The 144179-nt window shown below is 39.3% G+C and overlaps 2 protein-coding genes across 2 annotated transcripts in view; one reads left to right on the forward strand and one right to left on the reverse strand.

Moving 5' to 3' along the window:
* The first annotated feature begins 50105 nt into the window (after window positions 1-50105).
* Window positions 50106-118097, forward strand: LOC134516232 (FRAS1-related extracellular matrix protein 2-like). Its single transcript, XM_063336190.1, has 25 exons — window positions 50106-50223; window positions 53955-59645; window positions 61447-61536; window positions 80816-80962; window positions 83491-83721; window positions 83971-84096; window positions 87063-87314; window positions 96176-96325; window positions 98526-98735; window positions 99805-100002; window positions 100594-100758; window positions 101579-101761; window positions 103368-103498; window positions 105146-105304; window positions 106539-106842; window positions 108859-108990; window positions 109283-109614; window positions 111056-111248; window positions 111996-112100; window positions 112363-112490; window positions 113024-113158; window positions 115192-115318; window positions 116376-116563; window positions 116651-116797; window positions 117567-118097. The coding sequence occupies exons 1-25, from the start codon at window positions 50106-50108 to the stop codon at window positions 118095-118097; spliced, it is 10173 nt and encodes a 3390-aa protein (XP_063192260.1).
* A 2275-nt stretch (window positions 118098-120372) lies between these two features.
* SMARCA5 (SWI/SNF related, matrix associated, actin dependent regulator of chromatin, subfamily a, member 5) overlaps window positions 120373-144179 on the reverse strand; it is a 24730-nt gene continuing 923 nt past the window's right edge. The window contains exons 2-24 of the mRNA XM_063336044.1: window positions 142061-142135; window positions 139248-139414; window positions 138420-138520; window positions 137653-137753; window positions 135613-135792; window positions 134000-134155; window positions 133764-133895; window positions 132894-132962; window positions 132254-132363; window positions 131770-131996; window positions 129996-130117; window positions 129754-129906; window positions 128359-128491; window positions 127403-127551; window positions 127066-127185; window positions 126723-126833; window positions 126034-126147; window positions 125729-125851; window positions 124581-124713; window positions 123466-123584; window positions 122251-122463; window positions 121706-121816; window positions 120373-120674 (exon numbers count right to left, since the gene is read on the reverse strand). Of these exons, the coding sequence (XP_063192114.1) occupies window positions 120609-120674; window positions 121706-121816; window positions 122251-122463; window positions 123466-123584; window positions 124581-124713; window positions 125729-125851; window positions 126034-126147; window positions 126723-126833; window positions 127066-127185; window positions 127403-127551; window positions 128359-128491; window positions 129754-129906; window positions 129996-130117; window positions 131770-131996; window positions 132254-132363; window positions 132894-132962; window positions 133764-133895; window positions 134000-134155; window positions 135613-135792; window positions 137653-137753; window positions 138420-138520; window positions 139248-139414; window positions 142061-142135 (2985 nt within the window). The 3' untranslated portion in view covers window positions 120373-120608. The remainder of the gene's footprint in view (window positions 120675-121705; window positions 121817-122250; window positions 122464-123465; window positions 123585-124580; window positions 124714-125728; window positions 125852-126033; window positions 126148-126722; window positions 126834-127065; window positions 127186-127402; window positions 127552-128358; window positions 128492-129753; window positions 129907-129995; window positions 130118-131769; window positions 131997-132253; window positions 132364-132893; window positions 132963-133763; window positions 133896-133999; window positions 134156-135612; window positions 135793-137652; window positions 137754-138419; window positions 138521-139247; window positions 139415-142060; window positions 142136-144179) is intronic.

The raw sequence follows: 144179 nt of genomic DNA on the forward strand, positions 1-144179 counted from the left end.
TCTGACCTTGGTGATTAGGAGGTGGACAGCATCTGATTTTTATATATTTAAAAAAATCTAGAAATGTTTAGTGTATCCATGTAAGGTCTTAAGAAAAAAATCCCCTCATTTTCAAAAAATGTTTCTGCATGAAACTTTGATGCTTCTGTATAAGTGTTGTTTTGGGGTTAGGCTGAATAATTTGGCTTATAGCTGCCAATTGAAATATGAAGTGTTTAGAAAAAAATGTGCATATTTAATCTGTCATGGGTTTCAGAGAAGCATCTGCAGTTTGTTTTATTGTGGTATTTAGATACATATTCAACTTCTTTCTTCAGCAAGTCCATCTTTCTTTCCTAACTAAAAATGGCATAGAAGTTTACATATACAATATACAGACTGGTCCAGACAAGAAGCATTACAGATAATTTGGAGCAGAGGTAACTGTATCTGAAAAGATGATTATAGAAAAGTCTAAGTATAGGTAAAGCCATTTAACGTGGATAGGATACATATTTTCCCTTGGTGTAGAAAGCTGAATGACGGTCTGTGTTTGTGAATGTTTTGCAAATATTTTGAACCTCTGCTGTAGTTCGCAAAACTGTTTGTAGAAAGTCTCTCTGCAACAGACACACCCAGCAGATCACCAACACTGTCTGCTGGACCCACAGCCAGGAGTCACGTGCTTTTCCTGCCTATGCCCTAGTTCAGTTTCTGGTTACGTTTGTCTTTCTTTTTCTTTTTTTTTCTTTTAAATCTTCCCAAACTTTTATATTCGGTGTCTCAGCTCATTGATAGTTTAGGACATACCCACTTCACAAAAAAAAAAAAAAAAAAAAAAATCCAGAAAATGTGGTTATTTTTAAGTGGTTTCTTAGTATGCAGAACTCATGGTTGCACAACTGAAAACTGCCGGTACTTAGGTAGCTTTGTTTTGCAGGCGAGGAAATGTATTGAGCAGTGAGTGCGAGACGGACTGTGGGGAGCGAGTCCAGAGAAGGGCAACAAAGCTGGTGAAGGGTCTAGAGCGCAAGTCTGATGAGGAGCGGCTGAGGGAGCTGGGGTTGTTCAGCCTGGAGAATAGGAGGCTGAGGGGAGACCTTATCGCTCTCTACAACTACCTGAAAGGAGGTTGTAGCCAGGTGGGAGTCGGCCTCTTCTCCCAAGTAACAAGTGGTAGGACAAGAGGAAATGGCCTCAAGTTGTGCCAGGGGAGGTTTAGATTGGATATTGGGGAAAATTTCTTCACGAAAAGAGTTATCAAGCATTGGAACAGGCTGCCCAGGGAAGTGGTGGAATTGCCATCCCTGCAGGTATTTAAAAGGCAGGTAGACATGGTGCTTGGGGACATGGTTTAGTGGTGGTTTTGGCAGTGCTAGGTTGATGGTTGGACTCAATGATCTGAAAGGTCCCTTCCAACCTAAATGATTCTATGATGCTCATGGCTCCCGTCATGCCAATTCGGTGTGAACCCACTTTCTATGTTGCCTCCTTTGGTGCGCGACAGGACGGCGGATTCCACTGGGCTCAGGTATTTAAAAGCAGACCATGGGAAGGGTGACCACTGGAGGGATCCTACCTGACCCAGTCAGGCCAGAGGAGAAAGTGTGGGCTGTTTGAGACGACCTGTAAAGGCACAGCAGCAGCTCAGTCGGGGCTTTCGGCAGCTTCTCTGGTGTGAGATCCCCAAACTGCCAGGGCTCCCCCCACCCCAGCATGCATCCAGCATTATCACTGAACCTGCCTCTTACAGAAGACAGTCATAGGGATCCCCAGTGGGGCTCCTCTATGTCGTAAAAGCAAGTTCAAACACTGTTTTTGCTCCACCGAGGGTATCAGCTCTGCACATCACCAGGCTGACGGCTGGAACACCTCTGCCTTGTGGGATTGTGCTCTCCCCAAAAAATACACTGCTCCTGGCAGCGTGATGACTAGCAAGTCCTCCGGCAGGACTCACCCCTTCTCAGTATCAGGTGTGGGTCAGAAATGTAATAGGCATAGGCATAGCGGAAAACGTTTGGGGTTTTGTTGTTTTGGTTTTGTTTTTTTTTTAATGGTGAGATGGAAAAGTCCAGCATCTTACACAGCACCATATTGATTCGTGCAGATAATAAATGTTGTCTTATTTGGGCTTTCCCTGGTGGCAGTTTAAAAATGTCTGAAGAGGCTGCTGCTGGCCTCCCCTGCAGAGACGGCCCCCGGGGTAATCAGCTTGATTGGTGCCAGCTGGGGCACCTGGTGCCCTCCCTCAGAAAAGCCAGTTGGCTTTTTGAAAAATCTTGCTGCTGCATACCACAGCATGAGGTGAGTTGCTGCTCCTGTTCTTTTGGGTAGAAGGAGGTTAAAAGTTCCTCAGAAATGGGATGGGATGGGTGGATCGTACAGCCAGCCCTTCTGCCTGCCCTGAGGGGAGGCAGGAGGCCCGCCATTACGGCAGGAGGCCCGCCATTACAGGGGGAGACAGACTTGACGCTGCTCGTCTCCCTGAGGGTGAGGGGTGCCTTGTGTGGCCAAAGGCAGAAAGCTCACAGCAGGGTAGGGTTGTGGGGAAGGGGTTGGGGGCACCGCGGAGCCTCGAGGGCTGGCAGGAGAGCGTGTGGGGGCAGTTTTGGATTAGTATGCTGGGGTGGCGGCCATGTTGCATTGCACGACGCTGGCCCTGGGGCTGAGGCCACCTGTGTGGAACTAAACTAAACTGAGTTTGCGTGTGGCCTTGTGTGCCTCATGATGGGTGAGGGTGTGTGGTGGTACAGCTAATAAGAGATAGGGGCATCCATAACATGCTATTTTTGTGTTTCCTTGTCTCCTTGTGATGTCCCCTGTGGCATAGTGCAATAAGGCAAGGGGTGGTGTGTGGGGGGAGAAACCTGAAGGTCTTTCATGGAAAAATATCCTGTTCTTTCCAGCTAGCACAATGACTTTTATTAACTTGGATCATTTTTTTTCATCCCATGTTATTTTGAAGATGAACTAATGTAACTGGACTTTAGTTCAGTAAATCTCAAAGTTATCTCAGTTAGACTTATGGAACAAAATCATTTATATATATAAAGGAGAATTTTATGTGCTAACATGAATATGGAAAGTTGGGGAAGGGAAATATGGATTCTGATACTTGATCTGCTTGAAATCCTGCAAGTACAGCTATGGTGTGTTTCAAATAACTGCCTTACTGAGGGAAAACGTCTTATATTATTCAAGCCCCTGCTACCTGATTTGAATTTATGACTGTCTAAATATGCTCTGTGGCTGAATTACAAGGCATGTGTGTATATTAAACCTGGTGACTGTGGGAAGTAAGTAACAGTGATATACAACTTAAAGAATGATCAAAACCAAGAGCTGATGTGAGCAATGGACTCTTAATAGACATAAGTAGTTTGAGTGCTTGTCATCTATCCACATGATCCTAATGTTGGCAGCCTGTTGAAAGTGATGCGTGGGAAACTGGTGCAAAGTGCTGATTTATTTTATGCTAATGGGGAAAAGTCCATATTGTTCAAATTAAATCCTAAAGCAGAAACAAATCATCCAGCCAAGCCCATCCTATGGAGTTTCATTGAAACAGTTAGTGGTCTCTTTCGTGACCTCAAAGTTGTAAAAATTAAACAATGTTAGGGGGCTGCTGTTTTCAAGTGCTTCTGGCTGCTGAAAGCAGCTGAGATTCTCCTACAGACGGCTATTTAAGTTAAAAGCCAAATGGAGAGATCACAGCAATTAGTGCATATTGGCTTCTAACTGCATCAGAGTGAATAATGTGGGAGAAGTGAGCCAGGACTCTGCCTCAGTCTGTGCTTTTTCCCACCAGAGGCTGAGTACCAGCAGTTATTCTCAATTTAAAAAAAAAAAAAAGGGAGAGGAGGGGGAATTTCTTGCTGCTTCACTTGAACAAAATAAAAGAGATTATGCAAAGATAGACCTAAGTGGGAGGAAAGAAAAAAATATTTCAAAGGGAAGAACAGCCTACTTCAGGGCTCTCTGACTGGGTCTGTAGTACGACGTTTCTCCTACTTTTGCCATGAAGTGCCTCCCCACAGGCTCATTGCAGGGCATAAAGCTCTCCCACTTTTTTCTATGTAGCTTGAGCCCTAGGAAAGCATAATAGGACTTCAGCATTTTTACTTAAAAGAACTGAAGGGCAAAGTGATTTATCATCTTGGAGATTTACAGTTTCCTGAGGAAAAGTGGAGGGGCAGAAGGCTTATGAATTAACTTTTTTTTTTTTTTTTTTTTTACTAAGGGAACTCATTTGTTTAAGAGCTACAGAACTATACCATAGCATGACCCCGGTTTCACTAAATTTCGTACAACGTTGCCCAATGAGGTACTTTTATCATCACTCCTGAATGTATTTGAATTTCCATTTTTCTGGGGGTCTCTAGCTACCCACAGGAATGACTTTGGGCCAATAAGATTGTGTTGGAAGATAATGATCAGAGCACTGGTTTCAGATTTCAAGTCAAGAAATGCCTCTGAAGAATGGTCAAGTACAAAACCAGCATTTTTTCCTTCAGGTCTTTTTCTTAGGGAGCATGCAAAACAATGGCAAAATGGTTCTGTTTCATGGTCATTGTTGAAGCAGACATTCAGCTTTTGCCTCCACCAGATGGAGTGATATGTTTGATTGTCTTGTGCTCTTTAGTGACTTGTCATTAGCACCTTGGGACTAGTAATCTGTAAATTAGTATTTATTCCATCGGTGCTCCAGTGAAAAGGTTTATCTGTGAAAAACTAAAAATGGGGATTGCTTTCTACAGTGCTATTATAGCCTCCTTAAAAATGAGGAATGACGAGCCCACAACTAATAAATCCAGAACAGAAATGCTCCTAATGTTGTGTGAAGAGTGACTAGGAAACAGTTCTCAATAATCTTTGAGCAGTCATGATTCCTGAGGCAAGATTCCGGAGGACTGGAAGAAAGAAATGTCACCCCTACCTTCAAGAAGGGCAAGAAGGAGGATCCGAGGAATGGCAGGTTGGTCAGCCTCACCTTGATCCCTGGGGAGGTGATGGAGCAACTCATCCTGGAAGCAGTTCCCAAACATAAGAAGGACAAGATGGTTATCAGCAAGGATTTATAAAGGAGAAGTTATCCTTCACCAACCAGGTAGCCTTTTCCAATGGGAGGGCTGGCTTGATGGAGGAGATGAGAGCAGTCGATGTTGCTTACCTCGACTTTAGCAAAGCTAAAGCTATCAACACTGTGTCCCGTAACATTCTTGTAGATGAGCTGATGAAGTACAGACTAAATAAGTGGACAGTGAAGTGGATTGAAAACGGGCTGAGTCACTGGCCTCAAAGGGTTGTGATCAGCAGCATGAAGTCCAGCTGGAGGCCAGTCATTAGTGGGCTGCCCCAGGGGTTGGTACTGGGGCCATGTCAGTGCAGAGTAGAAAACTCTGAAACGTGTTCTGCCACTTGATGGCATCTGACAACTGTGTATACACACACAAGGTTGCTGAAAGGACACAGAAACTAAATCGGTGCCCAGGGGCACAGTCAAACTACCTCAGGATTTAGCAATATAAATTATTTCAAGTAAAGGTTACTAGGGTTGCAGGAGGAAGCAAACTTTGTGTGGAAGAAAGTCTCAAGCTGATTGTAAAGTGAAAGAATAGAATAAATCGATGCCAGCCAGCTGTGAGAGCTGGTGACAAAGACAAGAGGCCATGGAGCTGACCCTTGACACAAGCAGTTGCAATTGCCTGGCATGAAACCTCCTGTATTGCTGGCAATAGAAAGACTGGGAACAACTGCTGGTGCCAGCAGGGGGTTGAGGAGAAGCCAAGCTGAGCTGCAATTCCATTAGAATTTATTTACTCAAAAAATCTGATGAAATACAAACCAAACCAGGGAACTCAGTGCAATGGTGTGCACCAGCACTGAGGGGTTTGCACCACGTAATGTAGGGAAGGAGGGTGTTCGAGAACATGGCTACTTCACAGCCTGGTGGCCAACTACAGCTACAAACACCAGCATCGCAAAACAGCTGTTTTGTAGTGGTTGGAAACAATGGGATCATTCATTTTTCTTGTGACCACTGAAGATGAAATCGTAGCCTACCTCGCTTCTTGACTGTAATGGGCTTTCCAGCCACCTTCTCTGTGGTATGTTTCGGTAGAGAATTACAGCAGGTTGACTGTCTTATGCTATTTAGTGACTTGTCATTAGCACCTTGGGACTTACCCTTCCCCCATCCCCAAGTCTCAGTATAAATTTTCAGCTCCACGCATGGAGGTCAAACCCATATTTCTTATTCCTCCCAGAGCAGCAGAACGCTGTATTTCCGTAATACTTGCAGTTCTCCACCATACATACTGTAATTGGTGCTCTTAGGACAACTAATATCAAAGTAACCTTTAGCAAGCTCCAATTTAATTTTATACTGGACTTACTATACTATAGTTTGTATTTAGACCACACTGCTCTTGGTGCTAAGCTTTTTCTTCATGCTACCATTTCCTTGAATAATTCTGGTAAGTGTCTTAATTTAGGAAAATATATGCCTCTTTATATTAAAATAATGTACTGTGCAACACAGGAACGTAGCACAGTGTTCGCACAGAAGTGTAGTGAAGTGTTTGCACAAAATCTGAAAAAGCAGTCCCTGAGGTGGATGGTTTTGACCAGCTCCATTTCCTTGATCTCTGAGGTATGGGTTCATACACAGAGTTGTATGCGTTTTAGACTACAGGATTTATTCTCTGCAGTGCTTTCTGCAATGGTAGAAATACTGAAATCTTGCAGGCACACATAGGTGATCTGAAATGATGATCAGTCCAAAATTTATGGAAAATGTCTTTCAATTGCTAGCAGCAAAACTATTTAGGAACCCCTTCTTTTCCTTATGAAAACTCCAGTTTCATTCAAAACTCCAGTTCAACATGTTAATAAAAAATACAGAGAATATGTGGGTAAACTAACCATTCCGCAACTTGTTGTTTGGGAGTACTTGAGCATACTAACTTAGCGTTGCATTAATGTTATCTTTTAATGCAATTCAGGATTGAAATTCAGTGGTATATTCTAGATGAATGACAGAAAAAAGATAATTCAGTAATAAATTAAAATCAGCCATGCCTGTAACAATCCCACTTATTTCTAAATGAGATTGAGATGTTTGTTTGCATATATATTTGTGGTGTGTTGACTGTGAGATAATCTCTAAACATGTGATTCAACAGTTCCTTATACTTTGAGGCTGGTGGAGGGGGTTATTGATTTGAAAGAGGTTTTGGGGTGGTTTGGTTTTGTTGTTTTTAGTACTATGTGGACTATCAGAAACCTGCTGGGATGGTAGTGTAACTGTGTTTTGATTCTCTTTACTGTATTTTAAAGATCCGGCAAGGTTCTTGCAAAATGTTTCTGTCTGTTGCTAAGCTCACAATGGTTTTGCTTGCCCAGTTGGGATAATTCTAACTAGCTTGGTTGTCTGTGTGGTGGTCCATAGCACAGAGATGATGGTGCAGTAGGGCAGTTGCTCACAGGCTCATAATGCTGCCTTCTGAAGACTTGATTTCAGCAAACCGCTTCTGTGGAGTTTGACACTTTCTGGATGTATTTTGTGTGATTTGTGTTAGATTGTAGTTAGGGCGCTTAGTATATGGAAGTATGAACTCCTTTGTCTCTCACAAAGTCCACTGAAGAGACTCCTAGTGCATTTTGGTTAGGTCCTTATGTGCAAATACACTTGCTCTTCTCATGCCCAAGCTCATGGCATGCACTGAGGAGACGGGTATGTGCTTAAATGAGTACGTTCTCCCTGCTTTTTGATAGACCTCTGTAAGGACTATCAAATTTGCATATAGATAAAATAGATAAAAATATAATTATAGAAAGCAAATCCACGCCGTATTATACGTCATCTGTGAAGCTGATCCACTGGGCCTGTAGCACTTTTTAAAAATACTAAACACAACATAAAGCAAATATAAGTCATAAAATCAATATTCCTGTATTTACACATTCCTTTATATTTTTGCAGTAACTCATAGACAGAAGGAGAGTAATGGTTGATAATTAATAGCTTTTAAAATTATTTTCTTAAAATAAAATTAAGTCGTGGAATGACGTACTCAACAATGCACTCCAATTGTATTTATTAACTCTGAAAAAGGAAGCCATTGTAGAATGAATTTGAAACAACCCACACTGGGGGGCAGTGTTGATTGCTACAATTGCTGTCAGTTCTTATTAACCCAGAAGGGTTTCTACAACTTGGGATTTGGAAAGCTGTGACAGTAGTGTCGTTTGTTTCTTGGAAGGTTAAATATACAGACATATGTCTCGCGTGCTTAGACTTCATATAGAAGAATATTTTTCTTTCCCTTTAGGAGGAACTTTAGGTGCAAGCACTGTCTTTGTTCATGGCAGTGTCCAAAAGATTCTTGTGAAGTGCAGCATATTCATAATTTCTCTCATCTGCTTCAACATATTTTTAATATAGCTCACATATGGCATAAACAGCATGCTTCGATTTGCAGATTATTTGGAGGAGTATTTCACCACATATAAGGAACTAGATGTATTGTAATAATAGAATCGCAAGTAAAAGGGAAAAGCTATTATTTGTTCTAGCTGAAATATGTTGTTTTAATAAACATCAAATGTCTGAGAAACAGCTGGAAAAAAGCCTTTACGAAAGACTCCTCCTAAGAGAACCTTATCAGCTGAGTGTTCCCTCTTCTCATGTTTCCTTCTGAGACCAAATGCTAACATGTATCATGATCACTCTTAACTCTCTTAATATCTTATTGTATCATCGTGTTTCCCAAGCAAGTAACTTTTAGCTTAGTTCCAAAGTTTTAAAAATTGCAGCCTTATATGTAAGCTAGAAGGGTACAAAGCAAGCCTTTTTCTTAATATATAGGATCATTCTTAAATGAGAATGTCAGTGTTTTGGAGAAGAGGAAATAAAAATTCAGGAAAATAAATGCCTTTATTACAGAAAACTGTGCAGCTAAGCAGCATGATGCTTTATTTAGCAAACATGATTGCTACAAAAGTGGTTACCCTCATACTAGAAAAATAAGCCAGAAGCCAAATAAAAGCAAAACAGGAGTTAAATCTTGTTCTGTGGCTTTATCAGTTGATGACAAGTGAATGACTTCCCCTTCCCTAGACATATCACACGTGGTTTGTACTTCTCTGTCTTCAGATTAGAGGCAGGTGAAAGTCTCCACTGAACACGTTGTACTTAGACTGTCAGAAGTTTACTTGCGTATCTCTACCAACAAAGAGAAAGTGATATTTCCAGTTGATAAAGGTCCAGCACAGCTTTTGCAGGATCAAGATTTGTACCTGGGAATGTGAAAACGGAAACATCTCATGCTATGCGGTGAAGAGTCAGATAGTTCTCTTCTGTAGCCCATAGTCAGAGAACAGAAATCAGGAAAATAAACACAAAATCCAAGGGAAAGATTGTCAGTATATGCTCATGACTGTATTCACTTTAACATGAGACTTTCCTATTATTGTGCAAATCTTTCAATATTATATGATTCTGAGATGCAATCCAATTTCTTATAAGTCTATTTCAGTGACTGGGGGTGCAATACTGTATCACAACGAGCCCTTCAACATAGGAGGAATTAATGCAGACAGAATGTTGGTGGATTTTAGTAACTACTTAAAAAGATTGAGAGATCAAACAAACAAAATCACTTAATGCTTGTGCTGACGACTGTAGAACTAAGCACTTTTGTCATCTCTTCTTTTATGGTCTTACTAAATGATAAATTCAGGTCAGAGAGATGGGTAAACTCATTCCGTTGTGCCTGTCCTTTGTGTGTAGCAGAGTAGCTGCAGACCAATACCCACATAAACTCTGAAATCCATAGTCATCTTGTTCCTTAAAGCACCTTAAAAAGCAGAATATTTCTTCTTCATAAGGAATTCAGGTGTCCTAATCTTTTGCATTCTTCAGGTTTTAAAATATCCTAAGCTCAACACGTATTACCCCGGTAATTAGCAGGAAGAAATAGTTGCAAAAAGCCAGGCATTTTTATTTTTTATGTAAAGAGGTTGAAAAGAATATTCTCAGTAGCAATAATAACTCTTCCTACAAACATTTTGCATCACTGTGAGTAGTTGTGATATAGCAATATGGACATCTACTTATAAACCTAGCAGCCAGCACTACTTACGCATTCACGTAGCTTTGATGTTGATGGTTCATTTTCACCCTTGGTAGCGTTCTGTTAACATGTCAGTGCCAAGATCAATTTCTCCCAGCAGCAGAATTCTTTGAAAACAGTATTAAACAGAATCTGTCATAAATCAAGTTTTTTCTTAGAAACCGTTTGTCTGATCGTGATTTTTCTACCCTTTGCCAAGCCAAGTCAGAATATTTTGAGAGCTATCAAGTAAGCAGTGAAAATATGGTGAAGATTTTTTAGGTAGCACTTTACATACTGTTAACGCACAGGATTTTTCGTAGCAGTTATCACCATAAGAGGCAGAGGTCTGTTTCTTTTTTTATAGCTGGGTAAGTAAGTGCAGAGCTCAAGAGCTTGTTTTTCATGTTCCCATTCTCCTGGTGCTTTCTGTTGGCATTGTAGTGTAAGACCTTAAAGATCTGTATTCTTCAAGAATGTGATACGATGCACAGCTATGCGAAACTAGTTTTGGCCACCTTTGCATGGCAGTACACACCACCTGAGTAGCTGAGACCCTATTCTGTACTGAAGCCACAGTGCTGCTTCAGGGAATGTTTATGGTGGTTCTTTGCAGCATCACAGCACACTACCTTGTCTATAACTATCTTCGTGTGAAGCAAGGCTGGCTTGCAGTCACAGAGTCTGTTAGATCTGGCTGTGACTTTGGATCGCTTAAGATCTAGCAACGCTTTAGTTAATATAAACGGAATCCACTTCTCTAAGCCTGCTGTGCTGCAGATATTTCATATTCAGGTTCTACAGGCTGGACTATTTTTTAAGGGCTAGGTGAAGTTTCATGCAGTTACCTTGATGTCTAGATATTTTGTTTGCTCACGTACTCTAAATAAGCACCTACAGGGTACCTCAGAGAGTACAGTCTAAAATAGAAATCTTGCGTTGCTTTGGACCTAAAATATCAATTTCCCTGAGATTGGCAGAGTACAAATTTGAATCTACAATGTAGGCAGCTTGAAAGTGAAGTAAGTTGCAAGACACTAATTAGTAGTGTTGCAAGTTTAACGAGGATACCCAGGGTTTACACATTCATTTTTTGGGGACAAAAATCATCTGCCACCTGGGACTCACATTTTAAAAATTCTTATCTGTCCCAGTCTAGTAGATAGATTATGCTCAACACTTTTCAGGTAGGATCAGGTCCCCCACAGAATATGTGCGTGGAGACCTTCTTTTAAAGCAAAAGTGAAAATCATGGTGGTGATGTACCTTTTTTAGCCCTAAGTGCTTCTCCAGAAAATGGGGGGTGTGGGTACAATACCTAGGAAATGTAAATGCATAGCTCAGACCCAAAAACAGCAGAGTACACTGGTAGGTTATTCACTATTAGGATTCCCCTAATAAAAAGAAGGTACTGTCTGTCTTCCATATGTAAAACTGCACTTCAGGTGGTCACTTATGTTCCTTTGAAAATCCTTTCTATTCACATGGACTCTGGTCCTAGTCTCAGACTGGATCTCTGACTGCTCTTTTCATCATCCCACAAGTCCAATACTTTTGTCATTAGACAGCCCACTTTTCAATTGTGATTCAAAGAGATCACATTCAATTTATTTCTTTACCAAAAGAAAATTATGTTCACAATAGGATGCCACATGTGAATTTCCTTATCAAGTTCACTGTACCCTTAGCTCAGCACAAGCTCTGTTCCCTTCCCTTGGTCTTGGCATAACCCCTAAGTCTGCTGACAGCCCATTTACAACTTTCCAAGGCCACTGACTTGGGTATGACATAACCCTGATCCTGGGGTCTGATCAGGAAATATAAACTGCTTTCACTTAAATGAGGCCCAAAATAGATCTGAATTTCTTTGAAGCAGTATGCATCAGGTGTCTTGTCTTTGTCCTTGTTTCAATCTTGTTTTCAATTCAGATGCATAGGTATTAATCTATCATAAACAGGACTCATCGTGCATTCCTAGTCTGACACTGTCTCTTTTGTTCTTTTGTGTGAGATCCAAATGCCATTCTTTCAACAGTATTTGATATTCTGGGCTTAGCTGCCTGTGCATCCTGCTGCTTTGCACTTCTGAAAATAAGAAAATATAGTAAGGATTGTTAGAAGACTGTTTAGTGGAATTCTTCTCCATTTCTATATACTATACCACTCACTCCAGATCTTAGTAGGAGGAAAAATTCATTCCCATGGAGATAAATTTCAATGTAGAATGAAGCTGCAAACTTTTTTTTGATCTATTTTACTGTCTTGGTTCTTAGTGTTCCGCTTGGATAATTAGGCATGGCTTCATGAAGGAAATCAGATGCAGTCATTGATGGCAACCTGGGTGTCTGCTGATTTCCGGAACAAGTGAAAAAGAGTAAGAAGTAGTTGAAGGTTTCGGTAAACAGAGATCTTAGCTTCTAGGTGAATTCAAACTTTCTGACTAAAATTAAGACTATACATAGAGAAGTTGTTTTCATATTGAAACAGCTCTCCACTCCCTCCTCCTGTTGTATGAAACGATCTCTAGTCTGCTATTTAATTACTGTGTGCAGTTGCTTCTCAAAGATAATACCTTCTTTATGGTCACTGGTTGTGCTACAAATCAGAAATAAGCCTTTACACTAAGCTAGTCTTGCAAAAATCTTTTTGATCCTTTACAAGCCTAGCTGTAAGCAATGAAAGAAACAAATATTCTCAGACTTCAAATGGTCCGGGACAACCTTCCTTTCCTTCATTTTCTGGAGACACGGCTTTCTTTTTGTAGCCAAATAAGCATCAAAGGATCACAGACTTGGAAACTGCAAGTTATGTAGGATTATGTAGTACGACTGCAATGAACTCTTTTATTATCAGAATCAATGTGGTACTCCTTTTGCAGTTCCCAGTTCAGTATTTGTTATGGACAGAAACGCTAGTAAGTGAAATGTTATGGGATTCATTAAGTGTAATTTTATAGGTAGTAACTAAAACCATTGACACTCAATAGAAACTTTTAATACAATGCCTTTTTCATGCATGATATTGAATATCATATGTATATCCAAGATAGTTCGGTCATGGTTATGTTTCTATTAACAGTGATTAAGGGCAAAATAAAATTTCTATTACCACATAGTTCAACAAATAAGCTGCACAGAGAGACTGAATTGTAATCCAAGAAATATTTCCACATAAGCAAGGAACAATTGCTAAATACCGCTGAGCCAGCCAACATAAAATGAGTGTACGCCAGAAGAGTAACAAACGAAACCCTGCTATGTATATTGCTATATGAACCGTTGGGAACATCATGATTCTGGGTGTTCCTAATGGGGTGCCAGAAATCTTTCTTCTTTCATGGTGGTCAGGGGAAGATGCAGAGCACTGCCTTGCTGACTTGTAGAACTAAAAGAAAAAGTAATTTTTCTCTTCTATATAAACTGGAGAACATATGTTTTGCAGGAGCAAGAGGAGGAAGAGGAAAATCAGCATGGGAACAGGCAGCATCTTGATTTATATAACTCCATTTTGAAGGAAGGGAACCAAAGACAATAGAAGGTATTTCTTTAAAAAATCCTCTAGCTTTTAGTAAGAGTATTACATTTGTAGGAACAGGTGAGCTGACACGAGAAGAAAACAGCTCAGTATCGCTACTTCAGGGATTGTCTCTCCCAGTGCAATATGGCCAAGAACCTGGCAAAGGCTTCCTGGCATCCCCAAGTGAGAACATCTCATTTATCTCTACAGTTTTGGAATACATTCACAAAGGACAGTGCAGACCTGAGGAACTTCTGTACAGTAGTCCAAGGGGTCTGTGAGAGTCATTCAGATTAAAATCTTCCTCCCCCTGTTGAGCCAAGCAGAATCTAAGCAGAAGGGCATCTGACCCTTTGTCTTACCATACTGCTTCTTGCTCTGTAATAATTGGCATTTGTTGGACCTGGCCTGAAATGGTTTGTCTGCTTAGAGAGATAGTAGATGACAATTTCCATACTTGCTGAGCTCTTGAAACAAATAAGAATACATTGTGAAGTGCTGTTGGAATGTTCAATCCTGCAGTTTTTCATGTGACTTGCTTTTCATACGTTGGCAGCTATAGACTTACAGGTCAGTATGGAGGCACATGTTAGTGGACCTGACGTGAGACCAAGTGTGACAACACTTACAGGAGATGACAGGTTTCAAATATTAGCTCAGTCTTTGAAGGATCACTTTGACATGCACTTTGGAGCATGAAGTCTTACAGATGCAGTCTCAGAATAAACAAAGAGGACGTGACACAATGTAATGTTCCCATTCTGTCATTTTTACCAAGTCATCTTCATTATTAAAGAATCCGAGTTGGTAGCATAGTCTTCAAATACAAAAATCTGTCAGTTTTAAGAGATTATAGCGGTGTTGTCAGACCTTTGGTATGGGCAAAATAAACTTAAAGAGAGATTTACTCTTTGGAGTTTGAAAGTCCAAAATGTAGACAGCTATTGAAGCTGGAAACCCCAGAGGAAGTTATAGAGACTGCTGTGAAAACTACATTCCAGTAAATGTAAATGTTGTCCATCGCTCAATACAATGCCCCTTCTCGAGTCACTTTAGAAAAGTCTGCTATTCTACTCTCTATAAGATTGTTTACAAGTTCTATTAAATTGTCAGTAAGTTTTTAACAGGCCTCTTTCTTGCTCTCTAAAGGCTTCTGAGTTGAAGCGCCAGTGAATGTGCTTAAGGGCAAGTGCTATTGGAAATGTCTGTTGCACAACATACTTTCTTGGGTAGAACTGATTATGAAGCAGAGCAGTGATTAACAAGCTGAACTTTTGATCCAAGTCTGTTGCTTGGGCACGTGTAAACGTTACTTCTAACCCATAGGATATGAAAAGGAATGAAATACATTTGGTAGGACAAATTAAAAAGTTCATTAATTGAGCATAAAACTCGGAATTTTACTGTTAGTGTAGCAAAGCTCTCATGCAGACAGAAATATTTGACTTTACAGGTGATTTGCCAAAAGAGTAGGTATTTGTTTTCCTCTTTTCTGTAAATTAAGATGTCCTCAAGATGTTTGTTACAGCTGTTAGAAATTTCTTACAGGGAAATGAAGAAAAATCTGTGCTGTGCATAAGCCTAAGGGGAGTAGAAAGAGCAAACAGAGAAATCCTTGTGATACAGTAACGTGAACTCGCTCATATCAAGAATAGAGGTTGATAGCAGGCAGATAGAGAACAAAATCCAAACCAGAATTTGAAGCATCAGGTTGGCCTGGTTTTAACTATCTCTTCAGAGACTTTAGGCAAAAGTACTTGCTTTGAAAAACATTGGCAACATTTACGGACCTTGTCATAACAGGAAATCAATTAACTGCTTCCTGAATTGGATTGGTAACAATGATCAATCTGTATTTGCAGCTACTCAGAGATAAAATAAAGTAATGGAATTGTGTAACTATTCACCATGAAGAAGCACAGAGTACAGTACAGTAAATTAAAATGCAGGAGAGCGTCTGAGTAATCATACAGTCGAACAACTATTCATATGGCTAGAAATCTAGATTGTAGGAGAAAGGATAAAACACTTGCTATTGTCCTCTTAAAACAGCAAATTAATAGAGAGATCTTCAGGCACGGAAGTTATGTTCTTATATACTGAACTTCCACTGCTTGATGACTGTACTGTAGCTGTGGCAATAAGTAAAAATTTCTGCAATAATAAAACTGCCTTCAGGCCTATGCTCTTCTCTTGCCATATAGATAATGTGGTTATTGCGCATTTATGGAACACTTACAAACTAAAAAACACGCTCTTCTAAACAGCAGTCAGGCAAGCAGCCTCTAAACAGGCAGCTTGCTATGTCTAACCTTCACACTTTCTAAGAATGAGAAATATTTCTTGCAGTGTAGAAAGCCTTGTTAATTCCCATTCATACTACATCCCACAGGGAATTTTCATGACAGAATTTTTTCTTCTTTCTCTCTGTGCTGCAGAGAGGCTAGAAAACCTCTGAATAGCCATCCCTGTCCAGTTGGTACAGCTGTAGCGATACTGGGGCACTTGTCATGGGACTGGGATGGGGTTACACAGGACCTTGCCCCATGGCACGTGTATAGTTGGATGTTGTTCCACCGCATGAGCTAAATTCCCTGGCAAAAGTCCAGTGAAGAATGAAGGTGTGGGGTGGGGGGAAAAGACAGGACAGGGCAAGACAAATATAGTTGAGTTGAGGCAACCCTAGCTAAGCCAGAATGTAGAGTCTTGAGATTCATTCATGGTTTATGTTCAAGTGGCTAAGGAGGAGAGTGTGGAAATGGCCCCATGAAATGAGTTAGTGAATTAGCCATCTTCTCATCTATCCTTCCTTTCTGTGCCAAGGTAATTTTCGGCTTTGTGATGAAGCTAATTGTTGAAGGGCGGCAAAGAGTTGGTAGGACTTTCATCAAGAAATGCTCAAAGCTCCTCTGTAATGAGCTGGTGAGAGTCCATTACAGAGAGATGGCAGAGGCACTGCTTTCACTTTGTGCTCCTTGTCACAGAGATCAGAGCTCTAGTTTTAGTTGTGAATGCATGAGTTGTTTGATTAGAAATTAGCCAGATGTTTGCATTTTCATTTTCTTTTGTGATGCAACAGTGTAAAATGAAAGAGCTAGAGCTATTCAGTCAGTCAGCCCTTGATTACCAGGGAGCGCTTTGCAGACTGCCTTGTGAAGAATGAGCTAAGTGCTACTATGTTGCAACTGTAAATTTACTTATTTTTAGATCTGAGAAATGTCTGGTGCTAGACAGTGTTCCATAGCAATCAAAACAACAGTTATTACAAAAAGTAACAAGCAAGCAAAATGCAAACCAGAAACCCCTGTTGGAAGCAGCTATCAATAGACCACGCCAAACCCAGCCTAAGCCTGAAGCAAAACCAGATTAGAACACGTACTTTTCTTGAAGTTCTATGAACATATCCTTAGAGGTTCCCATGAGGTTTGGGAAAGCTGTTTTGTTACGGGTAACTGGAGAAAGTCCAGATTTTCAGCAGTGTTTTTGGCCTATCAGGGAAGTAGGATCCTACCATTAGCCACCACCTGAAGTCATATTGTCTGTAACATGCTCACCGTTTTCCCATCCTGGTGTTCCTTGGAATAAAATGTAACTGCAGAAACTCCATTCAAGGGGCTAAAGAGATTTAAATTTAAAAAATCACCACTGCTTCAACAAGCAGTATCTGGCGGCTGGGGATGCATAACAGCTTGCAAAACTCATTTTTAGCTGAGAAGCCCTGCTGCAGGTTAGTAATTAATCTTACTCAGATCTATCCATTTGTGCCGGAAAAAACAGTGGTGTGTTGTTGGCTTCAGACAAAAGATGTTTCACTCCTGACAAGTTTTCTAGCAGCTTCTGGTAATTGAAGTAAGAGAAGCCTTCTTGTCCTCCATGAGTGGGTTGCCTTGTCTCCAAATGAGGGGGGTCGTGTAAACACAAAGACAGGAGGCAGCATTTAAGCAAGCTAGTCTTATTGCTTCTGAGACAAAGACAGAAAGGATGGAGCTGTGAAGAGAAGTTTTGTGGCTTAAGGTTTTGAGGGGTTTGGGTGTGTTGGTTTTTACATAACCTTGGTGTGTTTCAGAGAAGGTTATCTCAGAATCCTTGCTGCCAGTGGGACCATTTACTACTTTGAATTGTATTTGAGCTGCATTTCCCAAGCCAGTGAAAGAAATGCAGTAATTTGATTGTCAGTGATGTAATCATTCTTAATGTGTTAGTCATTGTGTCTCTATGTTCTTTAGGTACTGGAGGTAGCAAAGCAAATTCATCAGCTGAGAAAAGGAAATACTCTTTTAGACTGAAACATTTGTTAGATCAGAAGAGCGTTTCCTGCCCAATTATGTAGACAAGTTGAAGGGAATTTTTCTTATCAGACGTTCTCAGTGACAAAGAGGAACTGAGTCAAGGTGATAACAGCAAAACTATTATGACATTGCAGGTTCCCAAGCCAGTCCTTTGGGGCAGGAGTCCTGGTGAAGCTTATGACTGAATGAATGTGATACACTTCAGGTTTTAAAAAACTTGACAGTAATGGTAGTATGGGAGAGGAAGTGAATTTAGCCAGAAAAGAGATTACAGATATGCAGAAAGAATATGTTTGAAAAGGCATTTCCTTTTGAAGCAGCCTGTGCAACCAGTACCCGTCAACATTGGAAGCATTTGATCTTCCTGCTCAGTATATTCCATAAACTCTGCTCACATACAGCTGGAGCATCTTTTTCTTCTAAGACGGTATGGGACTTTGAAGCATTTGCCATTATTTTAAATTAATCATTTTGCACCCATGAAAGCCTAAATCAAGATGATATATGGTAAGGTAATATATAAAACTGGGAACCAAAGCTGCTATGTAATTATCACATGGGAGGTGTGTTTATGTCTGCTTGGGTGGTTGTTCCTGTGTGGTAATGTAGGATCGTAATCCTTCCTCTTTGCCTTTCATTAATTACTAATGAACTAACGAAATTCACCACAACATTCTTTACAACTCTGAATTTAGAGACCAGTGCTCTGCAAAGAAAAAGTGTTGGCAGTAGAGAGCCTGTTGACAAAGAACTGAAATATGTATCAAAATGAAATAGTATTTCTCTTCCAGAATCAGTGATATGTTTTAGAACTGAGGCATTCAGGCTGCAGAATTTGCTGGAAAAAAGTCCTAAGTCTTATAATAACTTGGTCTTTTTTAATATGAAATGTATTTAGATAAGTTAAATTCCCACATTCCTTGAAACCTATAAATATCTTTCTCATCATTTATTTCAGATAGTAGGTGGGACAAAGCTAATTTGTGATCTCTGTTATATCTTAAAGTTATATGAAAAAGAATGCAGTTTATTTTTTAATTTTCTACAGTTGTAAGAAACTCGTGAATGGTATTTCCAGTGTGATTGAAAAAAAGAAGCAGAAAATACATCCAAAGGTGTAACAAATAATGTTTGTCCAAAAAGTTCAATAATGTTGGTTTTATTCAATGTCTACTGTGATTCTGTTTGAAATTTGAGTCCATTGATTTTCCATGTGTATTACAGAACCTTGCTAGAGAACAGATACTCTGAAGAGCTGATATTATCTGTTGTTCCAGTTGTAGTTTTCGGTTCAAAGACACCTTCTATTTTACTAGTAATAAAGATGACTGAGCAAGCAGTCAAAAAGAAGGTTTGACTCCCTGCAGCTGCTAATCTGTCATCTGTCACAAACCCAAAATTGACCAGCAGACCCTAATTAAAATCTCTGTGGGCCTTCTTGAAGGGATGGTATAGTCTATATGCATTTTTTACAGTTCTTGGCCATGCCAGTTGAAAAACTGGAGGGATGAGGGAGGAAGGAAAGAGAGGTCAGCATTTTGATCGGCCTGTGTGACATGTAGACTGAAAGTTTTGGAAGTATTTTAAAAATCAGCAATTTAAAGTTCTATAAACACCTAGCTGCATTTTTAACCATCCAAATCTTGCTCTGAATCATGTTGTTTTATTTCCAGTAAGTTTTATACCTCATTTCTAACTCTGCGATGTTCCATTACACTCATATTAAAGCTTTAACTTTTCAAAGATGATTCCTCATCTTCCGAACTGTTGCTGAATTAAGCATGTGTCAGTAACCTTGGGAGGGAAAGATGGCAAAGAGGTGGCACCAGGGCAGTCTCTGATAGGCAAAGCATAGGGTGGGTTTGTGTACAAATGCAAGCAGGTTGTGTGAGGTAAATAAGTATGTAAGGGAATTAATGGTGGTGGAGAAAAGGAAGAGCAAAGAAGTAGATTGCAAAGATAACAGGAAAGTTAAGTGGAAAGGGACAGAAGAGGAAGAGCACTGTGTCACTGTACTATACTTTTCCTCACCAAGGGTCTTCAGGAGTAATGCAGAAGTGTTTTGTAAACATCTTTTTCCCTGCAACATAGGTCCCTGTCCATATGACCCCTCCTTTCTCATACCTGCATTTTTGCACAGCCTCCCTCCAGTTATTTGAAATGTTGTTTGCAAACAGAATGCTACTAATACTAGTAGGTATACTTGTTCAAATCTACTCTCAGAGTGTGTTTTGCCCTTTCAGTTCCTTCAGGCGTTTAGGGGGGATGTATGTGGGTTTTAGCTGACAAGTGCAGTTTGACAGGCCTGATCAAAAACCTGGTGAAATCAATAGGAATAATTTTGTATGCCCTGGCTGGAGTCTGAACTCAGCTTTGCTTAAAAACAAGAGATATCTTTGTTCAGCCTATAATAGACTAAAATAGAAGTACTCAGGAAAGAAATTGTGAGGATGTTAATATTGACTCTTCTACTGCTATTGCTTGAGCCAAACTGTGACACTGTGCGTTGACTTTGCCTCAAGCACATCTTCCAAAAATGAGTTGTTAGTTTAGTAAAGCAGATGCTTTCTAGTAACTGGAGAACTGAGGTGGGAAGTTTATGTGTAACAGCACAAGGTAAATGCACCAGGCCATGTCTGCAAGTATTTCTACAACAGTTAATGGCTCTACACAGTATTCTGTGAAAGTGGCTTCCCAATCTGTGCTTCCTTTTGCTGACAGGCTGGGTGACCCCAGACCAAACCTTTGCATTCTTCTGGCACTGCAGTTAGTCTGTGTGATGGTAATTAACATATCCCCACACTTACTGTGTGCATGGGATCTTTGGTTCATAATCTTGGATCTGACACCAACGCTCAGCTCATTTAGGAGTGAAAATACACTTTGGATTTCAAATGTTAGGAGGCTTGTGCTTTCATAATGCTTTGGCAGTGTTTTGCTAATCAAAAAGCCTCCACTTACGGTAGCACATGCAAAGACATTTTACACATGTTTCTAAATCCATTAAGCTTGCTTATAAGGACACACTGCAGGTAGAAAGGAGAAGCTTAACACCAGTGATTTGAGTCCCAGAGGAGCCCTCTGTGTGTAACCATGTATATTGAATACATTAAATGACAACAAGCTATCATGTACCTGTATGAAAGTGATATTACAGGTGATTTCTGATAGTATTCTTTTTTTCTTTCTGTTTTTAAAAGGATTTACTGTGTGAGACCATTGTCCTAAAATTTTTCTGGAGATGAAGTCTTCTGAGGGAAGCTCTGGGAATTGTCTGTCATTCCTGAATGATTGCTGGCTCAGATTTCCATCTTAAGCTTTCATCCATCATGTAGTACAGAGAGATCTGTCTGCCTATTCACAGGATACAAATATGTGAAAGTATAGAGATAATGGCAGCAGGACAGTTATCTACCTATCACTTTTAAAACAGATGGAAATTTACTGTAAAATAGATGTTAAACCTAATTATTTACAAGCTATAATATGCTTTCGAAAACCAGTTCTTTTTGTTGATTTAGTATTAACCAGATTTTAAATTAGCATTTCAGACCAAATTCTAGCCAGGTATATACATGTATATATGTATATATACATAGTGTTATCATATATCAATAATGTTCTTTATCTCCTTTTTTTTCTCATTAACAGTTATTCGTTCTTACATAAGCCAAACTTAGCCTTCATCTAAGGATACAGAATGTTGTTGATTTAGCTCCTGCTCTTCCAGACAAATATATGCATTTGATTAACATAATTGTGTGAGATCGTATAATTGTCTTATCTTTTAATATGTTTGTCTCTTTATATTACTTTCATATGTGTTAAAATGTATTGGAGTGGGTGCTACAAGCTGTGAGGTTCTGGAGAAGAAGTTGCCTTTATTTTATTTTATTTTATTTTATTTTATTTTATTTTATTTTATTTTATTTTATTTTATTTTATTTTATTTTATTTTATTTTATTTTATTTTATTTTATTTTATTTTATTATTTTTTTAAGCATTTCAAGTTGGTTGCAGGAAAGAGTGCATCATGATTAAAAAATAAATAATTTTGAATAGTCTGTGGGAAGAAGAAGCCACTGAGAGAAGTAACATGTGGCACTCGGTTTTCTAATAACCTATCATACAATAGGGACAAAGCGTTTTTTTGAAGTCCAAGGGGCCGGGGAGCGGGGATTCTTATTAAGTGCTTTGATAGGGAACTGGCGAGGCAGTCCTGAAATGCCACTATAGGGATTTGGATGTATAGATGTGAAGAGTGGTAATCAAGTATTTGCAGGTTTGTAGCTGTTTACTTTGCCAGTTTTCAAAACTTGTGACTGAAAGTTTAGAGAAAAGAATCACAGAAACAATCAGAACTTTTTTTTTCCCCCTTGGGCCATGTGTATTCCTACCTTGAGGTTAGAAGGCTAGAAATAGATTGTCAAGGGTATTACAGAAACTTAGCACTATTTCAGGATTGTCTATTTTTATGGCTGAGGAACTTGAACTAATACTTAGAACTGACACTAAGATAGCATGCAAAACTTCTGGCATTAGATTTATACTTTCTCTTGGTTCTTGAACTTAAAAGATGTCATGATTAAGACATGGTAAAACAAGTAAAACAGTTGTCATATGCAAAACATAGGTTTGACTATGTGATAAACATGCACCTCAGGAAGTCTAAACAGATCCTAAAAATAAGTCATTACTCACAAAAACACAACACAATTATAAAGCAGGTAAGGTGAGTAATTAAGGTGAGTATATTACTTCTGAAGCCCTGAAAGATGAAAGTGCTTGGGTCAGCTGCCTCTAATTCCTTCACCATAGATCCAAACTTCAATACAAAGCGGCCAGCATATTAGACCAAAGAAATTAGTCATGTAATGTGCTCAGTAAGCAGTTTCTAAATGTCAGTTCCTTGTGTAACTTGATAAACTTGCACAGGCAGGAGTCTGTTGAACTGTGCGGTAATTAAACATGTCATAATAGGCTTGATACTTAAAATGGCCTGATGCAGACTGATATATTCCTCTTTTTTTGCTGGGTTATGTACAGCTCTTACAGCTTTATTCTGTCATAGGAGAAAAATTTTTGCTAGCTTATAAGAGCAGTTTTCACTTCAAACTGTGTCAGGTGGCCGTAACAACAAGTCTGAAATGAGTTCACTTTCTCAATCAACTAAGCACTCAGTCATGAGCTTCTGTGAAAGCTTTAGTTACTTGCATTCAGGCTGCCTTTTCCGAATAGTGACCAGCTGTCAAGCCCATGCCAGGCTTGACAATCTTTAAATACGCACGGCTGCATTGTGTCATTGGATACAGTTTTGACAGGGATTAGACAGACCTGCCTGGGAGGTAGAATTTGGTATCACCTTCTTTCCCCATCTTTTCTTCTCTCTCAGAAGTATCACAAGTGTTATGCTCTGGATTGATATTAATAGAATAATCTAAGCTACACAAAATAAACATTTATAAAGATTTAGCTTTATATCAGTCACCACAGAAGATACAAGGCTGAATCACAGCACAACTTACCTATTGTATAGAATGAGTATATACATTCCCAGGCAAATATAACTCAGGTCCCTGGCATCAATTCCTTTAGGGATTACGTTTTAAATATGCAAATATGCAAAATTCCAATTTCAAATGGAAACATGCTTGAAGTAAGTTCTGAAGTTGATATATTACTGCACTGACAGTAGTACTGAAATTTACCTGCTTGAATCTGTCACCTAATACTTACTCTGTTCCTTTCAAGATAAACCCCGGTTGACTTCCAAGGAAACTGTGATCATGATGTGCCCACAATGCAATAGCTTGCAAATATGCATATGCTACTTGGATCTCAGGTCATCAGGAGGGCGCCACTAGGTCAGTACCTTGTGCCAGCAAAAGGTTTGCTGCAGTTTATTCATACTGAGGAGAAAGGGAAGGGGAACAAGCGCTGATCCAGTCTTTAAAGTCAGAACTTTCTGTGAACACAAGGCAGAGCAATGATGTAGTGTCAGGATGGAATGAAAAGTAATGGTATTTCACAACATGCTTCAATTTCACTGATGTGCAAGTTCTGAAAACTAAATTAATCATACAACACACCATTGCAGTGATCTAGAAAGATGCATTTGTTTTAAAATAACATGACTAGAAAGAGGATTTATTAGAATGTTGAGTGGTGATCCGTATTTGTAAAACTAGGGCTCCTAGCAAGCTGAGTAACTCTCCTTGGTTTACTAGAAAATAGTTGTTTCGGGTTATAGAGACAGTCTGTGTTTAAATATAGTCTGGTCCACTTTCCTAAAATAACCAGTTTATGGTATAAACTACAAATGTTCCATACATATATAATTTAAAATCAGACTATTTGTTTTTCATGCACTAGACCAAAAAGGTGAGGAGAGGATGTTCAGTTAGGTGTAAGTCCTTTACTTGTCCTACTCAGCTGCATGTTAGCAATCACTTGGCAGAGGCAGTTTAATAAAAGTAGCTGAGTATCAAGTAGAAGTGGCCACCAGATACTCTTTGGTGTTGTGATTATTATGAATTAATACTGTCAATAGGAATTTCAGATGTGCTAGGAAAAAATAATGGCTCAATGGTTACGTTAGCAATATTATAATAATGGTATTAAAAATTTATCTAAACTAGAACAATTGATTCCTATGGAAAAAGTAGTGAAATCCAACAGATTCTAATTAGAGACTTAAATAACTTCGATGAATTTTAGGTAAAATTTTTGCAAAAGATGTCATGGGTAAAAACCAGATGTGGCCATGCTGTGCCAAAACTGATAGTAATTTCTGGGAGCACGTGGTTGTCTTCACCCAGTTAGCTTTTTTTTCTTTCCTTCTCAGGACACACTGACAGGGAAAAAATGTCTTCCTACTGTTATTGTGTATTACACCTATTCACTTGTATGGGGTATTTTGGAGCCTTACTCAAGGTCCACGGTTATTCGCAATGTAAACATGAATAAGATTGATAAATTAACCTGGCTCATTAAGTTCCATTAAAATTAATTTAAAACCTAGAAGAGAAATTCAAAAGGTTTGCCCTTACTATGCATAAAACCAATCAGAATACAGCTGGAGAGAGCGTTACATGACTAGACCATCTCATTCATCTGGAGAAAAAGTGAAGCCTGAAGAAAACAGGTCACATTAATATTACTTAAGAATTTATACATTGACCTACATGTTTTTCAATTTTGTAAAAATAACAGTGTTGTGGTGGCACTATTCCCTCAGGAGTTATGCAGGCTTACAGTTGCATCTTATCACAGGTGGACTGCTAATAGGGAACTAGGGCACTGAATCATTATCCAGCTCAGTTCTTTAGTTGTCAAGTTGTTCAAGACGACCTTGAGTCAAGTTGTTGTAAAAGATGTTAGAAATTCAGCTGAGATACATGCTATAGGTGGACTATATTTCTCTAAATGAAAATTAAAATTTGATGTAAATTTAATCTGGACACTACTACTTTTCATCCATCTGCACTCATTCTCATTTGATATCTAGAGAAATCTGTTTCCAAAATGCCTGTTTCTCAATGCTGTTTCAATAACTATAATCTCTGCGACAAAGAATCCATATTCCCAAATCCTGTATAACACCTGTGAGACAACTTTGGAAGTAAAAATTGAAGAAAGAAAACAAAATACAAGGTTTTCCTAAACAGTCTTGAAAATTTATTTGAGAAAAAATGGGGTATTTCTTTACTTTAAGAGGTTAGGAAATTCCTCAGTTTACCATCAGAGATTGTCGTCTTTTTACATAATTTGGTCAGATGTGCCTCCCACAGAGCGTGAAGGAAGGATGTTTTTTTGAGAGGCAGTGGAATTGCAAGATGTTTCTTCACATGGTGAAATAAGCTATAAAAGCATTTAGAAGGGGCAGAAGAGCAACACCCAACTGGCAAACAGAAAATTCTCATGCTGAAGAATCTGACAGCTGTCAAAGTTGATGGCAGTGGGAGTTGCTTGTGACATGAATGACTCAGGTGATGTTCTACCCCACAAATTATTGCATCAGCTTCCCTCAGTTGCATCTTTTCTGTCAATTGACTAAAGCTTTTACAAATATGTTCCTGACAAGATATAGATGGAGAAACATCATAACTGGTTGATGCCTTCAGCCTATATTTTTGCATATGTATAACATAATTAGCTTTTGCAAATGTTAATAATTAATAGTATTCTCTACAGTTCTGTTCAGCTGTAGGCAGGTGGCAGAATGGTCCCAGGAAAATCAAGCCAAGAGAAAAAAATATTTTACTGTTTTCAGCACCATTAAGGCAACTTACATTTCTTGACACAGCAATATGTAGTTTTGAATAGATAATAAACAACAGTCACTTCCTGCAACTTCTGAGAATACAGTAAAAAATGTACAGCTGTTTACTGAAGGAGAGAGCACAGCCACAGAGATTTTATAGCTGCTTTTCTGGTAGTTGCAGTAGTTTGGCAATAGGCAGCAATGACAAAGGAATCCATTCCCTGCTGTAAACAGTCAAATATCAAAAGAACTAAATTCTTTTTTTTATTTTTTTTTATTCCATTATTGCAACAACCGCATGTTTAATTAAGTCCTTGAAATGTGATCTTTTGGGCTGTTAACCTTCTCCAGAATCCTTTTGTTGATCCCTCTTCACTGTTCTTCTGACCTCTCATTACAAGGGCTGTCACAAGGATTGTTCTGAATATTAACCATTACTTGGAGAAAAATGGAAGACAAAGAAAATTGTGTATTTTATTACCAAGGAAACTTCATCTCTTGAGCAAAGCAGCCTGAAATATTGGGATTGAAGGGAATACCTTTGAATTTTCTGACTCAAATTTGACTAATAATAGCAAATGAGCCATTGCCAGTCCTGTATTTTAATTCACAGATCTCTCGTGAAGAGGTCACCTTTTGCTCTATCTGACTGTCAGTGAAGTACTACCCTGAGAAGATGTGCGTGTTAAGATGTATGCAGTGGTGTATGTCTAATGGTATTTATCCTATGTCCCTAATTGGTTGAGCATGTCTCACATGATTAGAGAGGTCAGCTCAGCTGAAACCCCATTCTCCCTCTTTTCCAGTGACAAGCATCTTGAATCAGTTTTAGACCATTAGTTCAGGTGTTACAACACTACTGGCATTTCATGGGGTAATAACTGAGGGAAAATATCACTCCAAAATATGATGTTGCCTAGAATTAGCATAATGTTAAACTGCTGGTCTCAGGAGGACTTTCTTAGCCTTGCTGCCTTTTCCAAGTAGCATTTCCAAAAATTATAAGTCGCAGCACATTAGAGGACAAAATCTGAACGGAGTTTTGTCACGTCAACCAATCTATAGAGCATGAGAGGAGGTGCCCATCTAGGGACCCAAGAGGAAGGATGTAGTGGTCTGTGACAGCCGCAGAAGCTAGTCGTGGTGCTCCTGTTCAGCCCTGCTTGCAGAGTCATGGAGATCTGCCGTGTGCCACTAATTTTAATCCAGAAGAAAATGTGCCCAAGTTCACCAGTTTGGGAAAACGTGTGGCACCAGCCCTGGACAACAGGCATGAATGAGACCTGACTAAGACAATGGTGCAGAAGGCAGAGTGCCAAAGATACCTGTCAGGATAAAGTTTATAAGTAGAGATAATATCTCCAATTAATTCAACTGAATAAAAAAGGGAAAATTAGACACTCATAGGCATGGTTGTATACAATCGCATATATGCCTGGAAATTTATCTGATTTTTCCAGCTACCAATACATACTGCCAATATCCTTAAACCCTATCTACAGCAAAAATACTGAAAATATCTTGTACTTGCTCAGAAATATTAATGCCTTTCTCTCCAATGAAGGCTTTAAGTGCCAGAGAATACAACTTACTTGGCTGTGAGCAATCATCACCTAGACCCCTCAGTTAGGAAACATCGTGGATTCAGACAGACACACACAGATAATTTATTGCGTTGATTATCCCCAAATTATCCCCAAATACTTCCCAAAGTATATTGAATATATAGTGACTATATAGGACTGAAAAGCAGGGGAATCAAGGGGAGTGAAATATAAGTTTTCTTAAGGATTGATGTAGCAAGCAAAGAAGCAATAGAAGATATTAACTATAATGGAATCTTGGTAGTGTTGCATTGAATGTATTTAACACTTAAAATGAGATTTTTTTTTCCCACACTGGCTAGCAAATAGCTTCTATGAAAAGCTTGATGAGATGCAAATAGTTGCACATAGGATGGAAAGTAGTAGAAAATAGCAAGTATTGTGGTTTACTCAGGAATACCGACTGTTGGTTAAAGAACTTGCTTGCGCTTAATGCCTGAATGCTTTAAGGGTATTTGGCTTGCTTACAGAGTTTTATCTCATTAGTTCCTGATGGCCATGGAACTCCTTTTCATATTCATTTATTTCCTCTAAATTATACTCATTTACAACCTCAGCTCTAGGGTTGCTTTACCGAGTATCTCTCTGACAAAAGCAGTTAGTAAATTATGGTCCTATCAGGCCTGTTACTATTGTTCAAATAATGTGGAAGACCTGTAATAAAATGCAAAGTAAACCACTCACCATTTCACCCGTATCTTTCGGTGAAATGGGAGCCCTGTCTTATCTCAGCTTTCAAATAAATTAAAGAAGATGGGCTACCTGTCATGGCAGTGAAGAGTTTTCCTAAACCCAAAGCAATTTGCTCTCTCAGAATGAAAGATATTTAAGGCTGCCTTGAAAAGTTAGCTGTTTGCATTCTTCAGAGAGAATACTGAAACCAAGAATTTGTATGTTCCCTTTTCTAATGAGTTGACTAGTATAATTTAAATAGACCACTGAATACACGTCTTAAAAAGCTACATTGCATCCAAACATTTTTTGTATTAGGGCTTCTTAGACCATGGGGACAACAGGGAGATAAAAAAGGGACTTTCAAATAATGACACTTTTCTTTTTTTCTTGCTTTGCTTTGAATACTTATGCCTGCTGGTCTCTTTTTTTCCCCCTGATTTTTGCTTTCAAAAAGCAGTTGTCAGCTTTGAGAAATGCAACAGTTTACATTTTTTTATGGTATTTTTTATTTCTTGTATTTAGACTGTGTGGTTTTTTTATATTGTTTACTCCAGAAAGGCTATTTGATCACTAAATTGGGTTATAGTTTCATTTTATTTTAAAATAGAGGAAAAAATGACATGTTTATTCAAAGCATAACGACTGAAATTATTTTCCCTCCCTTTAAAAGGAAAAATGTTTTAAAATGCCCTTAAATGCAGTTTACGGAAGTCCTTTCAATGAAATCTTCAATCTGGTGAGAAGAATAAGTAGCTAACGACTACTTTTCCATTGGCTTCTTGGCCTTTGGAAACTAATGTAGTCAAAGGTCACTGGGGCATGACGAACATGTCAGAAGAAAGGAGTTGGGAGTCTTGGAGTGGAAGCAGTCCTTTTGCCAGATTAATATATTTGCCAAGCTACTAGTGTCCTCTTAATACCATGATCTTGTATGAAAATGTTGTGATAATACTTGTTTTGTGATTAGAGTTAAAGCAGTTAAATTCTTGTGCAAATGTCTTACAACATAGAAAGGAACAGTGCTGTAGCATACAGAAAGTAAAATGTATTTGTAACTTCATTTAGAGGGAATCGGGAGACAGGGAAAGGAAGATTGTTCTTTTTCAACCAACAAACACTAGCAGTACTAAAGGATATACCATTGTCTCATTTATTTCCTTGAAACTATGTGGAAAATTCTATTTCTAGCCTATGAAATTATTTGCAATTTCAAAAGAAATTCCTATTCCACATGCAGGTGACATGAGAAAGTTTAAAATATTTGGGAAGGAAAAAAAGGGAGGGAATATTGTGATCATCTTTCAGTTTTTGTTAGCCTGGTGGTTGGGGGGCTCATTTGATATATGGAGACATAACAGTTCAAATTCCTGCTATACCATTCTCCCCCTTTGGAGGACATCCACCATCCCCAGAAAACGGTTTTTCAGTTTTCTCAGGAGGGTTTTTCTAATTTGACAAGTCCATAAACTTTTGAGTTTACCAAAGATGTGGGCAGATCCAAATAACAAAGTGAACCTTTGCAAAGCAGTAGAAGCCCTCTGCATGGGAAGCAATGGCTGGTGCTTGGGAAGTGTGAAAACATGCGTGCAACGCATACGGAAAATGCTGGTTGGGATAGAGCGGTGGAAGTAGTGTAACTTGTGAATTCCTGAGGATAACATCAGATATAAACCCCAGAACTTGAGAAAACTTGAGAAAGGAGGCATTTCTTATTATTCTTTGAAGTTTGGTGAGAGAGATGTGTAATTTTTAACTTTTTCCCCCATTATGATGAAGTCCCAGTGTCCCCATGGATACACTGTAAACAGTAAGAAGTGATAGTGCAACAGTCATGAAGATTTCCTGAATGAATTTAATTGCTAACCTGGGATCACATAAAACAAGATACTCCAGTGACCTTAGTCCAGTGTATCAGCCCAACTCTATGTCTGATCAGACACTTGTGCTTCACTTAAAAATATGTGAGTTCCAAGGGAGAATACCCAGGGTTTGGTGCAGATGTCCAGGTGGTTGCAGTGTTGAAATGTACCATTCTGTAAGCCTGAACTTGCATAGTTAGGTGGCTGGAAAGCAAGCAAAAGGCCCACAAAGTTTGCTGATGCAAATTTCCAATTTACAGCAGCATACTTTGGTGAAAACCAGTGAGGCCATACCACTGCAAACTTTAGACAATATGCTAACAAGTTTGGAAGATCTCTTTCCAAATTAAGGAATATCTTGTCCTACTGCTAAATAGGACATTTGGATATCTCTTGCAGTAATCCCAGACGCATAAAAGTGATCAAAATTTCCTCAGCCTCATGACTTTGTGGTTCCTATGTACATAGCCAGCTGAAAAAACCATGCTTTGGCACTGCAAGACTAATTTTTCATTCTTTGGGAAAGCTCAGTGTACTTGAGATTTCTCAGGTAAAATATGGCAAGACTTTTAAGACAAACAAAATGCCTACTTGCTTGCTTTTCCTTTTTTTTTTCTTTTTTTTTTTTTTTAATTTGCTTGGAAGGAATATTTGCCTGTATCTACAAACAAGTTTCACCATGGCCAAATGATTCCCTAATTCTCTGTTAAAGAGTATTTGCATAAAGCAGTACCTGGAACCAGTTACTTCTATAAACAGGTGTTCAGAGTCCAAGTCTAAATCACTCTGCCTGTGTCACAAATTCTTACATCTGATGGCTGTTTGATGGTATTGCAATGCTGCTTAAAATTGGTTTAAACCATGTAGTTTCAGAATGCAAAATTAGTTTGCTTTTGTCCTGTATATTTTACAAATGTCAGGTAGAATTATTTCAGTGCAAGAGTATCTTATTTACTCTTAGAGACTATCAAAGCAGCTTTTAAAATAGTTGATTTTTATCCGATGTAAACAGTGTAGGAGTTCTATCCTTGTGACTCCAATGTGGACACATGCAGCGTGTGATAGGCTTTTGCTTCTTACAAACAAAGAAACAGATCTGAAGAAAACAGTATAAACTGGATATAAGTAAGGGGACCTGAGTGGGAGGAGAAATCAACAAAGTGCAAAAATTAATAACTGGCATACATATTTAATGAATTAAAAATTGCTCACCACAAAAGGTTGTGAGAATATCCTGAAGGTCCAACAGTCTCTAAACTTAAATGACAACAGACTATTCATCTTATTTTGAGGTAGTGCTGCTACAAACTGTAGTTTAGATCTTAGGCTATTTTTTATAATGAAAAAGAGAAGCGTTACCTTGGGGGAAAATGTAAATAAAACTATCAATTTGTATGTTAATTATATGAGTTTATTATTGCACATTAATAATGAGTCTACTGTCTAGTGTCTCAAGATAAAATCTAACAAAGAAGTATCATGTCTTTTTAAACAGCAAGATTTTTGTGATCGTAACATAGAATATGCAGGCAGAGTTAGCTTCTTGGTGCTTCCTGGGTTCGTTTCAGCCAGAGTACTTAATTTGCAGAGCGTGCTGTAAAGTGCATACTTGACTTTCAGTAATGTATGAAGCTTGGATGCTTTCCAGCTTAGAAAACTTGTCATGTATAGCTGATACCCATTAATCACTACTGGTCAGAAGTTCATCCTCTAAAAACTAACCTTAAAAAAAAAAAAAAAAGGCTGTGGAAAGGAAAGCTATTGATATGCTCCCAGAAAGCTACATGAGATGTTAGGCTGTGAGGAAGGAATGGCAGGAATGGCCATAATGTATAGGTCCAAAGGGTCAGAGGGAAGAGACATGAAGTATCTCTGTGATTTCAAGCAGAACCTGAAACAGCTTCAGCTGTGAGACAGGAAAACTCGTCAAACCTACATCACGGGGGAGGAGGGAAGGGAGGCAGGGGGTGAGAAAGAAATAGAATGTTTTAAAGTAAGAAAATAGATGTAAAACATTTTCCCCAAGGCATCAAGGGACCAGGTAAACGGTACGAGACTAGCAGGGAATAACTTCAGACCCTCAACTACCCTTTTGGATTAGTAATTCAGGTAAACCTGAATGAGAACTAGATGCCAAAGAAATGCCTTTAGATTATGGCCACTAACAATTACTCACAAGAAACTGTAAATCTGCTGTCAGGAAATGACATTTATGGAAGGTAGTACAGCATCATTCCTTCATGCAAGGGTGTAATTTTTAGTTTGAGACTCTTGAAGGCTGATGGGGAATAAAGGAAAAAAAAAAAAAAAAAAAAAAAAAACAAAACAAACCAAAAAAACCCAAACCAACAAAACCCAAACACCTTAAAATTCAAGTGTTTTGAATTGTCTGTTTCAGGAGCAGAGATGTCTCATCAGTTAGTTTTTAGTTGCAGGGCGGCCACACTTTTATTTTGCAAAACCTTTTATTGTTTTTAGTTTCACAAGAATAACCATAATTTTTTTATTTAGTTTTATCCAAATCATCAAAAAAATCTTGTTTCCTTTCTGGTTTTCATGTTTGAATTTTTCAAACACAACTCTGAAGCATCTGATGTCCTGTTGCCACTTGAGCAGACAGGATATTTAGGGGAACTATTTCATAGTATAAGAGCTGCATTTATAACAGCTGAAGAACTACTGTCCTACTCATAGCTATTTTTATCTATGAAGTAAATTACTATTGTGGGAGGACCACAATTAAATCTGAGGACTAGGAAGCTGAATACAGAAATATCTGAGCTGATAAGATTAATAACTTGTAATATAAAGTGTAATTTCTCTCTACTGTTCCAAAATTGTTGCTTATCTTTTCTCCTGTTCTCTATATTTGCACTGTTGCAAAGGGCTGCTTTGCAACAGCGCAAAGAGAAGGAAGGGAAAAGAGAAGAGGAAGTTTTTCTGGGCCTTTGGGGTGCTACTGGATAACCTGCATGTTGTGGGCGACAACTGTTTAATTATTTAATCAGAGCACATCATGCAGTTATATATAACACAGTCAGTAAGAATGTCTTCTGAGTAGAACCTAGCTCACAGTACAGATCTAAAACGTCATTTGCAAATTGTCCCTCAAACAAAACAAATTTACTGAATTTCAGCCTAAAATTAACATTTGTCAATGATATAAACAAATGAAAATGACCTTATAGAAATATTCTTAATTGTGGTTTACTACATTTATCATAGCTGAGTCTTAGTATGCATTTTTTATTAAAAACCTCACCAAGACATAAAACAAGTCTCAGATGAGAAAAACTATTTATAAAATTTAATTGCAGTCTACAGCTTTATGAAATATTTTTGCACTGGTATACTGGTCTAGTATTTTGCACTTGCAAAAAATTTTTAGGTTGATTTTGCACCTGACTTTTGCTCTGTGTTGGTAATCCTGAATTTTTTTGCCTGGTTGTCATAATAACGTCCTCAAAGTTTATCAAAGTTATCCTTGGGGCAAGAGACCTGACAGTAGGCATTGAGCTTTGGTTCCTCACAGCTTTCTGCTCAACAGCTTCTTTTCAGTGCTGAAGTTGGTAGAGTTGCAATGCTGCATAAAGGCAAAAGGTGTCCTCTACAGCAGCAAAATCTAAACTTGTGTGTGTTAGTATAAACTTCCTTGTCCACAGGGCTTAAATTTAAACCTTTCTTTCAGTTGTTTCCTAGGCCATAGCTTTTGCATGTGCTATTCTCTCTTTATTTGAAGCCCTTCTTACAGGCTGCCAACTGTAAGGTATTAACACAGCCTAGAAGAAACAGTCCAACCTCCATCTGAAGATTATTCTAACTCTTGATGTTTCTGGATTTGTGGGTGGGAATTTACAGAAATGTTTATTTAATATGTTTTCGGGGGGGGGGTGGGGAGGGGTGGGGTGGGTGGAGGGGGGGTTTGCATAATTTTATTCTATTAGTCATGGCAGATTATCATGCTGGGGAAGGTTCTCCAAGACAATGCTGAAATCTGAAAGGCCTTTATGGCTTCTTGGGCATGTGAGAGGGGAAGATCAGTATACCTGCAGCATGTTGATTCCTTTCTCAGTTTTGAGAAGTGTTTCAAACTGACAAATAGTTATACTGACCCATCAGTCACCAGGTTTGCTCTCTACGCTAGCTTTTAAAGCTCCTGAAACAAGAGGCAGGTCTTCCAGTACACCTTTAGAGGTTTATCTTTTTGCAAATCACTTTAACTGTGAGAGAATGTGTATACATTGATTTCTTCCTTTTGAGTGCTGTTAGGACTGTACTCATGTATTATGCTCTGTTTTAATAGTAAGGCTCCCTATCAACGCTTTTCTCATTAAATTGTTGTGTGGGTTACTGGTTTTCTGCACCAGTGCTTCCATTTCCTCACTGCAAAAATTGATCCTCATGTCTGTTGGCTGAGGAGACCTTGCAAGCTACATGTGGCCCATAGCAAACAAAAAAACCTATGTGTGTCTGTGCATGTGCGCACACGTGTCTATTTGTACTCAGGAAGGAAGACAGTGGAAAGGGAAGAAGTTTCATTTATCTTTCCCATCTTGGCAGGGGTTTGGACTTGGCAATGAAGCTGATGTATGCATCTTACTGCTTTTGTATACTATTTTTAAAGACATTTGTCTGATCCTGTAAATTACAGTGACACAGTTTCCCAAAGCAGACAGCCCAGTTTGTGTCAACTAGCTCTCAAAGAGAGGAAGAGGCTATGAGGTCTATAATGGCAATGAGAATTTTGGCCTGAATTCTCAAAGGAGCTGGATTACCTTAGTCCTACGCTGGCTTGTTTTTTCCTTGCCCTAACTCAAGTTGGGTTTGGGCCTTATTTATTAATATATTTCTCCCTGTTCCTTTAAAAAACAGAGTAGAAATTAGGAGCCTGAAATTAGGACACTTGGAAACATGGGACCCAAGAGCTAAAATGAGCAGTTGTAGTGATACATGTGGAGAACAAGAGAAGGCTGAGAAAAGCAGTGGTTCTGTTTCCTCCTTTCCAATTTTTTTCCAATTTTATTTTTATTTTCTGTCCACAATTATTGTAGTGCACCATCTTAATGAAAGTGCAGCAAGATTGCCAGAGTAAAAGAGGCCATCTCTTTCCTTCTTGTACCTCAACTAGAAGACAAGTCAGTATGACATGCTGGGGCAGAGGGCAACTCCAGCGCAGCCCAGCCAGCGAGAAGTGACAGCAAGAAGCCAGGCTCCCACCGCTGCCCTTTCCACCCAGCAGCCGTGGGGCTCAGCTCCCCTGCCGGCAGATCCAGCTGGAATGAGACTTCCAGCACTTTTCCTGCGCAAAAAGAGGAATCGGTCTGAGAAGAAGGGCTAATGTGCCCTTGCTAGCCCTCTCTATCTATATAACAGGGGAGATTGGAATGGTGGTGAGGTTTAGGGGGGATGGCTGTTGCATTTTAATTTTAAATGCATGAGCAAATGCTTTGAATCCCATGATACATCTGTAGCAGAAACTTAATTTTGGCATTTTCTTGAGAATCGTTTGTCTTTGATTTTGAATATTTCCACCAGTTTTTCTTGTGGGTATATAGTAAATGAAGGACAGTGTGAAGGACCCTTGTTTTGTGAATGAAATTCTTCTGTGAATCTCATTAAAGGAGTTCACCTTCCATTTAAATGGATGATCAATATGTTAAAGAAGTGCTGTTTGGCCATCTGGTTGCCTAGTAAATGGGGAGATCTATCCCTGATAATCTCATCAGTGAGCTGGAATAGGACCTTCCATCAATTTTCAACACAATTTCTTTCTTCTATATACCTTATGTCAATTTTATTGCTACAAAGGACTATGGGGAAAAACAGGTTTGGAAGTGTGTTTTAAATTGCAAAAACCCCATGAAATTAGGATTAGGACTGAAAACCCATCTTTAATTTATTTCATCGTGCTGGTATGTTGCAGGTGTATGTCTGCACTTAAACGTGCCATCATGCTTAGACACAGACAGGAGGAGGAAGTTTAGGCCTGCTATTTCAGCCTTCACTCTCAGTCTTCTGGCTTTTGTGTGTTTTGGAAAAAGACCTGTGACATTATTTTAAAAATCTGTAAGCAGCTTATGAACCACCTTTGAATAATATTGTGTCTGGAATGCCCCTGACAGTGAAGTTTGAAGAGCTATCCTACAAGGGACTTTAAATATAAGGAGGCCACATAGTGATATTGCAAGAATTTGTGCACAGGAGGGCTTATGTCCAACATCCCATCTTGGGGTTTTTGTATTCTGTAGACATGAGACTGACCCACAGAATTCAGGAATGTGCTTCACTGGGACATATTCAAGCAAAAAAAGATATTGATAATGAAAATTAGAATAAACAAAATATTAACAAATTCATTTTGCATTTGGAGACATTTTCCCAAGAGGAGCAGGCTAAAATTTCAAATTATAGTTGTCAGTACCCACAACTATCCCATTTTGTAACTGGTCCCCCAAATTTTTGGGAACGTGGGTAAGCAGAGCTAAGTCAGTGAGGTGGCACTGGGAGAAAGAAGTCTCAGCTGGACAGCTATTTTGTGAGACATCTGGGATGTGGTACTGTACTGGGAATGAAATGAGACTTTCTCCCCATGCAGCCAGTGCTGTTTATCTCTGCCATTTTCAGAGAAGATGGGAACAGGTCTGCCCTGCTGTCTCTGCCCTATTTGAATGTGTACATTAATTATCTTTCTCTATCCTTCTACCTGGCTAATAGACTGGATGCAGGAGAAGTGTGTGTGAGGTATCCTGCTAAGCTCCAGAGTTTTACTGTATTGGTTTGGCTTTGCTGTGCTTATCTGTTTCACTAGCTTTGAAGACAGGTTTTCAAGGCAACCAAATGCCATTACGCTTCATATCGAAGTGTGATTTAAGTATGAAAGAACTTGGTGTTTGTTCCCTTGTTGTAATTGATCACTCTGGGTTTTTTTGCTGAGTACCGTAACCATGGATTACAGTATTGTTTTAAAGCCGGAAGACAGATGTATGGTAGGACTTCAAATAGGAGCAAAGGAGTTTGGAGTCTTACCTCTTTTGCAGAAATTTTCAAGTTACATAATTGGACCTACTGGCTGTCTGAGAAGAGGTTAGACACAAGTAGGATTTGTTAAACCATAGGTTAAAGGTACAAGAAAGTCAGTCAATTGTGAGGGTGAAGTAGTCAGATATCCAGGAAGTCTCTGAAAACAGGAGGTTATGTATTGCTCCCATAAAGAGAGCATGTCAAGGAGAACAAGGTTAATAAAATGCTTTTAGGTGTCAATGCCAACAGAGTGTTATTGTTAACTAAGTAATGTTACTTGAATCTGTCTACTGATTCTCCTTACCTGTGTAAATCACTATGATCCTTCTAAATGAGGCTGATTTAAAGCAAAGCATTGTTATTGCCCACATGTAAGAGATTACAGAGCAGACAGCAGGATCAGTTACATGGCTCAGTATTTTCAGTGTTTTCTATGAGAAAAAGGAATAGGAGGAAAGTGGCTTCTGTTTTTTTGGGGGGTGAAAAAGGGAGAGTGTATTCACTTATGCAAACAGGCACTCACTGTACATAGTTCCCTACAAATGTTTCCTCTTTTGTTTTGGAAGTATGGCGTTAACTAACAACATTTGTGAATACTAAAAATTGATGAAAAAATTAGTTCACTTAAATTCAAATACAACGAGCAGCCATTCTCTGAGGATGAGAAAAGAAAGGTTACATTGTAGGTTACGTTGATCACATCTATCTAATCTGTAAGTCAAACTCTAGTACCTTCTTTTTTGGCTTGCCTGTTCATTTTTCCTGTTCATAGGTAGTTTTAGTTTGTAGAGGAACACTATTGCATTGTATTGTTGTTATGTGTTGATATCAATTTCCATTCAAAGGCCAACTATATTATATTCTCAAACGATGTATAGTATACTGGAGCTGGATCTTAACTTCAACACACTTCTCTCTTACATAGAGACAATTAAAACCCCTAAGACATCTTCAGAAAAATATGATTAGTAAGCAATTATTGATAAATTTTTTTCTGGGTAATTTTGGTGGCCTTTCTTGCCTTGAATCTAATGACAAGATTCATGGGAGCTTGAGTCTCTGTTTTCTGGACTGTTGGTAGCATCACAGGGTGGATTGGCCCTGGGAGGACACTGGAGCTGAGTTGCACCTGCGTCTGCTCTGGTTCACCTTCCCCTGTCAAAGATTTGAGTAATATTAGCAGCTTCAAGTGGGTGACCAAAGGTCAGCTGGCCAGCTGTGAGGAAATTTGGGGGAGCAAAGTTGCAAGAATTTGTGTTACTGGGGAGAAAAAGCCAAACTATTTAGACCCCCCCCTAAGCCCTATAGCTCGTCCTCCATAAATGTGGATTATGAGGGGCTTAGAGGAGGTTTGCAGTGACCTGTGTACCTCTGGGGTATGTGACAGGAACAACTTGAGAGGACTTTGAGAGCAGATCCAGGGAAAGTGATAGCAGAACTTGGGGGTGAGTGGGATCATTAGGGGAACTGTGACTGGGCTGAGACTCGGTGCAGAATTTGTCTTGATGCCCTCAAAGGTGTAGCCAAGTGAGATTGTCCTGTAAGGATCAGGTCGCCTCCATGGTAGAGCTGGATTCAGGGGAGGCAATAGGAGACCAGGGTAGCTGAGATGAGGGCAAGGTCTGGAGTTCATGCCAATCTAGCACATGCATGCAACCATTACAGATTGGCAAACTGTGTAAAATACCTTGTTCAATCATGTTGTAACTAAACCTTTCTTCCTGAATGAGGTTTATGGCTCTGAGCTGAATTCCTTTTCTTACGTGCCATAGCTACTTTATAGGCACAGCGAGACGGAGCCCTGTACCACTTTCATAAATTCGGTTGTTTAACCACCAAAGTTGTGTGGGCAAAAATTTACGCAGAAATGATGGGATGTGCACACCTGTGCTAGTATAGTTGGAATCTCTTTCTATACATCAGGGAAGAATTAAACAGGAATGGTAGGAGAAGTGCTATTGATTTCAATGTAAATGCCTGCCTCTTTTCCCTTCATCTGTTTTCCACCAATAGAAATGAATGAATGGAAATAAATTAAATAAATGACTGCCATCCCAACTCTTGTTCCCTTAAAAGGTGAAAAAGTGTTTCATACTGTGGTTACTTACTTTTAGGATTTTTATGTCATTAAAAATGAAACCTTATTTGTAGACAAGTATGCTAGGGAATGGGAACTTGCCCAAAAGAAGGTCCTGTGCTCACCTTGCAACACATAATGGTCCCAACATAGCAAAATACCTTTTTGTGAAGCTTTGCAGTGTTCTCCATTTCTCAGGACCTGCTACTCCAGAAGTATTTGCTGTCTGGCCTAAACATACCTGTTTGATAAACATGCAGATATCTGAAACCTGCAAAGATATTTTTCTGTACTTTAGGCAGAATAGGTGTTCAAAGAAATTGATGAAATACAAAAGTCTGATACTAATGAACCACGTTCTTGTGGAACTTGGCTGCAAAGCTCCTGTTGACTTCAGAGAGACCAGTGTTTCACTAGTGTTAACAGGTTTGTGTGTCCAGGACCTTGGGACTCTGTTGTTAGCGTGTGCTTAGAGATTATACAATGTTTTTGTTTGACAAACCCTAAGTTTAGCATGCAGAACAAATATGTCTCAAGATACCTTTTTAAAGCCAGATAACAAGAACTTGTATGTCTGGTGGCAGAAACCTCCTCTTCATTGCTATACAAAGATGAGTAGGCAACTTATCAGAAACATAGGCAGGATGGAAATAGCTGTATTTTTTAAATCTTAAGGTTTTAGAGTCTCACACACAGCTATCATGCATCCTTTAGATTCTAAAAGTTCTTGAAGAAATGGTAGGTATAGTGCTACAGGGACAAAAGAGTTCTTTTATGGGTAGTAAATGAGTTTTTCCACTAATTAGATGAAATTTATTATATTGAGAAATATATGCTGAACATGATGCTAAGGCAATACAAAACACCCACATTTTTAAAAATATAAGTAATATTTAGAAACTTTCTGTATTATATTTGTTGATCAAAACCATTGTTAATTATAAAATACCTTAACAAGAGATATTTTTCTTTAAAATCTTTCAAAGCAAAAAAGCACAGCATGCAGGGTATTTCCTAACTGTTAATAAGCACCTAAGGTTAATCCCAAGCGTATGGGCTTCTCTCGGTCACTTACTAATGTCCAGAAAATACCCTCTGCCTGCTTATTACTGCTTCAATTAATGTTTGGTGCACTCAGTTTGAAGTATTGTATTATTCCATAGCAGACACAGCAAAAACTGACAAAGAAATGCCAATAGCCAGCTGTAAGCTTTCTACTGTTATCAAAAGGTCATAAATCTCAGTTCAGGGTAGATAGTTCAATTAAAACTTAGTTGAAAAAAGAAAATTAATGTCTTTTGAGACCTAGAAATGCTTTGTGTTTGTTTAGAGGGTTTTGCTTATTTGGAGTTTTTGCCCGAACATCATGGTGGACTTGGTTTGCTAAAATAGTTTAGGAAGAATTCCAGGCTCTTTTGATGCCCTTGCTATTTTGTATATCAATTAAGAAAATGTGTTAAAGTGCGTGCTTTTAGGTAAGCAATACTAATTGCAGATCTTTTTCATGCCTTTTCAGAAAAAATTGGTCTATAAGAGTTTAGAAATCCTACCTAGCAAACTATTGAGGCACAAATTACACTAGACGTGCAAAAAATTACATATAACCCTTTGCTACTTAAAGAATAATTTTTTCACTTAAGAAAGCTTGTAGAAAACCGTAACATCAATCTAAGGGCGTGTACTGTACGGGTGTGTAAAGATTGGATTCAGTCTGAGGCATATGAGTGCTACAATTTCTAGTATTATAAGGGTAAAAAGACCATGAAAACATGCATTTAAGATGACCGAATTCAGGCCCGTATCCTGGAAGGCAGGCAGACCCAGAGCATAACTCAGTGTGAGTTTTCAAGTGTGATTAAGAAGGTTAATGCAAATGTTGTATGTATAACCAAGACAGTAACTAACAGAAGCAGGAAGATGATCCTACCTTTTTGTAGCTTTGGTAATGGCAAGCACAGGTACTGGCTGTGCAGATTTCTAATATTTATGGTAATAAGAAAGGTGTTACCTTTAGGGAGAGTTTAGGAAACAGGAAATGTAAAGGCTTTGAGAAAATATCATGCTGTGGTGTACTTTTGTTTATTATAAACTTTATCATGCTCTTAAGGTTAACTAAGTAGTTAGAAATATGCAAGTACATCTATAGTACAGTAGTGGTATTCTTCAGATGAGAACTTTCAGCCACGTAACCTCTGAGGGGTTGTTCAAATCAAAGATTTAAATAATTGCCAGAGGAACTAAGTCAAAATAGCTTGCATCTTGGCTTATCAAAGCACATAACTTCATAAACCTGTTGTGACACTCAATGCTGTAAATAGAGAATAATCAATACCTTGCAAATACAAGCTATGATGAGGACTTGTACGCACACTGCAGCCTGAAATGAATTGCTCTCCTTGATCAGTGTTTCCAAACATGTGATTAGGATGGGGAAAGAAGAAGGTTTGATGAGGGAGTAACTTCAGAGTGTTGGGGGGGGATTTTTTTTTAAATAAATAAAGGACTTCAATGTCTGTAATGGGAGACTTACAATAATCTCTTTGTGATAATGTGATTGTTCTGTGATCTAAAACCTCCCTTTCTACCTTCAAAGCAGCTACAAATTACAGAAGGTTTTGCTGTAAAGACTTTTCCTCCCAAAATCTATAAGCTTTTAAAAAACAACAACAACAAAAAAAACCCCAAAGAATTTGGTAGTTCAGATCCAAAGCTTGTTTCTTTTCTTATTTAGCCTCTGGTCTGGCAAACTCAGAGCAACAAGGCAGTTTCATGCATGCAATGACTCCATTGATTGCAGCTGCTGGGGTGGGGGTGTGCCGCCCCTTCCCTTCCCCAGGTGTAAATGAAGGCTGGTGCCAATCAGGTCAGCTCAGCAACACCAGCTCCTAACACCTGACAGGAGAATCAGACCTTAAAGCAGTGGTTTGCAGAGGTCACCAGTTCAGTAGACAAAACTAACATTAGAGCATGGAAGTTTTAAAAGAGCACTGACAAGTCTGTGAAGATGAGCATTTGCCATCAGCTGTAGAGGTAGGCAGCTCTTCTTTCTATTGATTTGAATTATTTTAGTAAGTTTTCTCTCAGTTGTTTTGCATTTCTAAGCTTAGGAAGGCTTGTTTTACTGATAACACAATTGAATATCTCTCAAATTACTCTTAAAAATTTTGTTCCTTGCTTAGCTTCTGTTTCATATTATGTCATATATATATGTCATTATAATATATCATATTTGTTTATTTTCTGGTTAAGGTGTGTGTGTTTTCTTTTCCTTTTAAACTATGTGACTGGCCAAAATGTTTGTGACTACTGAGAAATACTAGAAGGCCAGATGATGTAATGCTGTTTTATCAAGGGAGAGAACAAGAAAAAGGTCTGTAGCATTCCACTTCTTAGGAGATTGTTTTTCTAATGTAAAAGCCAAGTTTGTTTTAGCCAGAGCTCCTAGCACATCGTGGTTATGCTCCTAGCTAAAACCTGCCACGATAATAGCACAGTGCAGAGCGTTCTTTTGACTCATGCTACAAACCAGCAACTGCCTAGGCGTTGAACCCTTAGAGGACACCATGAGAGGTCTGACTTCTGACCTTGGGAAAAGCTCACTGCTTCTCTGGAACAGTTAGAGTTGTGTTGTTTGTGGATGGAGAGTAACAGGCTCCTGTGTTGGTACCACTGAGGTTCCTTGGGTGACCTAGGGCACACAACATGAACAGTTGAATCTAAAGTGCTGTGTGATGTTCATACTTGCTTTAAACTAGGACAGACATATTCTGACTTTATATCACCGAATAAATCAGTATAGCTGTTTTCTCTTACTGATTAAGCTTTTATCAGGGTTAAGACGGTATTTATACTTTGTAGTCACAGTGAGTAAATTTGTATGTTACTTTTTAAATGAAAACTATAATTGTATGTGACTAATGAAAAAGCTTTAAAGCATCAGCTTCCACAGACTCAAGCTGTAACTGTATTTGGTTTTGTATTTGTCCTTGTATTTGTTTAATCTTACTGTGAATAGTCTTCCTTTTCACAAAGTTGCCTAGCCTTTACTTGCATTGTGCCAGTTCTTGTTGATAGAAGAATAATTGCACAAAATAAGTGTGTGTGGGAAGTCAGATGTACTCATTAAAAGGCAAAGGTGACTCTTCTTGGGGAAGCAGTGTGGAAAAAAAAAATGAGGAGACATGGCATTAGTTGTTTCTACTGCATATCCTCTCACTGAGCAGCACCTTTCTAGTGATGCTTGCAGCATCTGTACTGTGCCTTGGAATGTGTGACAGCTAATTTAGGTGCGTGTGCAGGGTGCATGAACATCCTACTCTGGACATCCATGTCACCAAATATATATCCTGTATATGGGGGTTTTAGTAGATTTTATGGGTTTGGTGTTTTAGAAGACTTAAGTCAGAAACTATTTTCTCAAAGTTGGGGCATGAAAAAAAGTGAATTTTTCAAGTCTCTTGCTGTTTCTTTATATTAATGTGGTGGCCACAGTAGGCAAGAAACTGCATGCTGAGATGTCAGAAGTGGAAAAGCCTTAATAATATGTGTTATGCTCTGTTAAGGGTAACCCGAAATTCTCCAAGGGAGTGGATTCATCTGATCTAGTCTAGCCTAGATATTAATTTGACCTCTGGGAGACCTGTGTTCAAGTGCCTGCTTTGCCTTTTGGCCCAGGCTGCCTGGGGAATATGTGCCGCAGGTTTTCTTTTGGGCACCATTCTCCCATGTAGCTGTGCTGCCTGGAGCCTGGGCTTGAACCTGTCTCCTGAGTCCTGCCTGGAGTCAGCCGGTTCCACTGGCTTAATTAGCACTCTCCATATCATAAGTATCTACTTCATACCACTGAAGTAGATGTCTGTGTTGAAAAGCTGTTTTTTCTGTCAAATCAGTGCTTTCATTTGGAAGAGAACGTTTTTGTCAACAAAAGAAAACAAGCAAAACCTCCAGGTGAACTCTGGTCTACTCTTACTTGACATATAAACCCTGAAAAGTGGTTTTATTGCTTTCATTCTCTTTCCATCTCTGTTGTTTTGAGTAGCTTGGTAATATTACAAGCACCTACATTCAGCCTCTTTTGTCCCATGAATCTGAATAACTTTCTCATTTAGCATAAATAGAAACAATGCAGTAAGAAGGAGAAGGCTAATTCTAGAATCTTTTAGATATTACATATGGGTAGAGGTATTTTGTGGTGGTGAAAAAGGGGGTTGTTTTTCAAATAGTTAGCATCAACAGTAGAATACTCTTATTTTTCTGCTTTATGGGGAAGCTAAACAAGTACGAACTATTTCTCACTTCACAGAATTCGTATTTCAGAAAAGTACTAGCAATCTAGCAATGAGCTCTTTCTCTAATTTTTTTTAAGAAACACAAGGATCTTTGTCCCAAAGAAAGATATAGATCAGATCCCCTGAATATTGGAGTGTGCATACGACTCCCTAGGCATCACTGACTAGGAGCCAACTAAATCCTCTTTATATTTAACATAGAACAGCTAGAATTTGAACTTGGATCCTCTGATATCTATGTCAGAGCAGATGGTGCAGATAAGACCTGTAGCATCTGGTTTCATAGGTCCTAAGCAGACGTATCACTGCATCAATGTAGCACCACATCACACGCCAAAAATCCCCAGTATGTTGTTGAGGATAAGCCTGTGTGGAAAAACTCTGATACAAATACAGGACAACTTGAAGTCCATTCATAGTAGGATATTGAAATGTTGGGTTTGGTTTTAATTTGTGTAAGCTTCCATGTTTCTTCATCAAAATAAGAACAATTTGAATAGTTGCTACAGGGCTTGGGGATCTTCAGGGATGGATTTGGCTCAGATGCCTATATTTTGGGTTACACTTAGGAAAAGGATAATAGCACTAAAATGTAACAATGCAAAAGTTCACAGAATGAAAATGCTGCCTCTTACAAATAAAACAGGGGGTTAACTGATAGTCAGTTTCCTAAGACTTCTGACCAATCCTACTGCTCTTCCAGTATGTTAACTTCTTTTAATCCATCAGTCATCAAATGTTAAAAAAAAAAAAAAAATCATGCCATTTTCTCCTTTAAAATATGAGAAATGGCCAATTCTTAGAGCCATTCAACTGCTTCTTGTTTGTAAATATAGGGAGCAAGTCTCCAGAGTGGCAGTAGCTTCTAATAATTGTGGGTGCACAAAGTTATCAAATTGTATTCTGCTAAAGAATGGATCTAAAGAAAATTTTGCTGTTTTTGTAGTAAAGTTGCTAGGTAACATCTGATGAAAACAAAACCAATTGATAAAATGGGACAAACTGCTGTAGAAGACCAAATTTATGTAATCCATCCTGATATAGAATGAGTTAGAGCAAAGATACAGATTAAATATTTGGCGTATCAGCCACTTCAATTTCGTGTGAAATAGAATTTACAGTGATGAAATCTGAAAGATGTGTCAATACCTTATAACTTTTTTGTAAGTGATCTAAAGAAAAATCCTTTTATATCCATAAATATTTAATGCTCGTAATTTATTGCTGTATTTTGGTATTGTGGTAAAATGCATGGCATTTGCTTTAGCTTAAGGTTTCTTTAACTTCCATTGACGGACTTTTTCTTGTCTATTTTTTCATACTTACCACCTTTCATAGGTGGTGAGATACATTCTAAAATTGTATAGTTTCTCTTCCGTTAGGGTGACAGCTAGAGGAGCTCACACCTCTCAAATTAACCTCTGCAGTGAACGGTGGATCATGAATGTGCTCCTGTTCTACTCTGCAAACTTTTTGCATCTGCTACACACAGAGATGAACTGGCAGCTTCTCTGTGTGTGTGAAAGAGTTAAAGCTTTCCAGCCATTTCTCCTGTCAGAGGAGTTTTGCCTGGAGTACAGTGGGCTGTTTGCATGAAAGGCTGGCCAGTCTGCCTGAGCAGATCTCTGAGGGCAGCTATTGATTCTGTAATCCTCTCTGATGTTGGTAGTGCTCATGTGAACAACCTTGTTGACCTTCTCCTAGTTATTCTAAAGACTATTAAGAGTTATTAAGAAGAGAAGGACTAGCCTATTCATTTCAAAGAACCCAAATGCATGGTTTGGGATTTATTTATTTAAGACAGAAGGAAGATTATAGGCAGTAGAGTATTAGATAGATAAATTAGCAACCTGACCTACCTGGGCAGAAGTTTGTCTGTATATCTTCTATAAAATCAGGAAATGTCACAGAGGGAACACCTGCAGCGTGAAGGAGGGAAGGAAACCTGTGCCATGCACTCAGTAAACATGCCTGGGTAGCTACTTGGCCACCAGAAATCAAACACAGATGAAGTGTTTGTACAGTTAAATGTTTTTGAAACTTAAGTGAGAAGAATAAAAGGCTAATTTCTGTTCCTATGCTTCTTCAGAGGTGCACATAACCATTGGGGTCTCGCTACGTTTGTATATAAGTACGGTTTTAATAGATGGACATCATGAACTTCTTAGAATGTTGCATATATTTATAGAAATATGAATGTATGAAACAGCAGTGTCTAGCCTTTGGTCATGGTCTTGCTTTCTTAATTGAGGTGTAAGTCAATATCTGTTTCTGCTGTGGTCTACCATGTGTGGTTAGAGAATTTATCCCTGATCTTATTTTCATGGATAGTCACTGAAATATGCTCATGGGTTTCTAACTACATTAAATTGATTTGGAAAGTACATTGGTTCAAAATATGCCTCTCGCCTTCCAGGTGTCTAGTTCTACCTTTGTGTTCTGATGCAATTCTTGAGGTCCATAAGGTGTTAACTTTCTTGGAGGGTAGTCGGTTTTGTTGTTATGTGCCTGTACTAATCAGGCAGTCTAGCAATGCATTTAAAGGTAAATGCTGCTCCTACTGCTGTACAGGGTAGAATTGGTATGTATGCAGGAGCACATGATTTTAGGTGACTACCTTATCCCCTTCACTCTGCAGAACCTGTCTCTGGGAGGAGGGGGGGACTAGGCAGAAGTGCCCAAGGGTGTATTTGGAGTCTGTAGCCAGATACCGAAGACTTGTCGTTTGCCCCTCTCGTTGTGGTATAATACCGTTTTGTCTGGGCAGAATGCTTTGGATCTGACACTAACATTTAAGATTACATGAGTAAAAAGTTGGTCTTTTCAAAATCCGTAACTGTTTGAAAGCCTTGTCTCTGTACCCCAGTATGCTACTGCAAATTAGCAAAGGGACAGCAAAGCCATGAGTTTAGGAGCCTTATGCACAGGGGAGCTTCCTTGATGTTTGTATGTGTCACTGCCCAATTGCTCCACCTTGTCAATCAAACTCAATGAAGCCACTGGCTCTATCGTAGGGGAAACTTATGGTATGAAATGCCTATTGGAGCATTCCATGGGGAGCTCCTGGACTTCATTTGTGCTCTGCAGCTGCAAGATGGAGAGGGCCTAAAGAGGTCCTGACGATGGCAGCTGCAGCATCATTTTTGTCCCCCTGTTTAACTGGAATAAACCTTTCTAAAAATTGAATAGTATTCAATTACTTCCAATATAAAATGCCTACTTGTTTTTTAATTGCATCTGACTAAGAACTAACTCATCTGTGAGGAAAAGAATATTATAGATGGACTACTTAGTGTTTATATTTTCAATGTTAATACAGAAGGAAGAACCTGTATGTACCTTTAGGTCATGCACTGTTTGCTTAGGAAACTTCATCACAAAGTTTGTGACTGTTTGTAGTGATTACACAGTTCTTCATTAGTAATTGAATTTTTACAATAATATGCAAAATTGTTATATGAACATCATGAAGCTATCCTGTGCACTTGTACAATGTTGGAACATTCTCAATATTAAGTGAAGACTGACCATTCATAAATTTATTTAAATAAACTTCAGAGGGAGCTTTCTCACCCTACACATGGATTTAAATACCTTATGTCCTCATAGTAATACTGTGATTTAACCCTAAAATAATTTTACATGAAAAACTTCTAAATGAGTGCATTTGTTTGCTTTCATTTGTCACATCTGCTCATCCAGAATGCAAGGAGCCCGGTGCTTTAACATGCAGTATGTAAGTTGGCAACTTCAACTGACTAGGGGTGAGGGGTGTTGCATGAATGACCATTTTGGATGCCATGACTTCCTGTCTGTTTGAAATAAACTTGGGGAGGTGGGCCTTGACAAATGTCCCAGCATCTTGCAAGACTGGCAGTATCAGGTTAAATAGGAAAGAGTACATCTCGTGGATCTGTGCTCTTCAGTGCGAATGGTCTCCTTTGAAGGTAAACATACCTAAGGACTGTTATCTCAAGCATTGTAGTAAATCCTTGTTGATTGGGGGAAGGAGCAAGAATGGGTAAGTGTGCAAGGTCACAGTTATCCCTCAATAGAAGGCCAATTTCGAGTCAAAGATGTTAGTCTTAAGGTTATTCCTCTCACTATTTAAATAGCCTCTGGGATACTTTTGTTTTCCTCTAATTATTTAAAAAGCAAGGAGTCATTATACCAATACAACAAAACACTTAAGCATCTGCTGAATCTCCAGTTCACTTACTTGAAGTGAAACATAAAACTATGCAAATTAAACACTGTACAAATTAACTTGATCTTAGGTTTTTTGCAGTCTTTTTCCTTTCCTTACTGAAAGCAGATTTTTACTTACTGAGGATGTTCTTAGCATTCCACTTAGACATGTAGTGTTAGTCTACTGACCCTAACAGATCTCCCTCTAAAAGGTGCAAAAGTGGATAGCTCTGGGTTCATGATAAAGTTCCTAAGAATCCCCAGCTATTCTCGTTATGTTGACTTCAGCTAGTGCAGAAATTGGATGGAAATCTATTACTAACTGTGAAAGGGCTTTTAGACACTTATTAAAAAAAAAAACAAAAAAAACCAACCAACCACACAAAAAAACCCAAACCTTGAAAGTAAATGCTTTATATGGGAAGCTACAGCAGATGTTCTTCTGACAGCGTGGGTGTTCACCTATACAGCCAAACCATCCAGATTCTAGGGGCTGATTTATCTCCAGGCTTTGTTCTCTGCTGGATAGTTACGTACCCTGAATTTAGTGAAGGGTCTTCAGTGATACTTTCTACTCCAAAAGTTACGCCTCTGCTTTTTTAAACTTGTATGAGTATTTCTAAAGGTGTTTAGAATGCAACAGAAGAAAGAATTTCAGTTAGTGCAATGCTAAGGCCTTAGCCTGGAACTGAGGTTTATCACCTGGATCTAGTTCTTGAGGTTTTTAAGGACTACAGCGTTGCCATCCCCAAAGTCCTATGCAGCTGCTGAGTTTTAGAAATCAAGTGTGTGCATATAGACACACACATACGCACCCACATTTATCTATACACACATAGACAGCTGATCAGGACAACTGTTTCCAGTAGAGAGTATTGCAGAAGGTACAGCAGAAGCATTTAATCTTATTTTACCAGAACAGGGACATTTATCTCCTAGTATGAGATCTTGCAGATCCACTCTATTTTCTTCTTAGGCACTTGGTTCCCTGTGAGCTGTTAAGTGCAGCAAGTCTGCTGCTTGAAAGTGTAGGTGCATGCTTGCTCTCATTCATTCATCCAGTTAAACCTTGTGGCATGACACAGTATAGCTTAATATGTCCTAACATCATGTAATGCCACATGGTAGAGTTCTTCTTATCTCCTGAAGAGAAACATGACAGATAGTGTTGGAGCTACATTAATTTGTGTGTGTGGTGTGTGCAAAGCCCTGTATGAAATTCAGAGGTAGCATGCCGACGAATCCAAGTATGCATGCAGAAACCCCAGCGGTGCAGTGCCAGGGATTGATGCGCTACCCACAGCCTCCAAACAGGGGTGTTTGGCACCTGGTGTGTGGGCAGAAGAAAGGTAGATCACACAGAAAAAGCTCTCATAAGATATGGGGCAGGATCCTGATGCTTCCAAACCTGGGCATCTCATCTGCATGAGGTAGAATTTTTTTAAATGGAGCCCTTGCTGACTTTTATTGTTATTAAAAGCATGTTAAGTCAAAGTAGTACTAGTATGCTGAGCTTTACAAAGTGGTGTTTGACTGACACTACCACTATGGAATTAAGATCTGATTACTTCCAGGGTGAGCAGCAGATACCTAATTTGGTTATTCCTACATCTCATACTGCCATTCACAAATGAAACAAATATATTAAAAGAAAAACAAAGCAGATGGTGTTATGGACTTAGCAAAATAGTTATATTCATTAGGTTAATTCAATAAATTACTTATTTTTATGCTTTGATTATTTTTTCAGATTCATTCATGTTTTCTGATTTGGAATACCTTCAAGAGCCCCTTCCCTCCAACTAGTATCTCCAAGATCAATCCAAGAAAATGCTTCCTCTTACCTCACTTCAAGATGCGATATACAAAAAGATGACCTAATGCTAGAAGCTGCGTATTCTCTTAATACTTTTTAAAAAAAACCAAACTTGAAACTAAGCTAAATGGAAAACACTGTTCCAAACCACTGAAGGGTCAAGTCAGCAAGACTGGAGACTTAAACTGGAGTAGGCTGGAGCCATACAACCAATGGTGAATTTGGAGGCAACGGGGCAACAAATGCCCAAGGTAAGCAAAAATGCCAATCTATTGTTGTACCTCTGTATATTTCCACGCACTTAACTGATGCTTGTTAAGACTTGCTTATAATGCCCACTGTTAAGCATGAGAAATAACCTAACCATCAGAAAAAGGTTTTGGAAGATGTATTGTCTGTTTATAATGTGCTCACACAACACTTATGCGGCAAATACTCACTCAAACATTTTTCTGGTTGCAGTTTTATGTATATTTGTGTGGCTGTGAAAAAGCAACTCGTTGTGACTACTGTAAGTCTAGTTCTGTGGAAAATCCATCTGCTCTTTTGGGCTGCAGGTCATAATTTCCATGGTAATTGGCTCTGAAATTTTAACTCTCAACACTTCAGAGGTCTGCCACAGTGAACTGTCAGATTGGCTCAACCTACTTGGTTACTAGAGGTTAACATGTGCATCAGTGCTTGTATATCCAAAATTAATTATAGTTGTGTGATTTTAAGGAAAACTTTGATTCAGAATGGAACACTTGCAGGGAGTTACTTCACCTTTTTTTTTAAACACAATTTATCAGCATAACACTTAAACTAAGATATATAATTTTTTAATGGAACAGGTGGAGATTTTCTTTTCCAGCTTAATGAACCCTCTAAGCAACTATTTTTTCCTTTCCTTTTTTTTTTTTTTTAATGACCCAAACATTGAACTTGAAGACATAGCTGTTTATATTTTGCTGCATCAAGGTTTGGGCTGTCTCTTAGCTATGAATGCCTTATGCTCTTATGTGGATGTAGAGTAGAAATGTTCTTCAGCCTAATTTGGGACAGGGAGTATTAATAAAAGATGTGTAAAACACAGAGGGGGAAAAATAGACAACTTCCATTTTTTAGTTGTCGTTATGTTACCATAACACTGGACTAATGGTGATAAATCAAGATGTCTAAAATCTTTCACTGATATCAAGCATCCATGTCTTATTGACTGTCTGATCTCTGCTGTTAGTCATAACTTGCTTAATATTTGAATACAGTAGGGTTTTTTTAAACTGGAATATGAGTGTAGGAAGGCAGCTACTTGGCTATGTTTGAGGCACAATGAAGCTACTTCAGCAAGTAAAACTTTGTTTTTGTTTAACAGTTCTTTGAACTTGATTCTAAATATCTTGTATAACTAACATTGATCCAAAGCCCATCAAAGTCAACTGAAAGGTGATTGCAGGACTTAAGAGCTTTGAATCAGGTCCTAAGAGCTGGAAAAACAAACACTGCTTTTCTGCAAGTAGATACGAAAGCATTTCTGCCAATTTTAACATGTAATACGAGCCCCTGTGTCTACATGCTTATAGGACTGGGCTTCAATGACATAAGAAAGTAAGAAAGATTAAATATTTTAAAAGCCAGTGAAACAGAAAAGGGAGAAAATGATTCTTGTACTGTGCACAAAGCAAGAATAGGTATGAGCAAGGTGGTCAGAACCATTGCATGTAGTCTGGATTTAGTCTGTCACCACTTTAATGTCAGATTTCCAAAACTTCAAAATACATCATCCATTTTTTAATGAATTCATCTTGTGGTGTACATTCATATTTCTGATAAACTATATACTACCTCACAACAAACTGAACAATAGAAGCAGGTTGAGCACAAATACATGGGAAAACAATTCCTCATTTTTTCCTGCCCAACATGCTCTTGAGTTAAAAATTGCAATTGAACACGTTCATCATTCCATTTATTTTAATGGGAAAATTTGTCTTACCTTCCAGGACACTTGATGGAAATAGCATATAATCTCTGAGTTTTACACAGACCTTCTGCACTGGCACTGTTCCTTATAGAACAAATGCCTAGATTTGATTAAGGATGGAAAAAATGCAAATTTTGTGAGCTTTGCATGCTTGTGTATATGTGAAGATATACACACAGGTTTCAGTGGATAACTTGGGTTATTGATTACATGGTTCTACCAAAGAACATAAGTTGGCATAAGGGCTTTGAATCTATCAAGAACAGAAAACCCCTTTCTCTCTGTAAGTGATTATTCAGCAATATCTTTGTTACTGATTAGTCCAGTTATATTTGTCAAGAAATACCCTGTTGGCTTGAGAAAAATAATCTGGACATACTTAGGTTCCTGAAAGGGCAATTCCCAGTAAAACTTTGTTAGTAACGACCACACCAGGGGCTTAGTCCTCACTACAGAGAACATTTCCACAGAGTACTGTGGTGTCTAGTGTACATGGAAACTCCCGTATGAAAAGTCCTTATGCTTAAAAAAAAAAAAGCCATTGATAAATTAATAGCAAATGACTGTATAAATCTTGTACTAAACCAGAGAAGTGTACTACTACTGCCTGTGCACTTCATTTTTTCAAACGTGTTGATGTGAAAAAAGATACACCAGAACACAAGGAAAACACTTAAGAATGAAAAGCCCAATCCTATTTTATGGTAGCTAAGAGTGGGTTAGCAATTAATCTTCATGCACAGTGGGACTCAGTAAGTTGCTGATATTTTCCTGAGAATTTGGGAAAAAAAAAAAAATCAGAAATAGTAAATAAAGCTTTAAGCATCTTAAATTTAAGTAACTATTTAATTAAAGGGACAAGTGTCCAAAATATTAAAACTGCAGTAGTAATTCCACCAGAAACTTTGTTTTTTAAAATCCAGTAGCATTTTTATCTAGCCTGAGCAAGAACTGAGCACCTGCAAGTGAAACTGAATAGGATTGGTCCCAAGCAAAGTGAAAACTGCGTAGGCTGCTTTAATTTTTCTAGCTGTAAGAAATTGCTTAGCAGTAAGCAAACGTCCTACAGTCAGTGTGCTTTTACTGATCTCCCCCGGTACTGTCCGCACGTGGCATGCACTGTATGCTAAGTTTGGGGGTGAAGGGGAGGAAACTTCCGTCTGTTCGAAAAGATGGAATATCAATAAGCCCCTTCTACAACACGAAGGGAGGGTCGCGTTAGCTTTGAAATTCTGCATCTGCTCCTCTCCGCGCTGAAATAGCTTCCCCCTCGAGAGGAAACGTGTATTTCTGGTTTTCAGCCGGATCGTTGCTGGGGGGCAAGGCTCTTGCAGGAGCCCGTGCGGGCTCCTCCATCCCGGCAGCGAGACGAGCCCCGTCCCCCGTCCGGGAAGGCTGGGCCGAGCCTGCCGGGCTGCCGCCGGCCGCCTCAGGTGCCTGCTCCCCTCTGCCTCTACTTACATCTCCCCAGCTCCGCCTCGCTCCTTCTGCCCCGCTCGCTCCGGCTCTCATCTGCCTCCCTTATTTTCTGCCCTTAATCTCGCCGCATCCTCTCGCTGTCGCACCGCCCGAGGGACCGAAGCTGCGGCCGTGCCTGCGCCGGGAAGGGGTCCGGGGGCAGGGGGGAGCGGTGCGAGGGGACCAGCAAGCCCCGGCTCGCCAGCCCGCCCCGGGACGCGGGTCGCTCGGGCTTCTCGCGTCCCAGCCCGCACCTTGCCGCCGCGCGCGGCGTACCGGCACCTCCGACCCTCAGCCGGGGGCGGCGGCCCCCGCAGCAGCGCTGGGGGAGGGCCCTTCTCCCCCAAACCCCGGGGCGGCGCCCCCGCCCCGGCCCTTTAGTAGCCACGGCGGGGCTGGGAGTGGCGCAGAGCGCAGGGTGCCCCGCAGCAGCCGGGCTATGGCCGGGGGGCTACGGGGGGTTCCGGCCGCGGCGGTGCTGCTGCTGGGGCTCCTGAGTGCACGGGGGATGGCGGAGCCCCCCCTGGAGCCCGATGCCTCCTCTATCCTGGTCTCTAAGCGGGGGCTGCGCGTCCCCCTCGGCCGCTCCGTCTCGCTGGACCCGGCGGCGGACCTAGTGTTGCGGGTGCGGCCGGGGGACAGGTGTGCGGTGGCAGTGCTGGGGAGCGGGCCGGGCCCGCAGCGCGCCGGAACCCTGCAGCCCTCACGCTTCCCCTGCGCCTTCGCCCGCGGGCAGGTCACCTACACCCACTTCGGGGCCCGCAGCCCCGGCCGGTACCGTTTACGCCTCCAGCTCCGCTACGACTCGCCGCGCCAGACCCTCGTCGTGCCATTCACGCTGGAGGTGGAAGTGCTCTTCCAGCAGCTGCGTCTGCTCAGCCGCAACCTGCCCCTGCCCGTGGAGAAGCTGCGGGGGCTCAGCGCCCCGCTGGACGGCAAGGTGCTGGGCTTCCCCGAGGGCGAGCCCGGCCGGCGGTGCCGCCTCACCCTGCTGCCCCCCGAAGCCGCTGGCGCCGGCCCCCTTCCCGCCTACGGGCGGCTGCTGGATGCCGAGGGGCGACCCCTGCCCGCCGGCTACAGCGAGGACTGCTCGGCCGTACTGCAAGCGGGCGTCCGCTACCAGCACACGGCAGCCACCGCCACCCCGGGACAGGACTGTATCCCGGCGCGGGTGTCTGTGCTGCCCGCCGCCGGCCCGGAGCAGTGGGAGTACTTCCAGGTGCTGGTGCGGATCCGCGAAGGGGCCGACAACACGCCACCCAAGCCCAGCTTCCTGGCGCTGCTTATGATGGAGGTGGACCAGTTTGCGCTCACTGCCCTCACCTTGGATATGCTGGCTGCAGAGGACCTGGAGACACCCCCGGACCTCTTGGTCTTCAATCTCATCTCCTCCTGGCCCAGTGACCCACGGCAGCAAGGCTTCCTGCTCAGCACCGATGACCCCAGCCACCCCCTCATTGCCTTCTCGCAGCAGGAGGTGAGGGAGCTGAAAATTGCCTACCAGCCCCCTACCCTGGACTCTGACCAGGAGAGGCTTTACCAGGTGGAAATGGAAGTTCTGGATCCTGAAGGTGCCTCTTCAGAGCCTTTTGCTTTTGTGATCCTGGTAAAGCCCATGAACACGTTGGCCCCTGTGGCCACTTTCAGTCATGTGGCTGGCCCACAGCTGATGCTCTTTGAGGGCCAGTCACGGCCCCTCTCTGGCACCTTGGAGATCAGCGATGAGGACAATCTGAAAGAGGTGAAGGTCTGGGTCGCACGAGGCCTGCGATATGGGAAACTCAACGTATTGGGTGTACCGCCCAGCCGCAAGTATTTCACTGCTGCAGAGCTAGCAGCAGGGCAGGTGATTTACCAGCATGATGGTAGTGAGCACAGCTACAGTGACAACATTGTTTTCCGCATGGCAGACGGGCAGCACCAGGTTGAATTTCTGTACCCCATCACCATTGCTCCTGATGATGATCAGCCACCGCTGCTGAATGCAAATACGGGACTGGTGCTGAGTGAGCACCAGACTGTCCAAATCTCACCTTTTGTCCTCAGTGCCACAGACATTGACTCTGACGATGCCTCTATCCGGTTTGTCCTGGTCGGGGACTCTGCAATGTCCCTACTACACTCCCACCGCTTTGGTGAGCTGCTGCTGCGTCAGGCAGAGCAACCAGCCTCTTATGCGAGCAAAGAAAGTGGAGCAGGGTTGGAGAGTGACTCCTCTTCCTCCCCCTGGCATTTTGTGGAGGATGAACACATATATGAGAGGGTGGTGAACGAGTGGCTGCAGCAGGATATCCTTGATGGGAGGCTGTTCTTCAGGCACATGGGACCTCACAGCGCCAGCCCAGTAATGGGCCGCATTGTGTTCCAGCTGCAGGATGACAATGACCCCCCTAACTGGTCAGGGGAGCATGTGTTCACTGTCAAAGTCCAACCGGTAGACAACCTGCCACCTGCGCTGTACCCAGGTACTAGTCTGCAGATGACAGTGCAGGAATACCAGCTGACTGTCTTTAAGAAGCACTATTTACGGTACACCGATCTGGATACAGATGACAGGGAGCTGAAGTACACTCTACTGACACCCCCAACTGACACAGATGAGAACCACTCTGTGGTCACTGGAGAGATTGTGTTGGCTGACAGTCCTGAGGTGTCCATTAAAAGTTTCACCCAAGCCCAAGTCAACCACCACAAGGTGGCATATCGACCTCCAGATCAGGAGCTGGGGATCACACCACGAGTGGTTCAGTTCACATTCCTTGTAGAGGACTCAGCTAGCAATTCTCTACAAGGTACCTTTACTCTCTTCCTGCAGCCAGTGGATAACCGACCACCTCAGATCACCAATACAGGCTTCGCTGTACTTCAGGGAAACAGCTTCCTTCTCACCAGCAATCAACTGGATGCCACAGATGAGGACACATCTGCAGGCCAGATTGTCTTCACTGTAACTCAAGCTCCGGTGCATGGCGAACTACGTTATCTGGAGGAGGGTCTGATAGTGCAAGGGGAATCTTTCCTGCTAGATGATATTGCTGGTGGGCGCATCTCCTACAGGCACAGCGGTCATGAGGTTGACAGTGATTCTTATCAGTTGGAAGTGAGTGATGGAGTCCATCATGTGCCAATCACAGTCAAGATTGCTGTGCAGCCTGTGGATGATGAAAACCCAAGTATTGCTCTGCCTGGTGGTCACAGGTGGATGGGAGCAGCCATTGATGTCCTGGAAAATGGTGCTACTGAAATGACTACGTTGCTTATCCAGGTTACAGATGAGGATACAGATGACTTGATGCTGACCTTCATTGTGCAGGATCCACCCAAGCTGGGTGACATCCTTGTGGATGGAGTACAATCAGAAAAGTTTACCCAGCACGACCTCATCAGCGGAGTGGTAGCCTACGCTCACACCAGTGGAGAGATTGGCTTGAAAAAGAGGTATGATTCCTTCAATCTCACCATTTCTGACCTCTCTCGTGAGTGGGTGGTGGGAGGCAGCGCAGTACAAAGGGTGCGTGTGGCTGTAACTATATTACCTGTGGACAGTATTGCACCTGAAGTGATGGTTGCGTCAGAGCCACTCAGTGTCCTCGAGGGAGGGAAGAGTACTCTAACTCTGGATCAGCTGGATGTGGAGGACATAGATACTCCCAGAGATGACATCTTGTGCATTGTCACAGTTCAGTCCACTTCAGGTTATTTGGAGAATGTTTCTCCAGCCCCAGGGTCTGAGAAGTCTAGAGCCGGTACTGCCATTAGTGCTTTTTCCATCAAAGATGTTCGCCTGGGCCATGTCAACTACGTGCAGAGCATTCACAAAGGGCTGGAGCCTATGGAGGATAGATTTGCTTTCCAATGCTCTGATGGTGTTAACTTCTCACCTCACCAGTTCTTCCCCATTGTCATCATCCCCACCAACGATGAAAAGCCAGAGCTGTTTGTAAACGAATTTGTTGTGCTTGAGGGGATGAGCCTGGTGATTGACACCCCTATCCTCAATGGAGCCGATGCAGACATGCCTCCAGATGAACTGCGTTTTGTTATTGCTGTCCCTCCTAAGCATGGGCAGATTGTGCAGCAGCTGTCCACAGGCACTGTGCCTGTTCACAGCTTCACCCTGGAGGAGATCCGGGAGGCTTCCAGCATTGTGTATGAACATGATGACTCGGAGACGAAAGAAGATAGCTTCCAAATTCAGCTGACAGATGGGCACCACACAGTGGAGCAAAATGTGCCGATTATGGTGATCCTGGTAGATGATGAGGCCCCCAGGATGGCAATCAACAATGGTCTGGAAGTAGAGATTGGCAAGTCAAAGGTCATCTCTAGTCGAGACCTTAAAGCCACAGACATTGATTCAGAGGACAAGAACCTTGTTTATGTCATCCGTTTGGCACCTGTGCAGGGTTTCTTACAGCATCTGAACAGACAAGAGGAAGTGCTGCACAACATTACGCAAGGCACAAACTTCACACAAGATGATTTAGACCAGGGTTTTATCTGGTATGTTCATACTGGCCTACCTGGAGTGCGTGATCTGATTAAATTTGATGTTACTGATGGCATTAATGCCTTGATAGACAGGTACTTCTATATTACTGTTGGTAACATTGATATAGTTTTCCCTGAGGTGATCAACAAGGGTGTAACTCTGAAAGAAGGTGGAAAGGTGACACTCACAACTGATCTGCTCAGCACAAGTGATGTTAACAGTCCTGATGAAAATTTGCGTTTCAGTGTCACCCGGTCCCCAACCTGGGGCCATCTAGAGAATTCAGACAGTCCTGGAGTACCTGTTGTTTCCTTTACTCAACTCCAACTTGCCGGCAACAAGATTTACTACATTCATACAGCAGAGGATGAGGTAAAGATGGACAGTTTTGAGTTCGAAGTGACAGATGGCCGTAACCCAGTCTTCCGTACCTTCAGGGTCTTCATCACAGACGTGGATAATAAAAAGCCAGTTCTAACTATTGGTGACCTGGTTGTTGAGGAAGGGGAGACCAGGTTGATCACCCCTTTTGAGCTGACTATGGAAGATGGGGATACACCTGACCATTTACTCCTATTCACAGTCACTCAGGTTCCGGTGCATGGCCAGATTTTGTACAACAACAGCTACCCAGTCACCAGCTTCACCAAACAAGACTTGAATGAGAATCTTATCAGCTACAGACATGATGGTACGGAAACCAACCAGGATAGTTTCTCCTTCTCTGTGACTGATGGGACCCACACAAACTTTTATGTTTTCCCTGACACTGTCAAGGAGGTCCACCAACCCCAGATGATGAGGATTCAGATCAGTTCACTGGACAACAGAGTACCACAGTTAGTGGTGAACAAGGGTGCCCCTACTCTGAGAAGGCTTCCAGCGGGGCACCTAGGCTTCCTGATCACTAGTAAGGCGCTAAAGGCAGAGGATCGAGACAGTCCGCACAAGCTGTTGAAATACAAAATAACAGATGGGCCGGAGCATGGCTTCGTCGTTAATACCGGCTTTGGAAATGAGAGCGTTAGAACATTTACACAAGGTTGGTGCTGACAGTTGTATTTGCTTATAAACATTGGGCTCAATGAGCTGTTGTTTTGTGTTATATTTTTTGAATCTTTTTTTTCAGGGGATTTAGAAAAGAACGTGTTTTAAACTATGAAGTATATGCAAATGATCAGAATGATAATACATGTATTTTAGAAATGAAGGTTTGTTTTATCTGTGAAGATACAATAGAACAGTTCTGTGTTGTATGCGCATGCGTTAATGTGTTTCCTGCTGTGTTAAATGCACATCTTACTGTGTACATAGCACAGTGCTGCTCCTAAGAAGATGGGATACAATCTGGTGATTTGCAGATCCCACACCAGTTTCTTTTTGAAGACTGAATTACCTATTTGCCTGCCTGGAAATTAAACCCAGGCCCAAAAATCACTATTGTCTTCAGAGAAAATTGTTTGGAAAAGTGCTTAACATGTCTGCACATCACTGGATCTAGTATTTAAAAAAAAAAAAAAAAAAGGCAGGAGACACCCAGTGTAGCCTCAGTAGTTTGGGTGACATTTTGTGTGATTCTGTTCCACAGAGAAAGCTCAGTAGGTAGGGAGGCCTCCTTTAGTCAGCTCCACCAAACCATCCTGGATGCAGAGGGAAGAGCCTCTGGATGGTGGGGCGCAGTGACAGCAGCCAGACTTCCTATAAATGTTCCTGTGCTCCAGCCGATCTTACGGAGTTTACTGGGTTTAGAACTGTCATTCATCTGTCCTGGATAGAATAGTATGCTGAAAGTGCTCGCAAGGAAACTTCCAGCCTAGACTTGGCCTACTTCCAGCGTTCTTTGACTATCAGCAGGGAGGACAATGTTTACCAAAATTCTCATTAGACACTATAATAGGATTAGAGGTCTCCGTTATTTTTATGTGCTCAAGTATGTTACCTTTCTTTTGCAAGAGAAAACAATCTGGGGAGAGAAAAAATCTTCTATCTCCATTTTATGTATTTATCTATAACTTCCAAACTTGTAGCTTTAAGATTATGATAACACAGTTTATTTTAAAAGGTCTGCAGTTCATCTGCCAAGCTAGTGTTGTGAAAAAACATTTGTCGTTCCTTCAAGAATGTTTCATACATTTTCAGTTGACAGAAAGCGCCCAAATCTGCCATACCAGAACAAGAGCAACTGTTAACCCTAGGGGAGTAATATCTTGGAAGATCAGAATTAGCTCTACAACAGCTTAATGCTGAATGGATCATAAAGAACATTTATGTATGTCTCAAATGTTTTTATATCAAATGAAATTGTTGTTTATTTAACTAAAATAAAAGCAGAAGAATTCTCTGAAGTCTTCATATAGATGAAATGTGGCACAGAATAATAACCTGCAACTTTAGTGTAATAGAAATATCCCAGTGTTTTTCCCCTGTTCTCTGGGAATACCAAATAAAAATTTTATTGACTTTTAGACCCATTTGTGATTTGTTTAATATGTTCTCATATTCAATGACAATGTACCTGCAACAGTTTTGTAAGTTATAGAAGAACTTAAAAAACTGATTAAAGTTAAATTTATCTTTAAAAATTGGGCAGATCTTTACTCCAAATAGATTCTAGTTACTTATAGCAAAGTAATTCTTCCTAATGTGCTGAAACAAGGATGTGACTTTGAGTATAGACCCGTATAAGAAGCCATGCCACATTATACCAGTTTGGTTGCTGAAATGCTTTATCCACAAATTAGACGACTTATTAGTAAGTAATCAAATAGTAAAGGTAGAATGAACTGTGTCCTATATTCTGTAGTAAAATTCTATCATGATTAATTATCATATTCTTTTCTTAGCTGATATTGATGAAATGAAGATCAGCTACATCTTGAAGGAAGGTAATAATGCTACCAGTGACATCTTCTATTTCTCCATTGAAGACAATGGTAAGATTAAGATGCTTAATTATACATATCTTAAAATTACACTATCTGGAAGACTGTTCACATTAAACAAACAATTCATCTATTATTTCCTTATAAGTAATATGTGAAAGTGCCATGAACACATAGGAACACAAATCAGGATGTTTTATCCATTTTAAGGTATAATGTCACAATTAATGCAAACTGCTATGGCAAGCTACGAGCTCTTAATGAGATATACTGTTGTCACAATGCTTTTTGTTCAGTGGCCTTTATGGAGGACTGTTGGCAGTGACAGTGGGTCCCTTGTGGTCAGCTGTGCATGTTGCGAAAATTCAACTGTGCAAGGTGGAGCATTGATGGTTTTGGAATCATGGCCAGCTACTGAACCAAAAGAGAAAATTAATGCTAACCTTTGTTAAATAAGGAGAGTTCAGTTGATCTAGATCTTGGCTGAGAGCCTGGCAAAATGGTAAGATAGGCTGGTTAAGTCCATTTTGCTCTTATTTATACAGAAACACATCCCTGTTTTGCGTAGATAGTTATTGTGTCAAAGGCTTCAGTGGACCAGCGATTATTTATATAAACTGATATGTGTATGTTGCATTTTTTGCATATTCCTTTGATGATTCTTATTTTAAAATCTGTTTTGTTCTGTTTGTTTATTGTTTTTCTTTCCTGTAGGCTACAGTATTTTTCCCCAATTATCCACATGAATTAAGTTCACTGAGAATTCATCAAACTTGTACAGAAGTTCCTTTTAATTAAAGGCAGACAGCAAGAGTCATAAAATAAGTTTGCAATTTAGTTAAATATCTTCTATGTAAGGATCTGCCTCCACAATAATCTCTGTAAATTTCCATACTAGTTTGAGGTAATCCTGAGTGCATAGAACATGTGAGAATAGCATTCTAACACAGTATTTGACAGAAAATTACATTTGTGAGTATTTCCTAACGGGCCTCAAAGCAAGTCTTGAAACACCATTAAAATATTTTGTCCAAAATTGACAGACTCGATAAAAAGAAATACACATTGATAGTTATGACAATAGTCACCGAAAAGCAATAGCTTGTTTGAGTTTGCTAAGGCTTCCTATCCCAGTTATTGCAAACCAGAAATTGTGTGTCTTGATCTCTTGAAAACCAGTTAGTACATTCTATCTATAATCAGTCTGTTTCTGTTCTCGTAGCAGTATAAATCATTGCAGTTTTTTGTCAACCATTTGCTATAAACCAATCCAGCCACAGAGAAGGATGTGCCTGAGAAATAAGCATTCTGTTATGGATTAAGAACTATCTCACAATTTGGTTAGCCAAGACATTTTGATTAGCTGCTGTTCGAAATGAACTTGTTCATTTTATGACTTGAAGGTGAACGTGAGCACCTTGGATATGACTTCAGTGTTTTCCTTGTCTTAGGGCAACACTTAATCTTTTGAGGCAGTGCACTGAGGGTATCAGTTAGCAAAACAATGAAATGCGACTTGCTTATTTTCAATTGCCTAAGAAGTAATTGAACATTTGGTATTGTCACTTTGCTCAGATATGAAAGATTATGAAGCTTAAGGGGCATAAAATTTTTTTTTCAATTACTAGATCAACCACACCTCTGGTTCATTGTGATCCTGTCAGGGGCAAGTTTCTCATGTTTGCAAAGGACAGTGGAATACTAGGCAGCTGGGAATGTGCACAGTATTCATAGCCTGAAAGAGAGTATTTCCTTTTTAGTTAAGGTTTGGGTAAGCAAATAATTTCATTCAGCTGTCATTACACTGGGCTTCAGGAAACTGGAAGACCTGTTTCATAAGCAAAGAATGCACCAGCCCGTTCCCCATGGCTGGCACTTTGTATCCTTGGCAACTTTACAGCTGGAAAGATCTTCCCTTTTAGGAGCCAGTAGAGTAAATGGGAGACAAAGCTATGACAGGCTGAAAATGGCTTTTGGTTTGTGCTTCCTCTGGTTATTCTGAAAGAAAAAGGTTGAACGTTCACCATCTGAGGGGGATGGAAAAAACAAGCTAGATTTCACAAGCCAATTATTTTCTAGCTCTTTTTGAAGTAGTATGCAACCTGCAATTAAAATCAAATGGGGCTATTAATTGAAGAAAGATTGGATATGCATTCTTTGTCTATTTTTGCTTACAATTTCACTTGGCACAGAGGAGAAGGTGCTGTGAACTGCTACCTATGTTTCTTACAGACATCTTATTTTGCTGTCACTTGATCAATATGCAAGTCTTTCACGGATTGTGACATGACTAAATGGGCTACAATAATAATGATGAGAAACAATGGGGGAAAAAGAATGACATGACTGAACAGATGGTAATTCTTATTCCTTATACACCCAGGGACACAAAGGGAGTCAGTTACTAGATGTTTTCATTAACAGCATTTTCAGTCTCTGCTAAATGGAGTGATTCTTTCAGCTAGATTACCTCATCATCTGTCTGTTCCAGATACCAACAAACAGAGTAAGAAAAGCTGTGGCAGTAAATGTGCGCAGCTATGCTTATAATGAAAGTATGCACTGACCGAAGGGTTGTTGTTCATGTGACTGGCACAACTACAGGAAGAGTACGTGGCTATGGGAAGGTGTGCTGAGCAAGTAACATCTGGAAGTTCGCTTAAAACTTGTTTGGTGTGGGAAAGAAGGTTGAAAAGTTAATGCTGTCATTAGTACTATAGCACAAGGAAATGCTTTTAAAAGCAGTTCTACCTGGATTAGTCTTTTGATGGCTTTGGTGCTTAGAAATACATTAAACTTATTCCCTCAGGGGAAGTTACCTCCCAAGGGATTGCCTGAAAGAAGACACAACTGTAATAGCTGTTGTACAACTCAGGAAAAAATACCTAAAGGCCCAGCAGGCACAGAAAACATCCACTGCTTTAGTACAGTTTGCAACTGCTTCAGCAAGCCTCAAGAAAAAGCCTGCTATTTTCTATGTTTTAGTATTCTATCTTCTAAAATCCTCTCAAAAGCATTTGATTTTGCATCAGTACAAAGAAAACTGAGCAATGAGGCACACATGAGTATACGTGTACCGAATGTGAGGAGAAAATGCATATGTTTTTCTCTGTCTTGTCACTCCCCTTGCACAAACACAATTAGGTTCTTCTGGACAAAAGTTTCTACCTTTAACAGGAGAGTATACATTTGGAATAATAGCATTTTGTCTAACTTCTGAGGGTAGAAAAGATTCCCTTAGGTTCTTTATCTGAATAACTACTTGTCCTGCTATTTAGGAGAGCTGCTGGGAAACCTTTATCAGTGATATGTGTGAGAAGAATGGCTGGCAGCTTTCAGAAAAGTCGATCCCTCTAATTTGAGAAACTGTTCCCATTCCTGCCATTAAACAGAAGATTTGGGCAGAAGTACTGGAATTTTAACCTACTAATTATTGATGCATGCTGGCAGCTCCGACTTGTGGGTGTTCAGTGTTGAACCTGCAGTTAATTTCACAGACCAAATGTTAGTACAAATTCAGTACAAAGTAGGTAAGGTTCAGCTGGTTTTCATGATTTATTCCTGGGGTGAGCATCGTGTTAAGTTTGTCCAAAGATTTATAATGGAGCAATGACATGCAGTAAGCTTAGAGTGGTTATTATTGACTTTACCATATTTGATTTCAGAAGTATTTTTTTCCTTGGTGATTTTCTAGCCAAGTTAGACTTGGTTAGTCCAATGCCTCTCCACCTGTTTTATGTGCAGTGATACTTTGCAGGAGTAACTCCTTTATTTACCTGTAGAGTTCACCTTTTTTTTTATTTTGTAGTTTTTGAGTACACTTAACCTTTTGACACTCCGGTCATTGCTGCCCTGTAGACCTTGTTTTCAATTACTGCTGCCAAAAGAGTAATGAGAGCTTGGTGATACTGAAAGCCACAATGTTTTGCTGATGTGAACTTTGTCGGACTAGTTCAGGCTTCTTGCAAACCTTGTGTGGAATGCAATTCTAAAACTTAGAATTCACTTTAGATAAAGGAATGCTACCGAAATACACTGAAGAGTATTTGCAATCCATAAAATCTTAAAGATAATATTATATGATGCACTTCTAGCTACTAAAAAATAGCTCTGTAGAAAGAAAAATTTAGAATATGATCTGAAGTGTGAATTTGTTCTGTGCTTTTTGCTCGATGTGGTCCCAGGTCCATGGGGTGGAAATCTGACCCTGCTAAAGGTAGCAGGAGCTTTGCTATGAATTCTACTTTGTGATTTTACTTGGAGGCCTTCTCGCCTGTATATGATTGGTGCTACTGCAAATAAATTGCATGAAGGAGGAGTGGTTGGGTGAAAACCCTGAGGAAAACCTAGCAGTTGTCTGCTAATATGTGTTTTTTCCACCTTTTTTCTTAGCTTTTTCTTTCCAAAGACTTAGGCTCTTCAGCCAGGGAGTTGATCCAGGGACTGATCCAGGCTTCCCTGAGGCTGATATAAGGAGCCTCGGCCTTTTATCTTTAAGCTTGTTAATGTTTTTCTAGGCAAGGAGTGCGTCTCCTTAATTCTGCATGATCTCTCAGGGATTTGATTGAAGGTGGTACCTAAGAAGGCAGAAGAATACAGGCTTTTGTAATTCTATGAGCTACACAGTTCTTGCAGTTTCTGATACAATATAGTAAGTCACATGCTTCCTTATAAAATCTAGAAAAGTTACAATATCTGGTCACTTAAGAATAAGTAATCTTGTTAATGCACAATGTGCAAGTGAAAAACTTATCTCTTGGCAGAATTAAACGGTGTTTTGCTGTTTCCTTTTGTAGCATAAATATGGCACTTATGTCAGCTTGTTAGAAATTCTTAGTTTGAACTTAATCACCTAACTGGCAGAATGTAGTTACTGGTCAAACTTAATATCTGGTGAGGTTTGTACATGTTAATGACTGTATTTATTTAACACAATGGTCTGCTTTTACATGTAGGTAAGATTTTCTCTAATTTAGCAATAATTTTACAAATCAGGTTTGTGTTACCATATGCAAGTCAGTATACCATCCTCTTGCCAAAAATTGCATCTTTTTAGTACGCAGGTTTTGTCCATCTTTCTCCCCACATCCACAAATCTGAAAATAGTTTGCAGACTTTGCAAAACGTGTTGCAGATGTATAATATCACCACTTTCAGACACAGAAGCGCATCATTTAAGAGGCAAAGAATTTCCAACTGATGAGCCATCTCCAAGCAGCCTTAAAAAAACCCCCAAAGCTACATGTCTCCCAAGTTAAATAGAATTTTTAAGGAGTTTACAAAAACTTTTCATTTTTAATAAAGCTTGAAAACATTAGTCAGCAAAGATGTATGAATTCTTACGCAACAAAGCTTGTCAAATATCTTGCACTGCAGGAATCTTTTGAATTCAGTGGGAAAATGCCTTCCATTTTTAATGTTGTTTTGGTGTGCTCTAATTTGCTGTCGTGCTTGACAGCACTGAATGATGCATTTTACCTGTGTTGACCTCAAGACTGAAAAGCCGTTAGGTGGGGAGGCTTTATTTTGGTACAGTTGTTTGCAAAGGCATTATGTTTCTGATGAAAGTAGAGGACCTGAGCAATTGTGGAATGAAAACGTTGAAGTGTTTCTGACATGGCTTTGATTCATCTCTTCATCTGTGGCAGTTTCAAGATATGAACTCTATGGTGTTTTCAGTTCTAAAGCCAAATTTTCCAAATGAATAAAGTTACACACTTGAAGACAAGGCTTTATCTATTTTTTTTTTATTTTAATCCTTCCCTCCAAGGTGTTGGATACCATTTCTGCTGATGCAAAATTTTATTTTTATAACTGTGTAATGGAGGACAATTATACTAGAACAGAGGAACTGGATGACAGTACTGTTTTTAGAGGAACTGGATGACAGTATTGTTTTAAAGATGCAAGAAATAATTGCTCCACTCACTGCTAATAAGTCCCCTTACTAGACTTCTTGTACAAATTTTGTCTGAATTTGTGAAGATGTAGAAAAACTGGAGAGATCATCTTGGGGGAAGAAATGAGAATCACCAGAGATCTAGAAAACTTTACCAGTAAGGAAAGATTAAAGGATTTGGTACAGTTCATTCTGGAGTAGAGGACACAAAGAAAGCATGTGGCATTTGTTAATACAAATAAGAGGAAGAGAATGAAGCGTTCTTTCCCACTATAGTTAGCAAAGTTTACTTTTTAACACCTTGTATAATGTGAGATGCCTGGGAGAGAATAGCTAAATTGCAGGGCACAAGAAAGTCTTAATTCAAAAGTTTGTCTATTTTACCTCCCCACTATGTATATGAACATTACTGACATCTTGAGGGGCTTGGTGGTCCTTATTGAGAGTTAAAAAGACACAGAGGCTAATGGTCATCCGTATTTGAACATTTCCAGTTTCATTTTCTTCTCTGTGCTCTGACGCTACTAGGTTCTATCATTATTCTTTACGATTTTGAACTACCACTGCAGCTGTCATTTGCTCTCTTCTGCTGTGTATTCCAGGTAATTTCATGCAGTTATTTTGCTGAGTCCAGAAGTCTCTTCTTTGAACTAACACATTTCATAGAATATCTAGGCTTGATTTTTAGATTAAAAGCATGAATAAGTAAAAGGAAAAGCCAAACTTTCTGTGCTAATATGTTCTAGTAATTAATCATCCTAACCGAGGAAAGTGTGTGTGTTTCCAAAAGCTCGAGTAGTCCAATTTCACCTTTGGGCTACAAATACTTCTCATTACAGTGCTAGATTGAAGAATTTTTTATCCCTTTTGGTTTTCTCCTAGAAAGAATATTTCTGCTCTGCAGTCAAAGTACCTTTTGGCTTTCTTTTGACTGAGCTTTTGAAGTCCAGTCAGAATCCAAACCTGTATCTCTGCAGGTGGGGCTGCTTTTTTATGTAAACCTATTTGCCAGCTAGAGCTGTCACATTTCTTTACCACAGCATTATTTTACACAATGTAGGTATCTATATGTACTTCATTCCTAATATGAAATACTTTTTCAACGAGGCAGTAATTATTTTTGTGTCCCTTTTGCTGTGTCTACACCATTTTCTCAAAGGCCTTTTTCAACTGTAGAAAGCAGAACTGGGTGCTGAATTCTAGTTCTTAGTAATGTAGAGAAGTAAAATAACCTTGAAGCTCCTACTTGCTGTTCTCCCCTTTGTAAAACAAAGGATTTTCTAGCTTCATTATTGCAGCGGAAGATTATTTATTATTGATATTTTTTTCTGCTTTGCATGGTAGGTCTTTTTCAGAAATGCAGCTTTCCAGGACAAGGTGCCTCATTCTATTCATACTGTGTACTTTATATGTTGATAAATTCTACAAAGATCTCTGTAAAACATTGCAGTTGGAGGTATTGAAATGTGGTGTTTGTTTTAATAGACTCTGCCTATGGAGCAGTTCTCATAGTTCAGCAATTTTTCCCCTGTTCTTGACTCTCCTTTTTTTAACTTTTTTTAACAATCTGTTATCAAGTATTACCACAAAAGATGTTGTGCTCCTAGATCACAAAAGGAACAGATTAGCATCCCACTGAGTACTAACCTTTGTTAATCCCATCTAGAAATAACGCTTTCTGAAAAAGAGTAAGTTCTGCCAGCTGTTTTATTATTGGCACATACTACATGTGTTTGAAGAGTACATGGGATTATTGTTTTTTAAAAATATGGTTTTCAATCCTTTCTAGTGGCAGTTTAGAAATTGGCTTGTGCTGCTTTAGAAAGTAGTTCCTTCTCGTAGTACAAGGCCATCAGTCTGCTTCTATCAATAAGAAGAAGTCTCTGCTGAACATTTCTGTCCTTCCTGCATCTTTAATAATTTAAGCATCTCTTTGTAAAAAGTGATGTTGTTATTTAGATTTTGAATCTTTTCTTTTTAGGGGATATGATGTAGGTCAACTCCTTGGACAATAGATAAAGTTAGTTTCTTTTTGCCTGCTAACCTAACGTCTTTGGTAATATTGGATTTAAATTGCTTAAAAAATACTGAGTAAATATTTCTCAAATCTATCTCATAAGGAGGATTGTTTTCCAGACAGAACATGCATAAATGATATAACTTCCTAGTGCTTCACAAATTGATGACTTGATGGTCCATGATGTTCTTCCTGAAGATCTGACGTGCCTTGGGCAGTCTACTATCCTCCTTTGGTTCTTTCAAATCTCATATTTTTTTCTTCTACGTGCCTTTTAGCAATTCCTCTTTACCTCATTCCTTTTTTTCCTATGTTATGTATCTGTAAGCTCTGCAAAAACAAATTCAACTACTGTTTCTGTGTTCACATGGGACTGTGATTTGTTTTTCTAATGTCTTTGACAGCATAAGTAGGTAATTGTCTTTAAAGTTTTATTAAAAGGAAAATATTTCTGTTCCATAAGTGTTGTCAGTGATGCGAATTTTAAGCATGAGGATTAAATGTGCATTCAAAATGTTATGAAATGGCTCCTAGTTTAAGCTCTTGTAATTAGAGGGGTAGAGATTCCCCTGTAATTCCCTTAACATCTGGTGAATCATCTGAACACATAGATGGGCAATTAGGAATTGAAGTATAGTATCAAAGTGCAAAATCTGAATCTAGAAGGTATTTATAGATAACATAGACCTAAATAAGTTTAAAAAGTATTTTTATGTGCTTTTCTATTGGGTATTGATCATGACATTTACATGTGTGATACATTCAGGAAAGTGTGGTTATTTCTTTTTCTGTCGCTATCCAGAAGTTAGGGAAAGAAAAAAAAACATATAAACTTGTTCCATATAATAAGCCTGTCTCAAACAGAAAACAAATTTGCTTGTTCTATTCAACATGCATCTGCTATAGTGCTCAAAATGTTTTTATGATACTATGGGATTCAGTTTTAGATGTTTATAACTCAAACTGAATTATGCAAAAAGGAAAATTGAAATAATGACAAGTTGCAAACTTGTTAATCTGATTTCACCTAAATTTCCTTGAAGTTCATTGTCAGTATCAGCACAGAGCTTCACAGCATCAACCTCTTTGATATCTGAGTCTAATATTTTCCATTTGTTTCAGCCTGTTATCTGTTCTTAGAAGTCATCTATTCTGAACCACTAGAAAATGCATTTCCATATTGTTATTCATCTGTAAAAAATTAAGTGAAGGTACTTTAATGGACAGAATATGCAGACCAGACGTTACTCCAAAGCAGTATCTTCCAAAGGTTATAAAGGGGTTGTATCCCAAGAGGCAAGTCTCTGAGTCTCCAGAACTCATGAGGGGCACAGCTGCTGCATTGATAGCACTCATCTTGATGAAGGCGGCCCCATACTCTCCCTTGTTAGCTTCGTCCTGCATGCAGACAAAGGAAAGAGCCATTGTGCTCTTCCTAAGGCAGGACCGTCACTGACTTGTCCCAACTGGCTGATCATTGCTGGGAATGGGGAGGAAGAGTGCAGCATTTTCTACTTCCAATGCTGTGACTAGGAAAATACTTTTTTAAGGTATTTGACTTCTCGTGTCATTTCAACTTAACTGGCACCAGTGATGAGACTGAACTTTCCAAGGTCAGCCATGTTCTTGTCCATTACTCTGGCTTGTGCCCTTCTTACCCAGTGTGTCGTGCAGGAAATGGCTTCACAGGTCAGCAACAATCACGTTAGCCGTATCTAGGAAAGAAATATCTCTGAAGTTAGTCAGCTGCTTTTCCTGATGTTATAGAGGTTTATGACATTTCTTTGTGATTGCAGATAAGGAAAGAAAAATATATTCTTATCATTCCCAGATGGCAAAGCTTTTTTACTTCTCAAAGGTACTGTCCATTGTTCAGCCTCAGCATCTACCTAGTATCGCACTTTAAGAAGCCTTCCCTAATGACTGCCTGTAGTATCCACTGTGGTGCCTAGTTTTGACACGTTGATGTAATTTGGGGAATTATGAAGGCCATAACTTCCCAAGACAGCCATCATGCTGATGAACCCTGCAGATTCGAACTATGGGTCAGTAAGCTGCCTCTTGCTGGAACACTTTAAAAGTCAAACTATAACATAAATCTCTTGCGCTGATCCTTGATTTACAACATCTCCAAGGTCTTGCTGTGAAGCCTCAACTTTTCCAGGGACCTGAAATGCCAAGCATAGTAAAGTATGTTGAAAAGAGCATTGAATCACCAGAGGAACTTAATTTATGGTTAAAGCTACCATTTGCATTATGGATGGGTAGTTTTATCTCATGTTAGCACACATGGAAATTTACCTTTTGGAAAATGTAGAGGCTTTGTGTTTATAATGAAAGCTTTGTGCTTCTGAGTTATGATTAGCATAAGATAATTGCATCCTTTGTGCATTGAACATGTGTGTTGTCAGTCATGATGTTATTTTTGCATAGAGAATGATAAACTTGGTAATATATCTTTCCTCTCTACTTAATTTGACAGATATGAAATGTAATGCATTTTGGCACTGACCATGTAACAGTATAACTGAAATTATATTTTGTTCAACATGGAGTATGCAGGAGCTTTGGGTGGAATGAATACATCCATTGATCTTTCCTCCTGCTTTCTGCTAAATGAGACAGAGAGATTCAAAGAATTGTTGTTCTTCGAGACAGGGATTGCATTTGTAACTGTGTGATGAGTACTGTTTGAAGAGCAAACATATGAAGAACAACCTTCTTTAAGTTTGTCATGTATATCCACTCAGCTGTATATATCTATCTATATCACTTTGATCTTGTCCCAGCACAGTGAACAAATTTAAGCTTCTTCATGTAATCAAGCAGTTCAAAGAGTAGTCTACCTGAAAATCAGGCCCATGGTTCACTTGAAATATTTGTGGAGTTTTCTTCCAATCCAGGTAGTAAATTTTGAATTTTTATATTCAATAAGACTACAATGCGTGGTCAGTTCATCATAGTTATCATGACTGGAACACATCACTATACCTTTTGTTAATTTGGTCAATGTGAGGCACCAGATAACTTTAGTATTGTTGTTGCTGTTATATGCTAGCACAGTCATAGGTGGTGATCGAGCTGTTGTGAAGGAGACTGAAAGTTCAGCTGATATCCTGTCACTGACAGGTTAGAGATTTCTTTTGGATTCAGTTCATCTTAGCAAAAGGGCTGGGGGATAATTTAAGACCAGATCCAAAGATTTTCTCTGCCAAGTGAATGTAGTTTCTAGGACAGAAGTTTAAAGAGTATTTTTTAAAAACAAATGTGTGTTCCCTTGGCTGCACTGTAAAGCGTGTTTATCATACTGCCCTTTCAAATGTTGAGTCTGTAAGGCTCATGATAAAAGAATTGTTGTTAAAAATCTTTTCATGATAAAAGAATTGTTGTTAAAAATCATATTCTGTATATTGTTCTCATGATATTGTAGTGATTTGGCAAATCATTTGTATAGGTAATCAGACATGACAGCTTGCAAATGGATTCATAGCTGTTTGAAAGAACTGATACTGAGGAAGCCTAAGCTAGATCAGATGTATTAGGGTGGATTAGGATCAAAGCCCAGACAGACCATAAGTATATGCAAGATGATGGCTGGGTAAGGAAATTTCTAGTGAAGGATGTATCACATAAGTTTTACTAGTTTACCAGTTCAAATGGCTCGCTGAATTCTTGAATGTGTTTGTTATTGTGAAGCTCTGGGAGAAGTCTCTGGTAAAATGGTCTTCAGTGTATGGATAGTTTGTAAACTGAATACTGCACAATTTAGACTGTCTAATTAAATAAATTTGTTGATTTTGCTGCTTCTACAGTGGCAGGTAGTTTCTGTAATTAACCTAAACATGTAAATGAAAATGATTCCTTAGAATATAGTTAGTTTTTAATGTAATTAATACAAAAAAGGATGGTGGTGGAAGAGCAGATTCCCACAGTTGCCATGACTTCTTTCAAGCCAAATACAGTCCAGAAAAGCAGAGACTTTTTAGCATTAGCTTTACCTAGAAACATTTTTCAAGGAACATTCATCACTTTCCGCACAGTGTACTTCCTTAATAGTCTTCTGCATAATAAAAATCCAAGAACCATCTAAAGCAAACAAGTGACAAGGACATTTTTCGGTTCCTTTTTTTGATGAACATTTTCTCTGGCACAGAACTGGTTAGCCAAAAATTCGTTTTTCTGCTTGTTCAAATTAATATGAAAAATCACTGAATGAATATGAAAAATGACTGAATGATTAGCTTCCCTCAGGGGCATGTTCCAGGTTTTTAATATTATTTTTTGTTGTTGTTAACGTCACTATTCTGATGTTCCTTTATTCTGTCTGTCTTTTTTTCTCTCTCCTTTCTCTTTTTTTCCTCTGAGTCTTTCCAGACAAAGAGACTTTTGTGAAATAATAGCTAGCAAACTGCTACTTCCCATCTGTCTTGTATATACCTTTATTGGACCATAAGCCTAATTTCAGGGTAGTTGTTTGAGCCACCTGGTTACATAAAGATTAATTTGTTCTTAAATTAAATGAGGAGTGGGAGTTAGACTTAACTCATAACAAGCAGAGTATGTGAGACTATGTATGTGGATGACCGCTAATAAATTTTGTTGTATCCCTGTAATGATATAAAGTTGCTCTCAGGAACAACTGGAAATTCCTTGGATGGTGGTAAGGGGTGTCTTTGTGCCTTTGTAGCACACATCCTTCTACAGTAGCTCACTCTCAGTCCCTGCCACATCTCCCCTTCTTGAACTCCCCACTTTTAAACTTTCCATCTGTTTCTAAAAATGGAGTGTTTCTAAATAGAACGTGAGTAAAAACACTGGAGTCACAAATGAAGTAACGCTTTTTCCTAATCGAGAATATGGCAGCAGATCGGTTTTGAGGTTTGGGTAAAATGTATGTAGTTTTTGTTACATCAACAATACACTGCAACCCTGGAGCGGGAGTAGGGAAGGGTGGGTGGATGAGTGCAAAGGTGGGATATGACTTTTTGTCTGCTGCACAGGCTCGCCTCATGTTTCACTGCAGGGGCTGGTTCGTCATTCTCATATTACAAATCTTTTAGTCAACTTCCAGGTCTCTTGGAACTTGGGAGGATGAAAAGGTGAAATTCTTATAATTGGGTTAGAGTTAAAAGCAGAAGCCGAGGTAATTCAACCTGTGCACGCCAGCCCTCCACCACAGGCTGCAATAATGAAAGTGGCTCCAACGAAACATGAACAACAGTGTGCCTGTTCCTTTAACCCCCCTGTCCAACTGTATCAAACAGGAAAAAAAATCTTCAGTATAAGCAGTTTTATGTAGATGCATTAAGGCTTCAAAATTTCTTGATAACTGGAATTAGGCATGAATTGTAAAAGACCTATTAAATACTGATTTAAAGGTCGTGTGGTGTGGTACCACTGTTTTAGATTTGTGCACTCAAAATGATCAGGCGTACTTTTTTGTCAGCTAATTTTTGCTCTTTTGATAGTTGTGCTCTAACACCTACAGTTTTTTTCCTATTTTTGACTTGCATACACTTAAAGAAGTGTGATACTTTTACATGTATCACATGTATTTACATGTATTCTGTATTTTGTATTTAGATTTTTTTTAAAAAAGTGATTTTATAACTTTCTTACTCTTTGTTTTTGTTTTGTTTCTCCTTCAAAGTCAACTCTAAGGTTTTTTGAAACACTTCCATGTCCTTAAAATGGAATTTATGTTATAATCAGACCTAAGTATTTGGGAGACCAGAGTGATGCATTTCTTTAGAAAGCCATTTCACCAATAACTTGATGTTTCTCTAGATTTTCCTTTAGCTCAGATAAAAGTAGCTGCTTAGAGTAGGCCAAAGATTACTTTTTTGTGAAAAAAGTGGGGTTTTTTTCTAGCTTGATAGCCTGTGCTGTTATTTCAGCTCTTGAGACATTCAGGAGAGGAAAATCTACTAATTACATCAAAAGTAAAGACAAAGAACTAGTCCTCTTTTACATCTTCTAATTTTGCAATTTGTGCTTACAATATTAATTTTATAGAAACAATTTCTAGAATTTAAAAATTAAATTATTTTTTGGAACAGTAAGTCCCTTTCTGAATTTTCAGTCTGATGTGACTGCTGACTCTTTAGTTATTTATTTAAAGTTTCTTGGAAAATATTTTTGTGAGAACAAACTTTTCTTGTGTCTAGTAGTATGCCTGCCTGCTGCTTGTCTGAGTAGCATGTTAGACCTCCTGTGCGTGCCAGACAAGGAAGGAAGATAAAAGAAGATTAGGGATTAATGGCAGCTGTTTTAGCTGGCCTGCTCAGAACAGACACTTGTTCCTTCTGAGCCAGAATGTTTGCTCGTTACAAATACCAGATGGAGAATATTCACTTGTTGCAGTACAGCCTGATATTGTGGTACGCACAAACAAGACCCCACCAAACAACAACAACAAAAAAATTAACAAACCCCTTTCTAAGTGCATCAATGTAAATGCAGGGGAAAATGAGATATCTGGGGCAGGGGAGAGTATTGATTTGCTTTGTTGTGTGTGTGTGTTTTTTGTTTTGTTTTTTTCTTTTTTTAGTTTCTTGGAGCATGACTTCTCTGAAAAAAAAAACCTCCTGGAGCCATCGTACAAGATTAATTTTGTTCAAAATAAAGAAAAAAGAAAAACTGCCTAGTTCCTAACAAACTCTACATTTCCTGACCCTTGCCCAAGAATTTTGGAAGGTTTTTGGGTAGTAGGGGGATGAGTGCCCATTTGTGACTTTGCAATCTCTTAATTTTTTATCTAAAGTTATTAATTAATTTGGATTTTACCCTCCCTCTCATCTCCCTTTTTAAGTTTCCCAGCATTTGGAACTATTTCCCTTTCATACCTATGTATGTTTACTTTCTTTTTCTGACCTGGTGGGTTTTATTCTTTCTTCCTTCTGTGCTTCTCCAACTTTTCATTCCTTTTATTTCCTTCACTGTTTATTCCCCTGAACTGCTTTCTGTCTTTCTGATCCCTTTCAGTAAATTTTAGCTATCCAGCAAATCAAAGCCAACTGCAAATATGCTTTTATCCACAGAGCAGCTGTTGTAAAGAAACACAACTTCACTTGAAGGAACTGATAGAAACACTGCCAACCACCCAAGCTAAACCAAAGTCTGAGGTGGTGGTCAGATGGACTTTTCACTAGAGCAAAAAGAAAGAAAGTGTCCTGCAATTTTGTTATTAATGTACTATTCTTTACTAATTTGGAAGTGCTGAATATATGTTTACGCTGTCTTGTGAGGGTTACAGAAAGAAAATCTATGTTTCGTAGCGTGCAGGACCCATGTGCCAAGCACATGGCTAACTTTTACCTTTTTGTATTAATCTAGTCTTTTTCCCCAAGATCTAATAGCACTTGAATGACATCAACACTTACTTAGGGTTAATAAGACCAAAACAGCAGTAACTGGGATAGTATTTTTGGGAAAACACAGAAAATGGAGAGCTCTTTTTTATGAAACTCAGGAGGTTTTTATGAAATTTTCTTTGATGAGGAAAACGATTCTGGCTTTGTTAGGTCTATGAAGCTGATGGTAGGAGACATTACTTGCAGACTTCCCTCTTTGGCCAGGAAAAGGCTGATGTACTGTGGAGTGAAAGAGTTACAGGTCTTATTAATTATAATATCGTGTTGGAGTGCCTCCATTTATCATAACTGCAGAACTGGCAACCATCTAATTTCATACTGGCCTATTTTTAAGATATAGTTTGCTGTCATTTTTAGTGTTCTCTTTTTCGGAAAAAATGCAAATGTAAAATACTTAATATGAATGCTTAATTTTTCCAGAAATTGCCCCTGCATATATATTCTTCCTAAAAATTGCAAAATGGGAAGCTGCAATATTTTACAGCTTCTGAAGCATATGCAAGTAATCTAATGAAGTTGTGGTTTACAGATATTTAGGCATATATTTGGAACACACTTTACAGAATAAAGTTCTCCTCTTTGTTATTTTTAAAGTAGAAATACTAAATCCTTAACATAAAGAATGGATTCCTTAGACTACACTTATTATCTCTTAAAAACTACAGAAAGTGTATTACCTTAAAAATTTAACCACCTCCTGCTCTAGCCTTTTCCCAGTTCTGAAGTAAGGAATGGCTGAAGAAGCTGTGAGGCAGTAAACAAGTGTTGAACCTTGCGTTAGTATTGGGCATAGTACAGGTTTCTCAGCTATCCTTGTTTTCACTGAACTTAAGCAGGCCAAGGTTGGGAACCTGCTGTTGGAAGTGCACCTACCAAATGAGATGTCTCTTTGGAAAGGGGAGAAAATTTTCTAGGAGTATGAATGGGTTTTTTTCTATTTGCATATTAAAAGACAGGGCCAAGGGGTGTTCCAGACATTTGTTTTCTAGGATGCTGAGTTCCATGATGTTCCCAGTAATAGGAGATTATATCAGTCTATTTTGAGCCTACTTTAAGCCTACAGAGTTGTTTGGGGTCTGCTTTTGGGATCATTTTGTTTAATGCAGGAGTTCACAAAAAGCCAGGTATGGAGTTCAGTTGGATGTGATATACATACCACTGAAAAGTGATGTGTTTCAAAGACATTTTCTAATGATTCATCGTGGCTGCTTTGTATCATCAGCTCCAGCAGTCAAGTCACCAGATCCTTTGATACATACTGTGCTGGGATTGCCAATGCTATAGGTGAACATATGGAATACGCTTTTTTTTTTCCTCACAGTGCTTCCCAATGCTATGGTTTTTTTGCATGTGCTGCACACTAAGGATAACAGCTTGTGGGGTGTTTTACTTTAGTTTTTCAGCAACATTAGGTTGTGACTAAATAGTCTGAGGATAGTTATATTGCAGATTAACCTCCCTAAAGCCCTTCCCGCTCTGTCAGTAGGAGCAGGCATTTCCAAAAGAAAAACATCTGCAGAATACCTGAAGAATGAGATGACTATGTCTTTGCTAAACAGTCATATATAACAGTGTATTTACCTACACATGTAAGTGTGTTTTATATGTATGGAGGAGGAGGCTGTATGTGCTTTCTATGTGTGTAGGACGGCTTTGCAGTGCAAACGGATGACAGAAATGTTGGTACCTGTGACTGGGAACAAGTATGCAGGTGGATCCATCACATCTGGATTTTAGTTTTGTATAGATCTATATAGAAGTTCATCAGTAGTTTCACAGTTGAGAACTAGCTTTTGACTGCAGTTGTTGGCTAGAAGGAAATTGGGTGGTTTAGCAGGAATTTGTTATTGAATTAAAGTTTTTTCATGTTGTGAGCCTTTTGATTTGTTTTGGTTTTAATCTAGCCTTTAAGTCAGAGTTTCACTTTTTTTCCAGTCTCCTTCATTTCTAAGATGATAAGTCTGTTAATTTGGAGCACACTGTGTTCAGACTTATTTTTAAAAAATGGGGGGGGCAACAAAACCCAAAAAAACCACTGAAGTCTGTCCAGAGATGAAGGCTGTGAAACAAACAGCCACCAGGAAAGATGTCTAGCAGAAATATAATGATCATGCTGAAAAGCATTTTTTCAGCAGAAATAATGTAATTCATCAGGATGTTTCTAGGATAAAAAGAAGCCTTTCTATTTTCTATAGGGGAGTGGTCACCAGGAAGTATGTGTGAACTGTGCTTTCAGAGGTCTTTTTCCAGCCAACATGCAGCAATAGGGTGTCAGCCAAAGCAGCACCCTAACAGCTAAATAGTTTTTGAAGATACTCTAGTTGGTAAATAGATTTACACTTCAGCTTGCAACTAAGGTGATTTTTCAGAAATCTGTTTTTTTTAATGCTTTTTTCACAATGTTGCTGAATGACTTGCATTTTTTTTGTTCGAAAGCACAATTAATTCCAAGTTGTAACTACTGAAAACATCTTGAAATTGAATCCAAACGCACAGGTTTTATGCAGCTGTAATCGCACTAATTACTGGAATTACTTGCAATGTATAATCTAGAGCTGCTTCCGGTTAGCAGAAGAATCCTGTGCTGGACTTTGTCCTACACTTTTTGAGAGCCTGGGGCAACTCCCATAGAGATAATGTTAGTATAAGAATTTGCAACTTTAAAGCAAATGAGAATTATGTGGTGATTTTGATTAGATGTTAATGGGGCACAAGTAGAGAATTAGATCCTTTATTCCAAAAGCTTTGTGCTTATTTTATCCAGTGCTGAGTTAGTCAGTTGATCTGATGTTGTCACCATTCTGTAACAGAAGGACATAATTATAGAGCAAAATGTGATTTTTATTTTAAAAGAAAAATATTAACCAACACAATTTTTAACAAAAAAAACCCAAATGCTAGCAGAATACAATTTTCTATTCTATTAAATTGTCTGTTTCAGAAAGTACAGGCTTCTTAAATACCTGAACTACTCTTTCTTGCAAATTTCTGTTCATTATATGGAAAATTATCAGAGAAGTCGAAGGCAGAGTTTTATTAGTTCTTGATGTGAACAACCTTTTTCTTGTCTATTCTTTTCTTGTCTATAACCATGTCAATTATCTATAAGCCGTGAAATCTTTCTGAAATTATATGTTATAATCTTGCATTACAAAGCATACTGCATGCAGTATAAGGCCTAATTTTGCTACAAAAAATAATTATGAGATGTAACCTTATGGCTTCAAGACCAATTGTTATTTGATAATCTTTGTTGTGTAGAAACACGGGATTTGCCAGGTCACATAAGAATTTTACAGAATACTTCTAAAGAGATAATTTTCCAAAACAGAAGAAAATTACTACCTAAATTTTGTTGGCTTCGTACATTTTAAATAGCATTACATTAATAATTTGATTTTTTTTTCCAGTTTTCCTTTGTGTAATACAAAATAGCTACTGTTATTAGGCAGTTATTTTCCTGAAAGCAAAGAATAGAAGCTTTGTTGCTGTTTCCAAATATTTTTGCACAATGAACCAATATGTAATTCATGATATGGTATCTTCCTTACGTGACGCTATGTGTTGCCTTCATTTACCGATGCTGAGTTCAGCTTGTGCTTGTGTTTGTTGTTGATGGGCGCATACTAGCATTGTTAAAAAGAGTCGGTAATGCGAGACTACAATGTGACCCACCTAAAGCCTCCCAAAGAGTTATTTTCACAGCTTAATCCCACTCCTGACAGAAATAATCTTTGCAATAGTAATCTTTGAGAGTTAATAGGTAGCCTAATTAGGGAGCTGGTGTGCTACGACACAGGCTGTGACCCCTGAACTAGCCTCCAGCCTCTTGGAAGACGTGCTGGTCAACTCTGGAAGATCTGGGAGAGCTGACCATTGCGGTTCATGAGATGCACCCTCTGTCCCTCATATCTGTAGGTGAAAAAACAGGCTGTTTTTGTCCTGAGGTGATATAAATATACTTAAGCAATGACCTTAGGGAATTCTAGTTTTGTTTTGTGCACTATATGTAGTATTCAGGATATTCTTTCTGTGACACAGGGGGGAACATATTAAAGAGCCAGCCTTTTCGACTGAACTGGGCTTGGATTTCACTGGAGAAGGAGAACTACGTTGTAGATGAGAACTCCAAATTTCTGGAGGTGACCATCAGACGCAGAGGATATTTGCGGGAAACCTCTTTTATCAGTAAGTAAATCTTTAATGTTTGAAGCTTCTTGCACCAGAAAAAGCAGCTGTTAAGGAGCTGTTCCATAGTTGCTTGTTCCTCTGTTTACATAATAAATGCCAAATAATGAGAATAACAATGGTACAGATTTTTATCGCTCAGACATGGCTATGTCTTTCGTTTTCCACTGCTGCCACCCAGAAATCTAAGCGAGTATGTATATTAGTAGCTGTAAGAACAAATCAATAAAATGAACTTCTGCTGTTTGCCCAGTGTCTTTTTCCTGAAGTCACTTGCCAGACAACAAAACAGAAATTGGGATACCCTGCGTTGTTTATTTTGGGAGGAGGATACATTACATAACACATTAACTTTAGCTGTAAGTAAAGAACCAAGTTCTTGAAGTAGCTGATCTTTGCTTGCAGAACCAAGTTGTGGAGAAGTTAGTTACAACTTCTCACTTTACAAGGACAGTGTTGTGCTGGCCTTTGAGCTATGTGAAAATCTGAAAGCTACTAGAAATTCTCGAAGGGTCTCGAAGGGTCTCGAAGTGGCAGGTGTAGAGCGCACTGAAGTTACAAGTGTGCTGTCATGGGATAGCAGAGTACCCAATCGTGACAGCTCTGCGAAGTAAATAGGAAACACAGAAATCTTTGGACCAATGGAGCGACTCAAGGAACACAGAACGGAAAGGTCTTTTTCTCCCTGAATTAATAACAAAAAGAAAAATGGTTCAAAGTTTTAGAGTTTTTATAATTTAAACCCGTGTATGACAATACTTGCTTTGTGCAACACAAATATATTGGGCTATTATCTGAGTATTAATTAAATCAGGCATTTAAAACCTAAGCAGTTGTGGAATAGAAAAACTGTGGGAATTTAGGAATTAAATCATTTAGGAATGATTTCATACTCCACAGCCTTCCGAAGCTCTTTGCAAGCCTTTAGATTCTCCAACAAACATGTAGGCTGTTGACTTGAGAGGGATTAGTCATTCTCAGCTGGGGAGGTGAAGTGACTCTTAGTTGCTGGTGTTGAACCTTTATAGAAAGATGCTAATATATTTGAACTAATGCTGGATTGAAACCCAAAGGCAGTAATGAATTTCAAAACCCCACGGTGAGTTACAGATCTTCGTTTCATTGCATCCACAGTTGGTTTCTGCCAGTATGTGTGCCCCTTTGATTAAAAAAAATGAGAAACCTAGCTATAAAAATACCCAGGCTTAAAAATGTGTAACAACTCTCTGTATTCCTATGATATATTTTTTGTTTGATACAGTCTCACCTTAAAAAAAAAATTAAAATTGGGTGTGCTGCATTAAGTAGCAAAAGCTGAATGAATCCTTATGTCAGTTGTAGCATCCTGCATATGAGTTTCCAATAAAGCATATTCACATTTCTGTATATTGTTTTTGCTCTTTCAAAACATTCATGGTTTGTCATAGTTTTATGAACTCATGCTGCAGCAAAAGCCATCTGATCTGAATAGCAAACAAAACCTACCTTGATTTAAATCCTCATCTGCTGCTTAACTTTGAACTAACTGCATTCATCTCTAGCCCTAGAACCTCTATGCAACTACCCTCTGTGTTTTTTATTGAGACGAGAACGTGTAGTCTTTTAAACCTGTACAATTAAAAGTTTCTGGTTGGATAATACCCCAGCAGAGAGGATGGATATGTGATTAGCTATCGCAGTTTAGATTTCCATGAAGAAGAAAAAATGGGAGAGAAGTGGGAGAGAAGGAGCAAATTTGTGTACTGTGGTGGACCCAATAAACCCTGAAAACATTGTTCTGTCACACTGAGCTGCAATTCCGCATCAAATGTCCAGTTATTTACCTAACTAAGAGAGCATCTGCAGAAGCAACAATTGGACAGACAGCAAAAGTCATTAGGGCTTATTTAATGTACAGGGAGAAGTGGTAAAAGAACTTCGTAGATCTTAAATGTGTATAAGTACAGCACAGATACAGAGCAGTAACGGAAACAGTAAGCACAAATTATTAAACATACAATGATTAATTACTCTTTGAAAAAGATGAGCGATCGGGTTGTTTTTTGGTTTGTTTGTTTTGGTTTTTTTTATATGGGTGACTAAATTACACTTTCAGTGAAGCCTTGAACACCTTAATTGAGATAAATAAATTTCTTAACTGGAAAACTTTTTCCATGAATTTTTATATAGATGGGAAAATTGGCCCTGTTGAACAGTTCTGTTCACTCATATTTCATAAATAACCTCAAGCCTCAGTAACTTTGTTGATGCTTGTATAGGTTTTAAGTGCCCAGCAGGTGTAGTCAATGGAATTATTCATGCAAATACAATTCTATATGCACACACATGTTGGCAGTACCCTACCCTTATTACCAATTTTTTTTTGAGCTATGCAACAATGTTAGAGAAAGTGTGATATAACCATCCTTATTTTTTTCTGAAGGTAAATAACTGCCAGATTAGCCTTTTAAAACTATTTTTTGTGGTTGTTTTAGTTTTATGAAAATACTAAAATGCATGGAGAATAATTCCTCTGAATTTTTATGCAGGTATTGGAACCAAAGATGGTACAGCAGTAAAGGATAAAGACTTCAAGGGTAAACCTCAGAAACAGGTCCAGTTCAATCCAGGACAGGTTTTGGCTACCTGGCGAGTGAGGATATTTGCAGACAATGAATACGAAGCATCTGAAACATTCCAAATTGTTCTGTCTGATCCAGTTATGGCTGCCCTTGAGAGTCCAGCAATAGCAACCGTTGAAATCGTGGATCCTGGTGATGGTACGTATCATTTCTTGTACCCTTAGAATTTGCGATCAGGTGCAGTACTGTTCGCCTGTGGGTCCTGTGAGTACTGGTATAACTCATCTGTCTTTGTTCTTGTGGTTCAGCCCTGTCTTAAAGCTTCACTTAGCTGAGTAAGGAAATTTTATTTCTTAGTAAATCCCTTCCCTGGCTAAATTCATACTCTGTAATGTCATACAGGTGTTCAACCATAGGCCTCCCTTCTCTCATCATGTTTTTCTTCAGTATCTACAGTGTATATTCCTCAGCTGGAATATAGGGTAGAGGAAGATATAGGTGAACTGCTGATTCCTGTTAGAAGATCTGGAGATGTCAGTCAAGAACTGATGGTCGTTTGTGCTACACACCAAGGTATGTTATCTAGCTAGGTAACAGACTGTTCAGCGTAATATCTATGTTTAGGTAAGAGAGCAAAGGCAGTTGTTAGTCAGCAAGTATTGCCAGTAACTTCAGTAGCTGGAACAAGTGATTTTTGCAAGCAACTTACGTATGTCTAGCTCTGTGCTTGAAGAGTGTTTTAAAGCCCAAAAATGTAAGAATATGCGTGTGTGCGTGTGCACGCGCATATATATATATATATGTATACGTATATGTATATATAAGTATGTGTATATATATGTATACCTTTTTTCAAAGAGGCACCATTTTTTTTCCTGCAGCTTTTCCTGCTGAAGAGGAAATGCCTGTCCCTGCAGTGATTGTTTAGAAGGGAAAAAAGGATTATTCTAGTTTTAAAACCTGTTCCTCTCCTGTTGTTGAGGATCTGACTGATCCTTGCACCTTTGTATACACCCTGAATGAGAACTGAGGTGCCCAGTGGGTGGGCTGTTCCTGTTGTCAGTGTTTTGCTTTTAGACTATGTAGCTGGAAGCCAAGTCAGGGGTTCAGTTGATTCAGCAAGAACAAGTATTTCAAAATTGCCAGACTACAGGCATAGAGTATCACTTTTTGTTTAAACATAAGGCTGCATGAAGCAATGATCTGCTTAATAATGCTTTTTAACTCATTTGTGAATCTGTATTATGAAAGAAGGCGATGTATGGAGTTGGTCATGAACCGCAGAGAAAAGATGTAGACTTGGAACTAAACCATTTCTAAAATCAAACGAGATTTTGGGGGTTTGTTTAGGTTAGAGGCCAGCTATAAAGTTCAGATCACAACCATGTCTTCACTAGATATAGAGAGATGCGTGAACTTAAGTTTGTGGTGGTGTGCTGACTTTCAGTGTGGTGGTTGTCACTCAAATAATATAGTTAATACAGACAGGTAATTGATAGTAGGATTCTTTCTTCAACTCATTTGAATCTTAAGTATTCTGAATGTAGTTCTTGACTACAAAATAAGCCTACTATAAACTGAAAAATGGGATGGCAGAGGAGAGAAAATTAGATATTGTAAAAATACGAGATATTATAAATATATCAGATAATTCTTAATCAAATCTAAAATGTGCATTCAAAATATAAAGATAATGTAATGGACATTTATAAATAAAACCAGGCTTAAGATACGGGTTAGCATTTATTCTAAGCAGTGAAATATGGAAGTTTTGACTGAAAAAAATGGTTTTCTTATATAAGTCTTCTATCAGATAGTCACAGCTTGAGATACCAGCATTCTGTATGCTTCATGAGCAGAAAATGGAGGATCATCCTCAGTTTTGTGACTTATTTAAACTTTTGGTTCAGAAAATCCTTTTAACGTCTTTTGTTTCTATTTTACCCTTACCTGTAAGAGTCAGCCTGACTGGTTGTCAGGAATCTTCAGTGTGTCAGGCATTCAGAGGTCATCTGTTCCTTCATCAATGACTTATAAGGGCTTATAAAGGCTTTTAAAAGCTCTTTTGTTGTGTATTGAGGCACAGAAAATCTTACCCAGTTACTTAAGGCTTTTTGTCCTTGTAGGCTGCCAACCTGTCTGGCCTTAATAAGGCTAGCCGCTTACCCAAATGCACAATTGCTGTCATTGTTGTCATGTAGCTTTTCATAAACATGCTGCAGTAAAATAATTTTTCTCAAAGTTTTAAACATAATAAGCATGGTAAACATGACACTGTCTCTCATTTATTAAGCAGGCTGAGAAAGATTAAGTGTCCAACACATTACTAACCCCTGTCTGTATTAAAGGAAGGTAATCAATGTATGTTGTGTGTACTTGCAACCTCTGGAAATCAGGCCACCTGACTGCACAGGTACTCAGAATTAGGTCAGTTTAGAAGAGACCTTGAGAGGTCTCCAGTTAGATCTGCTCCTCAAAGCCGTGGCAGCTGTGAGGTGGGAACAGGTTGCTCAGTCTCTTGCCCCTGAAAATCCCCGTGGACCTAGGCCAGGCCACTGAGGAACTCCACTTGTAACTGGCCTTTAGGTGGAGTACAAACTATTAACCACCACCCTTTGATTCTGGTGATCTAGCCAGTTTTCACCTGGCTAGCATTCCACCCAACCAGATAGTGACATCCCAGTTGGCTACAAGGATGCTGGTAGTGCAAATCAACAACAGTTCTTAGGTTCATATTGCGTATAAGCTTACTTTTTTAAAAAAAACCCAAGTATTTCACACAAATAAACACAGCATAATTTTTTTTTCACCCCCACCTTCTAAGAATCACACAATGAAGTAAATGTGAAGTTCAAATTAATTTGTTCAGGAAGAGTCCTCATCCTAAGGTCCCAGTGACTTTCATAGACATTCTGATCCATGAAAGAATAGCATGCAGAAGTGAAAAGGGAAAACATCTTGCCATTTTTCAGTGCAAGTGTTACAAAATGTGGTCAGTCGCGTGTGATGTTGAATCGGGTGTGGCTCCATGTCCTCATCTTTCAACAGCAAAACCTATTGGAGGTTTTGCCCCTTGCCTCTCCTAACTACTCTTGCACTTTTTTCTTCTTCCCTCACAAAATCGCTTTTTATTGTGACTGTTCAGCTGCTGATGGGGCTGTGCTCTACCCAATTCATATCGAAGTGTATTTTTGAGAGGTTTGTTGTGTTTCTTTTTAATTAGCCGACTCACTTCTCTCACCTGGTTGAAGTGCTGCTCCACAAAAATAACTGGATATAATAGTGAATCATGAGCAGAAATGGTTTCGTGGGGGCTTCGTGGGTGATAATAAGAGGCCTCTGAGCCACTTTGCTACTGGAGAAGTTGTATTATAAATAGCAAGAATTTTTTCTGTTTAACTTGATACCAAAGCATATTTATTAGTCAGTTCCAGCATAAAATACTTTTTCTGTGTTTGTTTCATTAAAGGGCTGTTGTTGTTCTGCTTCTTTAAAGTCCTGAGTCCCTGTAATTCATTTTTTACCCTCTCTCCCCATAGGTTCTGCTACTGGCACAGTACCATCCACGGTCTTGTCTTATTCTGACTACATCTCACGTCCTGAAGATCATAGCAGCATTGTTCATTTTGATAAGGATGAGACTGAGAAAATCTGTCGTGTTGTCATTATTGATGACTCTCTCTATGAGGAAGATGAGACCTTCAATGTTTCTCTGAGCATGCCAGTGGGTGGCCAAATTGGCACTGAATTCCCAAGCACCAAAGTAATAATCTTGGCTGACACAGATGATGGTGAGTATGAAGAAGCAGTTTTGCTTTGCTGGGACTTTCCTCTTTGAAAGTTTTGCTCATTAAATAATCTCTTCCACTGTGCTTTAGTTTTTTGAACAGGTGAAAACTTGAGTACAGGATTTGCTTACTCAGTAGAAAAACTGGCAGAACAAACATTGAACTGTGTATAACACAGTGTATAATATGTATCATGCACTTTAGTTTACAGTGTTTTGTTATTGCAGTAGGAATTGAGGATTAGATTTTCTTTACTGGCATAGGACTTAGATGACTATTTTATTACAGATATTACAGATCTGAGGTAAATCTGTGAGGATTAGATTTACTGTTACTGCAGCAGAGTCTGTGATTACCGTAGTTTACACAGGTATAGGATTAGTTCCGTGTCAATGTTATGGATGAAAAAATTTGTATGCTATCAGATAAAGAGTAGAAATAGTTAATAGAGGCTAATTTGTCATGCACAGTAATTACCAGTGTGTCAAGATTAGTGCACTTTTAAGTGCAACTCTTCCTTTTTTATTATAAATTTGGAGACAAAGAATTCAATCCAAGAATTGATACTATTAGACAGAAGCAGAAGAAAAGCCATGTACTTTATTGTCATACTTCTATTTGTTCTTTTAGTCCTTGTTGAAATCTGTCTTGCTAATCCGGTATTGTGAATATAATTGTGCTAAATAAGGCAGGAGTTCTGTACATTGATTAGACAAAGTCATGTTATACAATAGTGGTCAGGTTCAGTATTGAAGCTATACTGAGCTGATTCTTTGGAGCTTTTGATTCACTTCATAAATAATGAGAATTTGGAGCCTGATTTCTGTGTCCTGCAATAAAAAAATAACTTTCATTCTGTTATATGAAGAAAAGTATAAAGCTAAAGATCCGGGAGAATATTTCTATTAGCTACTGTTTATTTCTACCCTTTTGTGTGTCCTCCAGAAATCAACTAGTCAAAACAGTCAAATTGATGAGGGGAAAAATGTTGTTTTCTCAAATGAAACGTGAATGGGCCAAAATTATCACTGGTGTAATTTCTCTGAGGCCAAAGGATTTACATCAGAAGTGAATTTGCCATAAGAATGAAGTTAATAAGAGTATCATGGCCTTCAGCTTGATGAGATTTGTCAAAAGGCTTCTTTACCTTTTTCAGAGAATAGGAAGGAAAATAATGCAGAATTAAGCCATTGGGGCAAGGAAAGAGTTATTTTCTTTACCAGACTCAATAACCAGATTTTTATTTTCATGGAAAACAAAATTATTTATTATCAGCAGATCAAAACTGCTTTCTATGCAGTTCTTAATAGAGAGAAAATTATTTTGATATACACAGAAAGCAAAATTACAATATAGGTAATTATTTTATATCAGTTGACAGAAAATTATCATGCTTCTACTTTTCAGCACAACTTTGATAGTTTATAGCTTTCTCTCTTTTTTTGTTACAAATCTTTCTTTCTAAGAATACCATCCAGCAAAATACTAAAAAAACCTATCATCAGATAAATTCAGAGTAATTCCAAACTCAGCCTGTGTCATATGGAAAGATGGTTAGGGCTTAAGCTCAATTTGTTAGAGTATGCTCTGAAATGAAAAGTTTCTTAAGAATACATCACTTTGTAAGACTTTCCATTTTGGATGAACAGACAGGAAACAGGCTGCCATTCTGTTTTCGTGACAGCTTTTCCAGCTTTTACACTGCTGGCATTGGATTGATTGATAAGAAACTGGACAACCTTCTTTCTCAGATGGGAAAATTTGTGTTTCAAAGAGTAAAGTTTCATCAGTTTTCTTTTTCTGCAGAATGATACCTTCATCCACCAAACATTTCTAATACACAGTACTGTCAGCATATATGCAGCGGAAAAGTATATATACTTAGCACTGTAGGAGTGTTAAAGTGAAAACGAAGATTTCACAGGCATATGCCTGGTTGTGTCTGAAAGATGAATGCTTTGGGGCTTTTGTTAATAGTGGGACCAAACTTGGAATGATTGTTAGACTCAGCAAAGGAATAAGGCAATAATAAGCTTGAAAGTGCTTCTTTCCAATTGGAAAAAAGTTGAGCACAGCTTTGATTTGGGATGTGACTGTATTCGCACAATCCTTTGGTCAAGTTGGTCATATGAGATGTGCTGTAATGCCTCTAACAACAAGGGCCAGGGAGCCCTACAAGGAGAAAAAGAAAGAAATTGAGAGGCAAAGACTTTCATATATATGAATAGAATTATTTGCAGCATTAAGGGATAATAGTAATCCTGCGTTAGCCAGCCCTAGAAAAAGAAAAGGAAAATGCAAAATTTTATTATTAAGATCTGATAGTGTTCCAAAACTACTTGTACAGATAAGTGACCATACACAGCATAAATTAACATCGATTCAGGCCATGATTAGCTTTAATATAAATGAACCTGGAACATGATACACATTTTTGCATTTATTGGCTTTGTTTATATTACAAATTTTTACAGAAACGTCCATAATATTGGCACCACTTCCAGAATTTTACATTTTTATGAATTGCTTAACAGTGCAAATAGAAAATAGGTAACCTTGCAGAAAAGTACTAGGCATAGTCCTTTGTGTGTAATGGCAAGCTCTGAGGTCTGAACCCCTTTATGTGTAAGTACAGATGGCAAAAATATAGTTGTGATTGAGTAAAGGGCAATATAACAGATAAACTTGAGTAATTGCATCCAAAGTGCTTAAATACCTGGAGAGGTGTTAGACTTGCAGTGCAGTCAGTGGAGATTTTGCTGATAGTAAGATAAGGCCTTTTGACAGCGTAGAAAAGTGTGCAGCTCTGACCACATACAGATATATGCAGTATGAATGTGTTCCTTGCTATAGCAAGCAACACAGGAAATACTCCTCACACTTTTTTCTAAATAAAAGTAATTTGGGAATGATCACTTTGCTCTTTTGTTCACCCACGACGAGATTCTGTGAATGCTCCCTGACATACACATAAAAGCAAATACCTTGTGCTAATTTTATTCACAGCATTCCACATCTCACAGTGATCAAATACAAAAAAAGCAGGTTATTGCTTGGTATTAGTATTGGTATTGCTTAGCATTAGTAAGATTTGAAGTAACAAATATATTTCTTGTCACCAGTTTTTAAAAAAGAATAAATTTTGGAGAGAAAAGGCTTGAGTTTCTTAGGCCAAAGAAAGCTGTATGTAAATGCCACGACTTTAATGTCAGTCATTTTAGTGCTTTCGCATGTCAGTGAAAGTTGAAGAATATATTAAGTGATCTGAAACATTTTTACGTGCATTAAGCTTTAAAGCAAGAAGGAAAGCCACTTAAAGTGTCATCAAGGAAAGCAGTCAGGTATGTTGTCAGAGTTTGTGTTAGTGAAATTACTGCTGTTTAAATATTTTTAGAGAGTGGTTCACAAAGTTTAGAATATATTTCAGAAAAAACGTTCTATCAGTAAAGATAATGTTGCCACAAGGTGATATAAATACCAGGCAATTAAAATTCCAGGCATTAAAATACCAGGCATTATTAAATTCTCTTAGTCACTATTCCCATTTTGAAAGTCTGATAGCAGTGCACAGGCAAGAATGGAAATTATTTTTGTCTTGCTGGCTGTTCTGTTGAGATGTCTCATGGGAGCTTCATAAAACTTGTGAGATCACTGGTATCCACAGTGCTATGTGTGTCTGAGGATGGAGGAGAAAGCAGTTTCTTGGGTTTATTGTCTCAGGGTTTGAGGTTTCTTGCATATATTCTGCTTAGGTCTCCCTCTCTGAAGGGCGTTATCTTGCTGCATTTTAAAATAAATGATTCTGTATAATGGCTTTATACTGGAAAATAAAGCACAGTGACTTTTTTCTGTGAAATACATGAAAATTTTCAGTATTAGTTCTGTACATGAGTCTGTTTTCATCTCTGAGGCTACAATTGTAGAAACTTACCCCTGTTTAGCATCTAAAGCATTCAAATTTCTACCTTCTCCGCTCAGATGTGATTATGGTTTGTGCATTATATGGAGGAAGGCATTGATCAAAGCTTGCAGTATGGTTTGAGAAGTGTATACCCAGGGATTCCTTAAAGAGAAAACAGACTTTATAAAGAAGAGGGTCCTAAAATTTTGTTGTCAATGTCCTAAGGAGAGGCCTGCCACAGACTGCCTCAAGTGAAGACCCATAGCTCCTCACAGAGTCATGTTACACACACGTAAAAACCAGAAATAACTCATTATTAGGTCTCGAGTCTTCAGTCACCAGTTTCATATAGCTTAGTGCATGAAAAAGTTTAAAACTTAAATATCTTGAAAATTAATTATGACTCCACATTCTCATAACATTATAGTAATGTTTAAGTAAAGGAAAGTGTTATTTCAAGAATTAAAAGGAAAAATAAACAGCAAGCTAATAGTCAAGACATAATGTCTGTCCTTTGATCTAGGGTCTCTCCGAGCCAAAGAACAATGCAGGTTTTGTAGTGGACCCTTGATGCTAAACCAGTGATCTCTCAGCTGTGTATCATTTTCCTGTAATGTGGGTGCCTGGGAGCACGCTGTCCGTGTCTGGCTGAACAAAGAGTCCGGTTGTTCAGTAAACTTTGAAGAAATAGGCTTTGAAGAAATAGGTGCAAACAGCTTGTAGTTTTCTTAAGCAAGCGGAAATCCACATTAGCTCTTTGCTTGTGTATTGAAGTGGCATCGTAGGTAGAAAAGGTTTCAGGGCCACAGCTTAAAAAAAAAGAAAATTGACTGGCTTTCTAGGCCAAACTGACACTTAGAGCTATTATTTTGTGAAGGAAAATCCATTTTAAATTGATAGTTTATGGCTTTTCGTGATTGAAATCACTATTGTTTGCTAAAGATTACCAGTTAGCTCAGATGCTGTTCTGGTTTCTTAGTTAAATATTTGGTAATTAGTGTAATGATTTCTTCACTGACCATCCTAAAAGCGAAAGAAAAGAGAGTATAAATACATGAATGACCTCCACTTTTAAAACTACTTTTCTTTTTTCCTTTTTTTTTTTAATTATCTTTGGGCTTCATAATAAAAATGTGTTGTGTTTCAGAGACAAGTGATTAATGTGCTGTAATAATTAAGTCACAAGTGTCATCTTCCTTAACATGTTTAATAGTCTATTGACTCATGCTTATTATCGCTGTCATTTTTGGGAGAGTAGGTGTATATAGATTGGACATTCAGAAACTCTGAAGACGCAAAAAATGCTGTTGAATTTCACTGGTCACAGTATCCAAGGATCCATTTTCTCTCATTGTACTATATTTATGTGGGAAAGATGTTCATCTGAAAGATTTAAAAAAGAATTATACAGATACTTATTTTTTTAATCTTATTTTCACTTATTTGTGTTGGAAATGAACAAAAGTATTTGCTTACTCAGTATTTTTCATTGATAATACAATAAGATTGAGAAACTTTGGATTGTTGCAGCAAGTGTTTCAAGTTCTCAGCAGGAGACATGAAGACCTTAACACAATTTAAGATGACAAATTATGGTGGCTATAATAGAAATGGGAAAGATGACTGTAATAAGAATAATTACTGATTATTGCATCTCCTTAAGCCATATTTCAAAACAAAAAGCTTGTTATCAAAAGGAACAGCACTGACATCTGAAGTTATAATGTTTTAGTCCATATAGTTGTAGACACAGTATGCACATTCAAGGAGGGGAAAAAAGTTACTCTCCCAATTAATGAGGCTGGTATTTAAGGGCCAGTTCAAGACAGTTATCATGGACTGCAATAAGCTGAACTGCTTGATCTCTTAAAACTTCAAAAGAATTTACGACCTGTACTTGAAAATCCATTAAGCTGTGCCTAAGGGAAATTGATGGATTTTTGATATTTGAAAGTAGATTCCTATGTGAATAGAGAAAATTAACCAGTCTAATTTTTAAACTAAATCTAGAATCTTGGACAATTCTTTCAGAAGGGAAGAAGGAATATGAAAGAATAGATGAAATTAAATTACAAATATTTTTTTTTATTTAAATATATAAATAATATTTTTTTTCATTACAAAGATTCATGATTACTCCTGCCAGAGTAAATACTTTGCAGCAATTTTCTTCATGAAATGTGGACAAAATTTGTAACAATTTATGCCAAGCTGTATTTTTCCAAATAATTTTTCCACTCTTGGTGGGGGACCCCAGTGATTTTTCTGCCCATTGAGTTGAAGTAGGATTCTGATCCCTGTGACACCGATATAATCTGGAGCGTTGCCATTGCCTTGTGCAGAATTACTCTTTCTGTCCTTTACACAAGTTGGTTAAACAAAACTGTAACAACTTACAGGGCATCACTGGTCACTTGATAATCCATTAGCTGTGAAAAAAAGGCATGTAAGTTTGCATATTTAGACTCCTACTCTTCTCCTCACCATGCGGGGAGCACTTCAACAATAAAAAATGCATAGCTGGTGGGAAAGGAATGTGATCATCTTCAAAATGTATCTGTCACGACAGGGGGAAAAATGCCAAAACTGGCAAATAACTTATCATTAAAACTGCTGATTGGAGGGGTGGGAGGAAGGTGGGGAGAAGAGTTTGTGTTGGGGTACTGCTTTAGGCAAAGCAAAATTTTCTTTGAAAACAGACTGAAGTATTTAATTGACATAAAATCAAACCTTCAGTTTGACTTTCAGTTGTGATACCCTTTTTCTTAAAATACAAAAATACTTCAGGAATTGAAAAAGATTTTTTCAAGAAGAAAGCCAACATCTTCAGTCCCCCAAAATCTGTGATTTTTAGCTAGAAGTAAGTCCTACAGTCCCGATGAATAGATCTGTCCTTCAAAAAAACCATGTTTTCAACGAGTTTTGTGTTTTATTAAACTATTTAACCCATCGTCAAGTGTCTGATTTAATTCTCTAGCCTTTCTCTTGAGTTTTGCATCCGAAAGATTTGCTTTGTCATCCTGCTGGGCTGACTAGGGAAGGAATTGTTTCAGCCTGTTTAAAGGTAACCATCAAAAGGCTGAAAATAACAATTGATACAGTCCTGCTTAAATAACACTTATACCTTCCTTAGTACGGTGTGCTGAAGACCTCATCTGCTTCTGCAGTAAGTCTTTGTGATTATCAGGGTTTGCTCTGATGGTAAAGTAACAAAAGCTCACAGTTCAGTGTCTCAAGGAAATTACAGTAAGTATCCAAAGGTGCCTGTAAACTGGAGTGGCAATGTTCAGATAAGTACAGGCCAGATGGTATTCTGCTGGTTTTATACATACATGGAGGAAGTAGATACATACATTAGCTGAGCGGTGCTGTCTGTCCCTGTTGAAAAAAGAACTTTGCTAGATACTCTCACCCATTGGCAAAAGAACATTTATTTGGGTTTGGGAAGGTGAGATCCAGAATGTAAAAAATTATTACTAGGATGAGGTACTTTTATTATTGTGTTGCTTCACATTATATAGAAAAGCCTGTCTATTTTTCTGTGCTCTACTTGGCATATTGAGTCATTGGAAACTGTCCCTTCTATAAAACTGCCTTTAAGCTCACTAATAAACTGAGCTCTGGACAACACCAGGTAGCCAAAAATTAAAAATTCGTTATGGACCGTGGTGTTTTACTCTAAGCTGCCATTTCCCAAGCTGTAGGAGACAACAATCACGACATCTAAAGCTTTTCAGTTCTTTGAATTTCCCCAGGAGGTACAACAGAAATGCAGCGTATTAGATGAGTGCCGCGCTTTTGTGCAACTGCGGCGGGTCTACTAAAGAAGGTTCTGGCTATTGTGCTAAAATAATGTTGCTGTGGTATTGGAGAGATTCTCTATGTTGTGTTAATGTAGATTGGTAGTAATATGCAACACAGGAAAAATGTGTCAGGCTCTATTAATAGTGATAGCAAGATAAAGCTTACTATTGTTTAGGTGACAAAAGTAAAGGAGGCCATGTATTGAATTTAGCAGACTCCATCCATTACTTAGTAAAGCAGCAGGTATAATGTGTCTCCAGTGTGTGCTTCTTCATTCTTCTTGATGAGTATTCAGAAAGGCAGCTAAATTGGCACTAGTTTGAGACAGTCTTGTGATGTTTGATCTCTTATGCTAAACAACAGAGTCTGCTAAAACCCAATTTAATATTGACCTTTTCCATGACCTGGATTGTGCGACTTTTTGTGTTGTCTATGAATAACTAAAGTCAGTTTACCACATTGAAGAAAAAAACAGCTTGTAACCTTTAATCTGCCACATCCGTGTCAAATGTATGCTTTGAAAACAATTCAAAAAAAAAAAAAAAAGTCTAAACTCTTGAAATCCTGCAAACTGCCTTTATCTTTTAGGGAGAAGGGAAGGTATATTTAGATAGATATTTGCTTCACTAGTAAATTTAAAAAAAAATTCTGGTTTGGTTTGCCTGACAAAAATATAACGGAAGAACTCTCCTGTGTCTTACATCTGTGTTACGATACATAGTCACAATTTTTGAAATAGCCGTTTTACTTCAGATGGTAAGGTAAACAGCCTGTAACCTGAACAGCTGGCTGTGGAAGATGTCTGTCCACTACAGGTAAGATCAAAAATATATAGATATAATATTTATTTAATTCAAGGAATGTTTAGTTGTTTTTTAAAGGATAAAAAAAAAACCCTTACATTAAGCGGTAGGCAGGTGCATAGTAACATTTATGTAAGTGGACAGTAGATATTAATGGGAATGCAGATACCAATGGGAAATTGGTAATGCCTTTTTTGGGTTTTTTTTTTTTGCAGCTGTTAACGTATTAAAAATCAAGCTGCAGGGTTGGAGCACTGAAAGTCAGACTGGAGATTTCAAGCACTAAATATACATGTGCGCAAGAGCAGGCCAAAAGAGGCTCTTTCAAAAATATACGCATTTCTCTCTGTATTTAGAACCTGCTTTGTACTTTGGTAACGCTGAATATCAAGTGGATGAAAGCGCTGGTTACGTGGAGATTTGTGTCTGGAGGACTGGAACAGATCTGTCCAAAGCAGCTTCTGTCACGGTGCATTCCCGAAAAACAGAACCAGTGTCAGCAGAGGGTGAGTTGCTCAGAAAAATGTCGCTCAGGTTTCTTTAGAGTATCTAAGCATGAAAATGGGTTATCTGGCATTCACTCTTATCAGTGTGCGTATGGGGTGAAAAAGTTAAGTAAAAGACATCAGACATGGCTTTATCAGGTAGAAAACATGATGTTTGTGACTTCGTTGTGTGTGGTAAAGACAGCTCGGCTAAACTCACTCGCTTTCTGATGGAGACTGGAGAATAGACGTGAATAAAATGGTTGTTAATTTACTCACACCTTAACTGATAGCAGACATTGGGAGAAACAGAGTGATAGAGAGAGTATTGTCTTTATAGTACTGAATTTAAAGCATAGATCTGCAGTTGTCCTAAAATTATGCTATAGTATGTTAGCCAAGGAAGCTTAATTTGTCTATGAAAGCTGGTGTTTCTGAGATTTTAGGGTCTCTTGGTTACTGTGGAGAGGCGGGCACCAATAGTGTGACCTCCAAGGATTTTCTCTGTCCAACACTGACCCAAAATACCCCAAATCTGGTGACTGTTTCTGTAAAACCCTATTTTTATTTCTCAGTCCTAATGAAAAGTTATTTTCCCTATCAGACTTTAGGAATACTAAGACTGGCCAAAATTTTGTGGTACTTTTTAAATATGTTGCCTGACTTGCTAGCTGCTAAATTAATTTTAAGGAGCAATTATAGCTGCTGGGTGTCAAGAAAATCGATTGCATTAATGAGAATTTCTCTGTTCAGCCCAACAAATTGATGACACGCTGGCAAGAGACAGATAAGGCTTCGTCAATTTTCATGTTAACCAAGCTGAAAGCAAAATTGTCTTTTCTAATATGTATGTGATACGTGATCAGATTTGCTACCAAAATAACAAAGAATTACAGCAACTAGTAATGGTGCATGTATGATTGAAGGAAATATAATTTGACTACCGTTACTGAAGAACAGAGAAGTGGTTGGCAAAATAGACAGTGTATGTGATGAATATGTGAAGACTCACTATTCGGGTGAAGAAATATGATTGGGTCCTACGGGATTTTCTGTGTTGTGTATAAAGCAGCACAATAATGTTGCATTTCTAATCTTGTATTTATAGCATTATTTTTTTTAAAATAATTTCTGTTAAAGCTTAGTTATGAGATTTGGAAAAAAAAAATATTTGCACTAAATAGTCTCCTAGTTCCAAGTATTTATAGTTTTACACACAAAAAATATTCATGTGGTTGTATATGAAACGCCTATGCACACAGTGTTTGATTAAGGAAAGAACAAAACCTGTGCAAGAATTGTAGCTCTTCATGATGCAAACAGCCGACCAGGGAGGTCAGCTTTTAGGCAGATAAGTAATAAGTGTTCCTTGCCTCTAATCCGGAGGCTGCATAATGATGTGTAAAAGAAAAAGGCACAGTTGCTTTTAAGTATGTAAACTTCAACATAGTGTGACAAAGAAGGGAAAGAATTGCTGTCATTACAAACAACAAGTAGAACATTTAAAATGGGGTAGGGAGGAACACTCTGGTTAAAAAGAATGCAAAATTATGGGAATAGTCAGAATCTCAGTGAAACAAGGTGATAACAAGCAGAAAGAAAAAGTGAAGTCATTATACATCTTCCAGTTTAGATTTAATAGTCTGATATACACACACATTGTTCTAGGTGTTTTCGCCTGCAGTCAGTCTGCCTGCTTCTTTTAGGCATGAGACAGTGGTAACAGCATGATTTTCAAGCTCTGTGATCTAGCCTAGTGCAAGATACTTTTTCTTAGGGTACAGCTGGAATTATGCTGGGACAGCCATCTGCTCCTTTAAAGGTAAATAGAAAAGTAAAACCTCACGTATGTAGTCCAGAGTTGAGAAAAAGGGTTAAATTGCTGCGGACATCAAGCCTGTTGTGTGTTGTTGAGGCCGTAGCCTGTTACTCTGCCGTTTAAGGGATCTTAAAGAAGTTTTGATTATGCTGATGTCATAAAGGGTAAATGATGATACAGATATGTATTTGCCTGTGAGTTGCACTGTATGTTTATTGTTCCCAAATTTGTTTGCACGTGACAAAAATCTAAGTTAGGTTTTCTCCAGGACAGAAATAGAAACAGCTGCAAACACATTTCACAAATGTATGAGCGATGTTGACTATATGTATATGACATACACAACTATATGTTGACATATAGTAGTAATTAACCATGCAAGTCTTGTTGCTTCCTCAACAGCTGGAGTTGATTATGTGGGCATCAGCCGTAGCCTGGATTTTACACCAGGAGTCAACATGCAAGTGTTCCGTGTGATCATCCTTGATGATTTGGGCCAGCCTATTCTGGAAGGTCCGGAGAAGTTTGAACTAGTTCTCTGCATGCCCGTGAATGCAGTGCTTGGAGAGCCTGGCAAAACTACTGTTGTTATCAATGACACCATCACTGACTGTAAGTATAAAGGGAGCAGTGGAGAGTTTTTCCAAGGGTTTTTCCTTTTAGTGTGTTAAGTGCACTTAGAAGGTGGAAGGGCTTTTTTGGCAGTAAGATAAATTACTATGTGTATAAGTAGCGTGATATATCACTCACCCAACTATGTTATAAAGATTAACAGTTGTGTGCTACACCTAAAGTTGGAACTTAGTGCTACAGTGCAGGTTCTTTACTCTGGCTTGTGTTCCTTCTCATTGTACACTTGAAGATACTGTTTTGGACAAGTTGACATAATAGTAGAACTGTGTCATCAGCTAAAAGTACATTTGTTTATGCCTGGTGTATTAGGCTATTTGTTTGAATGAATATTCATTTTGAAGGTAGAGAAGGCTGTAGGGATTTAACTTTTTTTCCCCCTAGTAGTTATTCGAACACCAGAAGTTGTAGGGAGCTAAGTTTTTCAAATAATCATGCGGATTACTATTGCATGAAGCTGTAACTGTATTGTCTCTTCTAGAGGAGCATAAAGGGGGGTGGGGAAACGTAGGTGTAAAACTTTAAAAGTAAACAACGCTCAACACAGCACCACTTGCAGGTTCTCCAGCACTTGCTAAATAAACCAAGCTGACTCTCAGCAGCTCAGGTTTCTGCAAATTCACTGCAGTTCAAAGACTTAAAGAAGCTATATTGTTTTAGAAAGCTCATGCTCAAACAGAACTCTGAAGAGCAGTTACAGTTTCACTTTGAAATATTCACTTGTGGAATTCAGTGCAAAGTATGGTACTGACTTCAGCAGAGATGGAATTGTGGTCGTCACCCCTTTTTGCCCTTGTGGTTTTGTGCACCTACTTCCTCTCTGCATCAAAGGTAAAAGAGATTGCTTTATAGAAAATAATCCCACAGCTCTGAAGTGGCTCAAATGCTGTTTTTAAAGAAAATCACCAAGTATTAGCTACTGTGAGAAGACTGGTAACAGAATTAGTATTAAGTTGGGAATTAGTTGCTGTAGACCAGAAAAGTATTTGAATTCATCTAAAAAGCACGCGTGAGGGTCCTTTTCAACTTGTGTAACACGTTCTATTGTCAGTACCCAAAGTCCAGTTCAAAGAACCAATGTACGTGGCAAATGAAAAAGATGAACAGCTGGTGGCCCTCATTTATCGAAGCGGTGACATTAACCATAAATCCGCAGTGCGTTGTTATACTCGCCAGGGTTCTGCCCAAGTTATGATGGACTACAAGGAGAGGCCAAATACAGATGATTCTGTAGTGGTGTTTCTCCCAGGTAAGCTTTTCCCATTGGAATTAGGAAATAATGTGTTACTTTTGCCTGACAAGAAATCTGGAGCTAGACCTCCATGACATTCTGGGAGTTGTTTATGCCAGTTGAGCTTCTGTGGATGAAGAAGGTGCCACAGGACTATTTAACAAATATTTTGCAGCAGCACTTTCAAAGGTTTTTATGGCTGAAGTTGGACAATAAGGAATTCAGTAATACTGAGCATTCTCTGCTACACTTTTGAGCATAGCACTTGTTCATGAGAACAAGCAGGAATAATACTGATGGCAGTGCCTTCAGCAGAGGAGAATCAGAGCAGCAGGTTCCTTGCCATACGGCACCCTGATGAATGCTGCAAGGGATGCTGCCTAGTTCCTATTGTGGCAGAGTCATAGGACTTTTCCTTAGCAGAGATTGACTCAAAAACCACAAGAAAATGTAGTGTCCCAGTCGGTGCTAGTCTCTGCGTTCATGTTCTTGAGACTGTCTTTCCGATAGCGAGCTTTAAAAAGTGTGGGGTTTTTGTTTTGTTTTTATCCTGGTCTTTTGTACTCTGATGAAGATAATGTCTTATCCTTGCTTCATATCTTTCTGCAGGAGAAACTGAGAAGCCCTGTGTGGTATCTCTGGAGGATGATGTAATTTATGAGGAGGAGGAGGAATTCAGATTGGTGCTTGGAACACCAAAAAGTGATTCCACATTTGGTGCTTCCATTGGGGATCAGAAAGAGACTGTGATCAAGATTAAGGATGAAGAAGACAGTGAGTTTTATGTTAATTGTTGATTGTGTATGTAGCTGCAAATGGGAAAATGGGACTAATTCCATTCAGTGTTTGGATCAACAGTTTTCAAAGTGCCCAGTATCAAGCTTTTTAAAAAACTGTCAAGCATCTTATGTTTTGAATTCGCACCCTTTTAATCTATTCTTAATGCATCACTGGCTCTGCCTTTTTTGGGATAATGGGAAGAGAAATTCTCATGTTTATTTCCATTCTGTTTATTGCTCTATATGTGTTGCTTTCATAAGAGAGTCATAAATTTGACTAAGTTGAAAGAATCATGGATGCCTTGGGTCAAATTCACATGCACAAAAAAAGAAAAGAAAAAAATAATATACTTGATAATGCTGAGAAGTAGACTCTTTGCAAGTCACAGAGAGTTATTTAAGAAAATCAGATTCATTCCATACCTTTGACAAGGCATTAGAATAAGTAACTTATAAAAGTAACTGCTTTCTTCAAGTGCTAAACGTATTTTATCTCTAAATATTTCACTCTAGACTCCACTAAAGCAAACACCAGGGGATCATGTGTTCTCCCTTTCATAATAGCTACAAACTTCTGTCTGAATTAGAGTTTCCAAAATCTTTCACTTCGATAATTCAAGACAGCAATCAATAAATGAAATAAATTAATAGCCAGACAATCACTTTGAATTTTCAGGTTTGTTATGACCTTCTCATTTCCTTTGGACTATCCACTGTTGTATAAGGTGTTTGCACTTGGTCTAGTTGACATAAGTAAATTATTTATTTATTTATTAATGCTCAAGTTTCTGTTGTGTATTTTTTTCCTTGTCTAGAACCGGTGATTAAATTCTCTGAAATGAAACACAGCATTCAGGAGCCTCAGGAACCTGGAGGAATTGCACTAGTAAGAATCCATGTTCTACGCCTTGGTGATAGCTCTAAAGTATCTGTTGTCAGAGTGCACACTAAGGATGGCTCAGCCACCTCAGGGGAAGACTACAATCCAATGTCAGAAGGTAAGAGCTTCATTGGGTGTGGGGATGGGAAGCATTAGTTGGAAAGTGCCTTCCTGCAAATGGAGTGCTGGACAGGGAGCTGAGTTCTTGTTTTGATAACCAAATGGTAAGTACTGTACTTTAGACTAGGAGTTCCTGCCTCATTTTGTGTGTTTTGGAATGGGAGATTTCAGTGTTTTCTTTTGTAGTTTTTCTGCAAGATAGTTGTGGGACCTGTAAGGGACTGCATTAGCATTGGTTTGGAGCTGAGATCCTGTTTGCTCTGGGCTACTTTGAGTTTCCTAACCTGGAATGCAAACTCAGGATTTCTTCATAAGAATGAAAGTTCAGCCTAGCTCTAGTTGTTATCTGTCTGAGTCACATGTTTGAGCAGGATGTAGTTCTTGAGCTTTGCCTTCAGGTCCCCTGAGGTGGCAGAGGATTAGGGTATTGTTATGATAGACAGCTTAAGGTGATACAGAAATATGCTCACATTCCTGGTTCTGCTATTTTGAGGCAATTGTCTAGATTTATTGTGCTTTCATCATCCTGTAGTATAGAAGAGAGACCTGCCCTAAGCTCTTACAGTAAGGAGTTGCCAGTGGTGGGATGCTTTTCATAGAAAAGCCTGCTCTTGGGAGCTGGCACCCAGGTTCCTGTCTCCCAGGAAAGAGTCTAAGCCTCAAGGTTACAGACCCATATCCTCTTTCTGTGACCCACTGAATTTGGATTTTGTTTTCCTCCTGGTGACATGGTTTTGATGGAGTGTCACCCTCACAGGAACAGTTATAGGCTGGTGGTTGTGCAAACTCCCTAGAGGAGTAACTCTTCCACAGTGTCTCCTGGGGAGGTATGACCTTGAATACAATTTGAGTAAAGTGAACCCATAAGGTCTGTCATTTCTTGAGTATTCATGCTATTGACTGAGGGCTAGTGTCAGAAAAATGGGTACCACTTCATCCTGACTTCTAGCAAGAAATAACAATCCCAACTTGGTTTCTGGACGAAGGACCACAGATGCCTGTTTCTAATAGACCGTTCTTGTCTTGCAATTTCATGTAGATGAATATGTCTCCTAAAGACCTAATGCCAAGTGTGTTGACTTTGCAGTTCAAAGTGCAGTTTTTTCGATCCTGCTATATTAAATATGCAGTGGAAATGGAGCATGAGGTATAATAATGTACTTGGGACCGTTCCTTGGCATGCAGACCCACTCTGTTGAGCTTTCTTTGCCATTGAGGCAGGATCTCTGCATGAAAACTGCCTTCATGGCCCATGCTAATTCTGAACTGTATCCAGGAACTGTTTGGAAGAAAGCTAGTTGGCTTGGTGCAAAATCACGTCAGGATATTATGTTTTTATAGCATTTTAAGTCTTCCAACAAATTATCAATACCAACTTGTATTTATTTTTTCTGTCCAGTGAAAGTGGGTTAGTTTTGGTCATTGTACTGAAGATCAGATTGTTCTGAACATCGTACTGAAGACAAGTCAGTCTACTAGTACATTTTACATAGAGCAAAAACGTGTTACTGCAGCAAAATACGTTACTTGAACAGAAATGACAAAGAAAACAGTTGTTTGGCTCTTGATTTTACATTAATTTGTTGGGTTGTTTTTTTAATCAGATATTGAATTCAGAGAAGGAGAAACTGAGCATTTTGTTGAAGTAGAGATTCTGTATGATGGCATAAGAGAAATGAGAGAAGCATTTACTGTCCACCTGAAAGCTGATGAGAACATGGTAGCAGAGACACAGGTAACCACTATTGATAAAAAAAGTTGCCACTTCTAATGATATTTTTTTTATTTGTACAAAAACATCTAAAAAAACATGTGCTCACAGCATGCATGACAGCCTGGTATTCATACGCTACTGTGGTTAATTTAGTGCATACCTGTCCAAATACTGGTATAAATTAGCTGTAAATCCAGACACTTTGAAAAAAGTCTAGAAGCAATTTCAAACTTTATGTGTGACCCACTGTGTGCTTCACAGAGAGTTTGGCAGTGGAGAGCATTCTCATTCTTTCCAAGTTATTGGTGTACATCTCAGCACTAACTGGCTTGTAGAAAAATCTGACTTTTCCCATTACATCAAAAGATATAAAAATATTAAAAATGAAAGCAAGAAGCTGTGATTGGCAGGGTGGGTTTTTTTGTATTAATAGTGTCTCTGGCTGCTAGAGACCCAGTATAACAGAGAGAGACTGTATTGGTCCCCCTCTAAACATGTGGGGAGAGATGTGGCAGCATCAGCTGCAGCCATGCTGTGGTGCTCTGATCAGTGCTCTGTGCCCAAGTACAGCTCCGTGAGGCCTTCTCACCCTTCCCCATGGTAGGAGGTCTGTGGGCAGGGAGGAAGGCACAAATGGGGACAGACGGGCATAGATTCGTCTCCCATTTCTTCCTTTATTTTGAGAGAGAGCACAGCAAGTGTTGGAGCTACTACAGTTCTGAAGAGCACCGCCTGCCACTTTGGGCTATGTTTAAGATCTAATTTGACTCAAACACAAGCAACTTCTTACTTCAGTACTACATACAGTAAATTACTACATGCAGAGAAACTATGGCCCTGGGATCCATTACATCATGTATATTATACCTTCATAAATGTGTAGGCTACTATTTTAGAAACAGAGGCTCTAAAGTTAACACACAGTCTTTATAATTAAGTTGGTAAAAACCTAAACTGGCTGTGAAATGAGATCAAATTGATATGTAGGCTGAAGCTACAACATGGTCTCTAGAATTAGTTTAGGAGAGTTTGGGGGTTTGTTTCTGTATTTTATGTTTGTGGCAAGGTTTTTTGGGGGTAGATGAGTCAGGAGTGAAGTTGAGCATGGAAAAATGCTCTGAAGGGGGAAAGGTGGTGTTTTAACGTCTGTCTTTGTTTCTTCCTACCCAAATCTACTTTAATTGGCAATAAATTGAATTTATTTTCCCCAAGTTGAGTGGTTTTTGCCCATTAGAGTAATTGATAAGTAATCTCCCTGTCTTTAGCTGAACCCATGAGATTTCTCATCCTATTTACTCCTCCTGCCATGCTGAAGGTGGGGAGTGAGTGAGCAACTGGGTATGTGTTTGACTGTTTGCCAAGGCTAACTTTTTTTAGTTACAGAAAATTTGGAATATTTTTATTTCCCTTTTCCTAGTGTTTGGGGAATTATTTCTTCCTTAATTTTTAACTAGTTGCTGGAAAACAGGTTTTAAGTGGAAAACTTAAAAAAAAACAAACCACTGAGGAGTGCATCTTCTTTAATACAAATCACCATTTTATTAAAGAATCCTGGATAAAACCAGAATGACCTTGGTGGCAGAAATTAAGTTGCAGGCACTACTTCTCTTTCTCCCTCTGTTCCTTATTTTCAGCAGTACACATAACCTTTTCTCTCTCTCAACACAGATGAGTAAAGCCATTGTATACATTGAAGAAATGGACAGTGTTGCAGATGTGACGTTTCCAGCTGTGCCCCAGGTTGTCTCACTTCTGATGTATGACGATACTGCCAAAAGCAAAGAGAATCCACACCCTCCAACTGGCTATCCTGTTGTCTGTGTAACAGTAAGGCTTGTTTCTGCATGCTTTTGTCCAATTTACTCATTCCATGCTCTGGACCATGTCAGAAAATTGGAAAAGTATTCAATTCTGGAAAATGGCAACTAAAAGCAGTAGGCTGTTACTGTGTCACAGGCACTTGCGTAAGTCTTTCTGCTGACCTAACTTCGAGAATGAGAGCTTTCAAGAGAGGGTCACTAACACCCTTAACCTGTGACAGCTTTCTAGAGTGACTGTTTCTTGATGACCTAAATAGGTCTTTGGGGTTTGGGCTGTCAAACTAATAACCAGTTCCAGGGGGTGACTTGGACATGTGGAATTAGGGCCATAAAAATACAGTTTTCTAAACCCAAAGCCGAGCCAGCAGGAAGGTGGGGAGGAGATGAGTGATGCCCAAAATAGGTCTGTGGCTGGGCCATACAGAGCTTTCCAGAAACGGTTCGCATCCTGGGCTTTGCGAGCAGAGCTGTGCCATGATCAGCTGAGGAGCAGATTTTAGCAAAGTTGACTGAACAGCCTCTGGTATCAGCCATCTGTCCCGTCTGCAGGAGACTGCTCTCCCAGACAGAGCTGGCAGAGGGACACATACTTGTGTGCCTGCTGCTTCTGTGTAAAGTCAAGTGTTTTAAACTGTTGATCAAGGATGATTTTGAGAAGAAAAAAAAAAAAAAAGCTGAATTTTGCACTAGCAAAAATCACGCATGCATCTTAACTCCTGTTTGATTCTGCCGGGGAAGCAGCAACAGATTACTGTGGAGGGTGCAGTTGTAACTTGGCAACTCTTTGCCAGGGATGTATGAATTCAGGCCATTCATTTTATGTTTCTAGCAATTTCTAATTTATTAGAGTGGTTTCACACTGGGATTTTTTCAAGCTAGGATGTCTGAATTTGGAAAAACTGACTTTTTTGTCAAATAAGAGTTCAGTTTTTGTAGTTAGCATTTTCCAGATTTGCGTGGTCAGAGGTGACACATGAATCATAAGAGCAACTTGCTGCTATCTGGGGTTTGGGTTTTTTGTTTGTTTGTTCTCATTTTCAGTTTAAAAAGCCCCATGGCATTCATTCATATCCCTTCAATTAAGGGGAAAATAGTGCATCTGCATGACGGTCTTATTTTGCTGATACAGTTTTAGTAATAAGCACGGTACTGTTAGAATAATGCTAACAGTTACCTTGCCTGGAACAAGTGTAGGTCAGAATAGATAACCCTCTTTATTTTGTCTAAATACCAACCCATAGGCATGCAATCCCAAGTATTCAGACTACGACAAAACCGGATCCATCTGCGCCATGGAAAACATCAACGATACTCTCACGCTCTACCGCTGGCTTGTCAGTGCTCCAAGTGGGAGTGACGGTGTCACTAGCCCGATGAGGGAAGTGGACTCCAACACTTTTTTTACCAGCACCAAATCCATCTCCCTGGACTCTATATACTTCCAGGCGGGCTCCAGGCTTCAGTGTGCAGCTCGAGCTGTGAATGCTAATGGTGATGCAGGTCTGGAGCTGCTAAGTCCCATTTATACAGTAAACAGAGAGGACGGTAAGTTGTTAATGATGCGAATTAAGTAGTCTTTCTTGGGAAAAGATGAGGTAGTGTTTGCAGCTGATGGTGGTCTGCTATGGGGTGTTTTGTTTTGTTATGTTAACTAACATAACTTATATGTTAGTTAATTTTTTTTCATGCATGTACAGATTGTTGCTAGTGAAAGGCAAAAGCATCTTGTAATCATCTCATCAGCTCTGGTATTTCAAGAGTTTGTGCCCATCGTAGGTTGTGTGTAAAAGATTGGTGGGTATAAGGTGATAATGATTTTTTACACCTAATTTCACTAGTGAGTAGAGCAGAATTTTACTTGTGCAGTCTTGGGTCCTTTGCTTTTATCAGTATGCATATTTCAAATGCACCTCTATTTCCATGTGGGTTTAGTTTAAACAACACAGCTACTGACACTGAGAGCAGACTGTAGGTGTATTGAATTTGATGTTGTCTAAAGACCTGCAGACAAAAGACAGTTAAAATACAGGTGCTAGAAAAGAGTGGGGGCATGAAATCCATGTGGAAGTTCAGATATTGCAGCACTGCATGCATAACTGCTGAGAACTTAGGCTGTGCCTCAGAAGGTAAGGGGACATCCTAATTCTAAGTTTCGCCCACATCCCTCAGCTTTCTTAACTGTGATTCATATCTAGATGTGCATGTCTAATTTGTTGGTTTTTTCTCAGAAATTCAGGTGAGGAAAATGCATCTTTTTGCTCAATCAGTTAGTGATTAGAACAGTTACTTGGGAGTTACCTTAAAGTTGTGTTCTGCCCAAATTAAAGCAGGAGCCTGACTTTACTGCATCTCAGGATTCAAGGGGCCAAAATATTGGGTGCTAGGAGGTGACTCTTCTCTGTCTCTTTAGAGTGAATTATTTCATTTTAGCTCTATAAATTAAATACTCACTGTGTGAGAGAAGCACTATAGCTCACCAGTTATCCAAGTGGGTTATGCTGTGCTTCCTCAGCTCTCTGTCTTGTGCAGTTCAGTCCTTCTGCTACATCTCCTCTGCTACGTGGAGTCCTTCACCTCCATCTCCTCCAGCTGCAGTGCAAAACCCCTGGGTAGGATCGAACTATGTGGGAAGAACTGAAAATCTTTTGTGTTACCCAGGGTATTAGTGATGGTCCTGTTGTAGTGGCAGTGGCCTGTTAACAAGACAAGACAAGGCTTGTGGATAGAGGCAGTATTTTTTGTTAAGATCACAAATTGGGGAAGGAAGGGAAGTTTTTGAGCACATAATCCGGACTGAAATCCATCGAGGTTTTACACAGATGTGTTCATGCTCAGTGGCTGAAAAGCAGCTTCCTTGAGACTTTCTGTCGTTAGGAAGTTAGGCAGTAGCCTGTGAAGTTTTCAAGGTTCCTTGAGGCTCTTAAGTGTTAGATTTATAGGTCTAAAGTGGCCATTATGCACCATAGCTCCTCTGTGGATTTACTGCTATGCTCTGAAAGTGCCAGTTCTTTACGTAATTTAATCAGAAATTATCTTTGCCTCAGTCACACACAGAAAAAGAGAGAACCTGAAACACCTCTCTAGTGTTTGTGATGGACCCTGCAGAACGGCACAAACTGCCCCTATGTATTTTAGTTAGCTGTTGTCTGCAGGATGTTGAATCCCCTCAGGCAGCCTGTTTTTTGTGTCAAGAGCTCAGATGCAGTTGTGAACCACCCTGCCCTTCACCTCAGAAGTGATGGCTGCCAAGGTAAATGCTGATGTAAAGTTACCATCTCCCCATTTCTGGGGAGGAAGAACAAATCCTTACCAGGAAGAGGTCAGGTTCCTCAGTCACTGCTGGGCATTGAAACGTTTCCACAGTGCTACCCTTGCCTCTATGGAAGAAGACCTCTTGACTCTAGAGGTTAGACCAGGCAGCATGTGAGGAACTCCCTAATTAGCGTTGGTGTTTCTGCATTTTTCTGACCTACCTCTATGGACAGACATCTCCAAGCTGCTTAACGGAAATATGACACATTTTAACAGGCATCTCACAATCTGTCTTTCCCCTTTGCTCAGGTCTTTGCCAACCTCGCATCCCAGGAACAGTAGGAGCGGAACCTTTCTCAGCTAAAATTTGCTACACAGGTCCAGGTGATCCTGACCATCCCAATCTGATCCGACTAACAGTCACCATGCCCCATATGGATGGTAAGCATCAAGCAGTGAGAGTGACCATTTAATTAACACGCACTGCTTTGGACTTTTCCTCTCCCACAGCTTTGTCTCCACAGTTGTTTGCTGGATTGTGGCAGAACAGTGAATAATCCATGTTTAATGAACAATTTGCCAACTGCAAGGTTAATGTATGAATGAAACCTTGGGCATCCTTAGCTCCGATGTTTCCAGACTCCAGCTCTAAAAATATGTTCACAAGCAGTTAATGAATTTTTGCTCTCTTTCATTCAGGCTGTTAATGGGTCATGTGACATTTATGTTTTAGGAATGCTGCCAGTTATCTCCACGCGCCCCTTGTCCAACTTTGAGCTAACGCTTAGCCCAGACGGCACTCGTGTGGGACACCACAAGTGCTCCAACCTACTGGACTATAATGAGATACAGACCAAACATGGGTTTATTACAGAGGAAACGAAGAACCCCAAAGTGATTGGAGAAATGTCACCTTACCAGTACAGCAGTGCTCTGCGGTCTGCCAAAACCTTGCGTTTCTACCAGAACCTCAACCTTGAGGCTTGCCTTTGGGAGTTCAACAGTTACTATGATATGTCTGAGCTCCTGACAGACTGCGGCGGCTCCATTGGCACGGATGGGCAGGTATGTGGCACTGAAGCGCCTCCCTCTCTCAACAGGAGGCTTTGGAAGCACAAATCCAACAGAAAGCATTACTAAGGATTGCATGAGAAAGGATTTAGTCACTATGCAGGCAGTTTGATACGTGTTCCCTTAGCACAAATGGGTTTTAGAAGTACAGATTTCTTCCTTTGGACTGTATTTCTATGCACAGACATGATTCATCTTCCCAGTAATTGAGCACAGCTTACTGCATTGCTGCTGTTCCTAGTCTGGATTCTAGAAACTCTGCTTTTTTAACTTGCAGAGCTGTTCCAAACTTGTGTACATGCTTATGCTATCACCCAAAGCCTATGGGTGACATTCAAAGAAGAGACTACAATTTTATTGCTCTATACAAGTAAACCATGTGTGTAAAGTATGTTATTGGCCCTGGAAGTGTGTTCTAAGGGTACATAAATCATGCTTTTTTACAAAAATAAAAAAAAAGCTTTTTAAATTAGGAGCTCTAATTTAGGTTTACAGTGTTTGGGCTTTAGGCAGAGCTGTCAAATACGTGAGATTTTATAAATAGAAGCTTAGTTGATAAGGAACAAACAAACATGTAATTTTCCTGAGTAAAACAGGCCATCATTCCAGGTCTTTGGTATGAGTTACATCAACATCAGTCACAAAGCAGGCACGGTGGCTCCCCTGTGCAGTGTCTGACAGCACATTGCATTTACTTGGAAAATAACCCAATGCACAAGTGCCCTACAGCAATTGCTCTTACATTAGAGGAAATTCCAGGGGGCTGTAGAGCCTCTGTGATGACTCTACCTTGAATCAGCCTTCGCTCAGTGGCTTGATGCTTTCCCATTCTGTAGGTGCTCAACTGTTACCTTCTCAATTGATGTTCAGTGGCCAAAGAAGATTTATTTACTAATTACCTGTTCAGCCACCAGTTCTGGTTGCTTGTTGGTTGGTTGGTAGAAAGAGACCTTCTTAAATCAGGCCATAGTTTTAAATTGCAGTGTTTCAGGGTGCCATAATCCATAAAGTTCAATCTATTGTAAATGTGTTACTTACAGGACTTATTTCTAAATTTGAGTTTAATTTCTGAATGCCTAAGGAATCTGGTGGTTCTGATCTGGAATTTTAATTTAGGCCACCTTCAATTTCTATGAAGTTTCTTTTGAAGGCTTTTTTTTTTAATTCCAAGGTAAAACAAAATTATAGATGGTCCTTATTTTGGAGAGGTATGAACCTTGTTATGTTAAAATGGCAAAGATTTGAGGACACTATCAAGTGAGGTGATTTACAGCACCTGAAATAGTAGTGATGTCAATAATAGATGAAATATGTTTCTGTGCAGTTTTTTTTTGGTTAGGTTTAAAGAGTGCAGTTCATGAGAATGCAAGGTTGGCAGCGCAAGTAATTTTGTTTCAGGTTGCATGCAGTAACCTATGTGTTCATTGTTTTTCAGGTCTTAAATCTGGTGCAGTCGTATGTAACTCTGCGGGTGCCCCTCTACGTCTCCTATGTCTTCCACTCCCCTGCTGCCACTGGTGGCTGGCGACATTTTGATTTGCAGTCTGAACTGAGACTCACCTTTGTGTACGACACAGCTATCCTGTGGAAAGATGGGATAGGCAGCCCTCCTGAATCAGAGCTGCAAGGTGACCTATTTCAGATGCTGTCGTGTCTAAACTCCATCCTATTCAATGTTCTGATGATGAGATGTGTGGTCAATAACTTGATACTTTTTAGCCTTCAGAATCTCAAAAGCGGTAACTGACTCCCTTAGTTAAAAAACCCACCCAAAGGACAGTTATGTTTGGTTTTTAATGCCATGTTACTAAACAATATGTTTTGAATCTTCCCTCAATTGCATGCTGCTTTTAATTAATTAATGCATAGACCAACTCTAAAGCAGAAGTTCTTATGGAGACATAGACTCCAGTGCTGAATTGGTACACAGTTACAGGGCAATGGGAGCACTTACATAGCCCTGTGCAGAGGAAGTGCCTGCAAAAGGGACCTTACTGGAGTGAGCAGCCTTGGTTTGTGTGTGACAGAAAGTCCCAGAGCCCTTCTTTCTCCTGACCGCACTCTGTTATAGCAGCATATGTGGATATACTTCAGGTGAGTCCGGTCTTATGTCAGCAAAAGGGAGAAAAAAAAAAAATCTGCCTTAATGGATTGAACCATTAGCAGGTGTAAAAGAGTCCATTTCTTCTGCAGTTGGTGGGTTTGGAGATCTGTCTCAAAACAATCAATGTGACAGGGTTTAATATCTGTGAAGAGCACCAGGGTTTAGGAAAAGTGTTTCAGATCTCCAGATGCAGAAAATATATGAAGAGCCTTCCTTAAAAAATGCACTTGGGAAATATTGGTGGTAACGTCATTGGCTTTTTCCTCCCCAGGCTCCCTCTATCCCACAAGTATGCGGATCAACGATGAAGGGCGGCTAGTGGTGAATTTCCGAACAGAGATCCGTTTCCAGGGCCAGCTGGTGATGTCCCACCCAGGTGTGTACCCAGCCTGTCCACCTGTGCTAGCCACAGTATCTCTCTGTAGTGCTGTCCACCTGGCAGAGGAGAAAGGTATCACAGTAAAGCGTCTGTCTCAGTGTGGAAGGGGAATAAGTAACTGAGGAATTCCCTTCTCTGGGGTTTAAGTTAATTTCTTGCCTTTTTTTTTTTGCTTCTTTGCTTTTGTGTGCTTATTTTATACCACGCCAGGCATCAGTATTAGTTATGGCAAACTATAATTTGCCTTTTATTGTTTCAGGAACATCTCTGACATCAATGGTGATGTCTGCTGACCACCCTGGCCTCACGTTTACACTCAGTCTGTTACGAAGTGAGCCGACCTTCCACCAGCCTGTGCAGCAGTGGAGTTTTACCTCTGACTTTGCTGTGAGTTTGCATTCAGACTTGAACTTAGGGAAGCAAAGGGAATGTCAGTTTTTAACATGCTTTCCTTGCAGTCCTCAGCACTTTAAGATCAGTAAGCATCAGCTCATTTGGATGCAGTTACATATTTTCATACCTAATGAACGATCAGAAGTCCCTGGTGTCCCTGGAGCTTGAGTTGAGGCCTGAACCCGTGCTGTTGCAAGCACTAGCCAGCACCATTCATTGAGCGGGCCGGTGCTGGACATGTGGCCTTTCTTGAAGAATTCACCTTAACGTTATCTCCGTTGGCATTGCCAGGAAACTGTGATCCAGGTGTTGCTGCTGCTGTTCTGAGAAGCTGGATTTTTCCCGGCATGTGGCAAAGCTGCTTAACTCTTGCTGAGCTCAGGAGTCAGTGGGAACTACTGTGGCCCCAAAGCCTGCGCCTCTAGTAGCGCAGAAAGGCTTGCTTAAAAGTGTCTTGCATCTGTGAGCTGAAAAAGTCATTGTTGGGAGACCGTGGAGAAACACTCGTGTCTCTAATCTTTTCCCAGGTACGAGATTACTCAGGTACTTACACTGTGAAATTCATCCCTTGCACTGCTGCGCCTGGTCGGCAATATGCCCTTCCCATCATCTGCAACCCACAGGACCCAATTGCGTTTGATATGGACATTAGGTTCCAACAGGTACAGTATTTTGCTTAGGACTTACACGTTTTTGTGTGAAGCCTCATGGGCAAAACCAGCCGAAAGTGAATTTAGGCTGAAAGGCAGGTGTTCTGTAACCACTGGAAGAGAGGTTCTGACGTTAGGCCATCCAGTACCAGTTGTCAAGGGAAAATCATGGGGCATTTAAGGTGGCTTCCGAAGGAGCTTTACAGTGCTTGTAGATTGCTCTAGAACTCATCTTCTCAGGTGAGATAAAATCAAACTAAATTCATTTTTTCCCAGTAACTAAAATCCTCATTTTCTATTTATTTACCTCATAGTCCAACCTATTCCCAAGTACTTTGCTGCCTTTTTTTTTTTTTTTTTTTTTTGGAAAGGCGAGGTCTGAAGGAATTTTAGTTCAAAGCAAGATTGTTTTCAAAAATAGCTTGTAGTCCTGAGGTGGATTTTTAGAACTGAGATTCAATGTAATATAATTGTATCAAGAGGGCCTTTTCTCAAGCATTCAGAGTTAGTGTGGCTTTGTGACAATTTTCCTGTACCAAGTATCAGTATCTTACTATTACAAGTTGTTTATCTTACTATTACAAAGGACTGTTACAAAGACCAGATTTTCTGTTGCAATTAGCTTGAGGAACGACTCGAACAGCATTTGGAGACCAACAGCTCTGAATATGAGACTTAACTTCCAGTGGACGTATCAAACTTTTTAAAACCTCTTAGTCTAATATTCCGTCCTTCAGTCAATACATAAAAAATGACCTGATTTGTATTTTTTTCTCCAAAAGTACTGGATACTTCAGAGGCCTTGCCGGTGTCAGTCAGAGCCGTTCAGCCTTTTTGACAATCAGAGCTGGTCTTTAGCCTCCTGCTTCATTATCCAGTTGCATGGCATGTGGGACAAGTGTGGAGACAACTGTATTACATGCAAATTAACCGAATATCTCCATCTTGTTTGCCCAAACAATTGGTGTTGAATTTAATTTAAAGATACTGCTGCAGCAATAATCTTCCTGCTTCTACCTTGTAATGCAGGACATGAATGCTACACGGCAAGAGGGAAATGATTTGATGAGGAAGGAAGTAACTGGAGTTGTGGTGGCATTTCCATATGAAGCTAATTTTGTGTATATAATCACACCCTTATGACTGTTACCCTAAATGCCAGGTTTGTTGTGGTCAAGAATATTAAATAGTGGTGTGAGACAGTTCCATTCTTTACCTTATTTCTGTGTTGGAGAGCCATTCGCTTTCTGTTCCCCTCTACATCTTCCTGCCGTTACCTGTGTGGTGGGTCTTGCTGCATTCCAGAGTGTCCGAGTCACAGGGCAGGCACAGACCCTTGGCACGGTGCTTCCTCCATCTGAATGTGTTGGGCTCTCCTGGGCTCCTGCAGCCACAAGGTGTTTGTGGTGGGGAAGGCAGAAAGCTGGTGACCCACCATCGCAGCAGAGGAATCAGCCTACTTGCAGGGCGGCTCCTGTGTTGTCTCCAGGCGTGGGCCATTGGCCGTGTTACTTTTCTGGGCACGCTGCAGGCAGCTTCTAGGTGTAGGAACATGGTTCTAGGTGGAACGTGCACAGTGCAGCTGCGGGTGAGTAGGGGCAGATGAGGTTTCCCATCCTGTGCCCATTGGCTTGAACATGTGGATTAGTGTTTAGAGCAGGGGGAACAAGTTGGTGTTGAGCTAGGTTCTGGTCCTGACCTGGTTCTGTTGGCCTCTTGCCCACAGCTCGGTTCTCCCGGTAACTTTTGCAAGTGTCGCTGAGAAGATACGTTGCTCTCCTGTATCTGAGGAAACAGATATCTTTTGCTGGTTTACTCAGCAACGTTGAAATAAAGCACTCCAATGGAGTATTTTTATGGGTTGTGTTGAGAAGCACAACAGGAGGTTTATGTACGTTTGCATGTAGGAGGGATTCTTATAAATGCCGTGTACAGCTGAAAGGTTTGATCAGCACATCACTACTATGGCAAGAGCGTGCAATGATCATTGTAAAGCTACAGCCAAGGCATTTTTTTTGATCCTTTAATTTCACTTTTCCACACAGGTCAGTGACCCGGTGGCAACAGAGTTCAGTCTAAATACTCAAATGTTTCTGCTGTCCAAAAAGGAACTTTGGATATCTGATGGATCAATGGGATTTGGAGAAGGAGCCGATGTAGCCTTTACCAAAGGTAAAAAGTCAATTTTCTATTCAGCATATTATGGAAGATAAAACAAGAACCACTTTTAACAAGAACTGAGTATGTATTTTACTAGTTTTATAACCCCTGCATGGTCTATGTATTTCCACTGCAGAAAAGTGAAATAGAGAAGCACTAAAATATGGTGTAATTTAGTGTAATTGAAACAGGCCTTGGTCCTGTTTATGGGCTCTGAGAGGAAAAGCATTCCAAAGGCAAGTGCAGAATTTCGGTGCATATATCTGAAACTGCATTTCTGAAAGCTCTTGCTCAGTTACTGCATAATCACATATTCCCCTCACTCTGGTTGTTTTGCTTTGAACCTGCCCACACTAGAACATTTTGCCCCATTTTAAGGGATCTAACTAATTTCAGTGTGTAGCTTATTCTAGTCAGAAATGCAGGAATTGAACACTTGTACACCTGAGGCTCCTTGACTTGGTCATGCAGCTGTTCTCGCTTGCAGACGGGATGCAGAATAACTGCAGCTGGCTTCAGCCAAGCCACTCAGACTCATGCTTGATTATGTTTTTTTGAGTTCTGGCCCAGGGCAGGTGCTCTCACACACTCTACTCACTCACTGACTGGAGCCATCGTCAGGTTCCAGGGAGACTCCTGGTAATGGCAGTATTGGGCCAGAAATAGTTTTGGTTTTAATTGGTCCCTTATTTGAATTATCAGTCTGAAACTCAAATGTCCTGTCAAGAACTTTATTTTGCTTAATATAATGCTATCAGGTTGGATAGTTCCTTATACATGAATATGGGTTGCCCTCTAGTGAAGAGAGGGGAAAAGCTTGCTTAAAAAAAGAGCAGCACTGGAAGAACCACACGTGAGTACGAATTGTAACAGAAAATAAGAGTAAAGCTCATGATAAATTAGTAGTAACAGCCATGGAACATCCTGTCTTCATGTGCAACGGGAAATACACTTAAAGCTAGGTAACTCCTGTCCTGAGAAATTTTAAAAACAATGGTTTGATAATAACTTGATTTAGTCATTTTAAATTGGTTGGTATAATGTAAAATGTGTTCATCTGTTTTACGAGGATCTGAAATCTATGGCCGAGTGATGGTGGATCCAGTTCAGAATCTCGGTGACTCCTTCAGCTGCAACATCGAGAAGGTGTTCCTTTGCACCGGCGCCGATGGGTACGTGCCCAAGTACAGCCCAAACAATCAGGAATACGGGTGCCTGGCTGACTCACCCTCCCTCTTATACAGATTCAAGATCCTGGTGCGTAAACAAAGAGTTACGGTAGCATGCATTTTTAGATCCCTGATTTCCATCCGCGTCTGGAAATACTAAACTTACTTCCTTTAGGATAAAGCTCAACCCGAGACACAAGCGAGAGCCTTCAGAAACATGGAGTTCCATGCTACATTAGCAGCTGATCACGCAGATGCTTTTCCTCTAGTAAAACAGCCTGGTTCTGATGGTTTTAGCCTGTCATCTGCTCCGCTCTTCCAGGTATGTTGGCTGATAAGGGTATCACAGAAATTCTTTCATCCTAAATGATGACTGAGGTGGAGAACAGAGCATGCAGGTAATCACGGGCACTGTGATAGTCAGCAACAGGCTTCAGCAGCGCATTTAGTTTGTTATTTCTCCAGCAGTGCGGAAACAATGACAGCGTTGCTTTCTAACCCTGAGCTACCCTCCTGCAGCCTTGCTGTTGTTGCAGACATGTACACCTGTGGCTGGGAGCAGAAGTCACTGGTGCAGCTTACCATGAGGGCCTTTTTACAGAGGAGAAAGCTAAGAAGTTAGACTTTATTTTCTTGCAATTGGTAAAAAAAAAAAAGGTAATTTGTTTGTATACCATAGGAAATAAAAATAAAAAAAAGAGAACTCTGCATCCTGCTTTAAGTCAGATTAATTCAAATTCCTGAAGTCTCTTTTTTTGTCTCCTGAAGTGGGGTGGTTCTTGCCTAAAGTAAGACTAGTGTTTTTTAGGTAAATGCGGTAGCCTTTCTGCATTAACACTAGAAAGAAATAGGCTCTCTTAGAACAAAGTTTATCTGCCCTACTTCAGCAGTCTGGGTTAAGAAAAGATTAATCCTATCTCCAAGTGCCTATTTCTGACGTTGACTTTAATTAGATCCATTTGGCAGCAAACTTGGGACATCTGTCTGGATGGATCTGATGCTTGGTGTTTTCCAGTTTATAGTAAATGGGCATGACAGAGTAGATCTCATTTGTTGGGCTTTTATGTGTTTAGTTGTTGCTGTTTTTTAAGGTGGCAGCTGGCCGAGAATGGTACATTCACACTATTTACACGGTCCGATCGAAGGAAAATGCACACAGGCACAATGGCAAAAGAAGTCTTGACTACCACCACGTGTTGTCCTCTGCTAAAGGAAGAGTCAGCAGCACAGCCTTTAAACGCAGCAGAAGAGCCAACCCGGACACCCCGGTCTTCATGCAAGACATTGGAGCAGATAAAAACAGGGGCACAAATATTCAGCATATTGCACTTGACCGTTCTGACAGAGCTGTCATCATCCAGAAAGACGTGGTCCCAGCCGGCGCGCCGCATCACAGGCCAGTTCTGGAAATCACAAGCAGGGACTCTGGAAACAGTATCGTATCCGTTAGCGGGGGCTTGACAGGACTGCTCTTTCTCGTCTGCATTGTAGTTGTAACTCTGTTTTTGTTGAAGCAGAGGAAACAGGCCCCTGCTGGGAAAAGCAAAGCGCCCATCAGCCACTCCCGCAGCAGTGACACTATGCCCACACGGCACAGCAGCAGCGACAGCTCAGAAGTCTAGCCAATTTCTTGGGTGCTCGACTTTTCACATATTATTTCACCAAAAAGCAGACTCTCGTATCTAGCTCTTGGCTGACTCCTTTGCACAGACCATTGGCTGCTCCGGTTCCAAAGCTGGTCCAATGATTTGTAATGGGCAGCTATTTCTGACAGGGTTGGTGTGTACTAGGTTCATGTGTGAGTGACTGACTTATAGAATTCAAGGTCATACTCCATGAATGGGAGTTGGTGCTTTTTTCTCTTCTTTTTTTTTTAAAAAAAAAACAACCCTAGTTTTGCTTTGATGTTTTGAATGTATGCAGCTGTAAATGTGCCTTATATCCACCATGAAAGATTGGTGCTTAGAAAGATACTGGGTTTAATTACATGTAACGGTATCTAGCTTTCATATAACTGGTTTGGGGTTTTGGGGTTTTTAAAATAATTATCGGGGGGGAAGGAAGAAGGTAGTAGTATTAGAATGGAAGCTAAGTAGTAGATGATGGTGTTCTTTTAAATGAGTGATACCAACAGTTTTGTCTCAGATTTTAATGAGGACCTCAGACATATGGACAGCGGTGGGAGACTCACACAGGTAAGGCTGTAATTGCAATTATCTGTAAGAAGGGGAGCATTACATGTGATCAATGCAAATTAGAACTATATTGTAAAGCCACACTAGAAAAATAGTATGTTAATGCTTAGGTGCTGGCATTACGTGCTTTCAAACATGCTTAAAAACACTCTGGTAGTTCAGCATAATTATGGCCACTCTCCCATAGTGTACGGTAATTGCCTATCTTCCTTTGCTTGATACAGCCATTATAGCATCAAAATACAGACAAATACTTCTAAAAGGTAGCTTTTTTGCCAGGTGGCACTGGGGGAACACACTTGTACCATCTAGAGCAAATACTTTGCTCTGTTTTTTTACTTCCACTTGGAAAAAGAAAAGAATTTTCTGTAAGTAGCAGGCTGCCATTGGGGAGATTAAGTTTAGTGCCTTTCTGCATACTGCACTTGAGAATTGTTAGCAGCTACTTAGTAAATCTTTCCCTTCTGCTTCCTCTAAAGGTTTTTATTTAGGGTAGTTGTAAACAAGCAAACATGGTTTATTGTGGTTTGGGTTTGTGATGGTGTTTGGGGTTTTTTTGTGAAAAGGGATGCTTTGCAAAGGGATGCTTTTAAAGTAAAGCTTCACCCATTTTTGTTTAGTGTAAGCAGTTAGACTGATGTCTTCTGCCATGACAGTTCAACTTGTAAAGTGTGGTGGATTTGCTGTTAACTGCTGTACAGACCACGTTCCTTTGACTTTTTGAAGAGCAAAGTATGGTCACTCAACCTGTTTTCAGCTGGTGTCTGCAAATCAGTCACCTGCAACTAGAAACTCATTAAGGTACTAGTAAGAACGGCGCTGCTGTACATGAAATCCACCTGAATTCTCAGCTTTTTCTTAAGTCTAGTTCTGCTTAAATGCTTAAGCTCCAAAAAGCTGATTTTTCTAGGGATGCATCTCTCCCTGTTTAAACAACACTGATGCCTTTTGATACGTGTTCTTAAAAGGGCCAAACCCAAGCAAAGCTTATTTAACGCAAACTGAGCATTCGTTCTGTTTTGTTGTTGTTTTTTTTTTCTAGTGAATTCCAAAATTATGCTATATTAGATGATGGCATTGAGAAATATACCACTTCATCTCAGTCATTATATGCCAGGTACGTACAAAAGAAAGGCCAGAGTAGGAAACCCTTGCACATGGCAGAGTTTGGCTCGGTGGGCAGCGTGGATTGCCAGACAACTCCCATCTCGCACACCCGGGCAGCACCGGTTCTTTTCCCAGGAATCAAGACTGGCTCTGCATTTACCACAGCTGTTTGAGAGGAGTGGGGTGTTTTACATATTGTTACATTTTCTGTTCTGACTCGTTGCTATTTGCCAATAAAAACAATTCTACCATTCTTAGGCCATTCTAATTAAGTACAAACCTCAGCGTGACTGACTTAACCTTTCTTCTGGCGGCGATTTTCAGTAGAAAAATATTATCATTTTGTTCCAACCTGTATGTATTCTGATCATTAGTTCTTGAGGTAAATACCTGACATTTCCACTAATGTCAAAGAGGAGAGTGTATTTGTGTAGTAAAACTAAGTTCAATAAAGGTAAGATCAGAGCCACAGTATTTCCAGAAATAGGGTTTGACTGGTGGTGGCTTGTAACAAGAAAACAGAACTAGTTCCATTGATCATAATGGAAAAAGTGTTCACAACACCCAAAGATGAGAAAAAGAAGTCACGTGAAGCTTTATTAATAAATGAAGACTATTTATTACTTCAAGTGTTAATGGTAAAAAAAATTCAGCACAGCTGTTGCATTTAAAAAAGTGAAACTACATTAAGTACTATGTTTCTAGTTCAGTAAACAGATGAACCCGATGTCCTTTAATGACATAATAGTTGAGCATTATACAGTACATCTTATGAAGACCCGTAAATTAAAGAACTACTTTTTAAATTTAGTGATTACAAAAATTCTGCATTCACAGCTTTAGCTTCTTTTTTCTTCCACGACCATCAGGAGTACCATCCATTTTGCGCTTCTGTGCCTGTAAGGTAAGTTTTCAGCAAGTTATTGTGATACAAAAAGACTGTAAGCAAGCAATGCGTTTTAAGTCAAAGCAGATGGAGATGAGTGACACCCTAGCAGCTTGAAAATGTGATAAATTGCAAATGTTGTAATATGACAGATACGCACATCCTCCTCAGGATAGCTGTGGGGTTTTTCTATTCTTCCAATTCTGAAGGGAATGATTTTATAGAGGTAAAAAGTGTATAGAAGCAAATAAGGATGTTTTCAAGCTGCCTATTTATGAAATGGTATTTCTGAATACCTTTTTAAATATTCTGTGCATAGTTCTAAAAAAATTTATTAATCCATCACTCCTAACTTTACTGATTTCTGCACATCTGCAAAGTAAGTTGTGCTTTCAGTTTTTGATATGACAGCTTTAGGCAACAACAACTCAAACAAATCTAGGCAAGAAAATGGGTAAAGTTGGTATTTCCTTTACAAAACAGGCCTGTGTGTTTAGCAATACTTGGACTTCAGTCAGCAAAGGGAGCAGTTGAGCATACGTGCTGCTTTCCCAAATCTAGCTCTAGAAGCCAGTTCCCCGGCCAACTCCCCATACCAGGAAAGTGACGGCCAACGGCAGAGGAAACAAAGAGGAACACCTGAAAACAGACCCTGTAGCATTCTCAAAGTGGGACGAATGGTCTGCATCCCTCAGTGGTAAACATACAACTTCTTTAGGGATAAAAATAATCAAAATGCCAAATAAATCTCTGGTTTATTTTACCAGGGTGAACCTATACAGTGTACCAACTCAGTGATCCCAAACGTAACAAGTTTATCAGCTCCAAAGCATGTGAGCTACAATTTAGAACCTAAACTTATTTGACATCCACAACTGGACTAGCTGAATGACAGCGTGAACTTGAAGCAGCTCTTGACATTGCCCTATAAGTTTTTTGTTGTTGTTTTTAAATAACTTTAGATATCACATGTTCTAGACAATTAGGAAAGCACCCCATCTTCAAATGAGCTTTTCCACAGAAATAACATTTTAAATCTTACCGAAGATGGTTTTGGTCCACGTTTCTTCTTTTCTGCCTTTTCCTTTTCTTCCAGTTCCATGTTTTCTCTTTCAATCAGGGTGATTAAAGTATTGCATCTCCTTTGCAGCTCCTAAATGGCACAACATAGCCACTCATTACATTAGGCAGCCACTTCATGTAAAAATCATCTTAGAAATGCCTGTAAGTTTTTTGCTATAGCTTGGCAGAGCAAAAAAGGCCTGCAATAGTTTGTGATAGTTACTGGCTGGATTCACTGGAATGGATTTGATCGCAGATGTTTGCTTTCTCGAGTATGTTTGTATTTAACTCAAATTGAGGTTCATTTTGAAAAACAGTATCTTGGAATTTCGAATTTCTCCTCCCATCAAACTTTTTAGTTTACTGCATTTGCCACGCACTATAGGTGCTGGGAAGTCTATAAAAATGTAATGTATTGTGTACATGTGCATACCTCAGCATTTCGGAAGCTATTTAATTAGCCTGGTGTATAACTGTGTTGTGCCAGGCATTCATGAACAAAAAGCAAAACAGGTTAATACATACCATGGCAGTTCTGGACTTGAGAAACCAGTCAAATCTGAATTGCGGGGAGTTTCGGATACACTGTCTTAATTCATCATAGACATTTTCTTTATCAAATCCTAGCTTGTGAAGCATACAGATCAGAAAGCGATCCTCCTCTTCAGTGTAATTCTTCCCTTTATTAGTACCATATGATATTCTCAGCTGGTGGAAAGGGGCTTTGTATCTGCCAATCTAAACAAAACATAAAAGATCATATAAAACTAAGAAATAGTTCAAAATTAGTACGGAACTGTTTTCTATGAAAGCAGTACATTGCATGAATACAGGCAGATGAACACCACCGATTTAGAAAACAAGATCTTTTATGATCTCTAGTGCTAAGCCACCACATGTACGGAACTGGGAGTTCTAGACGGTGCATTTACCAACGCCATCTAAACTGGTAAATTGTGGGTTAGACAACAGACAGCTTTTTCTGTGATCTTTTGATTAATGGCAATGATCCTTTTTAATATGCAAAACCTCAGGAATAGTCCAAGTAAGAGTAACAAGGTATACGAGACTGTAGCACACGGTTCAGCTGCATTCTGGCTAATTGAGTCAGACGCCGTTCTTCCCCTGACTTCCTACAAGAGAGAACTAACTAGTCAACCCCGAAGTGGGGGGAAAATTCTGATACACTGTCTTCATTTACTGCAAATCTGTTCGTTATGAAACCCTGGTTGGTGAAACACATCAGGATGAAAGCCTCCTCTGCTTGGTAAGTCTTCCCTTTTTTAAGTGCACTAAATACATACATATATATGTGTGTGTGTGTATATAACATATATATAACCAGAATATATATTTGTTAAAAATATGTATGTATAAATATATATACATTTTTCAGTTACACAGGGCCAAAAAAAATTTCTGCTTCTTCAAAAAGCATGTAGTTAGTTGGGAGCGTGTTATATGGCACTGTGAACTGACTGTCCTATGATAAAGAGGATTGTTACGAACACCGGGTTAGGCCGTACCTGGAGCTCTCATCGTGGCTGTCAGCCAGGACAGCGCTGCCATAGAATGGAAAAGCTATAGGAAGCAACTGCTGAGGAATATGCAAAAGAGGCAAATTCCATGCCCAACCTGTTGTTTTCACCCTTTAGTAACACTGGCCAGACGTAAGAGTGCCGCATCTCGCCTCACTGGCACAGGGAAATAAAAGAAGCAAGAAACACAGCAGATAGATACCTTTGTATCAAGTGCTTTTTTTATGCTGATTCGTCTCTGAATTCTGGCTTCTCCTCTCTCTATCTGAGCCATGATCTTCTCTATGTCTTGGAGTTCATTGCATCTTTCCCAGAACACAGCTAAGAAAAGAACAATTGATTAGGTTCTTATCATGCATTTCAAAAGTTAGGGGGTTTGTACCTTAAAAAAAAAGATGTTGCTTCCTTTTACCAGAACTTGCTGCTGTATAAAAATAGGCCTGCCTTTACCTGATAAGGAACCTTCACTTCCCCTATCGCCTGTTGCAGTATTACAAATGCTATTTGAAGGGGGCAGATAGAGGGGTTCTCAGTTTAAATGAGGTGCGATACGGGCCAGAAAGGTTTTTGGTAGCCAAGCTCCTTCTCAAAGAAAACGTCTTAAAATGGAAACTGATACAACAGAACAGCAATCCGTTTTTACAGAGGGAAGCTGGAGGGTAACTGAGTAGCCAAAGACAAGGGCAAGTGTCTAAAAGACAATTAGGTGTTTAAATAAAACTGTTTTTTAAAATATTTTTTCACATCTGTAAGCTGCTATATACCTTTAAAAATTTAGCCCCGGGACCTTGCAACTGCACTGCAGTAGGAAACACTTCCGAGACATCAGAGGTAAGCAGCCAAGTGGACCTGGGTTACGAAACCCAATAGCCATTGTATATTCAGACACAAAATGCTTACCGTAGCCCACTCTTGACGAGGATGGGGAAAGAAAGGTGTAAAGATTCAAGATAACTACTGGTTAGTGAATGCAAGGAAAAGTAAAACTTCAGTTAAGCGTTGTTTCTCGCATTTCTTTTTGCAAAAATTAACAAGAATTGAAGACAGCACTATCCAGTTAGATTTAGGATATATTAAAGTGAGTCAGTAACAGTTTATATGCACATTTTATTACAGCTTGAATTATGCAGGGGCTAAACATGGTAAAACCTGGATCAGTAGATCCCAAATCCATCAGTACAATTCTACCCTGAAAGCCTTCAAGAGTCGTTTAAGAAATTGTCAGAAGATGGTACCGTGTTCGTAGGCAGTTCACAGCAGGAAAGCAGCACTCGAGATGACAGACTCAGAGAGCTGACTGCTTCACAAGCAACTCACCTGAATACTCTATGACTTCCTCCGGGGTTTTTCCTTCTACTTCCCGCGCTATATTTTCAATGTCGTCACGGCCCCACTTCTCATTAGCTTTGATGAACTGGTTAAAATCTCTCTTGTTCCAGTTAGTGAATCCCTGTAAAGCAATCAGAAGGAAACATTGCCCAGAAGTTCAGGATTTGTCTCTCTCTAAATTTGTTTCAACAGATTTCTTTAAAATTGTCTGTAACACTTCCATCATTCCAACAATATTAAACCTCTGCTTTCTCTGCAGTCACTCCATCTAAATAAATACTGCATAATGATTAGCGCGTGGCCTCTGACTACCTACTAGTTTCGGATAAGAGTCTTCAGCTTGTAAATTAATGACTCCTACCAATAGCCTCTGAAAGAGAGCGCGGGATCACTTTTTAAGAAGAAAAATCCCTCAAGTGAAGCAGTAGTCTCTATAATGGTTCTGTTTTGTCAAAAAGGCCCACCAAATGCCATCAGCCATTTTCCTTGGTCACTCTCCCTCAGAAGGCGACCTTGTCCTCTAGTTCCATGCCCCCAAAAATACCCCATGAAAATACAATACCCAAAAAAGGTGTAACGGGCAGTAATCTGTTTAAAATTTAAATGTACATGCTACCTAATTATATTCCTATTCAGCTCATATCCTCTTTAAGAGAGGGACACTGCTGCTACCAGGCAGTTTAGGAAACCCGACCCCTTCACCCTGCAGGACTCACTTCCACGTGGGAGTGATGGGCTGGCAGCAGATGATACACTTTAAATAATGTGGAAAGTAGCTCATCCAGCTGTGCAGCGAGTCTGCAAGGCCCCACGGCTGAGGGAAGATGTCCCAGCCTGCAGTCAATGCAAGCTTGGGAAGCCAGGCTCTGACACCGGGCTAGGTCTTACTCTTCAGGCTTAAAACACGCAGAACGTAGGTCAGATTCAGTAGGAGCCGAGTGCACTGATTTGGTGCACGTTCTTCAAAGGCATCCAGGCCCACAACAAACCTAATGCTAACCTTTTCAGTCAGAACCAAAGTGTGCAGCTGTGTTAACTGCGGCATGTGTGAATCAACACAAGAGATGTGCCTGTAACACTGTAAAACACAAAGCAAGCTTCAGCTGGTTTCAGTTTTGCTAAAGACCCAACTATACCTGGGTTAGAAGCTTCTCTTTTTCTTCTAGTTCTTCATCATTAAGAGGTTCAGCCTCATCAATCTTAAGCTGCTCTTCCTTTTGTGCTTGGGCTGCATTTGGCAAATCAGGATTACGAGGTACCTGAAAGGTTTCCCATTTTGTAAAATTTTATTACTTTTTCACAGATAATTGCTAATCATCACTTTTCTGTTAGTATAATCTAATCATTTGTTCAGCTCAACATAATTTTCTTTCATTTAAATTAGCATGAAAGGCAGACCAAGTACATAGTCTCTGCTGCAATGCACGAATTCCTCAATTACCTTGTACCCAATTGTTTTCCTGTAGTAGAGAATCTCCTTTTCCAATAGTTCAAACAGGCGCGGAGGGAAGAACTGAAAGTCCTGTACATTTGGCTGTTTTGGAGGCCGTGGTGCCTGAAATAAATACACACAAAGTTTGTATTTGACTCCCTTTCACATCCAATAATCTGACTTCAAGTTTATGAGGAAAAAAAGCACTTTATTTTTACAAAAATGCACTGTTTTAACCAAAAAAAGGCCACACCATGCCAGAGACAATGAAGACAACTCCAACCATGAAGAATTCTAAAAGCGAACACCCTGTGAGAAAAGGGCAGTGGGTCTGTTGGGAGGAGGAGGCCGGGGAAAGAGTCACACGTGCATCCCCTTCAACAACGCTCAGGTGTTGTGAGCAGCAGTAAGGAAATATTCCACAGGTAAGGAAAGTTCACAGCCGCTTAAAGAAAAATAAAATAAGGAACACCTTGGTTTTACCCTCCCAATGTCTTAGAAATTTCATCCCGCTCTTACATTTTTCTCACAGAAGTTTGTCTCATGTGCTTTGGATTTTTCTAAATTTAAATTGCCTCCCCACTTTATAAAAGCGAACGGAGCACTTTTTATGAATAAAGACCAATTTCTCACTTTCAGCTTTAACCATTTGCCACGCACACTTGAACAATTTATATTTTTTTAATTAGTCGACTCACCTTGGGTGCTTTTGGCTCGCTGACTCGAAGAGCCTCTCTGAAGTAAGCATCCACAGCGTAATTGGCTTTTCTTTCTCGTTTAGGTGGTTCAATCCACTCTGTAAATGCCATCTATAAAAACAAATCCCACCACCCCAAAAAATATTAAGACTAAGCCTTGCAAAACGTTCAGACCAGCTACAAGTTTTATGTAAAACTAGGTTTAAATCTACTTCATTAGATAAGTAATAAAACTTATACGCTATTTTCATGCATTATATTGTATTTTAACCAACACTTCTTAAATAAATGTGGTTCAATCATACAACTTAGTGCTTTACTCCAAAAGAAATTTAAACATTACCTTCTGTTTTTCTCTGTAGTCTTCCCCTTCGAAATTATACACACTGGACTCCGTATCCATTGTGAAATTCCTAAGTGAGCTTTCACCCATCTTTGAAAGTTTTTCGTTCATTTCCGCAGTCTTGGAAGAAGAGTAGCAATTTTGAAAGGTACTTCGTTATAAACCATCTCATTTACAACAGCAGAAAAACCAAACAATTGACCAATATGAAAACCCTCAATAGGAACAACCCCTATTCTCCCAGTTACAATCAAGTTATCATCCAGGGATATACTATCTATACCATCAAATTGAAGACTACAGGTGGGTTTCTGCTTTTTTCAAAACGTTATCTCACCTTCTTTGCACCTCTTTCCAAAATGTGATCAATATCTTCATCTGTAATCTCACTCTCCTTGGAGGCAAACACGTGCGTTGCTCCATGCCTAATCATTTGCAGCATTTCATCCTTCCCAAGTTTATTCAGGTTTTGATCCACCAGCCTTCCTGAAGACAAAAGCATTGGAGGATAGCAACTAACCGAATAGTTCACATTAAGGAAGGAGCACTACATGATTTGTCTCCCCCTTACATTTCAAAGTTAAAGCTATATCCTCTCAGTAAAGGAAATTCCCAATGAAGGGAGGGGAAAAAAAAGAGGAAAAAAAACCCCAAAGCCAGCAAAATCTAGCCAGGGACCACATACATTTGCTTTATGATACATGAATTGTGTTCAACACACATCATTTTGGATGTGAGGTCTTCCAGATAAGCTTTGTTATGGTGCATGTTTTCACAGTTTCTAGACACATGCAGACACATGTGCAGACGCGTGCAAACCTTATTGAATCCTTTTTTCAGAAATAAAGTTACCGATTCCAATCAAGTCAACCAAGAAGGTTACACATTGTCATCGCTTCTCCCCGTCTGTTAAAAAAAGGCAAGGCATTCTCCAATGCAAGAATTTCTACAGTTCAAAGAAGTTGAGTGCTTTAAATAAAAAAAAAAAAAAAAACAAACAAAAACCTGACTATATTCGCTTTAAATAAAAAAACCCACAAACCTGACTACATGCACTTGTACATATGTATGACTAGGGAGGTAATCAAAAAGTTAGTGAGGAAAAGCCTATCCCTACAGTAAAATAAATTTTCCAGTAGATCAGGCCTTTGCACTCTTATCTTCAGAGTCTGGCTGAAGCAAAAGCAACATTCCCACTAATTCTAATTAGTTGATTTCACCATGGTTTACGAGTTGTAAAAAAAAGAAGAGAATCACATCATATCTACAAACAAATTGCCTTCATATACTTGCCTTGCTGAATGACTATGGAATCTAGCCGGAGTTTCATTTCTGCACGTTCCACTATTCTTTCTTCCACTGTATTGTCTGTGATAAACCTGAACACTCGAACAGTCTTTGTTTGGCCAATTCTGTGTGCTCGATCCTAGGCAAAAAAACAAGTAAGAAAAAAATTCAGTACTTGGTTTCCAGTCTGACTATATAAGTAGTCTTCAATTTTGATTAGCTTCAACATACAAATATACAAAACAGAATAGCACGGGTTAGTTAAATCGTTAGAGACAGGCAGTTATAATGACTACCCACAATAACACGTTATCTGCATTGCAAGTTTTAGGGTGTTTTTTTTCAATAACATCAACAGTGCATATGTCTCTAGATGCCGTAACTAAAACCAGTGTGCGTTTGGGTTTGGTTTTTTGTTAAATCACACAGGGGAGAAGACTGGATGCTTCTGACCTTATGTAACCTTCTGTAAAAACTCAAATTATTTAAGAAATTATCTCTGTACTGACCAAAAGGTACCTTTCTCAAACTTGTTCAGTTGTGCCATGAATAGTTCAAGAAACACAAGGCACCACCTCACCTGACTGGCAAATCATTAACCCCTGTAAGAATTAGTGCTCTGACCATACACCTTTAGAGGTAGCTGGAACTGTCTCGCTTTAGCTTCCAGACATCGGTTCCATCATTCTTTTGAAATTATTTTTTGCTAGACTATTTGAGAACCTATAGCTTAACTGAAATAATTAAAATTAAATTTCCAAGTTTTGTCACTGAAAGGCCTCATTTGTCAAAAAAAACCACTGGTAGTTTTTAAATAGCTTTACTCTCTTATTTGGTAAGTAGTGACACTTCACACTACTCCCTAGGTTGCAGTCACATGCAAATCTACCTAAAAAAAATAAATTAAAGACAGTTGGTAAAGGAGCTTGCTCACTTACCACCACCAAAGCAGACTTTGGAAAGTTTAATTCAGCGTTTCTTTGTCTCATTTCCAAGGTCCATCAGAGAACATAAACACATTCATCTCTACTCCCCACAGAAATAAAGCTTTATAGTTTTGGGATTGACACATACCATGCTAGATCTTTTCTTTTTTTGGAACAAAACAGGCTATTCTCATTAAATACTGCTAAGAGTACTGTAGCATGCACTCAGCATTTCCCACTGCATAAATATCCCAATATATCCCAAATATATATCCCAAATGCGACGAAAGGTTCCACGGAGCGGAAGCTACACTGGAACTGAAAATCAGTCTTAAAAGTACTGCTCCTGTCCTAAACCAAGAAAACCACCAATTCATTTTGGAAATACTGTATCATGCTACACACACATTTCTAGCAAAGTTCTATGAGAAAGAGAAGAAAAAACCCAACATGCAATTTCCATCTGGATTCTTACCATGGCCTGGAGATCGACTTGTGGATTCCAGTCTGAATCATACAGAATTACAACATCAGCAGTAGCCAAATTGATTCCAAGACCTCCTGCCCGTGTACTCAACATGAACACAAATTTTGAGCTACCAGGTTCATTATATGCATTAATAGATGCCTAAATAAATAAAAGGAACATATATTAGTTGAACTAAATATTTCACAAGTACTATTTTTCTTAAATGAAATACTTGAAATTTTAAATACCTGTCTCTCGTCATGTGGTGTTTGTCCATCCAGTCTACAATACTCATAATTTCGCCACATACAGTAATCTTCCAAGATATCTAGCACTCTGGTCATCTGACTGAAGATTAAGACTCTCGAACCTGTTTGGGTAAAAAGCTTCCTTATGTTTTCACCAAAACTGAAGATTTACCCAACTCTGCAAGTTTACATTACCAGAAAGGGAAGGAGGGCAGTTCCATATACTAGGAAGAAAAGTAGTTAGAATTTCAGAACCCGCTATATAACACAGGGCTGCAGCTGCAGATGGCACGGCAGCCGTGTGGGCCGTAGCTGCCTCCCGGGGCTAAACCACAACTTTTTGGAGGCCAATGCGGGGCTCGAAGGGTTCCAGGTAACGACAGATGTGACTGGAGCGTGCTAGACCAAATTCATGGCTGCTACAGCTGTTTGGCTACCAATTGGCAGGCTCCTGTGCTTGCCATGGGGCTTCCTTGCCTTACTATATACTGGAGTCTAGTTAGCGGCTGCCTTTTTGCTTTTGTTTTCTGTTGTACTCCTTATCAAAACGTTGCCAGGCGCAGCAGAGTAAGATGACAACACAAATATAAAAACATCAAGGAGTATAAAGAATGAAATTTTGAAGTATTTGGTTTGGATTTAAGACCACTAGAAATAAAGTAAGTTCTTCTTAAAGACTTGTCAGTTTACTTAACCTGCCAAGAACAACCTCCAAAAAATATCCAGTAATTTATACAGATACACACAACCATTTCCAACCTAGTTGAGATTTAAGTATAACGTAGAATATTACAAAGCTTCCGCTTGCCCCGATATTCTCCTAGCATGATTTTTTTGTCCTTTGGACTCAAGGTCTAGTATGACCTCTCTTTTGTTTAAGATGATCATATGATTTAAGACCAGGCCAATTTTAATTGCCACATCTCAACAAAAAGCCTAATAGTAGAAAGAAACCAAGATAAAAAAAGCACTGTAACCACTGAATTCCTCTTTTGTAGTCTTATAATGACGCATATCGCCACAGTTGCTTGAATGATACCTGGATACAAAAATACCGGTTACTTTTGTATTACCTAAGGCTGAGGTTGGGACTTAAGTTTTACTTTTCTGCAATGTCTCCCCAGTCACAAACTTTCCTCCACTCCTTTAGCCAAGTTACTTCCGTAAGCATACTCATTAAAATAATGCGCTAAAATTTATTCCAGAATCAAAAATTCTGTGGCGACTGAGTTTTACAGTAATGTATTCCAGAGCTATGTCCCTACTATCAAATACATTTAAAGTAACTGAGTGTTCCCCAATGTTTGTGTGCCTTAAAGAATTCACTCAGGTGCTGCCCAAAATCATATCCAGCAAGAAAGACCAACATTTCGCAAAGGATTTGACTTTAATCCCATGTGAAGACCTTAAATCTGAAATGGTATTCCACGGCAAATCAAAGGGGTGGCTGAAACGCCACAGGATTACAGTCCAAACAGCTAATAATGCTAAGAAAGAAAATCTAAAGCCCAGACCAACTGCTGTTTCTGCCATCTCAATTTAGCCATAATGGACTATTGATCCCATTATTTACGAAGGCACTTCACAAACTGTTTTTGCATCAACCATTTAAGACACTGTGCTTGACAAGCTGGTATCATGCCAGAAACCAACAATAATCCTGCCTAAAGTCTGCTGGTTTTCGCTCAGAATGCACGGAACATTAAGAAGCACCTACTTTCATTTTTAATCGCTGAACCAAGCAACTCTCAAACACCACCACTGAGACGCATACCTTGTTCTTTCAACTTCGGTAGCAATTTGTCCAGTACTACCATTTTGCCACTGTTGGTGACCAAATGCATATCTGTCGTGTAAGGTGGACCAGGTTCTGCCCCATCAAAGAGATACGGATGATTGCAGCATTTTCGCAGCTGCATGAGGATATTCAACAGTCTCATTTTGTCCAGCTTCCCAGCTGAATTCAATATATCTATGTCCTTCATTAAGATTCGTGTATACCTACATCAAAGACAGAAAAACTTTTGTAACTCAAATGAAATCGGCCTTTCTTTAAATGATAAATATAGTCAAAAGCTCACACTCCCCCCTCAATCAGGTAACTCTCCCTGATACGCATGGTTTTGTCATCACGAAAGTGTCACAAGGGAATATGTATGAGTTGGGAGTACATCAGAAGGAATTAAATCAAGTTCCACACAATAATCAAGTCACAAGCAGCACATTCCTTCTGAGCCTTAATCAAGTACGTGAATTACCATTCTCGCTGCATTTTGCTGAGACCCACATAAATTTTAACCTCCTTCTTTGGAGGCAAGCTTTTCTCCACATCAGCCTTAATGCGACGTAGAAGGAATGGTCGTAGCACCTGAAAGAGATTGCATCGTTAAACGTATTTTAGAAACTGAAACACTGAACAGGTCAACAGACAGAAGCGGTGCAGATGCTCTCTGTCATAAATGCTCAAACACCAGAACTATTACCAGACCATCTGAAAAAGCAAACTATATGGACAGATTATTATACACGGGAATATACATGTACCATCTTTGGAAGACTCAAAAATTAGGCAAAAAAATCATCTTTCAGCTGGCTCCATGCCTCCTGATTCTTTTTTGGTTTTCCTTGACTGAGATATTTATAGTCTCTTCATAGACAATATTTTTAATGTAAGCATTTCAGAACCCTGAAAGCCAGAACCATCGACCCTTCTCTCCCCTCCAAAACAGCTTCCTTTTCAAGAAACAGACTGTCTTCTGAGCTTCACCAACCTATTCTGAAAGTCTACGATAGTCTCTGGAATAAGCTATCTTAGCCTAATATTCTGTCATTAGAAGAATTATTTAGAGCCTAGCTTAGATAAACGTTAACACATACACAAAAAGCAGAAAGACTTACCATATGGAGACGTTCCACCAACTTTTGATCCCCTAGACAATTGTTTGTATCAAACCATGAATCAAAGTCCTGTATCAACAAAATCACTGGTATGTAAGAGGTTACCTTTCAAGGTGCAATGTCATTACAATGATGAATAAATACAACTCAACTGATTCTTACGTAGGCAGTAAATAAAAGAACAAATTACCCACTTTGGTCTATTTTTATGGAAACCTCTATAACACAGCATCTTCCAAAACAAACCTCAAAACCTACATACCATTGGAAGGAGGGGGAAAAAAATTAAAAAAAAATCAATATGCGAGTCCTTTTCTGTCGAAAAAGATTCACTTTTATCACTCCATTGGAAAAATTCCATCCAGAAGAAGTTTACTACTGCAGCATTTGATGAAAAATGGAAAAGTAAAATTTTGGTATAATGCACCACAAGGCTTCCCTTTCTACAGATGTTACACTCCCAGTGCATCAAAACAGTTAAGCCCATGCTTCACTTTGTGAAGTCTATTCCTCATTATATAGCATCTCCCAACTCGCAGGGAAGAAGTCTTAGGTAAACAATAAGGTAACTTACAGTTGAACGTAAGAACAAAGTTAGTTGGTTTAGCCATCAGAATGTTTAAACCTAGTTTGAAATGCAGCAGCGATCACCTTCCCATTGTGATTTTAAATAACTCTTGTATCTGCTAAGCTCGTAACAGCCCTTAAAAAAAGGCCACGCTGAGAAAAACAGTCTACCCTACTGTACTTCACAGTTCTCGAAACATTTCTAACGGCCAATCCACCATTATCAAAAACTAATACTGGTAACTACACATGGTCAAACCCAGCAAAGTTAATTTAATTTGATTAGCAGAAATGAGAACTTACTTCAGAGGAGTTAAAGACATCTGGCAAAAGGAAGTTAAGAAGCGCCCAGAGTTCGTGTAAGTTGTTCTGAAGTGGTGTTCCAGTTAACAGCAGCCGATTTGTAGTCTTGAATTCCCTCACAATTTCTGATAACTGAAGGACATTAAGACATAAGCAAATATAAAAATATTACTAGTCCCCACACCACCACTTCATAACTCACACAAATCCCTCTCTTTAGTGAAAGTATAAATTACCTTTGATTTTTCATTTTTAATCCTGTGGGCTTCATCTATAACTAGATATCTCCAGTTAAACTTTTTGAATACTGACTTCTCTTTGATAAGCATTTCATATGATGTTACGCAGACATCCCATTCTCCAGGCAACAACACATCTCTGACAAAGGCAGCCTAGACAACAAGGTGACAGTTAGTTACTGAGGCTTTGTCAAATCTAAACCGAAAAGAACACGCTACTGCTGTTAAAATTTTAAAACAATGTTGCTAATAAACTGGAAAGAAAAGATAAAATTAATTATAGAGGCAATATAACACACAACCATTGTAAAGCTTGACAATTTTGTCAGTGCTGAAGCTGCCTAAAACTCTTGGGATAGAGCAGAGAAGGGATTTCAGCTCTAACTTCTGGCTTTGGAAACTGCAGACGACTACCCTACACACATGAGGTTTTCAGTAGCTGAACTATAAGATCAGAACTCAAAATTAATTTTTGGTAGGTTTGCTTTGGGGTTTTTTTTAAGTTTAGAAAAAGGTAGCGTTTGAATATTTATTTGGCTAACTGAACAACTTCTAGAACACCGACATCCAAGGTTAAAAGCAGACACAGTAATTAGTCAGAATTCAAAATACAGAGATGTATAAATGTCAAGAACTTAACTCATATACGCAAGAAACACAGTGAAGAAAGAATAAGAATTTTTGGATTCAAAAAAGATGCACTATAAAAATCACAAGATATCACACCTGGACCAATGACCTCCAGGCTATTTAAAGTTTCATCAATATTTTTCTATTCTCTAACCCAACAAACTGATAATAGAGCTAGATGCCCTTAAAATAAAAAAAAAAATCTGCTGACAAAGGCAGAAGTTTAATGGCACCAGTAATAATTCTTCCTTCCATAAATAAATGGGTAACTCCAGTTGACAAATCTACAGATGTGCCACCATATTCAATCTTTTTTAAGTTCTCTTTGCTGTGCTAAAAAAAAAAAAAGTAGCAAAGAATTGATATGGAAGTAATAAACCGAGAAGGACTGAAATATTAAGGCCAGAAGAGGCTGAACAATATTTTCTCTTTTAATTGACAACATTCAAGCCAAATAACCACTTTTTGCATACCACTTGTAACAACCAGCCCACTTTGCCCCCTCCAACATTAAGATGACAACTGCTTTCAGAACAGTTCCTTAGTGACACACCCCATAATCCTCTTAAGAACTGCTGCTACAAGCAATATGACGTACTGTACTACATAGAGCAGAACACAAATTACTTTTTTACAGATTTATATATTCATACAAATGACAGCACTTTACGTGAAACATTTTATTTTCCTATTTTAAGATTTGTAGGGTTTTGTTGGTCTACACGGTGTACTGTCTTCACCAAAGGAGAGAGAAAACCTCTCTCAAGGTCAAGAAATTATGAGTGTAAAGTGATGAAGCAATAGCTGGGCAACACACACGTGAATTCTAAGCTGGTTATATTTTAAGTAGGTAGCACTTGTTGGTCTTACTGTTTAACCACTACAAATCCAAGTAACATCCTTCCCTCTGAATGAAAGGTAAAGGACAGCAAGATTGCATGCTGGATTTACACGGGAAAAACAACTGCATCAAAACTTACTCGCTGGTCTTTGTCACCTATCAAACAAACTGCTCGAAGTGTAGGTACCCATCTCTTGAATTCATTCATCCAGTTATGTAGAGTAGACTTGGGAACTAACACCATGTGAGGACCAGGAATATTTCTGTAGTGTTTCATATATCCAAGAAGAGAAATTGTTTGCAGTGTCTTCCCAAGACCCTGTAAGAGATGTTAACGAGTCAGAAAAAAAATCTCACAGGAAACACCTTTAAAAAGCCCAACAGGGAGCTCTGAGTACAACATGGAAGACACAGCAGCCTGAACAAACGAGTGAGATATATTTAAGACAGTGCTACTCACAAAAGGCATCAAAATCTTGGTTTGGAAAAGCTTGCATGGCTTCCCACATTTAGTAAAAAAAAAAAAAAGTAACAGGAGTACCATTTCCAAACCTTGGATTACGAAGTTAGAATTTTGCCTTACCTTTCAAATAAGACAGCTCTTAGAAGTACCAGAAAACAGTATTTCATAAAATTTTGTTTTGAAGAGTAGGGTGTACTCAAATTATTTACTTAGAGGTCAATGAACTTTACAAGCTGGACATATGCATTCTCTTAAACTTGAAATAAAGTGAATAAATTAAGAACTCTGTAAGGAGGCTTTTACTGGCCACAACATGATGTCACTTCTTGTGAGAAGAAAGCCAAATGTGCATGTAAACAGCTGCATATGTCAAAGAAGAAAACAAATACTGAGCTTCTCTAGAAGTACTCTTAAGTGCTCTGTTCTTTGTTCAACAGAAATATCATTCATATCACTTAAATAATTAAAAAATATTATGACTCGAACATATGGGATTTAAGATACCCGAAAACCATCAGTGCAAGTTATTTTTGCTTCCAAAACTCAAGTCTTTGTCTTCAAAATAACCACATTCCACCTGGTGTAAGATGTGGAAAAGTGTTTGCAAGCTGTGTGAAAGGCATTAGTAAGTTCAAAAGGATTAAAATTTAAGAATGAATCCAAAAATATTTAAACGTAAATATTTAAACTCCTCAAGATGGATTTTGGAATACCACAAATCCAAGGTCTTACAAAGTTTCCCGGTTGTTTTTGTTAAAACAAGCCTGCTCCACTTAGAACAGTACTCAGCAAAAAAAACTTCCTCTATTCATAAGCACACATGTTGAATCTATATTCTGTATTATCCTTGATCTATTTCAAAATTAAACATGTTACTGAACAATAATTTAAATTCATTTGTCTCTAATTTATCTTTAAGAAGTTTTATTACACAAAAAAGAAATTACCAGAAGGCATGAGAAATGCAATATACTGAAATATAATTAGATTTTTGGGTTTTTTCTTATCTGCTCCTTATGAAAAACAGATACAACTAAAATCACTCAGAGGACAAAAACGTATCTGCTTGTCAAACTACTACAATTTCTTCTGCATTCATCCCTCCTCTTTCAGGGAAAAAGAATAAAAACAGAAGCAAAAGCTAACAGTGCTGGCTGAAACGTCAACGGTCACAGTGTGAAAAAAATTTTAACACAGCTCTCTAGCTACATCTCTTTCTGCATCATTTTTCCCAGAAAATTTCCCACTGGTGTAGCTCTTGCTGCTGAGATCAGTCCACACAGGACACTCATATCCTGTGTCTGTTTTATTCTAACAACAACAGGAAGTGTTCCCGCATTTGTTACTCTTTTCATACATGACACTCCCTTCATAAGGGCCACTTGAGAATACCATAACAAAATAGCTGCAATTTAGATAAAAAAAAATAGAGGACACCTCATTCTATAGAACAACTCCCCTCTATTAAATTTTATTTTTCTAAAGGTTGACAGATTCTCTTTTCGTATGCCTATTTCTATTTCTGTGTGGTTTATTTCAATTAAGACACCTGTGACACTTTTAACATTAGTGACTTCACACCTACTAGAAAAATAAGATTTGGCAAATTATATGTTGCATTTTGTGCTATTACAAAACCCATATATATAGCTGAACTAAAATCGTATTGTATCGCATGCGCTCACAAGTCCTCAGAAACATGGGCTATGTTCATACCATTTCATCTGCTAGGATGCCATTGATGCCGTTTTCATACAAAGAGATGAGCCAGTTCAATCCTCGAACCTGATAGTCACGCAGCTTTCCCCATTTAACATCTAAAAGACATGAAAGAATAGACTAAAAGATCTGTAAAAACTTACCCAAGCATTTCACCACCCCTTGCCTGCTAATTGACACCGATGATCTAAGCTATAGAACAAATTCAAGTAGTAAATTCCAAGGACAAGGCAGACTGGAGACAGCAACGTGTTAATTTTGTTTCTGCAAGCTGCTCCAATAGCTTTGTTTTCTGCAAAAACCCAAAATACATATAAATTCTAACTCTACCACAACCCCCCACATCAGAACACAGTTGAAAGTTAAAACAACAGAATACTGGATTCTCTCTTAAATGAGCTGGAAGCTGTTAAGTACTTTAAATTGTATCAGAAGATTGGTTACTTACGTAAAATTTGTAAGATGACAGACTTAAAAACAGGTAGCTCTTTCCTGGTAATTAAAGTATAGCAACTGGATTTCTGAAGGGTGAGACCCACTGGGCTATCTTTCTAGCCTGACAGAAAATAAACAGTGTCTCGCTAATACATTCTGTCCCATTAGACTGGTGCTGGATTTTTTTTTCCTCCTTCTCCTGTTCCCCAGAATTATTCACTGTCCTTGGGAAGGACATAAATAATCTTCATTTCAGACAATATTTTGAAGGAAAAGGACAGGGGGGAAAAAAACCAAATCAAACCAAAAACAAAAAAGAGGAAACATACATGATGGAGATTCTTCAAATCGAGTGCAGACATTGGTTGTCTTGGAGCTTTCTGTTAACAGCTCCTCGTCTTCCTCCTGCTCTGTTCTACGATGGCGGTAGCTGAAAAAGTACAAGAAAGTTAGTTAGTTTCTGACTCATCTGAAAAGATGTGAAACTGTTCCAAAATCAAATCTAACGTCATTGCAGTACAAAAACGCAAACGCACAAAGAAGCTTCTAGCAAGATTCTTCAAAAGAACTGGTGTTTAGCTGATCAACTGAAATGCTGCTTTTTAACTTTTTAGAGCCACTTAGTAAGGTGACTACATTGTTAGCAGGCTCAAATATTAAAGAAAAGTGACTAGAAAGGGATAAATTGTGTGCATCAGTACTGGCCTTTAACTACAAGACAGGGAATGACACTGTATTGGAGAGTTCTGGAACATCTGCCAAACACTAGATATACTGAGCCATATATGCTGTAATGAAGGCAATCCAAATTTCTAGACTTCTGAATCTCAGGCCGCCTGTAAGACACAGTCTACTGATGTTCTCTGTGAACTCTTACAACTTAAAGCCATGAATGCTCTACTTTTCTTCCCCCGCTTTTCTTCATGCTGGAAAACTTTTAATCATGATAGTGCTTTACCACCAACACAAAATTCTTACAACTCCTAGAATTCTTAAAGAACCCTCAACTTACAGGTGGGCAGTTGAAAAACATCACAATTATACAGCAGAAAACACACACCAAAACAGGACAAAAGACTAGCAAGTTTAACTTACGCTTCTAAAGTACAATAAAATCCATAATTACAGTACAAGCTGGCCTACATGACATCACTCACTCGCCAACTGACAGTAAATTCTGTTTCTCATCCTTCTTTATTCGTGGACGTCCAGGCTTCATTTTCAAAGGTGAAGTTGGAGTTTTCTGAGCAGCGGGCTGAATGAAATGAGCAAAAAGCTCAGTCTGCTTCAACAGATATTCAAATCTGTTTGCTCTGTCGGTTTGCTGTTGACAAGAAAAATTAAGTGGAACAAGTGTGAGATGTTTCAGTATGTATTCATTCAAAAGAAAAAGCTAACAAATGCTTTTTAAACAATATAGATTCACATTTCTTCATATACATACCTACAGTAAGACAGAAGAGATGATTTACGTCAACAATATAACTGTTGCTGAGAGATTCAATACTCTTTCATTGGGTCACGGCTAACCTTTGCTACGCAGTTGCAAGACAGACCTACGCTAAGACTGCAATCTGGCTTTGGCATAAGGACTGTGTGAGCATCACCAGACATGGCCAGAATTCGCTTAAGAACCATCTCCTATCAAAAGCGATAGTCCCACTTCCAGAAATTTAACCCCACCCAGCATGCACAGGATTCTTCAATGAACTCGTTTATCTCACTGACCTGGCAACAACTATTTTCTACTGCATTAGTTTCCTGCCTGCTCCATGAGATACACTACCTCACTATGGTGTCAGATAAGCAAAAGAGCTGGCATGAAAGGGGGCAGAAAGGACAGAAGAGCCCACAGCTGGAAGCCAGAACACCTACTTCAGCAGCAGAGACCTCTCAGATATGCTCAGCCTAACTTGTCTGACTGCCCCCTTTGATATGAGTTGCTGTTTCTGCTGTGCAGAAAAGATTACAGGAGACAATATTAGCATCTAAAAGGTTCAGTTCCTTTGAGACAGGTTTCATCTGGGATCAACACACCTTCCCAAGGCCACATCAAGACCTCAGAGCAGACAATCAAGACAGACAACAGTTCCAAGCTTAGCAGCAACCACTCTGACATTCTGCCAGCTGCCACAACATAACCTGGTATTTAGCAACTTGCACAGTTTCAGGAAGTCACTTTTCTTAGTAAAAAGGAACAGATGTTCCAGACTTCTGCAAGAGCAATGCCAGCTCTCTGAGTGTTCCCCTCTTTAAAGCAAGCAGTTCCTGCACTAAGTGAAAGACAGCAGGATAGAGTAGAAAGAGACCAAGAAAGAGATCCTGTATGTACCACAGAAGAGTCAGACTCACTCTAACTATAATCTAAAGCTTGATTGACATAGCTACAATTCATACCCACTGAATTAAGGTTTTCCTCTCTATTCTTCATAGTTTTGTTTGTTTCTTTGTTTACTTCGCAACAGTTTCTGAAGTTTAAACTAGGTAAGATCTTACTAATATCCAAATTGCTGACTCTTATTTTTTAAGTATTGTTTCACGGGTTGCGCGAAAGAGAAGTAGATGAGACGTAGAGTGCATTGCAAAAGTTTCCTCGTTCTAAAATTTTAGTGAGGAATCTTGTTCACGTTTTGGCGCTGCACACACATCCCCCTCATTTTCACTGTGCTTAAGGATATTCCTTTAAGAGACTAATAAACATCTGTATTTTTAAGACAGGACACAGACAAGAACAGTCTGTACTCTGCAACCTTGAGCTAGCCCTCTACCAACAGAGAAACTTTTCCTGTTTTCTTTTCCAGTGCATCTTCTGACTACTGCAACAGTAAAATACAATCCTCCTTGTAATCGTGCCTGTCTAGAGACCAGAAGAGAAAACTCCAAGTTCACTTCCTTCAGTTTGCCAGGAAGTAGCACAAAGCAATTAGCAGAAGACAACTGGGTTATTTTCAATGGCAAGAAGAAACAACACAGGAAGTAGCAAATTACAAAATTCGGTTTCACTTTCCTATGAAGAAATTCCACATGCAGTCACAGACACTGCAATTACGAACAGGAAGAAAGGAAAACAGGGAGCAGCAGATGGCTCCATCTCTTATATCCAGGATATAAAAACAAAAAATTAAGGAAAATAGTAAATTTTCTCCTATCTAACCCATGAAGCACAGAATCACCCATCTTCAAAATTCAAGCACTCTAACTAGAGCTTCACAAAGAACAATTAAACTTTAGACAAAGCTAACAAAATCCCTTTCAGCCTAGACAAAGTAAAAGGGTTGAGAAGTTGGCCAAGGTTTACCTTTCTTTTTACTGCTCCCCCCCCAAAACAGAAATTAATATACTTTTCCTACAAAGGACTGCTACTCCTGTAGTTCAAAAATAAGTTTGGAATATAAAAGCGATATAAAAAAGGTCCTAGACTTCAACTGATTCCATACACTGAGAAAGTAAGGCAGCAGCCATTTAAATACTTATGGGCACTTTCCTAGAGGATCCTTCCATTTCTGACTGAGAAAGTGACTACTCAACTCTTCACAACCTCCCTTGCCTACAGGAAGGACAACTCTACGGATAACTTCAAAAGCAAGTTGACAATTTTTTATTACATTTTTTTCCCCTAAGACATTTGAATATTTCCGATTATATCATTCTTCTAAATCTAGAGCACCTCAAAGCTGCTAGGACTATACTTCCTAGAAATAGCAAAACACATTAACAGTTATTCCCACAAATAACTGCAATGGAAATGGAGAAAGAGGAGAGGACCAGCAAACAAAATGATAAAAAGGAAAAGGGTCTGAGGGTTTTTTTTCTGCCTATGTTTTGGTTTCAAGTTACTTAAAGATTTTTGAATAACTAGACAAAGTTTTATAAATCATGTGAAGAGATTTCAAACAAGCAGAAAACTCAGTCTATTTTAAGCAACTGCATAAGTACTGGATAGCTGTACACATTTCCAAATAATACATACCATTTTCTCTTCGTACGTAGGATCTGCTTCCTGGATTTCTTTTTGTTTTCCTGGTGAGGCATCATCAAAAGATTCCTGAGATGAAAAAGAATTAGAAAAAAATTATTTTCTGAAAAAGGGAAGACACCCACGTAAAGGAGAGTAAGCTTGTTTCAAATTACTATCTATCCACATCAGATAGCACAGCCATCTTTTGCTGCTTTGATACAGTCAGCTTTCTATTACTTATTGTAAAATTACCTGGAGATGGATCAAAGATCCCTGCCAGCGGGTGAGGGACAGAGCTAGATCTCTGTAATCCGATTTAGCTCCATCATTAAAGCATCACATCAATATGAATGAGAGATACAGCTGTGGTCCAGGAGCTCGGCATGCCGCTTCTAGGGTGCCAAGCCAAAATCCTGCTAAAGTTGTACTGTGTAAGAACTAGCTCCAGTCCCAAAGCAAGAATAGTTTCAAGTTTTTTTCCTTTCTGCAGACTACCCCGATCCCTCATCGTTCTGTACCAAGGGAACAAGTCTAAATGAGAACCTGACTGCAGTTTTGTCCTGCAAGCAGAGTAGGAATTTAGACAAAATGCATTTTTCTCCTACTTAGTTTACCAAATCAAATAATTGTTGTTATCGCCAATAGTACCATTACTAACAGAAAAAAAAATTGGTTGGGTGGGGGCAGTCCTTCCTCATCCCCTTCTGGCCAAATCCTTGACATACTGCCTTCAATTATTCTTCAGATCAGGGCTTTTTTATCCTCTTCTCTCCTGTTATTAGGTTAACTCCTTCCCCATCACCTCCCACATGTAATTCCATCTTCTGTTCTTAAAACCAACCAAAAACAATACGATGATCCTTCTCTGGTAAACCACGCTACAGCAATATATTACAAAATCATTCTTGAAAGGGTGAGAAAAGGTAACAAACGAGATGCCTTCAAAATCATTATTAACCATGTGCTTAATTGAGCCTCATAAGAACTGAGCTAAATTCAGTCTTTACTGGCCAACGTAGAACAAAGGAACAGGAAAGTAAGAAACAACCTGAAACAAAGGCAGAAGAAACACGGGATGTTTGTGGGCGGGTGTTTCCTCACAAAACTGGTAGGTAAGGCGTGCAGAAACAGAAGAATCCTACCACAAATGTTTCATTCACCAGTCAAAATATAAAGAACTGAGCATAAAAAGTTACGGCTAAAGATCTTCTAAACTCATCCCCAAATCTTCTTGCTCATTTCCCACTGGATTTAGTCGACACCCACCTACCAGTCAGCACAAGCACAGGACCGTTTGAATTTCGGTATGAAATTCATCTTTCTCCTGAAACGCCTAACATGCGAAACACAGAAACGCAGCAGCGCGCCACCTGATCTTGTCACGTGCCATAAAGATGACAAAACCTCGCAATATAGCTGGAGAGCGAGAAAAGCAGTCTCTCGGACGACCGCGACCACCAAGAAGCTACTTCAACTGAAACGTCACTTTACGCAAGGTAATCCCTTCCCCACGCAAAAAGGAACTAACTTGGCAAGGCCGGAGAGAGCCCTCGCACACGGGCGCCTCAAAAGCACGCGTTTCACAGCCTCCATGCGCTTAGCCCCGGCCCGGAATTGCCCTATTTTTGCAGGTTCGAGCAGGACTTTATTACCCACAGTGCTTTGGCTACTTGCTCATCCGCGAAATATGGCATTTGCAAATTTATTTAGATCAAGTAGGCTTGACTGTGCGGCATGACTCAGAGTACAAAACACCCAGCGATGAAAGCAGGACCAACCAGTTCCCTCGTATCGTTAAAGAAACAATGCTGCGATAAAAAAACTGCATCTCCAGGCAATCACTCAAACCCCTTGAAATTTCTGGAATAAGCACCTGTTGCCAAAAAAAAACCCAAACCAAACCAAAAAAACAACGCCTCACTCCACAAAAAAAAAAGTTTTGAACAGCTTTGTAAGAGAGAAAAACGTTACTGTTTTTTAGAACACGGACATGCTTATCGCTGACGCAGGAAGCACCAACGATGGGAAGGCTTTCCAGGGAGGAAGGCGAGGAGAGAAAGGCCACTTGCGAGGAGCGGGCAAGGAGCCCGTCGAGATCTCTCGGAGGGGGGGGGGGGGAAGACGGCGGACG

Source organism: Chroicocephalus ridibundus, chromosome 5 (genome assembly GCF_963924245.1).
Source record: "Chroicocephalus ridibundus chromosome 5, bChrRid1.1, whole genome shotgun sequence".
NCBI classification, from domain to species: Eukaryota; Metazoa; Chordata; class Aves; order Charadriiformes; family Laridae; genus Chroicocephalus; species Chroicocephalus ridibundus.

Coding starts and splice junctions, on each gene's coding strand:
- LOC134516232 (XM_063336190.1), top strand. CDS start 50,106: ATGCCGACGAATCCAAGTATGCATGCAGAAACCCCAGCGGTGCAGTGC. Junction 96,326..98,525: donor AGAACCAGTGTCAGCAGAGG/GTGAGTTGCTCA, acceptor CTTCCTCAACAG/CTGGAGTTGATTATGTGGGC. Junction 116,564..116,650: donor TATACAGATTCAAGATCCTG/GTGCGTAAACAA, acceptor TACTTCCTTTAG/GATAAAGCTCAACCCGAGAC.